Consider the following 144,179-nt stretch of genomic DNA (forward strand, 5'->3'; position numbering starts at 1 on the left):
CTTTTCCTATAATGTTGTACCCAGTCCCTCTATGGTAATTGTACTATCTTAAAACAGTTGTTAAGAGGAAGCCATGAAACAGTGGTTAAACCCTGGTCTTGGTGTCAGGATATTTGAGTCAGAATGATGTCTGGCTTGACAAGCCACATATCTAATACAAGCTGGTTTTTCTTGTCTCCAAAATGGACATAATAGCACTCTTTTCAGGGGTATGTGAGGATGAAATGAGACTATAAATATAAAAGAGCTTTGTAAATTATAAACATTAGAGAAGGTGAAGTGAAGAGGGCTGGCTGTAACATTTTATCACTAATAAAAACAAATTAATAAATAAATAAAAAGAAAAAAATCTTATTGTAACTATGATACAATCACTGTTTTTCCAGATGCAGCTCTGTTAGATTTGGGCAGGAACCACTGCAAGGTACATGATGACTTTTGTACACCTTAGGTCTGCTCAAGCTCAATCATCTCTTTGGGTACTAGTTCTTGTTCTACCAGAAGCTATAGACATGACTAATTAGAGCCAGCGAATTAAGAATAAACTGTGCCAGAAAGAAAATAACAGAACCTAGAGGTCAGGGTCTAAAACCTTGGCTCACACATATTTTCTAATAATTATGTGAGGCCAAGATGCTTGGTACAGGCTTGTAATTCAATTGCTTCTAATCCCCAGCCCAGTACAATGGGACATTTTAACTTTTTTCCAGGTGCTTTTAGCATTCTGACCAATGGGTTGCCCTAAGGCCCTAGTCAGTGTTTGTAGATGAGCGGTCCCAAAGATGCATTTAATACAACTCCTGAAAGCAGAGGTCTTATTGCAGAGAGCATTCCTCTGTCAGGGCTAGGACCTAGTAATGAAGTGCACATGCTGTTTAAAATAATAAACCGCCAAGTACTTGTGGGACAGGAACTAGTCTTACAGGCCTCAGAAAGATAACCAGATAATAAGAATACAGCCTCCAAGGTGCTTGCTTGTTCTTGTTTGTGAGATGCATAGGTAGGGATTAAAGTAAAACACACTTATGAAATAATCAAATTGGTGGGGTGATGGGAAAGCTGAGATGCAATTGATATATCAATAGAAAGAGGCAGTGGGGCTCCTTTCCTCTCCCCACTCAGCTGTATACACACACACACACACACACACACACACACACACACACATGCATATATAGGAGGGTATCCAGCCCTTCTCATTCCTGGAGATGGAGAGTTATAGCACTTCAAATAAAGGGTAAATCCCAGGAGAACTATAGGGAAATTAACTGCCCTTCCCTATAGTGAAATATGGGATCATGACTATTCAAACACGTATAAGACCTTCCAGCTGACCAAGGGAGTGTGGTGAGTCTAGAGTGACCTGGAAGAAGGAAAGAGAAAACCTGTAGAACATAGGAGGTAAGAGATATAGGGAGAGTAAGGCCAAAAGAAAAAAAGAAAAAGAAACCCTCTCCATCCTGGATACAGATGAAGTCATGTGCTATTTTCAATGGAAGGCTAAATCATTACCTTTGCAGCACTTAGACTACAGGGTCGGCTGCTTTTTCTGGTGATAGAGATGAATTGTTTTAATCAGTCTCCTAAGTGTCTCCCCTATACTCCTTGATGAGCTTTCTAAGGTTATTTAGACAATGTCTAGTGGATATAAATAACCACTGCCCTCTAACACCCCCACTTGTCCCTCTGCCAAGAGCAGCTTCTGCTCTACCTGCCCTTTTTTTGCCTCTATTCTCAGCCATGGAATCCACACTTGGGTCTGGGGGTGGGAGTGTGGAGTAGGCTAGTTTTCCTTACTGCGAATTGCTTTGGATAAGTTACTACTCCTGTCTAGGACTCAGGTTACTCATCATTAAAACAGGCATAATGTATTAATGGACTTTTTTAGACCTTAAGGGAAAAAGTGTTATAATTGACAGATTTGATCAAATACCTGCAATCTACCTGGGGAGGCTTTTAAAGTTGGGATATTTGCCCCTTTCCCACCTCTAAATAAAGTTGAAGTCTCAAGTCATTACCCAAACTAAGATCAGAGACTTAAGAATGTAGGAGGGAGGGCAAGTAGGATGGGAGCTTCTATTGGCTCCAGGCTTTATCCCTTCTCTTTATACCACAGGGGCAAAAGGAGGTAAGATATAATGAGTAGAAAGAGTCTTGTCAGACTTTGAAGCTCTTCTCAGTTTTTGATCTTATGAGGGATAGTGCTGAATGGATAGTTTCTAAGCTTTCTATTGGAGTCAGATCTGGCAGAGAATATATAACCAGGCTGGCTGCAGCATAGGTGAGATGATAAGAGGGGGAGAGTATAGGCTTGGTATGGTGGGCATGAACATTACATTATTCACACTCAGGTATAAGGGCCTTATTTATCTCTCTACCATTTTTTTCTTCTAAAAAGAGCTGTTTTCTGGAACAGATGTGCCGGAAAATCCAAACCCTCCTATTTCAAAACATTTTCTTCTTTGAATTCCCACTGTGGGTTCAGAATCTGACTGCAGTGACTCAGGTTGCTGCAGAGGTGCAGGTTAGATCTCCATCCTGGCATAGTGGGTTAAAGAATCCAGCATTGCTGAAGCTCTGGTGTAGGTCACAGCTGTGGCTCGGAGTCAATCCCTGACCCGGGAACTTTCATACACCGTGGGTGTGGCCATAAAAAATAATTTAGAAAATAACACCGTCTTCTATAAAATGAAGATTTCAAGATATTGGAGAGGCCCCTAGCCTTGATATTCACCCCCACATCACTGAGTAACTTAAGGCCAATCACCTTCCATCTCTGGACCTTCATTTCCTTGTCTGTAAACTGGGGGTAGTAATCCTTGCCTTGCCCACCTCAGGGTTTGTATAAAGATTCCATGAGATAATTGTTATAAATGCACACTGAAAACTGTATAGTGAAGCACACAGGTGTGGTAAACTCTGTATTCCCATTCCAAGACAACTATCTTCAGTCTTGGCTTTTGGAAATTAAGCCACATCCAACACTATGGACTGAATAGGTTGCTCACGAGCAAAGGAGACAATTGCTCTACTCATCTGGACACTTTTCTTTCCAAATCTGAACTACTGTGAGGGAGTGGGTATCAGCCCAAGTGGCCCATTATGGGTATAAGAGAGACTTAAAAGCAATCCATTGTCCTCACATCTGAGCCTTAATTTTCTCATTTGATCTGTGGCATCAGCCACGGAAAGAGGAGTTTCACTTCATTCTTATTATTTTCTCTCTTAATCAAGAAAGCATCAGTGGCCCCTGAGGGGCCTTAGGACAGCCCTTAATGAGAACCTTAGGTTCTGAATGTCCTCCCTAGATCTCAGGGACTTTACTCTCACCCCAAAGACCAAAGCTCTGAGTTTGACCCTATGGATGTAGAGACTTCAGCTTAAGAAGATGAGGTACCAAGAAGGGACAAAAGAGACAAGAAAAAAAGATAAACAAAATAAAAGGAACTTTAGGAAGTATCATTTTAAAGTTAATAAGACACTCAGTTGGATCCCTACTAAAGGAGGTAAGAAATCTGTAAGTGGAAAGGAAGACCACCAGGGGTCAAATGGGCTACCTCTGTGGTTGTCACAGCCACAGAAGTCTAAGAGATGTGTGGAGAATGAAGGTGTCAGACCTCTCCGAAGATGTGTATAGGGGTGTGTGTGTGTGTGTGTGTGTGTGTGCGCGCGTGTGTGTGTGTGTACTATTGAGGTGGGCAGTGCAGAGGCGCTAAAGAGGGAAGAGTTCGATTTTGTCCCTAAAGTGCTAGGTAGATGTATCAAAGCCCTGGGAGACTACTCCTTCAGATTCACCTGACCAAAGATGCAAGTAGTAAAACTCTACCTCATTAATTGCTATCCCCTCCCCTCTTCTCCATAATCAAGCTGAGCTAGGAACATGTCTGGTTGTCCCATGCCTGGGGAATCTGGTTCTCTAGGATAGCTAGGATAGGAAAGCAAGAAATGCTGCTGGTAAGTCTTGGGAAAATGATGAAGAATCAATCCTTTGGTGGAATGGTTCTCCATTCATAGAGTTCAGACTGTTGTGGATACCACATCCCATGTCCCTGCTGCTGTTGTGGTATAGGAACAAGGCAGGAGAGTCCAGGGAGAATGACTGGGCTGCAAGGAGCCCAAGTGACCTAGGGAGGGAAGAGAGCAAGTTAGAAACCTATAGGGCAATCTCACTAGCTCCTTCCTCTCCCCATATCTCTCAAAAAAAAAAAAAAAGGTTTAGGCCACGGGTTATGATAGAATAGAAGAAACATCACCTCTCTAGGGTGAAGACATGATGACAGTTCTACCCTACTCTATACTGGTGAGAATATTCCTCATTAGATTGGGCTCAGTTTTAATCCTCCCACACTTTAAAGGAACCCAGATACTTTCCATAGAGGAGATGCTATCTTTTGATTGTTCGGGGATATCACAAGTCACAGGAGGCAAATGAGGTCTGTGTTGCCAAAGGAACAGAGCCAGGACCCAGAGGTGGTTACTACAGGGAGAAAGAAAAATTTTCTCTACATTGAGCTCAAATCTACCAGTCATAGCTACAATAATGAGCTCTTTGACTTGCAAGTATATGATCAAGGATGACAAAAACATTTGGTGGTATTATAAAAAGGACTCAGGCATGGACTGGTGTACTTGGAGAGGAGGTTGAACTAGATGATCATGAAAGTATCTAGGCTGACTTGTTTAATAACCATCTTGGTTTTCATTTATATATTGTTTACATTTTCTTAGGTAAGGTATAGGGAGGGGGAGTAATTGCAGGACCTAGACAATACCATAGCTGGAGAAATGTGGAAATCGGTGGTGAAAATACTTGGTTAGTTGAAAAATAGGAATCTACCCTCATGCCTCATATTTCCCCATGATGCTTAAGCTTTTGAAAATGTAACATTGGCTATGGAATAGTCACATTGATAGAGTTGGACAAGCACTGGATTAGAGCTCCAAAACTTGGGCTGTAGTCCAGTTCTGTTACCAAAATTCTCTGTGACTTTGTGCAATTCATTTTCCCTTTGTTTCAGTTCCTGCCTCCATAAGGTGTGGCTAACAAACCCTGTCCTGCTTACCACAAAGGGGTGTTATGAAGATCAGACAAGTGTAGTGTATATGTAGAGATGCGTAAACTATGACTGACGGCAAGTGAGGGAAAGAAAAACTGACATGGCTTAAATATCTCTAATGTATCAGAAATTATAAAGGGCATTTGCACATGTATTGCTTATTCAATCCTCACAATACATGGTGAGTAGTGTTTTCTACTTTTCACAGATTAAGGACCCGAGTCTCAGAAAGATGAAGGAATTCACATAAGGTTCACATAGCTATTAAGGAGTGGAGGTAGACTTGAAATATAGAGCTGCCAGATGCCAAGGCTTGTATATTTTCCAACTGTGCTTTGGTGCTTGCACACATAATAGGGGATAAGTGAATATGGCTATAAGACAGTAGGGCCCTGAGAGAGCTTGCAAAAGGCAAGGTTAGAAGGGAGCTCCAGTCGTGACTCAGCGGGTTACAAACCCGACTAGTGCCCTTGAGGATGTTGGTTTGATTCCTGGCCTCGCTCAGTGGGTTAAGGATCCAGTGTTGCCATGAGCTATGGTGTAGGTAGCAGACACGCCTTGGATCTCAAGTCACTGTGGTTATGGCATAGGGCAGCAGATATAGCTCTGATTCAACCACTAACCTGGGAACATCCAAATGCTGTAGGTGTGGCCATAAAAAGCATAAATAAATAAATAAATAAATAGCAAGGTTAGAGAAACTGGTGTCATGTCAACCTGGCCAGTTCCTTGACAACTGTCAGCCCAGATATGTGATGTCTGACTGACTGGCTCTAAATATTGGCATTACCAATCTTGTCCTTCCATCTACCAGTATTCCTAGTTTACTGTTCCTCTACCCCTAGCTGTACTGAATAATAGTACTACAGAGGATAATTCCTTTGGGGTGGTCCCCAATTTCTGGTCTTCTCTCCTACCTTTCCACCTCACCTCAGTAGAGTTAAGGGCTGGGGACATCAAATGGCACACTGAGCTCCAGCCTGTCTCCAGAGGTTTCAGCTGTGTTTCTCCCTAATGTCTCAGCTCCACTATAGGAGGCAGAGCTGGAAAACATTCACAGGTCCAGCTCTGTGCATTTGATGGGAATGTGGACCCAGTGGGAGTGGCTCTCTGAGTCATAGGAGGCCAAGGTTAAAAACCCCTGTGTGGGGAAGCCACGAGTTGAGCTGCAGTCATCATCCAGGATGGGGTTAAGTGGCTGGGTCTCAAAGATGCTTTCACTCAGTGGGGACTCAGGACTGGTCTCCTGGCCAAGTGGCATGGGGAGGAGATATTCTTCCTCTACTGCCATATCAGCCTCATACTGGAGCTAAACCCCTGAAACTCAAAGCAGAAAGCCACTAGACACCATAGCACAAGACTGAGAAGATACAGTAGGGAACATACTTACATTGGGGTATCAGATTGAGGCTACCTGAGGAGGATCAGAGAAAAGAGTCAGCTTCTCCATAGCAAGAGAAACCTTTTGTGGGAGTCAGGATTTTAACAAATCCCTCACCCCACCTCATCCATGATCTTTCATCCCTGGTGTTATGTCTGTGTATATGTTGTGTTATATGGCAAAAGGCACTTTGCAGATGGAATTCGGATTGCGGAATTTAAAGAGTTCCTATTGTGGTTTTCCTAGTGGTAATGAACTTGACTAGTATCCATGAGGATGTGGATTTGATCCCTGCCCTCACTCAGTGAGTTAAGGATCTGGTATTACCATGAACTGTGGCATAGGTCATATATGTGGCTTGGATCCCATGTTTCTGTGGCTGTGGCATAGGCCGGCAGCTACAGCTCTGATTAGACCCCTAGCCTGGGAACTTCCATATGGCTTGGGTGCAGCCCTAAAAAAAAAAAGCAGAAGATCATGGAACTTAAAATAGGTAGATTAGCCTAGACTATCCAGGTGGGCCCAATGTGTGTCCTTGACAGTGAAAAAGAAGAGTCAGAGAGTGTAATCAGATATGTGAAATGAAAAGCACTTGGTCACCATTGCTAGTTTTGAAAATGGAAAAGGGTCCTGAGCCAAAGAATGAGCTTTCTCTAGAAATTGGGAATAGCCTTCAATTGACAACAAGGAAATGGGACCTCAGCCCTATAACTGCAAGGAACTGAATTCTCTCACTTTACTGAATGATCAAGGAAATGGATTCTCCCATTGAGCTTCCAGAAAGGGATGCATCCCTGCCAATACCTTGGTTTTGGCCTAGTAAACCTCTCAGCAGAGATCAGGCCAAAGCTACAAGGCATCTGTTTGATGGAGGGGGCACAGTCTTTGAGGCACTAGCCTGCTGTGATTCTCCTTTGTATGTAAAAGCAATAAAAGTATTTTTCTCCTTCACACACACAAAAAAGGAGTTCCTGTCATGGTGCAGTGGTTAACAAATCTGACTAGGAACCATGAGGTTGCGGGTTCGATCCCTCACCTTGCTCAGTGGGTTAAGGATCCAGAGTTGCCGTGAGCTGTGGTGTAGGTCAAAGACATGACATGGATCCCACATTGCTGTGGCTCTGGAGTAGGCCAGTGGCCACAGCTCCGATTAGACCCCTAGCCTGGGAACCTCCATATGCCATGGGAGCAGCCCAAGAAATGGCAAAAAAAAAAAAGGATCTGATTGATGGAAATGGTGAGATAATAAATGGGTGTTTTTTGTTGTTAAATGGGTGTTGTTTTAAGCCATTAAATTTGTGATAATTTGTTATGGCACTGATAGAAAATCATTACTCCTTTCATGTATAAGTCTGATTCAACATTCTGTTAAAACTAAGAGCCATTTGGCCTCTGCAATGTGGTTGTGTTTGCTTTTTATTAGACTAAAATTCCTGATTTTTCTCTATTGAAAATTCAGAAGATCTTGAAACACTGAATACCCCTGATAATAAACACCTAAAGGTGAGTAGTAGATTCCTCTACAGACAGAGGATGGGCTATTATTTTAACCTATACAAGCCCAGTATACATGTAAGTCAGTGATTCCTGATAAACAACTTCCCCAAATGAAAAAATATCTAATTATTTTTTAGTTTTCCCATGGTACAGCAAGGGGATCAAGTTATACACATTACATTTTTTCCCCAACATTTGTTCTGTTGCAACATGAGTATCTAGACAAAGTTTTCAATGCTACTCAGCAGGATCTGCTTGTAAATATATTCTAAGTTGTGTCTGATAACCACAAGCTCCCAATCCTTCCCACTTCCTCCCTCTCCCCCCAGGCAGCCACAAGTCTTTTCTCCAAGTCAATGATTTTTGTTTCTGAGGAGATGTTCATTTGTGCTGGATATTAGATTCCAGTTATAAGTGATATCATATGGTATTTGTCTTTGTCTTTCTGACTTCACATAGTATGAGAGTCTCTAGTTCCATCCATGTTGCTGCAAATGGCATTATGCTGTTCTTTTTTATGGCTGAGTAGTATTCCATTGTGTATATATACCACCTCGTCCGAATCCAATCATCTGCTGATGGACATTTGGGTTATTTCCATGTCCTGGCTATTGTGAAGAGTGCTGCAATGAACATGCGGGTACACATGTCTCTTTTAAGTAGAGTTTTGTCCGGATAGATGCCCAAGAGTGGGATTGCAGGGTCATATGGAAGTTCTATGTATAGATTTCTAAGGTATCTCCAAACTGTTCTCCATAGTGGCTGTACCAGTTTACATTCCCACCAAGAGTGTAGGAGGGTTCCCTTTTCTCCACACCCCCTCCAGCACTTGTTATTTGTGGATTTATTAATGATGGCCATTCTGATTGGTGTGAGGTAGTATCTCATGGTAGTTTTGATTTGCATTTCTCTTATGATCAGCAATGTGGAGCATTTTCTCATGTGTTTGCTGGCCATCTGTATACCTTCCTTGGAGAACAGTCTATTCAGGTCGTTTGCCCATTTTTCCATTGATTGATTTGTTTTTTTGCTGTTGGGTTGTATAAGTTGTTTATACATTCTAGAGATTAAGCCCTTGTTGGTTGCATCATTTGAAACTATTTTCTCCCATTCTGAAAGTTGTCTTTTTGTTTTCTTTTGGGTTTCCTTTGCTGTGCAAAAGCTTTTCAGTTTGATGAGGTCCCATGGGTTTATTTTTGCTCTAATTTCTACTGCTTTGGGAGACTGACCTGAGAAAATATTCATGAGGTTGATGTCCGAGAGTGTTTTGCCTATGTTCTCTTCTAGGAGTTTGATGGTGTCTTGTGTTACATTTAAATCTTTCAGCCATTTGGAGTGTATTTTTGTGCATGGTGTGAGGGTGTGTTCTAGTTTCATTGCTTTGCATGCAGCTGTCCAGGTTTCCCAGCAAGGCTTGCTGAACACACTCTCTTTTTCCCATTTTATGTTCTTGCCTCCCTTGTCAAAGATGAATTGACCATAGGTGTCAGGGTTTATTTCCGGATTCTCTATTCTGTTCCATTGGTCTGTCTGTCTGTCTGTTTTGATACCAGTACCACACTGTTTGGATGACTGTGGCTTCGTAGTATTTCTTGAAGTCTGGGAGAGTGATGCCTCCTGCTTGGTTTTTGTTTCTCAGGATTGCTTTGGCGATTCTGGGTCTTTTGTGGTTCCATATAAATGTTTGGATTGTTTGTTCTAGTTCCTTGAAAAATGTCCTGGGTAATTGGATAGGGATTGCATTGAATCTGTAGATTGCTTTGGGTAGTACGGCCATTTTTACAATATTGATTTTTCCAATCCAGGAACATGGAATATCTATCCATTTCTTTACATCTTCTTTGATTTCCTTGATTAAAGTTTTATAGTTCTCATCATACAAGTCCTTTACCTCTTTGGTGAGGTGTATTCCGAGGTATTTGATTTTGTGAGGTGCAATTTTAAAAGATATTGTATTTCAGTATTCCTTTTCTAATATTTCATTGCTGGTATACAGAAATGCAACTGACTTCTGAATGTTCATCTTATATCCTGCTACTTTGCTGAATTTATTAATCAGTTCAAGTAGTTTTGGGGTTGAGTCCTTCGGGTTTTCTATGTATAGTATCATGTCATCTGCCTACAGTGACAGTTTGATCTCTTCTCTTCCTATATGGATGCCTTTTATTTCTTTTGTTTGTCCAATTGCTGGGGCTGGGTCTTCCAAAACGATGTTGAAGAGCAGTGGTGAGAGTGGGCATCCCTGTCTTGTTCCAGATTTGAGTGGGAAGGTTTTCAGTTTCTCCCCTTTGAGTATGATATTTGCTGTGGGTTTATCATAAATGGCTTTGATTATATTCAGGAATGTTCCCTCTATACCCACTTTGGCAAGGGTCTTGATCATGAATGGATGTTGGACTTTGTCAAATGCTTTTCCTGCATCTATTGAGATGATCATATGATTTTTGACGTTTCTTTTGTTAATGTGGTGTATGATGCTGATTGATTTGTGTATGTTGAACCATCCTTGTGAACCTGGGATGAACCCAACCTGGTCATGGTGTATAATTTTTTGGATATGTTGTTGGATTCGGTTGGCTAAGAGTTTGTTGAGAATTTTTGCATCTATATTCCTCAATGATATTGGGTGATGGTTTTCTTTTGTGGTGGTATCTCTGTCTGGTTTTGGAATGAGGGTGATGGTGGCATCATAGAATGTCTTTGGGAGTATTCCTTCTTCCTCAACCTTTTGAAAGAGTTTTCGGAGTATGGGCACCAATTCCTCTTTATATGTTTGAGAGAATTCGCCTGTGAAGCCATCTGGTCCTGGATTCTTATTTGTAGGGAGTGTTTTTATGACCTCTTCAATTTCATTTCTAGTGATTGGTCTGTTCAGTTGGTCTGTTTCTTCTTGATTCAGTTTTGGCAGGCTGTATGATTTTAGAAAGTTGTCCATTTCTTCCAGATTGTCAAACTTGTTGCTGTATAGCTGTTCATAGTATTCTCTCATGGTTTTTTGTATTTCTGCAGTATCCGTTGTGATTTCTCCTTTTTCATTTATAATTTTGGTTATTTGGGTTCTTTCTCTCCTCTTTTTAGTGAGTCTGGCCAGGGGTTTGTCAATTTTGTTTACCTTCTCAAAGAACCAGCTCTTGGTTTTATTAATTTTCTCTATTGTTTTTTGAGTCTCTATTTTATTGATTTCTTCTTTGATCTTTATAATTTCCTTCCTTCTGCTGACTTTAGGCCTTTTTTGTTCTTCTTCTTCTAATTCGTTTAGGTGGAGGGTTAAGTTGTCCATTTGGGATCTTTCTTCCTTTTTGAGAAAGGCCTGTATTGCTATACATTTCCCTCTGAGCACTGCTTTCGCAGCATCCCATAGGTTTTGAGAGGTTGTGTCTCCATTATCATTTGTTTCAAGGTAATTTTTAATTTCCTTCTTGATTTCCTCATTGACCCATTGGTTTTTGAGTAGCATGTTGTTTAGTCTCCATGTAGTAGGTTTTTTCTCTTTCCTTTTCCCATGGTTGATTTCTAATTTCATGGCGTTGTGGTCAGAGAAGATACTTAAGATAACTTCTATGCTCCTAAATTTATTGAGGTTAGCTTTGTGTCCCAATATGGGGTCGATTCTTGAGAATGTTCCATGAGCATTTGAGAAGAATGTGTAGTCTGCTTTTTTTGGATGTAGTGTCCTGAAGAGATCAATGAAGTCTAACTTTTCTATTGTTTCCTTTAGGATCTCTGTTGCTTTATTGGTTTTCTGTATAGAGGATCTGTCCATTGGTGTGAGGGGGGTATTAAGGTCTCCTAGTATGATTGTATTCCCATCAATATCTCCCTTTATGTCTGTTAATATTTGTTGTATGTATCTGGGTGCTCCTGTATTTGGGGCATATATGTTGACGATAGTAACATCCTCTCCTTGGATGGATCCCTTAATCATTAAGTAGTGTCCTTCTTTGTCTTTGTTTATGTTTTTTGTTTTAAAGCCTATTTTGTCTGATATTAGCATTGTGACTCCTGCTTTTCTGTCATGTCTATTGGCACAAAATATTTTCCCCCACCCTTTCACTTCCAATCTATATGTATCTTTTGTCCTAAGGTGAGTTTCTTGTAGGCAGCATATTGAGGGTTTTTGCCTTTTTATCCACTCAGCTGCTCTGTGTCTTTTGATTGGGGTGTTCAGTCCATTGACATTTAAGGTGATAATTGATAGATGATTATTTATTGCTATTATGAACCTCGTGTTCCAGTTATTTCTTGGGCAGCTCTCATGGAATATGGGGGGTTCCCAGGCTAGGGTCTAATTGGAGCTGTAGCCACCGGCCTACACCATAGCCACAGCAACACGGGATCTAAGTTGTGTCTGCGACCTACACCACAGCTCATGGCAACACCGGATCTTTAACCCACTGAGCAAGGGCAGGGATTGAACCCGTAACCTCATGGTTCCTAGTCAGATTCAGTAACCTCTGCACCATGATGGGAACTCCCCATATCTAATTTTATTTCCTCTAGAAAAACTCTGAGGATGCTGCCTGCCCTTGTATCCCCAGAGAAGAGTACTGTAATATTATCTTGACGACAGAGGAAGCATAGAGATGGGTTACCCATTTCTCTCCTGAGGCAGGAGGAGGGAGACAGGCAGGTCTCAGATTTTGCCTCATCTTCTTTCTGGGCCCTGGAACCCAAATGCTTCATTGCCTATGTTTCATGCCCATCCCCAATTGGGCAACAGCTCTTCTCTGAGAAACTTACCTCCAAATTCAGAGACAGGATGGTCCCCCCTGAGCCACACTGTTCCAGCAGACACCAAAGAGTAGAGGAGAGATAAGTAGAGTTTAAAAAGCATCATAATAGGACAAGTGTCCTCTTATAGCACGAGTAACCTGAAATTCTAGATTTACCTCCACTTAAGTCAGTGGTAGAGCCAAACACATCTGCTAAGGTTTTTGAAAATAATCTGGCAGGCCCTTGAGCCAAACTGACCAAGGCAGGTTAATATAAAAAGGATTATTCCCACACCAACAGAGAGACTGAACAAGGTTGTGTTGCTTTGGGCCCAGTAATCTGTGAGCTGAGGAGGAGTCCTGAGTACCTGTGTATATAGTAGAATGTATCCTCCTCCTTCTTTACTAAATCGACTCCACTTACTAGCCTGGGTTCCTATTTTGGTGTTTCTGCCTAACACCTCCCTTGATGGCACTGAAACTGAAGCTGTACTGAGCCTCAGTACTCTTGTCTAAAGATCTAACCCCTTGTCTGGTCCTGACCAAATACCATCCCACCTCCCCCATCTTTGTCTTCAGTGGCCTGGACTTTCTTCTCACATTCTTGGCTAATGGCTGGCCTTCTGATAAAAATAGATCATGACATTACTTCTGACTTTAAATAATACCTTTCATCTAGAATTTCACACAGCCATCTCCTATGGGCTGGGCCAGATCTCTGGTTATCAATATTGTCTGAGGAAAAATGTCTTAAGTTTGCCAAATCTTCTGGACACTGGGCTCTCAGTTACTCATACTTGGGATATTACCATCCTGATAACTGTTGTTTGAGACCTCACTAACTTCTATTACAGTCATGTCTCATTCCAGCCAGCCTTCCTCCTTTCCTGACATGCTCCAGAATCTATAATCATTAGTTGAAATGAATAATTGAAAAAGAACTTATGATCAATTCCATCTCTCATTTTAAAGGTTAGGGTAAAAGAGGCCTAAAGAATCCTTGTGAGTTGTCTAAAGTTACTCAGAGATTTAGAAGTAGATTTAGAGTTTAGGTTTTCAGATTCCTTTCCGAGAGGTTTTCCCATAATGTATTCCTTTATGAACCCCTGCACCTTAATGAACCAGGTCCCAGAAAATTCCTCTCTTTGGCTAGTCAGATCCTTGTTCCTGATTCATGTAATATGTGAAGCAGCTACCCTTACCATGCTGGCAATGGCTGTCAAAGAATTGCTTGCAGTAGAGGAAGAAGAGCCCCAGGAATACCAGGGTAAACACCATGAGCAGACTGCTCACCAGTGCAAAAATGTGGCCTCCGGCTGGGAAACCGTGGGTACATCTACCTTCACTAAGCTCAACTGGAAGGCACTTGTGAGACAAGAAAGTGGGGGAGGTCAGTCACTGTAGGTAGTCAATAGTCACCCTGCCTCTGGGGCTGTTCTTCCTCAGGCTAGCACTCTCTCCCTAGGGTCTTCCTCAATTAGAGCTCTAAAATTAGTTTTACTTTTTTGTAGTGTATGCAAAAATATGAAGAACAAAGTAGAGGAATTCATATATACTGCTGGTATGGTATACTTTTGTACAGTTATTTAAAGATGCACATAACCTATGGTCTTTCCAAGTCACATCTAGTTATATACCAAGAAAAATATAAACAAACTAAGGACACAGGATAAATAAATCATGATATAATTCTATAATGTAGTATTATTTTATAGCATTTAAAATAAAATAAAATAAAAGATCCATTTATATTGTATGGATCAATATAAATAATCCAGATGGGAAAGAAAATATATAGATCGATATCATTTATATGCAACATCAAAAATATAAAATAATAGCATATGTTGCATATGAATTACCTATGAGTATGTACATATATCACAAAATAATACAAGTATCAAAACACAAGTAGAGAGTACGGCAGAGTCATAGTGTTCACCAATTATTCATATTCTTCCCTGCATTTCTCATACACTCTTGTGATAAGACCATCAAAGTAATTCTAGCCAATGAGAGGTGAGTGGAAGTAATGTGTGTCACTTGCAGACTAAAATAGTTCAGAGCCAGTATGTCTCCTCAGTCTCCTTATTTTTATGTAATGATTTTTATTTTTTTCCATTATAGTTAGTTTACAGTGTTCTGTCAATTTTCTCCTGCAAAGCATGGTGACCCAGTTACACATACATGTATACATGTATACATTCTTTTTTCTCATGATCCATATGTCCCATCCACCTGAAAGCCACATGGTTTGGTGGTATTATTACAAGATGGAGGAAGATATTTGCATAGTGAAAAATAAACTTTTATTTCATTAAATCAATGAGATTTGGGGGTTTGTTACTGGAGCATAGCCTACCATCAAGATACATACAATTTCATGAAAGTCATTGGCTCTGGTGAGGTAAGGAGAGAATGGAACTCAGAAAGGATCAAAAAACAAATTCTATTGGAAATATGCAGTCTTCATTCTTTCAAAAAAAATCTGAAGCACATACGTAAAATTTTAAGATTTATTAATCATTGATGCTGTGTAACTGAGCATTTTTACATGTTTCTGCAATTAAAGTATTTGTACATATTTGAAAAAAAATAAGTGAGGGAGTTGCTGTTGTGGCTCAGTGATGATGAACCTGACTAGTATCCATGAGGACACAGGTTCAATCCCTGGCCCTGCTTAGTGGGTTAATGATCCAGCATTCGCCGTGGGCTGTGGTGTAAGTCTCAGATGTGGCTCAGATTCCATGTTGCTATGGCTGTGGCTGTGGCATAGGCTGGCAGCTGCAGTTCTGATTCGACTCCTATCCTGGGAACTTCTATATGCCACATATGTAGCCCTAAAAAACCAACCAAACAAAAAAAATCTCCAACAACAAGTGAGTAGACATGTAGATGGTAGATAGACAAAATTGTAGAGAAATTAATGAATACTCACATGGGCATAGTCTAGATTCAAGTATTTTATTCAGCCTTTTACTAGTCCTGAGCACTTAGGAACCGCTATAAACATCGTAATCATTATCATCCTCATCATCATCATCCACAGTATACAGATGTTATAATTTGTAAAGTGCATTCTAAACCTACTTTTTTTTCATTAGACTTAGACAGCATCCCATAAGATATGGAGAACAATGATTATTATATATATATATATATTTTAATGATTATTATATTTTTTCAGATGAAGTAAATGGGGTTCAATGGGTTTTAATGATTTATAAAGGGTTACACAGATAATATATTGTGAAACTTTTATTCAAATCTAATGAGTTCTCTTGCTAATCTATCCTACAGGAATGAGTATGAGGAGGTGGGGGATGCCTTTGCTACCCTGTGTTGCTGTTATGCAGTGGGTTGTGGAGGAAAGGGGAAAAGAGAACTGGATATACACACTGAACCTCAGAGGTGGGGGCCTGCTTCATTCAAGGGATATATTCTTGATCCTGCAGGCCTCCAATACATGTCTTTTGGTAGAACCTGTGGTCAGAGCAATAAGAAATGGCAAAATGATCAAACAAGCAATGTACTTGGACTACTTACTCCTTGCCTCCAGGAAACAAGTGAGTATTCTGCCTCTATATCTGATTCTGACTCAGAGTCCCAGACACTCCACCTCTTTCCCCAATTAACCAAACCCAATAGCCAAAGGGGGAACCAGTATCACAGGAGAGGGAAACACTACTTTAACACCAAGTGCTTCCTAATCTCTTTTAGGTTTACAGTGAGATTTACTTTTAGTTTGAAACTTGGGCCTGAGCTAAACATGTCAACGTGATTAAGCTGTTTAGTACTCATCTGTGACTGACTGTGTGCTTGGTACTTTATAGGGGATCTTGAGAAGATACTGCTTATCCCTCATTGAGCTTAAATTCATAATTATATGGACACTTAGACTATTTCAACTAGGCTCTGAGAAGTAATGATGAGGGAGACCTACAAGGGCTACAGAATGTATAGAAGGACTTGGCCTCATATAGTAGGCTCACCTGGGCAGACAGTGCCCACAGACAGTATTAGAGGTAGCTGTACAGTTGGCTTTCTGGATACAATTGATAACAGCACAGGTGATGCAAGTATGACATCTACGGTGACCCCAGCTGCTTTTGTATCTGCGGGGAGGGCAGGCTGTGCAGTATGCATCTCCACCCTCTCTATAACCACAATCCTGCAGAGAAATGGGAGTCACTAACATTATGGAAATTTGGAGAGAGGATGAGCTATGGGACAAGTGGATATTGTATAGATTAGCATTTTATGAACTGGAAGTTGCAACCCATTATGGAGTCATGATCAACTGACAAGGCTGCAACCAGCACTGAAAATTGAAATATGACAAAATAAAATAATGATGTCAAATATCAGAGTGCAGAGTATGTACTAAAGCTAGGTATTTATATCAGTTGGCATAAGTTATGCTTTGGTAAAAAGAAAACCCCAAATCTCAATGTCTTAAAAAACAAAAATTTCTCACTCACACTATTTTCCTACCAGAGATTTCTTGGGGGTTCTGCATTACATTATCTTCCTTGGGTTACCCAGGGTGACAGGGGCTTCATCTTTGTGCTGCCATGCTTGGAGCATCAGGGAAAAGAAAATACTGTGAACTGTGCACTGGATTTTAAAGTCTTCTCCCAGAAATGACCCATTTCATTTTGCTCACATGCCCTTGATGATGCACATCACCTTATCATTAGTAAATGATACTTATGTATCAATAATGACACATCTACAAAAGTGTAATAAAGTGCAATTCTATGATGTGCCAGAAGGTGGGGAGCTGGAAACAGTTGACAAAGACCTATCTCAGTCTTGTTTTGAAGAACTTTTACAAATGAAATACATAACCATGTGTTGGATTGTGATGCAAAATTTATTTCTTACATTTTATTGAAATATAATTGACTCACAACATATTAGTTTCAGCTGTACAACACAGGGATTTGATATTTTTATAGATTATACTCCATACAAAGTTACTATATTATTGAATATAAGCCCTGTGATATACATTACATCCCTGTGATGTATTCAATTTGTAACTGGTAGTTTATATATCTGAATTCTCTTTGCCTATTTTGCCACTACCCCTATATCACTTACCTCTGGAAACCACTAGTTTATTCTCTGTGTCTGTGAGTCTGTTTCTTTCTATTTGGTTATATTTGTCCATTTGTTTTGTTTCTTACATTCTACAAGTGAAGACATAAAGTATTTGTTTTTCTCTGTCTGATTTCACCTATTACCCACCCCTATCCCTCCTGGCAAGTACTAGTTTGTTCTCTACAACTGTGATTCTGTCTTTTTTTTTGTTATAGTCATTTATTTGTTTTATATTTTTAGAATCCACATATAAGTGACAACATACAATATTTATTTTTCTCTGTATAACATTTCATTTCACATAACACCACCTATATCCATCCATGTTGTTGCAAATGACAACATTTTATTATCTTTTATGGCTGGGTAATACTTAATTTTAAATATATATATATATTCAGTGAAATATTACATATATCATATCACATCTTTTTATCTTTCCTTTGCTTGATGGATAGTTAGGGTACTTACATATCCTGGCTATTACATATAATGCTGAAATGAACACTGGGGTACATATATCTTTTTAAATTAGCATTTTCATTTTCTTCAGATGAGTATCCAGGAATAGAATTTCTGGATCAAATGGTAGTTATATTTTTAATTTTTTAAGGAATCTTTGTATTGTTTTACATAATGGTTGTACTAATTTACATTCCCACCAACTGTGTATGAGGGTTCCCTTTTCTTCAAATCCTCACCAACACTTATTATTTCTTGACTTTTTTTTTGTCTTTTTTTTTTTTTTTTTGCTATTTCTTTGGGCCGCACCCGTGGCATATGGAGGTTCCCAGGCTAGGGGTCTAATCAGAGCTGCAGCCACCGGCCTACACCAGAGCCACAGCAACGCGGGATCCGAGCCGCATCTGCAACCTACACCACAGCTCACAGCAACGCCGGACCGTTAACCCACTGAGCAAGGGCAGGGACCGAACCCGCAACCTCATGGTTCCTAGTCGGATTCTTTAACCACTGCGCCACGATGGGAACTCCCATATTTCTTGACTTTTTGATGATAGCTATTTTGACAGGATTGAGGTAATATAGTGATTTTTCTTTTCTTTTTTTTTCCACTGTACAGCATGGGGACCAAGTTATGCATACATGTATACATACTATTTCCTCCCATTGTTGTGTTTCATTTCCCTTATTATTAGTGATGTTGAACATCTTTTCATGTGTCTGCTGACCATCTATAATGTCTTCTTTAGAAACATGTCTATTCAGGTACTCTGTACATTCTTCAAATATGTTTTTTTTTTATGTTGACTATATTTTGTATATTGACTTTTGTATATTATGGATATTAATCTCTTATTGATATATAATTTGCAACCTACTCAGTAGACTGACTTTTTATTTTGTTAAGTTCTTTGATGTGCGAGTTACAGACAATATCAATGAAATATTTATATTCATGAGAGAATATTATGAACAATTATACTCCAACAAATCAAACAACCTGGAAAAATGGAAATTCTTAGAAATATACCATCTTCTAAGACTGAATCTTAATCCTGGTAATGCTTAAAAATGTTTGAATGCAGATGGTACAGAAGACAGATGAGTGTTCCATGTTGCTCTTATCTCAGGTTTGGTAATGACTCAATGTGACTCTGGCCTGCCCCTCTTCATTTCTGGCCATCAGAGTCCCCAACATCTGAGGACATTGATCTCTAAAACATTATCCCAACTCTAACATTCTATCCTAGGAACAAGGCTCTTGCCTGTTATGTCTTGGCTCTCTATCAAAGACACAACTCTAGTTAAAAAGAGGTATTAATTATTTGTTAGTTGTGGCAGGTGCTGGTTGGTTGTTATTAAACTCATTCTCCTTTCCCTCTGGGAATACCGCTAATCCACATTCCCTAACCCCACTGCAGCTTTGTAGGGCCATGTGCCTAATTTTTAGGCAATGGAATATGGATAAAATGATGTATGCCTCTCTAAGGCTTGGACCAACAAAAAACTATTTTTAATTTATACTTATTTCAAAATTAAAAACTCTTTAATTTTCTTTATACTTTGTTTTTCTGCCATCCAGGGACACCCAGAGAGATGTTGGAATCATATTAAAAATGACAGAGGATGTCATGGAAATGGAGGAGACAGCAGCTCTAAACTTTCATTCCTTAACAGAAGTATAGAAAAACAAACAAAAATTGTCAGAATCAATGTTGGAAGAACTCTGGGAAAAAGTTAATTGTTCACAGCAATGAAGCAAATGCTGAATCAAGATAAAGGTATTTTGAAAAGGATAGGAAAGTTTTCTACCATTTTTATTTGCCCTTCCTGCATTTCCCTGGTAACAATCCTATAGTGGAGGCAGTCTTAAAGTAGAAGTAGCCTGTGTTCTTAGTGTGACACCCTCATCCCTAGTTCCAGAGTGAACTAAAAAAACCTTACAAATTATTGTGAATATCCATTCTAACCTGTTATCTGAAGGACAGATACAAATTTCTCATCCTTGTTTCATTCAATTTAGAATGCAGGCTGAAAAATTGGTGGGCATTTGTTTAAAAATGTTGCAAACCACAGACAAACAGAATAACAAACCACAGGGGCCTGGGACAATAAATTATAGATGGAGACATAAAAGAGACTGCATAATTATGGGAGCAAAAGCTTGAGAAGATTCTTTAGGAAATTAGGATGTTCAAAGTCACCCATATATATGGGAGAATTTAGAAAGGTACATGCCTGCCCAGAGCAAGACATACACTTAGAAAAAAATGGAGAACATCCAAAGCTTACATACCAGACTGATTTATAAGAGTGCTTCAGCACAGAGCCAATCCACAAAGACTGAGAATAATATATGGGTTTTTTTTGAACTGTTATTGTTGTCTGTTTTTCAATTCATAGCACTCAAGGAAATTTCTGTCAAAATATTACCCTGAACACAATCTAAGTGAATACTGACTTTAGTGACCACATATGATAAGGAATACAGTCTTTGCACATAGTTTTGGTTAAAACACCCAAAACCACCAAGTGGAGTAATATAGCCTTCAAATAAAGTAACAACAACAAAAACAAAACAGCTAAATATGGAGAAGGGGTACAGTCTGATTTCCAAAGTTACCATATTATAATGAAAACAATGACAACTTTTCAACAAAAAAGGCATCAAAAGAAACAGGACTGTACAGCCCATGTAAAGTAACAAATAAGGAGTTCCTTGTGTGGCTCAGTGGATTAAGAACCTGACATAGTGTCCATGAGGATGTGGGTTTGGACCTTGGCCTCGCTCAGTGGGTTAAGGATCTGGTATTTTTGTAAGCTTCAGTATAGATTTCAGAGGTGACTCAGGTCCAGTATTTCTGTGGCTGTGCAGCTGTATCTCTGATTTAACCCCCAGGGAGAGAACTTCCATATGCCACAGGTGAAGCTGTTACAAAAAAAAAAAAAGAGTAAGAAATAAAATAGAAACTGTTTCTGAGGAAGTCCAGACATCAGACTTACTAGACAAAGACTAAAAAGTACTGTTTTAAATATGTCCAAGTAAAACATAGACAAAAATTAAAGGATATAATGAAATAAATGTATGAACAAAATAGAAATATCAAGGAGGAAAAACTGTAAAATAGACCCAAACAGAAATACTAGAGCTTAAAAGTAAAATGACTGAAATGAAAAATTCACTAGAAGAGTTCAACAGCAGATGTGAGTGGGTAAAGAATAAGTGAGCAAGCTTTAAATATGACAGTTTAAATGATCAAGTCTGTGGAGCAGAAATTTTAAAAAAAGAATTAAAAATTAAACAAAATCTAACATCCACTATCAAGTGGACTAACACACACATTATAGGAATCTCAGAAGTAAAAGGGAGATAAAAGAGTAGAAAGTATATTTGAATAAATAAAGGCAGACATTTCCTAAATTTGACAAAAGACATGGATAAGACATCCATGTTCCTCAACAAACCACACATAGGAAAAAGTCAAAGAAATCCATTCTAAGACATAAGCAAAATATGCATAGTCAAAGACAAAGTGAAAATCTTGAGGAAGCAGGAGAGATATAATTTGTCAAGTGTAAGTGGTCCTCAATAAGTTTCAAACTTGATTTATCCTCAGAAACTGGAATCTGGAAGGCAATAAGACGACATATCTAACTAACAAAACTAATAAGTCATTAACTAAGAATTTTATACCCAACAGAAAATCCTTCAAAAATGAGGTAGAACATAAATTAAAACCCTCCTAAATTGAAAAAAAAAAAGACCTGTGCTTCAATAAATGCCAAAGGGAATTCTTCAGGTTAAAAGAATGTCTCAGGTAAAGGTAAAAAAAAATGGGCGGCATTATTGAATTTTTGGTTTGGAACTGTGATATTTATTTCTTATATGATTTAAATTAAAATTACTAAAAATAACAACAATGATAAAGCTATATTGTTGGGCACATAATGATTAAGATAAAAACAAAAGTGAAAGAATAACATAAAGGAAGAAGATATAAGCTGTATAAGAGTAGATTATTTGTATGCTATTGAAGTTAGTATCAATTGAAATTATACTTTAAAATTTTATTGATTTTTTAAGATTATAATTTTTTCTATTATAGTTGATTTACAATGTTCTGTCAATTTCTGCTGTACAGCAAAGTGACCCAGTCATACATATATATGTGTGTGTGTGTGTATATATATAAAACTTTCCTCACATTATTCTCTATCATGTTCCATCACAAGTGACTATAGTTCCCTGTGCTATACAGCAGGATCTCATTGCTTATCCACTCCAAAGGCAGTAGTCTACATTTACTAACCCCAAACTCTCAGTCTATCCCACTCCCTCCCCCTCCCACTTGGCAACCCCAAGTGTGTTCTCCAAGTCCATGAGTTTCTATTCTGTGGAAAGGTTCATTTGTGCCATATAATAGATTCCAGATATGTGATATAATAGGGTATCTGTCTTTCTCTTTATGATTTAATTCACTTAGTAGGAGAGTCTCCACTTCAATCCATGTTGCTACAAATGGCATTATTTTGTTCTTTTTTATGGCTGACTAGTATTCCATTGTGTATATATACCACATCTTGTTAATAACATTCATCTGTCAATGGACATTTAAGATGTTTCTATGTCTTGGCTATTGTGAATAGTGCTGCCATGAACATTTAGGTGCATGTATCTTTTTGAATGAAAGTTTTGTCTGGATATATGCCCAGGAGTAGGATTGCTGGAACATATGGTAGTTTTACATTTAGTTTTCTGAGGTACCTCCATAATGTTTTCCACAGTGGTTGTACCAATTTACATTCCCACCAAGTCTTTTAGCCATTTTTAGTTTATTTTTGTGCAGGGTGTGAGGGTGTGTTCTATATATATATATATATATATATATATATATTTACTTTTTTATTATTCAAATGAATTTATCACATCTGTAGTTGTATAGTGATCATAATAATCTGATTTCACAGGATTTCCATCCCACAGCCCAAGAACATCCCCACAACCCCCAAACTGTCTCTTCCAGAGACCATAAGTTTTTCAAAGTCTGTGAGTTAGCATAAAATTAAATATGTTAAAGGGAATCCACATGGTAATCACAAATAAAATATCTAAAAATAAACAAAAAAGAAATAAGGGAATTAAAATTCTTCACTGCAAAAAAATCAACTAGCACAAAAATTAGCTAGAAAATGATGAACATAAATGGTGTAAAGAAATATAAAACAAATAATAAAATGTCAGAAGTACTCTTTTTTACTGAAACATTGTTGGTTCACAATGTTTCAGATGTACAGCAAAATGATGCAGTTATACATATATATTTTTTAGTATATTTTTCCATTATAGGTTATTACAAGCTATTGAATATAGTTCCCTGTGCTATACAGTTGTACCTTGTTGTTTATATATTTTATACATAGTAGTAAGTACCTTTTAACACCAAATTCCATTTTTTTCTCCAGTCTTTCCCCTTTGGTAGCTATATGTTTGCTTCTCCTCATGAGTCTATTTCTGTTTTGTAAATATGTTCATTTATATCATATTTTTAAAATTTTTATTAAATGTTAGTTGATTTACAATATTTCTTCAATTTTTGTTGTACAAAAAAGTGACGCAATCACTCAGTTTCCCTGTGCTGTACAGTAGGACCTGATTCCCCATCCATTCCAATTGCAACAGTTTACATCCACCAACCACAAACTCCTCTTCCATCCCACTCCATCCCCCCTCCCCCACCCCAGAAACAACAAGGCTACTCTCCTTGGCCATGATCTGTTTCTGTTTTGTAGATAAGGTCATCTGTTTCATATTTAAATTCTATATATGTCATATCATACGGTATTTATCTTCTCTTTCTGAATTTATCTAGAATAAGAATCTCTAGTTCCTTCCATGTTGCTGCAAATGGCATGTGTGTCCTTTTATGGCTGAGTAGTATTCCATCTATGTACCACAGTTTCTTAATCCATTCACCTGTCAATTGACATTTGGGTTGTTTCCATATCTTGGCTATTGTGAATAGTACTGCAGTGAACATAGAGGTGCATGTATATTTTTTGAATGAATGTTTTGTTTGGATATATGCCCTGGAGCGGGATTGCTGGGTCATATGGTAGTTCCATATTAAGTTTTCTGAGGTATATCCATACTGTTTTCCATAGTACCTATTTACATCCCCACAAACCAATTTACATTCCCACACCCTTTTCTCCACATCCTCATTAGCATTTGTTGTTTGTTAATGATGGCCACTCTAAGTGGTGTAAGGTGGTACCTCATTGTTGTTTTGATTTGCATTTTTCTAATAATTAGTGATGTTGAGCATTCTTTCCTGTGTCTGTTGGCCATCAATGTTTTTCGAGAAATGTCTATTTAGGTATTCTGCCCATTTTTCAATTGGGTTGTTTGTTTTTCTTTGTTGTTGTTGAACTGTAAGAGTTGTTTGTATATTTTGGAAATTAAACCTTTGTTGGTTGAGTTGTTTGCAAAACTTTTCTCCCATTCTGCAGGTTGTCTTCATTTTTAAAATGGTTTCCTTTGCTGCACATCTTTTGAGTTTAATTTCATCCCATTGGTTTATTTTTATTTTTATTGACCTTATTCTAGGAGATGGGAAAAAGAAGACATTGCTATGATTTATGTCAAAGAGCATTCTGCCTATATTTTCCTTTAAGAGTTTTATAGTATCTAGCCTTACATTTAGGTCTTTAATTCACTTTGAATTTATTTTTGTGTATGGTGTTAGAGAGTGTTCTTATTTCATCCTTTTATATCAGCTTTCCAGGTTTCCCAGGACCATTTATTGAAGACACTGTTTTCCACTGTATGTTCTTTCCTCCTTTGTCATAGATTTGCTGACAATAGTTACTTGGATTTATTTCTGGGCTTTCTATATTCCATTGATCTATATTTCTGGTTTTGTGCCAGTAACATATTATCTTGATAATTTTAGCTTTGTAGTATTGTCTGATGTCAGGGGCCCTGATTCCTAAAGTTCCACTTCTATTTTTCAATACTGCTTTGGCTATTCAAAGTATTTTTGCACCCATACAAATATTAAAATACATTGTTCTAGTTCTGTGAATGTCATTGGTAATTTGATAGGGATTGAAATGAATCTGTAGATTGCCTTGGGTAGTTTAATCATTTTTGACAATAATTCATTCTTCCAATTCCAGTGGATCATACATCTTTCCATCTATTTGTGTCATCTTGATTACTTTCATTAGCATCTTATAGTTTTCAGAGTATAGGTCTTTTGTCTCTTTAGGTAGGTTTATTCCTAGGTATTTTAATTTTTTTTGATGAGATGGTATAGGGGATAGTGCCTCTGATTTCTCTTTCTGATCTTTCCTTGTCAGTATATAGAAATGCAATCAATTTCTGCGAATTAGTTTTGTATCCTGTAACTTTGCCAAATTCATTGATGAGCTCTAAGTGTTTTCTGGCAGTGTCTTCAGCATTTTCCAACTATAGTGTTATGTCATCTGCAATGAATTTTATTTCTTTTCCAATTTTTATTAATTTTATTTATTTTTCTTCTCTGATTGCCATTTCTAAGACTTCCAAACATCTGTTGAACACTAGTAGTGAGAGTGGACATCCTTGTCTTGTTCATGATCTTAGTGGGAATATTTTCATTTTTTCACCCATGAAAATAATGTTAACTGTGGGTTTGTTTTCTATGGCGTTTATTATGTTGAGGTAGTTTACTTATATGCCCACTCTCTGGAGAATTTTTACCAGAAAAGGTGTTGCATTTTGTCAAAGCTTTTTCTGCATATATGAGCTGATCATATTTTTTTGTTATTCAGGTTGTTTACACGGTGTATCATACTAAGTGATTTACAGATATTGAAGAATTCTTGGACACCTGGAATAAATCCCACTTGATCATGTTGTATAATCCTTTTAATGTATATTTTTAGGATTTCAGCATCTATGTTCATCAGTGATATTGGTTTATAGTTTTCTCTTTTTTTTGTATCCTTCTCAGGTTTTGGTATCATGGTGATGTTGGCCTCATAGAAGAAAATTGGGAGTGTTCCTTTCTCTGTTAGGTTTTGGAAGTGTCTCAGAAAAAATAGGCATTAACACTTCTCTGAATATTTGAAAGAATTCACCTGGCTAGCCATCAGGTCCTGGAGTTTTGATATTTAGATGTTTTTACTTATTTATTATTTTTATTTTTTATGATTTGTAATTTTTCCATTATAATTGATTTACACTGTCCTCTCTATTTCTACCGTATGGAAAAGCAACCCAGTCATGTGTGTGTGTGTGTGTGTGTGTGTGTGTGTGTATGCATGTATGTATATATATGTGCGTGTGTATATATATGTATGTATATATATGTATGTGTGTATATATATATATATTCTTTTCTCATATTATCCTCCATCATGTTCCATCACAAGTGACTAGATATAGTTCCCTGTGCTATACAGCAGGATATCACTGCTTATCCACTCCAAAGGCAGTAGTCTACATTTACTAACCCCAAACTCTCAGTCCATCCCACACCCTTCCACTCTCCCTTGGTCTCTTCCCCAAGTCCATGAGATTCTATTCTGTGGAAAGGTTCATTTGTGCCTTATATTGGTTTCAAGATATAAGTGCTATCATATGGTATTTGTCTTTCTCTTTCTGATTTAATTCACTTAGTAGGAGAGTCTCCAGTTCCATCCATGTTGCTGCAAATGGCATTATTTTGTTCTTTTCTATGGCTGAATAGTATTTCATTGTGTATAATTACCACATCTTCTTAACCCATTCGTCTGTCAATGGACACAGATTGTTTCTATGTCTTGGCTATTGTGAATAGTGCTGCAATGATAATATGGGTGTAAGTATTTTTTTCAATGAAAGTTGTGTCCAGATTGCTGGGTCATAGAGTAGTTCTATGTTTTGTTTTCTAACATAACTCCATAGTGTTTTCCATAGGGGTTATACGAATTTACATTCCCACCAAAAGTGAAGGACAGTACCCTTTTATCCAAACCCTCTTCAGCATTTGTTATTAGTTGACCTGATGGCCATTTTGACAGGTGTGAGGTGGTAACTCATACTAATTTTGATTTGCATTTCTCTAATAATCAGTGATGTTGAGCATTTTTTTCACATGCCTGTTGGCCATCTGTATATCTTCCTTGGAAAAATGTCTATTCAGGTCTTTTGCTCATTTATCCATTGGGTTGTCAGCTTTTTTGCTGTTGAGTTCTATAAGTTGTTTGTATATTTTAGAGATGAAGCCGTTGTCAGTTGCATCATTTGAAACTATTTTTTCCCATTCTGGAAGTTGTCTTTTGTTTTCTTTTTGGTTTCCTTTGCTGTACAAAAGCGTGTCAGTTTGACTGGGTCCCATTGGTTTACTGTTGCTTTTATTTTTATTGCCTTGGAAGACTGACCTAAAAAATATTTGTATGGTTGACATTAGAGAATGTTTTTCCTGTGTTCTCTTCTAGGAGTACAAAGGTGTCTTGTCTTACATTTAAATCTTTAAGTTCATTTTGAGTTCACTTTGATTTCATTGTGCATGGTGTCAGGGTGTTCTAGTTTCATTGATTTGCATGCAATTGTCCAGGTTTTCCCAGCAATACTTGCTGAAAAGATTGTCTTTTTCCCATTTTATATTCTTGCCTCCTTTGTCAAAGATTAATTGACCATATGTGTCTGGGTTTATTTCAGGGTTCTCTATTTTGTTCCATTGGTCTGTCTGTCCATTTTGGTACCAGTACCACACTGTCTTGATGACTGTGGCTTTGTAATATTGCCTGAGGTCTAGGCGAGTTATGCCTACTGCCTGGTTTTTGTTCCTCAGGATTGTTTCAGCAATTCTGTTTTTTTTATAGTTCCATATAAATTTTTGGATTGTTTGTTCTAGTTCTGTGAAAAATGTCATAGGTAATTTGATAGGGACTGCATAGAATCTGTAGATTGCTTTGGGTAGTATGGCCATTTTTATGATATTAATTGTTCCAACTCAGGAGCATGGAATATATTTCCATTTCTTAGAATCCTCTTTAATTTCCTTGATTAATGTTTTATAGTTCTCACTATATAATCTTTAACTCACTTGGTCAGGTTTTTCTCTAGGTATTTAATATGTGGGGGTGCTATATTAAATAGCATTGTATTTTTATATTCCTTTTATAATATCTCATTGTTACTATACAGAAATGCAGCTGACTTCTGAATGTTAATCTTGTATCCTGCTACTTTGCTGAATTCATTTATCAGTTCACGCAGTTTTTCTGTGGAGTTCTTAGGGTGTTCTATATATAGTATCATTATATCTGCATAGAGTGACAATTTTACCTCTGCTCTTCCAATTTGTATACCTTTTATTTGTTTTGTTTGTCTTATTTCTGTGGCTAGGACTTCCCAATAATCTGTTGAATAAAAGTGGTGAGAATGGGCATCCTTGTCTTGTTCTAGATTTTAGCAGGAAGGCTTTCAGCTTTTCTCCATTTCCTGTGGGTTTGTCACAAATGGCCTTTATTATGCTAAGGTATGTTTCTTCTATACACACTTAAGTAAGAGTTTTTATCATGAATGGATGTTGGGCTTTGTCAGATGCTTTTTCTGCATCTATTGAGATGATAATGTGTTTTTTGACTTTTATTTTGTTAATGTGGTGTATGACGTTGATTGATTTGCACATGTTGAACCATCCTTGTGAACCTGCAATGAATCCCACTCGGTCATGGTGTATGATCTTTTTTGTATGTTGTTGGATTTGGTGGGCTAAATATCATTGAGGATTTTTGTGTCTATTTTCATTAGGGATATTGGCCTATAATTTTCTTTTTGGTAGTATCTTTGCTTTTTATATTACGGTGATGGTGGCTTCATAAAATGTCTTTGGGAGTGTTCATTCGTCTTTAACCCTTTTTGGAAAATTTTAAGAAGGATGGTATAAGTGCTCCTTTGTATGTCTGGTAGAACTTTCCCATGAAGCCATCTGGTCCAGGATATTTGTTTGTAGGGAGTGTTTTTGTTACATATTCAATTTCATTTTTAATGATAATTCAATTCAGTTGCATATAGCTTTCCTTTTGTGGGCTGTATTTTCCTTTTGTGGGCTATAATTCTCCAGAAAGTTGTCCATTTATTTATAGGTTTTCAAATTTGTTTGCATATAATTGCTGATAATGTTCTCTTACTTTTTTTATATCTCTGTATTATCCGTTGAGATTTCCCCTTTTGATTTCTTGATTTATTTGGTATTTTCTCTTTTCATCTTAGTGAGTCTGGCCAAAGGTTTGTCAATTTTGTTTACCTTTTCAAAGAACCAGCTCATGGTTTTGTTGATTTTTCTATTATTTTTGAATACCTATTTTATTGATTTTATCTCTAAACTTTATGCTTTCCTTCCTTCTGCTGACTCTTGGTTTTGTTTGTTGTTTTTCTAATTCAATTAGGTGGTGGGCTTAGTGTCAATTTTATATTTTTCTTTTTTGAGGAAGGCCTGTACTGCTATGAAGTTCCATCTAAGCACTGCTTTGGCAGCATCCCATTGATTTTGTATGGCTGTGTCTTTTTTATCATTTGTCTCGAGGTATTTTTAAATTTCCTTTTTTTCACATTGACCTTTTTTTTTCATAGCATGTTGGTTTGTCTCCATGTAGTCAGTTTTTTTCCTCAATTCTTTTCCTGTGGTTCATTTCTATTTTTGTGCCATGGTTGTCAGAGAGGATACTTGAAATAATTTCTATACTCTTAAATTTGTTGAAGTTAGTTTTGTGCCTCACTATGTGGTCAATCCTTGAGAATTTTCCATGTGCACTTGAGAATAATGTATATTCTGATATTTTTTGGATGTAATGTCCTGAAAATGTCAATTAAATCTAACTTTTTCTGTTGTGTCATTTAGAATCTCTGTTGCCTTATTTATTGATTTTTCTGTCTAGAGGATCTACCCATTGATGTGAGTGGGGTATTGAATTCTCCTACTATTACCGTATTGCCATCAATTTCTCCTTTTATGTCTATTAGTATTTGTTGTAGGTATTTGGGTGCTCCTATATTGGGAGCATATATATTAATTATTATAATACCCTCTCCTTGAATGGATCCTTTTATCATTAAGTAGTGCCCTTCTTTGTCTTTCTTTATGGCCTTCATTTTAAAGTCTATTTTGCCTGATATGAGTATTGCAACTCCAGCTTTACTGTCTTGTCCATTGGCATGAAATATCTTCTCTCATCTCCTTACTTTCAATCTATATATGACCTTTGCCCTAAGGTGAGTCTCTTGTAGACAGCATTTTGTAGGCTCTTGCTCTTCTCTCCAATCTGTCACTCTGTGTCTTTTGATTGGAACATTGAGTCCATTGACATTTAAGGTAATTATTGAAAAATATGTATTTAGTGCCATTTCAAAACTTGATTTCCATTTGATTCTATGTTTCTCCTTTGTTCCTTTCTCTTTTTGGTTGGATGATTTCCATTTATTTTATGATTGTGTACTTTCCTGTTATTTTTTTAATGTAATATTTGGTTTTGATTTGTGGATGCCCTGTTTTTCAAATATGTTGAGCACTTCCTATATCTGCTTGCTTTAGGCTGATAATCATACAGGCTCAAACACATTCTAAAAAACAAAGTCTAGATTTTCTTACTTTCCTTCCCCACATTCTATGTTTTTGAAGACTTTTTAAAATAGTTTCATGTTTGTTCCTTGGCTTTTCCTTGTTTTTGTGGTCATTTTACAATAGGTTTTTCTTTTTTTCCTTTTGCATCTGTATACTGGCTTATTTACATGATTATTTCTTTTTTTTTTTTTGTCTTTTTGCTATTTCTTTGGGCCACTTCCGTGGTATATGGAGGTTCCCTGGCTAAGGGTCCCATCGGAACTGTAGCCACCGGCCTACGCCAGAGCCACAGCAATGCAGGATCCGAGCCGCGTCTGCAACCTACACCACAGCTCACGGCAACGCCGGATCATTAACCCACTGAGCAAGGGCAGGGACCGAACCCGCAACCTCATGGTTCCTAGTCGGATTTGTTAACCACTGCGCCACGACGGGAACTCCTACATGATTATTTCTAATTGTGATTTCCTCCATACTATTTCTTCTTACTTCTTTTTTTTTTTTTTATTTAGAGAAGCCCTTTCAGTATTTCTTTTAGAATGGGTTTAGTATTGCTGTACTCTTTTTGTTTTTGTTGGAGAAATTCTTTATTTCTACTTCTATTTCAAATGATATTCTTGCTGGGTAGAGTATTCTAGGCTGCAAAATTAACCCTTTTAGAACTTTGAATATATCTTGCCACTCTCTTCTGACCTGTAATGTTTCTGCAGAGAAATCAGGTGATAGCATTATTGGGGTTCCCTTATAAATAATGCTTTGTGTTTCTCTTGCTGCCTTTAGAATCCTATCTTTAATTTTGCCATTTTTATTATAATATGTCTTGGTGTAGTCCTGCTGGTATTCAACTTGTTTGGGGACCTCTGTGCTTCTTGTATCTTGATATCTGTTTCATTTAGCTTTGGAAAGTTTTCAGATATTATTTCTTTAAATATATTTAAGTCCCCTTTTCTTTTTCTTCTCCTTCTGGAATTCCTATTATTCATAGACTGGCCCACTTTTTATTATTCCATGGATCTCTTACATTGCTTTCATGTTTTTTCATTTTTTTGTCTGCTGTCCTGATTAGGTTATTTCCATTATTATGTCTTCCAAATCACTATTCATTTCTCTGCATTACTCATTTTTCTCTTTAATGCCTTTAATAGTTTGTGTCTCTGCAAATTCATTTTCTAATTTTTCTTTGTTCCTGCTTATATTTTCTAGTTCTTTTCTAATGTAATCTGCATTACCATTTATATCTGCTCCCAATTCCTTCATATTCACCGTTAATTCCTTTGGTATTTTCCCTATCCCCTTTTTCAACTCTATCTTTTAGACTGCAGAGGTTTATTTCCTTGTTTGCTTCTTCAGGTGAATTCTCCTGTTCTTTTAAGTGGGGATCGTACCTGATCTTCATTTTGCTTTTTTTTTTTTTTTTGTCAGTTTAGGGAAACCAACTACTGCAGTCTTGGAGGGCTATTTCTATGCAACAGCACTACTTTCTATTTTGTGGGGGTTACTATTTATTTTTGATGTGGGATTTGCTGTGTCTTTCTAAAGTGTTAGCAGTATATCCACCTGACAGGATGCTGAGTGTGTTTCCAGGGAGCAGGAGGTAATGGGCAGGGATCATAGTCAGTGCCTTGTTGCTGGGATCTTGAAAGTTGCAAAGAACTGCAGGAACATGGTGCAGGTTACTCCAAGTTGCAGGGCCCTGGGAAGTGGTAAGGAGCCTCATGCAGATTTTGGCAGTGCCTGGAGCACTTGTCCATGGCAATGGCAGGGTGTGTAAGTTCCCTGGGGAATGAGAGCAACAACAGGTGGTGTTCATTCAGAATTCCCTCCTCTGTGGTGCCCTCTGAGCTTGTTGGGCCTGCAAGTGGTGCCTGTTCATGAACCCCTACTGGTGGTGCACCATGCCCACCTCTGGACCACGCAAGAAGCACTCTGTCCCACTTAGCCCACACAGGAGTTTTTGCACAGGCTGCTCCTAGTTGCAGGGTCCTGGGAAGTGGTAGTGATTATACATTTGTGGGCACTGCTTGGAGTATTTGGCAGTGGCAGCAGCAGGGAAGGTATGTTCCCAGGGGAGTGAGAACATGAACAGTTGATGATCAGTTGAATTGGCCTCTTTTTTTGCTGACCTCTGAGGTGACTGGGGCCACATGTGGAGCCTGTTAACAGACACTTAGTGGTGACGGGCCACACCTCCCTTTGGTTTCTGAGATGACTGCTGTGGTTTGTTTCTGCTGCCTGTGGATCACAAAAGAGGTGCTGCATCATACTTAGCACCACACTGCCCTCTGCTCACACAAGAGGTGCCTGGCTACCCATTGTGTGCACAAGAGGTGCCCGGTCTCCCATAGCTCAAGCAAGTGGCTTCTAGTCCCCTGTAGCCTGCAGCAGAGGTGCCCTACCTTCTGAGAGTCTATGCATGTGCAGGGAAAGAGATTCCTCTGGAAGTCTGCCCCTCGTCCTTTTGTCCTCCCCAATAATGGCAGCTTGCTTCTCCTGCAGGCCTAGAGCTCCTGTGTTCCCTTGGCTGTGGCATTCTGTTCCCTTGGCTGTGGCACTCTGTTCCCCAGCCTGTGGCACACTGCCCCCTAGCCCCTCAGGCTATATCCACACAGCCAACCCTAGTATTCTCCCCAGAATTGACCTCCAGAGCCTGAGTTTCAGCATCCAGCCTTTGCCCAATAATCTCAGGCTGTGCTGTCAGGGGCAGTGATGTAGTTGATCTATGTGGCTCTCACTCTGCTTTCCCCCTCTTCAGTCCATCTGATGCACTTTTCTTGGAGACTTTGAGTTCTCTCCATCTCTTCTGATCACCCCATCAATTATGTGGCTTCCCAGGGTGTGGGTTCCTTTTCTCTTTCACATCTCCCTCTCAGTAGTGCTAGTCCCATCATGATTCCTTTTCTCTCTCTCCCTTTCTTTTCCATTTTTATACCCAGTTATGTGGAGGGTTTCTTGCCCTTGTTGGAGGTTTAAGTTCTTTTGCAAGTATTCAGTAGAAGGTCTATTCAAATTGTTCTACCTATAGATGTGTTTTTTTTTGTCTTTTTGCTATTTCTTTGGGCTGCTCCCGCAGCATATGGAGATTCCCAGGCTAGGGGTCTAATCGGAGCTGTAGCCACTGGCCTAAACCAGAGCCACAGCAACGTGGGATCCGAGCCGCGTCTGCAACCTACACCACAGCTCACAGCAATGCCGGATCGTTAACCCACTGAGCAAGGGCAGGGACCGAACCTGCAACCTCATAGTTCCTAGTCAGATTCGTTAACCACTGTGCCAGGATGGGAACTCCCATGTTTTTTTTTTTAATGTGTTTGTGAGAGAGGCTGAATACAACATCCCCTCCTCTGCCATCTTGATCCTTCTCCTGTTTTGTGGAAGTTTTTAAGTCACATTGTTAATTTCAGTACTTGTGATTGGTCTGTTCATATTTTCAATTTATTCTTGGTTCAGTCTTGGTAGGTTGTACCTTTCTTTGTAAGAATTTGTCCAATTCCTCTAGGTTGCTTATTTCATTGGCATATATTTGCTTATAGTAGTTTCTTATAAGCTTTTGCATTGCTTTGTAGTCAGTTGTAATTTCTCCTTTTTCATTTCTAACTTTTTGATTTGAGCCATCTAGCATTTTTTTCTTGACGAGTTTAGCTAAAGTTCTATCAATTTTGTTGATCTTTTCAAAGAACCAATTTTTGTTTTCATTGATTTTCTATATTGTTTCCTTGTCTCTATTAATTTTTTTTTCTACTCTGACCTTTATGATTTCTTTCATTCTGCTAATTTTGGACTTTGTTCTTTCTTCCCTAGTTGTTTTAGGTGGAAGGTTAGGTTTTTTATTTGAGCTTTTTCTTCTTTCCTGAGATAAGATTTTATTGCTATAAACATCCCACTCACAGCTGCTTTCACATTTCCCATAGGTTTTGGACTGTTATATCTTCCTTGCCATTTGTCTCTAAGTATCTTTTAATTTCCTCTTTGATTTCTTTGATGATCATTGATTGCACAGTAGCATATTGTTTATCTTCCAGGAGTTTGTATTTGTTTTTGTTTTTCTTGTAGTTGATATCAAGAGTCATATCATTGTGGTCAGAGAAAATGCACGAGATAATTTCAACTTCTTTGAATTTACAAAGGCTTGTTCTTTGGCCAAAGTTGTGGTCAATTCTACAGAATATTCCATGTGCACTTGAGAAGAATGTACATTCTGCTGCTTTGGGGTGGAATGTTCTATAAGTATCGGTTAAGTCTACCTGGTCTAGGATATCATTTAAGGCCCGTGTTTCCTTGTTGATTTTCTGTCTGGATGGTGTGTCCACTGTTGTAAGTAGGGTGTTAATGTCCCCCACTATTATTGTGTTGCTGCCAAATTCTCCTTTTATGGATATAATTAGTTGCTTTATATATTGAGGTGTTCCTTTGTTAGGTACATATATATTTATAATTTTTATATATTCTTGGGTTGATCTTTTAATCATTACATAGTGTCCTTCTTTGTCTTTTGTGACATTTTTTATTTTAATGTCTATTTTGGCTAATAAAAGTATTGCTACCTCTGCTTTCCTTTGATTTCCATTTGCATATATCTTCTTTAATCTCCTCACTTTGTCTATATGTGTCCTCAGGACAGAAGTGGATTTCTTGTAAACAATATATATATGGATCTTGTTTTTGTATCCACTCAGCCAGTTTGTGTCTTTTGGTTGGAGCATTTAGTCAATTTATAGTCAGTATAATTATGGATAGGTATGTATTTGTTATAATTTTGTTCATTGTTTTTAATTGTTATTTTGGGTCTTTGTTTTTCTTCCTTTGTTCATTCTCTTCTCTTGTGATTTGCGGACTATCTGTAGAATTGTGTTTTGATTGCTTTTTTTTTAAATGTGTGTATCCATTATAGTTTTTCGGTTTGTGGTCCCCACTAGATTTTGATATAACCATCTATAGTGTACAGAAATATTTTGGGTTGTGGTTACCTTATTTTCAAATGCATTTTCAATGTTCTGCACTTTTCTTCTCATCTCATGCTTGCTAGTTTTCTTTTTTTTTTTTATTTTCCCACTGTACAGCAAGGGGGTCAGGTTATCCTTACATGTATACATTACAACTACATTTTTCCCCCACCCTTTCTTCTGTTGCAACATGAGTATCTAGACAAAGTTCTCAATGCTGCTCAGCAGGATCTCCTTGTAAATCTATTCTAAGTTGTGTCTGATAAGCCCAAGCTCCCGATCCCTCCCACTCCCTCCCCCTCCCATCAGGCAGCCACAAGTCTCTCCTCAAAGTCCAGGATTTTCTTTTCTAAGGAGATGTTCATTTGTGCTGGATATTAGATTCCAGTTATAAGTGATATCATATGGTATTTGTCTTTGTCTTTCTGGCTCATTTCACTCAGGATGAGAGTCTCTAGTTCCATCCATGTTGCTGCAAATGGCATGATGTCATTCTTTTTTTATGGCTGAGTAGTATTCCATTGTGTATATATACCACCTCGTCCGAATCCAATCATCTGCTGATGGACATTTGGGTTGTTTCCATGTCCTGGCTATTGTGAGGAGTGCTACAATGAACATGCGGGTGCACATGTCTCTTTTAAGTAGAGTTTTGTCTGGATAGATGCCCAAGAGTGGGATTGTGGGGTCATATGGAAGTTCTCTGTGTAGATTTCTAAGGTATCTCCAAACTGTTCTCCATAGTGGCTGTACCAGTTTACATTCCCACCAACAGTGCAGGAGGGTTCCCTTTTCTCCACACCCCCTCCAGCACTTGTTATTTGTGGATTTATTAAGGATGGCCATTCTGACTGGTGTGAGGTGGCATCTCATGGTTGTTTTGATTTGCATTTCTCTTATGATCAGCAATGTGGAGCATTGTCTCATGTGTTTGTTGGCCATCTGTATACCTTCTTTGGAGAAATGTCTATTCAGGTCTTTTGCCCATTTTTCCATTGATTGATTGGCTTTTTTGCTGTTGGGTTGTATAAGTTGTTTATATATTCTAGAGATTAAGCCCTTCTCAGTTGCATCATTTGAAACTATTTTCTCCCATTCTGAAAGTTGTCTTTTCGTTTTCTTTTGGGTGTCCTTTGCTGTGCAAAAGCTTTTCAGTTTGATGAGGTCCCATGGGTGTATTTTTGCTCTCATTTCTATTGCTTTGGGAGACTGACCTGAGTACATATTCATGAGGTTGATGTCCGAGAGTGTTTTGCCTATGTTTTCTTCTAGGAGTTTGATGGTGTCCTGTCGTATACTTAAGTCTTTCAGCCATTTGGAGTGTATTTTTGTGCCTGGTGTGAGGGTGTGTTCTAGTTTCATTGCTTTGCATGCAGCTGTCCAGGTTTCCCAGCAAGGCTTGCTGAATAGACTTTCTTTTTCCCATTTTATGTTCTTGCCTCCCTTGTCAAAGATGAATTGACCCTAGGTGTCAGGGTTTATTTCTGGGCTCTCTATTCTGTTCCATTGGTCTGTCTGTCTGTTTTGATACCAGTACCACACTGTTTTGATGACTGTGGCTTTGTAGTATTTCTTGAGGTCTGGGAGAGTGATGCCTCCTGCTTGGTTTTTGTTTCTCAGGATTGCTTTGGCGATTCTGGGTCTTTTGTGGTTCCATATAAATGTTTGGATTGTTTGTTCTAGTTCCTTGAAAAATGTCCTGGGTAATTGGATAGGGATTGCATTGAATCTGTAGATTGCTTTGGGTAGTACGGCCATTTTTACAATATTGATTTTTCCAATCCAGGAACATGGAATATCTTTCCATTTCTTTACATCTTCTTTGATTTCTTTGGTTAAAGTTTTATAGTTCTCGGCATATAAGTCCTTTACCTCCTTGGTCAGGTGTATTCCGAGGTATTTGATTTTGTGTGGTGCAATTTTAAAAGGTATTATATTTTTGTATTCCTTTTCTAATATTTCTTTGCTGGTATACAGAAATACGACTGACTTCTGAATGTTCATCTTATATCCTGCTACTTTGCTGAATTTATGAATCAGTTCAAGTAGTTTTGGGGTTGAGTCCTTCGGGTTTTCTATGTATAGCATCATGTCATCTGCCTACAGTGACAGTTTGATCTCTTCTCTTCCTATATGGATGCCTTTTATTTCTTTTGTTTGTCCAATTGCTGGGGCTGGGTCTTCCAAAACTATGTTGAAGAGCAGTGGTGAGAGTGGGCATCCCTGTCTTGTTCCAGATTTGAGTGAGAAGGCTTTCAGTTTCTCCCCATTGAGGATTATATTTGCTGTGGGTTTATCATAAATGGCTTTGATTATTTTCAGGAATGTTCCCTCTGTACCCACTTTGGCGAGGGTCTTGATCATGAATGGATGTTGGACGTTGTCAGATGCTTTTCCTGCATCTATTGAGATGATCATATGATTTTTGACGTTTCTTTTGTTAATGTGGTGTATGATGCTGATTGATTTGTGTATGTTGAACTATCCTTGTGAACCTTGGATGAACCCTACCTGGTCATGGTGTATAATTTTCTGGATATGTTCTTGGATTCGGTTGGCTAAGATTCTGTTGAGAATTTTTGCATCTATATTCATCAATGATATTGGGCGATAGTTTTCTTTTTTGGTGGTATCTCTGTCTGGTTTTGGAATGAGGGTGATGGTGGCATCATAGAATGTCTTTGGGAGTATTCCTTCTTCTTCAACCTTTTGAAAGAGTTTCAGGAGGATGGGCACCAGTTCCTCTTTATAGGTTTGATAGAATTCGCCTGTGAAGCCATCTGGTCAAGGACTTTTATTTGTAGGGAGTGTTTTTATGACCTCTTCAATTTCATTTCTAGTGGTTTGTCTGTTTAGTTGGTCTCTGTATTCTTGATTCAGTTTTGGCAGGCTGTATGATTTTAGAAAGTTGTCCATTTCTTCCAGATTGTCAAACGTGTTGCTGTATAGCTGTTCATAGTATTCTCTTATGGTTTTTTGTATTTCTGCTGTGTCCGTTGTGATTTCTCCTTTTTCATTTCTAATTTTGGTTATTTGGGTTCTTTCTCTCCTCTTTTTAGTGAGTCTGGCTAGGGGTTTGTCAATTTTGTTGACCTTCTCAAAGAACCAGCTCTTGGTTTTATTAATTTTCTCTATTGTTTTTGGAGTCTCTATTTTATTGATTTCTTCTTTGATCTTTATAATTTCCTTCCTTCTGCTGACTTTAGGCCTTTTTTGTTCTTCTTCTTCTAATTCGTTTAGGTGGAGGGTTAAGTTGTCCATTTGGGATCTTTCTTCCTTTTTGAGAAAGGCCTGAATTGCTATAAACTTCCCTCTGAGCACTGCTTTCACAGCATCCCATAGGTTTTGAGCGGTTGTGTCTTCATTATCATTTGTTTAAAGGTAGGTTTTAATTTCCTTCTTGATTTCCTCATTGACCCATTGGTTTTTGAGTAGCATGTTGTTTAGTCTCCATGTAGTAGGTTTTTTCTCTTTCCTTTTCCCATGGTTGATTTCTAATTTCATGGCGTTGTGGTCAGAGAAGATACTTGAGATAATTTCTATGCTCCTAAATTTATTGAGGTTAGCTTTGTGTCCCAATATGGGGTCGATTCTTGAGAATGTTCCATGAGCATTTGAGAAGAATGTGTAGTCTGCTTTTTTTGGATGTAGTGTCCTGAAGGTATCAATTAAGTCTAACTTTTCTATTGTTTCCTTTAGGATCTCTGTTGCTTTATTGGTGTTCTGTCTAGAGGATCTGTCCATTGGTGTGAGGGGGGTATTAAGGTCTCCTAGTATGATTGTATTCCCATCAATATCTCCCTTTATGTCTGTTAATATTTGTTGTATGTATCTGGGTGCTCCTGTATTTGGGGCATATATGTTGACGATAGTAACATCCTCTCCTTGGATGGATCCCTTAATCATTAAGTAGTGTCCTTCTTTGTCTTTCTTTATGTCTTTTGTTTTAACGTATATTTCGTCTGATATGACCGTTGCGAGTCCTGCTTTTCTGTCATGTCTATTGGCGTGAAATATTTTTCCCCACCCTTTCACTTTCAATCTATATTTATCTTTTGTCCTAAGGTGAGTTTCTTGTAGGCAGCATATTGAGGGTTTTTGCCTTTTTATCCACTCAGCCACTCTGTGTCTTTTGATTGGGGTGTTCAGTCCATTGACATTTAAGGTGATAATTGATAAATGATTATTTATTGCCATTTGGAAACTCGTGTTTCAGTTGATTCTATGGTTCTCCATTCTTCCTTTCTTTTTTACTTTTTTTTTTTTTTTTTTGGTTGGATGGTCTCCTGTTATTATCTGCTTGAGTGTTTTTTTTTTTCATTTTTTGCAAACACAGTATTAGGTTTTGGCTGTGGTTGCCCTGTTTTTTAAGTATGCTAACCCCTCCCCATAATTGTGTGTTTTAGCCTGATGGTCCTGTATGTTCAAACACTGCATTACTATATTAAAATTAAGAAGAGAAACATACAAACAAACAAAAAGGGTTATTTACTTCCTAACATCCCTTGCCCACATTTTATGGTTTTGATGACACTTTTTTATTTTTTTCTTTTTAATTTTATTTTGTTTGAGGCATGTTCATGATTAAATCTGTATGCTGGCTTATTTGAGTGACTGCTCTCTGATTGCGGTTTCCTCAGTCCTAGTTCTTCCTCTTCTTCTTCTTTTTTTTTTCTTTTTTCTTCCCTTTCCTTCCTTTCTATTTGGCTTAGAGAAGCCCTTTCAATATTTCCTTTAACCTGGGTTTTGTGTTGCAGTATTCTTTTAGTTTTTGTTTGTTGGAAAAAATTTTTATTTCCCCTTCTATTTTAAATGATATTCTTGCTGGATAGAGTATTCTAGGTTGCATATTTTTTTCCTTTTAGCACTTTAAATATCTCTTGCCATTCCCTCCTGGCCTGTAGTGTTTCTGTGGAGAAGTCAGCTGATATTCTTATGGGGGTTCCCTTGTAGGTAACATTCTGCTTTTCTCTTGCTGCCTTTAGGATCCTCTCTTATCACTAACTTTTGCCATTTTTATTATGATGTGTCTTGGTGTGGGTCTATTTGGGTTCAGTTTGTTTGGGGCCCTCTGTGCTTCTTGTATCTTGAACCCAGCATCGTTTAGATTTGGGAAGTTTCCAGCGATAATTTCTTCAAATTTATTTTCCATCCCCTTATCTTTTTCTACTCCTTCTGGAATTCCGATTATGCGTAGATTGGCCCGCTTTATATTATCCCATAGGTCTCTTATATTGCTTTCCTGTTTTTTGATTCGGTTTTCTGTCTGTTGACCTGATTGGGTGATTCCCATTATTCTATCTTCCATATCACTGATTCGTTCTTCTGCATTATTCATTCTGGTTTTTACTGCCCTTAGTTCCATTTGCATCTCTGCAAATGAATGTTCTAGTTTTTCTTGGCTCCTCCTTATATTTTCTAGTTCCTTTCTGAGGGTATCTGCATTACTGTGCATATCTTCTCTTAATTCCTTCAGTATTTTCACTATTTCTCTTTTGAACTCCAGGTCTGTCAGACTGCAGAGGTCTGTTTCATTGTTGACTGTTTTAGGTGAGTTCTCCTGTTGGTTTGACTGGGGGTGGTTTCTCAGCTTCTTCATCTTGCTTGTTTTCTTTCTCCTGAGGGAGTTGTACTCTCCGTTATCGGGCAGTGTTTGCCTTGTCACTGCCGTGGAATATTTCCTGAGGGCTGGTGTTGTTGGTCAATGTTTTTTGAGGCAGTGTGGCTTTTCTGGAGTGTTGATGGGGCTAACAGTGTTTCTTTGAAGCAAAGGACTTCCTGAGGGCAGACAGGACTGGGAGGTCCACACCAAGACGGTAGCAGATTTCACTTGGTCAGGCAGAGCTTGCTCTGGTGTTTTTAGGCTGTGGGGTTCTTGCAGGGGGTTGGCGGTGTTGGACAGCTGTTCCTCAGGAGTGCAGCACCCCCTGGGGGCTGGAGCAGCTATCTGGGTCACTGAGAACCTAAGAGGCTCTTCCCTAGGGCCGCCCAACTCAGAAGGATGGCCTGAGAATGTAGGCGGAACTTTTCACAGTCTGTCCAAGCTTGTTGCTGCTTTTCTGGGCTGCAGGGGCTCTTCTATGGGGCTGGTGGTGCTGAGCAGCTATTCCGTGGGAGTGGGGCACCCCCTGGGGGCTTGGGTGGGTAGCAGGTCCTGTGGAAACCCACAAGGCTCCTGCCCAGGGCAGCCTGACTCAGAAAGACCGTATGAGATCTTTTCCCGGCTTGGCCAGGCTTGTTGCAGCTTTTCTGGGCTACAGGGGGTCCTACCTGGAGCTGGCAGTCCTATGCAGCTGATCCACTATGGCACCCCCTGGGGGCTTGGGCGGGTAGCAGGGCCGTTGGAAACCAAAGAGGCTCCTCCCCGGGGCAGCCCAACTCAGAAAAACCACCCGGGAATTAGTCAGATCTATTCACTGCCTGGCTAGGCTTGTTCTAGCTTTTCTGGGCTGTCGTCCTTTTCTTGGGGTCTGGTAGTGTTTGGTGCTACTCTGCGGAAGTGTAGCCCCTCCAAAGGGCAAGCAGGCCTATGCAGGGACAGCCCCTGCGGTGGTAGGCTTCAGGCAATTGTTGAGGCCAGCCCTCCTGGATGGCAGGCAGCCCCAGGTTCGTGGAGAGTGTAGGGGGTGGTGGGGGTGGGGGGAGGGGATGCACTGGGAAGCACAGCTTTCAGCTAGCTAGCGGGCCTGTAAGCTTGCTGTGGCATGGGGGGTATTCTTTGGGGACCCACCCCTTCTTCTCTCCCCTCCCCAGCACCGACGCAGACCAGGCTCTTTTCCCAGGTTCCCTCTGATGTAGCTTTTGACTTCCCTGCCCCTAGAGTATTGCTCCCTTCCTCTGGGACAGCTTTGTTTTCTAGTCTCCCAGGCAGTCTCTGCCCCGTCAAATGGTTTCTAGACCTCCCAAGCAGTTTCCACTCTGCCCCGCCCCCCAGCCTGGGGACTAACCTCTGGAGCCTTGGTCTCGGTGCCAAGCCCCCACCCAGGCGTCCCCTGGCCCTTTCCCGGGGACTAACCTCTGGACCCGAGGACTTGGTACCCAGCCCCCACCAAGGCGTCTCAATTTTTGGTGACTGTGCCCGTAGTTCAGATGGTCCATTCAGTTTTTGATTGGCTTTTCCGTACTCCAACTTACTGCTACACTCTTCTCTGCATCTGGAGATTCCTCCAGTTCGTTTGATCTTTCCCCCATGTAGGTGACTTTCCAGGGTGTGGGATCCCTTTGTCCTCCGCAGTTCCCTTTCGGGAGTGCCCGTCCTGCTTGGATTCACCTTCTCTCACTCTCCTCTTTTCTCCCGTTCTGCCCTGTAATGGCACGAACTTCTTGCCATTATTGGAGTTTAGATTCTTCTGCCAGTGATTGGTTGCTGTTCTGTGCGAGTCATTTATTCTGTAGATGTGCTTTTTTTGTTGTGTTTGTGGGAGAGGGCGAGCGTGTCCCCCTACTCCTCCACCATCTTGTCCTCTCTACTTTTCATATCATATTTGGAAATGGGTATTTTCCACCTTTGTATTATCTCCATCTTTACCAGTGAATTTTCTCATTTGAAATTTTCTTGTTTCTAATTGTGGCTAATTCTTTTCTGCTTATAGAAGTTCCCTTAGTAGCTGTTATAGAACTTGTTTGGAGGTGCTAAATTCTCTTAGCTTTTGCTTGTCTGAAAAGCTTTTAATTTCCCCATCAAATATGAAAGAGACTCTTGCTGGGTATGGCAATCTTGGTTTTATATTCTTTCCTGTCATCACCTTAATATATATATTGCCTCTCCCTCCTAGCTTGCAGAGTCTCTGCTGAGGATTGCTATCCTATGGGGTTCCTTTGCATATTGTTTGTTGTTTTTCCCTTGTGGATTTTAATATTTTTTTCTGTGCATTTAAATTTTGTCAGCTTGATTAGTATGTGTCTCACTGTGTTTTTCTTTGGGTTCATCCTTGTGGGATTCTTTGTGTTTCCTCAACTTGAGTGTTTCCTTTCCCATATTAGGGAAGCCTCCAGATATAATTTCTTCAAATATTTCCTCTGACCCTTTCTCTCTCTCCTCTTTCTGGAACCCCTGTGATGCAAATATTGGTACATTTAATGTAGTCCCAGAGATCTCTTAGACTCTCTTAAGTTCTTTCCATTCTTTTTTTTTCTTTATTATTTTCTGTGTCAGTGATTTTTACCCTCTTCTACCTCACTTATTTTTCCTTCTGTCTCTGTTATCCCACTATTGTTTCCTTCCAGTATATTTTTCATTTCAGATATCATGCTATCCATCTTAATTTGCTTCTTCTTTAAGTCTTCTAGCTCTTTTTAAAAAATTTCTCATAGCTTATATATCTGTGCCTCCATTTTTCTCCCAAGATCTTGAATCATCTTTACTCTTATCACTATGAATTCTTTTTCAGGGAGATTACCTATTTCCTCTTCATTTAGTTTTTTTTTTTGTGTTTATCTTGTTCTACTGTCTGGAAGCTATTTCTTTGTCATCTCATAATGTCTAACTTTCTAGGTTTATTGTCCCCTGGGTAGCTTTTATATGGATGCAGCATATGTTGCCTAGTTTTGGAGTTTTTAGGGATGGTAGTGGCTCACACATACCCAGAGAATGTGATGGGAGCAGTGGTATTCTACAACATCCCCTGGAGCCGGATGACTGCTAGGAATATGGTCTGTGCAAGAGTTGACAGTGGTTCACCATTAAGGGGATTGCTTTTGTGGTGTGGGTGGATCCTGAGACCTCTCCTTCCAGGTAGCTCTTATGATGATTTCCTGTAGTTGGCAATGTCAGCAGCTGCTCCTGAAGTCCCTTCCTTTGTCAGGGAGGCTCTTGGTTCTGCTCTCTATAGCTGCAGGTGCAGGCAACCTTTCTGTAGTCACTCCCTATTTTTCCAGTCTGGGGAGTGTTCTCTGTAACCCTAAGGGTAGAACCTGCTCCCTAACCATTGCTAAAAGGCTCTCTGTAGCTGTAGTGCCTGCACAGTTCCAGTGGTATCTCCCCCTACCAGGCTGATTGTAGAGTGCCCTCTATAGTCACTGTGAAGTAAAATTGTGCTCTAGTGGGTCCCTCTAACTTACTTTCACTAGCCATGCAATGTACACTGCTTCTTCATTCCCCTGTTTTCTTGTTGGCAGGGATCACAGAGCTTGTGCTATTCCTAAGTTCACTCCATCAACCTGTTGGGCCATTTGTGACTCCTGGGCAGTGGGTCCGATTTCCAATTAAAATTTTTCCCTCCACCAGGCCTTTTGCCACTTTTACCTGCCCACAAGGCCTTTTGTGACTTCCAGGATCCTTTGTGCTGTTTTCAGATACACTTTCTCCACTCCATAGACAATCACAGCTCTCTGCACACCCACTAGGCATTTAGTGACTCCCAGGACTCTTTACGCTGTTTCTGCAATAGCTTTACCAAGCAATGAACTTTTCACAGCTGTGTACCTGCCCAGAAGGGCCCTTGAGGGCTCCCAAGATTGTTTGTACTGTTTCAAAAATTCAGAAATAACTTTCTCCACCCACTAGGCAAATCACAGCTCTCTGCCCATCCAGGAGGCCCCTTTTGGAATCCTAGGATCATTTGCACTGTTTCTGAAATAACTTTCTTATTCCCCCTAGGCATCCATTGTCTCTGTGCCTGCCCAGGAGACCCCTTGAGGAATCCTGGACATTCTGTGCTATTTCCAAATTAATCTCCAATATCCTAGGCAAGCTGTGTTTCTCTGTCCTCCCAGAATGCCCCTTGTAGACTCCCAGGATTGTTTGCAATGTTTCCAAATTAACTTTCTCCACCCACTAGGCAAATCATAGCTCTATGACTTCCCAGGAGGTCCCTTGAAGAATATCAGGCAGTTCACACTGTTTCCAAATTCACCTTCTGTAACCTAGGCAAATTGCAGCTCTCTAGTCAGAAGGCTCCTTGAGGACTCCCCCAGAAGTGCTTGCTTCTCAGTATTCATCTTAATGATGTGGATTAAATTCTTCAAAGGTAGAGTATGATGGAGTAGATTAAGAACAAAATTAATATATATGCCATATGAAGAGATTCACTTTGGATCCAAAGATATAAATAGTTTGAAAGTAAAAAAAAAAAATGGAAATGCTCAGCAAGTAGTACTAAGCAAAGAACTTGGATGTCTATACTCTTGTCAGGTGAAATATAATTTAAGTTAAAACTTCTATAAGGGAAAAGGAAGGACAATATATATTAATAAAGAGTCAACAGTTCAAGAAGATACAACAAGTATGAACATACATATGGCAAACAACATATCTCCCCAAATCTATGAAATTTTGGCAAAATTTACATAAGTAGAAGTGGTTCTACAAAATAGTTGGAGACTTCAATACTTTGCTTCAATAATGGATTGAATATCATCTAGAGAGAATATCAATAATGTCATAGAGGGCTTTAACAACACTATAAAACAACAAGATCTAACTTACATATATACTCTCCCAGCTGTCTCCCAGGTATTGTGCAGTATGTGTGCATATGTACATCTTTATGAAGAATGATCTAGTCAATGGAGGGAAGGATGGAAGACAGCCAATTATTTTGGCTGCACCAGCAGCAATATGGAAGTTCCTGGATCCTTAACTACTGAACCACAGGGGAACTTCAAGCCTATATATATATATCACTACACCCAATAAAAGAAGAATACACATTCTTCTCAACTGCGCATAGAACATCATGCAAATTAGATCATATGTTAAGGTTATAAAACAAGTTTCAATGAATTTTAAAATACTGAAAACATATAAAGTGTTTTTTCTGACCACAAGATCATGATGCCATAAAAAAAATAACAGAAAGAAACTTGGAAAATACACAAACATGTAGAGATTAATACAACATTCTTATTTGGGTCAAAGAAAAAAACCACAGGGGAAACTCAAAATAAATATGAAAGAAAATAAAAACACCACAGGACATAACTTATGGAGAAAAAAAGGAAGCAGTATTCTGAAGTAAATTTATAGCTGTAAATGCCTACGTTAAAAACAATCTCAAATCAATAATTTAACTTTACACCATGAGGAGCTATGAAAGAAGAGCAAAGTAAACCCAGTTAGTGAAGATAAATAAAGTAGAATAGGAAAAAAATAATAGGACCAATGAAATGAAAAGTGGATTCTTTCAAAAGAACAGCAAAATTTGCATTCCTTTAGCTATAATAACAAAGAAACAGATGAGATGAAAATGACTAAAGTCAGAAATGAAAATGGGGATATTACTAAAACTTATATAAATTTAAAAACTTATAAAAGAATTATTTGAACAATTATATAGCAATAAATTAGATAATCTAGATGAAATGGACAAATTTCTAGAAATATGCAAATTACTTAAGATAACTCAAGAAGATATGTAAAACTCAAGTGTTATAATAAGCATAGAGATGAATCAGTAATCATAAATCTCTCAAAGTAGAGAAATCCAGTACCGGATGGCCTCTCTGGTGAACCTAAAATATATTAAAATAACTAGTCCTAATCTTCTCCAAAATTTTCCAAAAATATAAATTGAATGCATAACTAATTTTATGAGTCCAGCAATAACTTGCAAAATCCAGATAAAAACACATCATAAGAAAGGAAAATCAGGAGTTCCTGTCATGGCACAGTGAAAACGAATCAGACTAGGAACCATGAGGTTGCAGGTTCGATCCCTGGCCTTGCTCAGTGGGTTAATGATCTGGCATTGCTGTGAGCTGTGGTGTAGGTCACAGATGTGGCTTGTACCTGATGTTGCTGTGGCTGTGGCTTAGGCAGGCAGCTGTAGCTCCAATTGGACCCCTAGCCTGGGAAACTCCATATTCCACAGGTGCAGTCCTAAAAAGCAAAACAAACAAGTAAACATCACACACCAATATCCCTCATGAATAGTCACTCCCAAATCTTTGATAAAATGTAAGCATAGTGAATCCTGTAGTATATTAAAGGGACTGAACACCAAGAGGAGTTTATAAGAATGCAAGGATAATTTAACATATAAGAAGATCAACACTAATATAGCTCGTTAATAAAATAAAGGGAAACTACATGGCCATCTCAAATATCAAAGAAAACTAGAAACAAAAGGGAACTTATTCAATATGATAAAAACATATGTGAGAAATGCACAGCAAATATCATACTCAATGGTAAAAACCTGACACTTTTCTTCCTATGATCAGAAACCAGAAAATCATGGCCACTTTTACAACTACAATTCAACAACTTATTTGAAGTCCTAGCCAGAGCTATTATATAAGGAAAATAAATAACATGGATAAAAAATGGAAATAAAGAAAAATTATATTTGTAGCTAACATAATCCTATGTATAGAAGAATGTAATTACTCCAGTAAAAGCTAGCAGAGCTAATAGATTGCTATGGGCTGAATTATGTCCTACACCCCAAATCATATGTTAAATGATAACTTAATGGTATCCCTGAATTTGATTGTATTTTGAAGACGAGACCTTTACAGTGAAATTAAATTAAAAGGGGGTAGTTAGGATGGGCCCTAATACAATATGACTAGTGTCCTTACAAAAAAAAAAAGAAATTAGGACATAGATAAAGGGATAGATAAGACACCACATATACATGCATAGGGATAACCATGTGAACACAGAGCAAGAAGGCAGACATACGCAAACCAAGGAGAGAGGGCCTCCTAAGAAACAAAAACCAGAATGCACCTTGATCTCAGTATTTTAATCTCAAAAACTGTGAGAAAATAAAACTGTTATAGCAGCTCAAACAAAGTAATACATAAACAAACTCAAAGTTGCAGGATACAAGGTAAACACAACCATCTGGTTTGTTTCAATTAACCAGCAAGGAACAACCCAAAAAGGAAACTAAAAATAGTTATGTTCTGTAATACCTAAATGAACAAAATATTTGGAAATAAATTTAACAAAAGAGAAAATGGCTAATTTGGAAGAATAGGAAGTATATGAGCTCATCTCTTCTGATAGGAACATTTATATTACAACAATTTACAGAGCAAATATTGATGAGAAAGACTGGAAGATTAAAATATAAAAAGAATTTCTTTTGGAGTTTTCTGGTAGTGTAGCAAGTTAAGGATTTGGCATTGTCACTGTGGCATTTCTGCTGTGGTACAATTTTAGCCCCTGGCCCAGGAACTTCCACATGCTGTTGGCACAGCCAAAAACAAAACAAAACAAAACAAACAAACAAACAGAATAAAAAAGGGGAAAAAAAACTCTACATAAAGACAAAGAAGGAACCAGAGAAACACGTAGGAAGCAGAAATGCAGTATAGTCAAGAACTATATCCCAAGGTTGGGTGATGCACAAAAGGGAGGATGACTACAGTTGCAGTGGTTCTCCCCAAGGAGTGAGTGGATGCAGCCCCACACTGGAGTCTCTAGGCCAGGGTCCTAACCTGAGAATGAAGTTCTCAGAATGTCTGGCTTTGGAGGCTTTTGGGGATACTTTCAGGAGAGCAAGAGGTCTGTGGGAAACAGAGACTCCACTCTTAAAGGGTGCACACAAAATCTTACAGTAAGAGGATCCAGGCTGAAGTAATTTGAAAGGAGCTTGGATCAGACACACCTGATTTTGGAGCACCCCTTGGGGAGGCCAGAGGCAACTAGAGGTCACTCTTGGGACATAGACACTAGTGACAGCAAGTTTTGTGAGCTGGTTCTACCATGAAGATGCTGGTGCTAGTGCGTGACATTGTGGAGTCCTCCCTCCAGCTTTTTGGTACAGGGACCCAGTCCTGCCTGACAGCATGTCAGCACCAATACTTGGATGCCTACAGCCAAACAACTAGCTGCAAAGCAGAGACAAGCCCCAGTGATGAATGGGATGACTGCCATAAGATTGCCTGAGCCCACAGACAACCTGAAACCCAGTTCAGTCCATCAGTGAGCCTAGGATCCTGGCTTGCCCACTAGTGCACCAGCACTAGATCTGAGAACCAAAGGGCCCTGCATCCAGAGAAACTGGGATCTGGCTATGTTAACCATTTGATTGGCATTAGCTCTGAGACCAGCCTCACCCATTGGTTGGCAGGAACTAGTCCCAGGACCCACTGAGTCCCAGTCCTGCCCACCAGTGATCCAAAACACCAACACTGGGACCCCCAGAACCCTGCAGCCATTGAATGTGGGACCCAGCTCCATCCACCAGTGAGATGGCACTTGCCCTGAGAACCCCTGTGCCTAATCTGTGTCCTCTGGTGGGCCACACCAGCTGTGGTACAGCTGAGCTCTGTAGCTAGAGGTCTCAGGAACTGGTTCTGCCCACCAGTGGGTCAGCACTAGCTCAAGGACATGATTTCCCTACCAGAAGGTGGGCAACATCCCAGAGATAACTTGAACCCCTGACACAGCTGCTCATGACATAGATTCACTCACCAGTGGGCCAGCATCAGCTTTGGGACACCATGGACCCAAGACCCAGCCATGTTGGGAACTGGCCTTGCCCACTAGCAATACAACACCAGATGTGGGAACCCTCCAGGTATTCCCCCAACTCAGAACCTGGCTCTTCCCATCAGGGGGCCACCAGTAGTCCTGGGAAACCATGGGGCTCTGCAGCCAGCCACCCTGTGACCTGGCCTCAACCATCAGTGGCAGGAAGCCTCTTCACAAAAAAGAACCTGGCAACCAACCAGACTGGGAGTGAGAAATACCACAAGATCACCCACAGAAGTCAGCCTGCCACTACAGAAGGACCCACACAGCCCACCTGGTGGGGTACCTCTAGCTCTGATGGAAAGGGGTATATAGGAAGTTTCCCACAAAAGGCTACTTCTCCAAGGTTGGGAAATATAACCATCCTACCAAATACATAGAAATGAAAACAAAAACTTAGGCAAAACAATGTGAAAAGAATATGTTCCAAATGAAGGAACAAGGTAAAACTGCCTAAGAACTAAGTGGAGATAAACCATCTACCTGATAAAGAGTTCAAAGTAATGCTCATAAAGATGTTCAAAGTATTTGGGGAAATATTGGATAAACAGTGAGAAGTTAAGAGGTTTTCAAAAAAAAAGAGTTAAAGAATATAAAGAACAATAAAAGATGAAAAATATAATAACTTAAATGAAAAATACACTGGGAGGAATCAACAGTAGATTAGATGATGCAAAGTACTGGATCAGTGAACTGGAAAAAAAAGTAGTGGAAATCACTGAAGCTGAACAGTGGCACAGCAGAAATGAATCTGACTAGGAACCATGTGGTTGCAGGTTTGATCCCTGGCCTCACTCAGTGGGTTAAGGATCTGGAGTTGCCATGAGCTGTGGTGCAGGTCACAGATGTGGCTTGGATCTGGTGTTGCTCTGGCTTTGGTGTAGGCCAGCAACAACAGCTCTAATTAGACCCCTAGTCTGGGAACCACCATATGCTGTGGGTGTGGCCCTAAAAAGACAAGACAAAAAATAAATAAAAATGGTTTAAGAGACCTCTAGGACAAGAACAAGTGTACTAACATTTATATGATAGGGGTCCCAGGAGGAGAAGAGAGAGAGAAAGAGTTAGAAAACATATTTGAAAGTATAATAGCAGAGAACTTCCCTAACCTGAGAAAAGAAACAGACATTGAGATCCAGGAAGAACAGAGTCCCAATCAGTTTCATTCCAAAGAGGACCACACCAAGACACAATGTAATTAGAGTGGCAAAATTTAAATATTCAGAGAGAATATTAAACATAGCAAGGGAAAAAACAAATTGCATACAAGAGAACTCCTGTAAGGCTATCAGCTGCTATTTTAGCAGAAACTGCAGGCCAGAAGGGGGTGGAATGAAACATTTTAAATGATGAAAGGGGAAAACCTACAACCAAGAGTATTATCCTTATTAAGGATTTATTTCACATTTGATGGGGATGTCAAGTTTTATACACAAGCAAAAGCTAAAAGTTCAGGTACACCAAATCAGCTCTACAAGGAATGTTAAAGGGAATTCTGTAAGTAAAGAAAAAGGCCAAAACTAGCAATATGCAAAAATCTCATTGGCAAAGGCAAATTTAATGTAAAGGTAGTAGTAATTCGACAACACAAAAAGCTAGTAGAAAGATTAAGAGACAAAACTAGTAAAATCAAGTAAATTCACAGTAAGTAGTTAAGAGACACACACAAAAATAAAATGTAAAATATGCTATAAAAATTAAATGTGGGAGGAGAGTTGTAAAATACAGTGCTGTTAAAAAATGTTTGAATTTAAGAGATCAGCAACTTAAAATAATCACGTATATATTGAGATTTCTGTCTATTAACCTTATAGTTACCACAAAACAGAAATCTATAATAGATAAACACAAAAAGAGAGAAAGCAATTTAAACATAACACTAAAGAGAGCCATCAAATCAAAAGAGCAAAGAAGAAAGGGGAAGAAGAAAATAATAAAAAAAACCCACAAAATCAATTAACAAAATGGAAATAATTCCATGCTTGTGAATAATTATTTCAAATTTAAATTGACTAAATGCTCCAATCAAAAGACAAAGAGTGGAGGAGGTGGAGCAAAATGGTGGAGGAGTAAGAGGTAGTGCATACCTTATCCCACAAACACATCAAAAAACACATCTAAATGTAAAACTACTCACACAGAACATCAACTGAATGCTGGCAGAAGAATTTAAACCTCCAAAAAGGGCAAGAAACTCTTGACATAACTGGGTAGAACAAAAGAAAAAAGAGATAGAAAAGGAATCAGGACCACACTATCATTCCTGAGAGGGAGCCTTGAAGGAGAAAAGGAACCCACCTCCTGGGAAGCCACCTAACTGAAGAAAGATTGGCTGAATTGGCAGGACCTCAAAGTCGCCAAGAAAAGTGCAGCAGCTGAACTAAGAACAGCAAAGTATAGTGAGAGCCGCACAGACCATTTGAACCACCAGCCCAGACACCACAGCCTGAGACACTTGGGCAGGGGCTGAGTGCCGAGACTCAGGCTCTGGAGGTCAGTCCCAGGGAGAGAACTGGGGGGGGGGGCATGAGGGGCTAAGGAGCAGTGTGCCATGGGCTAAGGAGTGGGAGGCCATGACAGAGGGAACCTGGGAGAAGGTGCGGACCTGTAGGAGAGGCAAGGGGCCATTGTTGGGGAGGGAGGAGGAGGAGGGGCAGGCAGCCATAGGAAGCTCCCTGCACTGGAGCATGCACATGTCTGCAGGCTCAGAGGACAGGGCTGCTCTGAGGAGGCTATGGGAAGCCAGAAGCCTCTTGCTCATTTAGGGGAGATGAGGCACTTCACGTGCAGGCTACTGGTGGTCAGGCACCTATTGTGCGGGCTAAGGGCATAAGGGGGCTAAGTGCAACATTGCGCCTCTTGCATGATCTACAGGTGGCAGGTACAGACTACGGCAGTTGTCTCAGAGGCCAGAGGGAGGCATGGCCTGCCACCACTGGGGCCTGTGATTGGGCTCCACCAGCGACCCCAGTCACCTCAGGGGTTGGCAAAATAGTAAAAAGAGGGCATTGCAAACAAGCACCATATGCTGTTGATCTCACTCCCCTGAACACACTAACCCTGCAGCTGCCAAAAGCGAACGCTCTGGGTGACGCTCTCAGACACTTGGTCACTGTCCCTTCCTAAGACGCTACAACTAGGAACAACTGGTGCAGCATCTCCTGCACAGGATAAGTGGGATGGGGTGCTTCATGCATGGTCTGCAGGCAGCAGGGGAAAACCGCCACAGTTATCCCTGATTCCAGAGCTGGGCATGGCCCACTGCCTTTGGAGATATCTGAACAAAAATCACTTGCAGCCCCATTCACCTAAAAGGCACCACGGAGGAGGGCATTGTGACTGAACCCCCAGGAACACACCCACCCTGTTGCTGACCCTGCCAAACGTTCTGGGCAGTACCCACATGTCTGATCTCTGTCACATCCCAGGATCCTGCAACTAGGATCACCCTTTACAACACCTCATATGTGGGATAAATGAGATGGGGTGCTTCGTGCATACTTTAAAGGCAGTGTGGGCAAACCACCACAATTATCACCATCATGGCCTGCTCCCAATAGGGGTCCTTGAACAGACACCACCTGTGATTCCAATCACCTCAGAGGAGGGCATTGCAATCAAATGCAAGCTGGTTTTGCTCTCACTCACCTGGGAACTCATGCACCATGCTGCTGCTATTGCCAAATGCTCTGGTCACCCTGAAGATTTGCCTAGAGCATATTACCACTTCCCAGGGTCCTGCAACTATGAGCAGCCTGGGATACCTTCCTACAGGTCCTTGCTGCTATTGAGAGCCAAATGACCAGGCACTGATTGCTTGCCCTTAACCTGTTGCCTCCTTCTCCCTGAAAACACACTGAGGATCCTGGGAATAACAGCCTGCTTACACCAAAGAAAGAGACAGCAAATATTCAAACTCCAACATGAAAAATAAGTAGCAACCACTCCAAAAATACAAAGGGTTGCACTTGCATAGAAATAGCCTTACGAGACTATAGTTTGGCTTCCGTGAACTCACAGAAAAAGAAAAACGCAAGCAAGATGAAGAAGCACTGAAAACATTGAGTTAAAGGAATAGGAGAATTCACCTAAAGCAGTCAACAATGAAACAGACCTCTGCAGTCTGACAGACATTGAGTTCAAAAGGGAGGTATTGAAAATACTGAAGGAATTAAGAGAGGATATCAACAGTAATTCAGATTCCCTCAGAAAGGGACTAGAAAATATAAGGAGGAGCCAAGAAAAACTAGAAAATTCACTTGCAGAGATACAAACTGAGCTTAAGGCAATAAAGAGTAGAATGAATAATGCAGAGGAATGAATTAGTGACGTGGAATATACAGTAATGGAAATCGCCCAATTGGGGCAGCAGACAGAAAACCAAATTAAAAAAACATGAAAGCAATGTAAGAAACCAATAGATAATATAAAGCAGGCCAATCTAGGCATAATAGGAATTCCAGAAGGAAAAGAAGAAAAAAGGGGATTGAAAATATATTTGAAGAAATTGTGGCTGAAAACTTTCCAAATCTAAAACATACTGATATCAAGATACAGGAAGCACAGAGGACCCCAAACAAGCTGAACCCAAACAGGCCCACACCAAGACATATTATAACAAAAATGGCAAAAGGTAAAGATAAAGAGAGGATTCTAAAGGCAGCAAGAGAAAAGCAAAGCATTAATTATAAGGGAACCCCCATAAGGCTATCAGCTGATTTCTCTACAGAAACACTACAGGCCAGAAGGGAGTGGCAAGATATATTTACAATGCTGAAAGGAAAAAATGTGCAACCTAGATTACTCTATCCAGCAAGAATATCATTTAAAATAGAAGGGGAAATAAAGAATTTCTCTAACAAACAAAAGCTAAAAGAGTACAGCAATACTGTAGCCATTCTAAAATAAATACTGAAAGGGCTTCTCCAAATTAAAAAAAAAAGAGAGAGAGAGAGAAAAAAGAAAAAAGAAGAATTAGGATGGGGGAATCCAAAATTGGAAAGCAGGAGTTCCCGTTGTGGCGCAGTGGTTAACGAATCCGACTAGGAACCATGAGGTTGTGGGCTTGATCCCTGGCCTTTCTCAGTGGGTTAAGGATCTGGCATTGCCGTGAGCTGTGGTGTAGGTTGCAGACATGGCTCGGATCTGGCGTTGCTGTGGCTCTGGTGTAGGCCGGCGGCTACAGCTCCGATTCGACCCCTGGCCTGGGAACCTCCATATGCCGCGAGAGTGGCCCCAGAAATGGCAAAAAGACAAAATAAATAAATAAATAAAAGGTTGGGACATGTATTTAAAAAAAAATTGGAAAGCAATCACTTAAATAACTTAAATATTCCAGCATACAGATCTAAACAAGAAGATGTTAAAAAAAAAAATCAAAATCACACAATGTGGCGAAGGAAAGTAAGAAAATATAGATTATTTTTGTTTATTTTAATGATGTTTTGAGCCTATATGACTATCAGGCAAAAGCAAGCAGATATAGGAAGGGCTTAACATGCTTAAAAAACAGGGCAACCACAAATCAAAACCAAACATTACATTTGCAAAAACTGAAAAAAAATTCAATCATAAAATAAATGGAAACCATCCAGCACAAAAAAGAAGAAAAGAGAAACATAGAATCAACTGGAAAACAATGTTTAAAATAGCACTAAATACATATCTATCAATAATTACCGTAACTGACAATGGACTAAATGTTCCAAACAAAAGACACAGAATGGCAGATTGGATACAAAAGCAAAAAAACCTTCAATCTGCTGTCTATAAGAAACTCACCTTAGAGCAAAGGACACATATAGTTTGAATGTGCAGGGATAGGAAAAGGTATTTCATGCCAATGGCAAGACAGGAAAGCAGGAGTTGCAATACTCATATCAGACAAAATACACTTTAAAATGAAGGCCATAAAGACAGACAAAGAAAAATACTATTTAATGGTTAAAGGATCCATTCAAGAAGAGGATAGTACCATCATCAATATATATGCCCCTAATATAGGAGCACCCAGATACCTACAACAAATACTAACAGACATAAAAGGAGAAAGTGATGGGAATACAATCATAGTAGGAGACTTAACACCCCACTCACAACAATGGATAGATCCTCTAGACAGAAATCAACTAGGCAACAGAGATCCTAAAGGATACAATAGAAAAATTAGACTTAATAGACATTTTCAGGATATTACATCCAAAAAAATCAGAGTACATATTTTTTTCTCAAGTACACATGGAACATTCTCAAGAATTGATCACATATTGGGTCACAAAGCCAACATCAACAAATTTAAGAGTATAGAAATTAAGTAACTTCTCTGACCACAATGGCATGAAACTAGATATCAAACACAGGAAAAGAAATGAGAAAAAACTGACTACATGGAGACTAAACAACATGCTACTAAAAAACCAATGGGTCAATGAGGAAATCAAGAAGCAAAATAAAAAAATACCTTGAGACAAATGATAATGAAGCCACATCCACTCAAAACCTATGGGATGGCTCTAAAGCAGTGCTCAGTGGGAAATTCATAGCAACACAGGCCTTCCTCAAAAAAGATGAAAAATCTCAAATCTACCAATTAACTCAACACCTAAATGAATTAGAAAAAGAAGAACTAACAAAACCTAAAGTCAGCAGAAGGAAGGAATCATAACGTTCAAAGAGAAAAATCAATAAAATAGAGATTCAAAAAACAATTGAAGAAATCAATAAAACCATGAGCTAGTTCTTTAAAAAGGTAAACAAAATTGACAAATCTCTGGCTAAACTCACCAAGAAGAGGAGAGAAAAAACTCAAATAAACAGAATAAGAAATGAAAAAGTACAAGTCACAACGAATACTACAGAAATACAAAAAACCATGAAAGAATACTATGAACAATTGTATGCTAAGAAATTTGACAACCTAGAAGAAATGGACAAATTTCTAGAGACTTAGAGCCTGCCAAACCTGAATCAAGAAGAAATATATGAACTGAACAGACTGATCACTAGAAACAAAATTGAATATGTCATAAAAACACTCCCTACAAATAAAAGCCCAGGACCAGATGGCTTCACAGGAGAATTCTACCAAACATACAAAGAGGTACTTATACCCATTCTCCTTAAACTTTTTGTAAATGTTAAAGAAGAAGGAACACTCAAAATGACATTCTATGAGGCCACCATCACCCTAATTCCAAAACCAAAGGTACCACCAAAAAAGAAAACTATAGGCCAATATGTCTGATTAATATAGATGCAAATATTCTCAACAAAAGTTTAGCCAATGGAATCCAAGAAAAATATAAAAAAGATCTACACCATGACCAGGTAGGATTCATCCCAGGTTCAAAGGATGGTTCAACATATGCAAATCAATCAATGTCAGACACCACATTAACAAATGAAAAGTCAAAATCCTCACGATCATCTCAATAGATGGAGAAAAAGCATTTGACAAAGTCCAACATCCATTCATGATTAAAACTGTCACCAAAGTGTGGGTATAGAAGGAACATACCTTAACATAATAAAAGCCAAATATGACAAACCCAAATCCTCAATGGAGAAAAGCTGAAAGCCTCCCCACTAAAATCTGAAAGAAGACAAGTATGTCCACTCCCACCATTGTAATTCAAATGGTATAGGAAGTCCTAGCCGTGGCAATCTGAATTTGGAGAAAAGGCATCCAAATAGGAAGAGAAGAGGTAATAATGTCACTTTCTGCAGATGACATGATACTATATATAGAAAACCCTAAGGACTCAACCCAAAAACTACTTGAACTGATCAACAATTCGGCAGGATATAAGTAGCAGGATATACGATTAACAGTCAGAAATCAATCACTTTTCTGTGTTTTAACAATGAAATGTTTAGAAAAGGAATATAAAGTAAAATATCTTTTAAAATTGCACCCCAAAAAACAAATACCTGGGAATACACCTGACAAAGGCGGTGAAAGGCTTATATTCTTAGAACTATAAAACATTAATCAAGGAAATTAAAGAAGACATAAAGAAATGGAAGGATATTCCATGCTCCTGGGTTGGAACAATTAATATCATAAAAATGGCCATACTACACAAAGCAACCTACAGATTCAATGCAATCCCTATGAAATCACCCATGACATTTTCCCCAGAATTAGAACAAACAATCCAAAAATTTATATGGAACCACAAAAGACCCAGAATTGCCAACGCAATTCTGAGGAAAAAACTCTCCTCAGAGTTTTTCAGGAGGCATAACTCTCCCAGACTTTAGGCAATAGTAAAAAGCCACAGTCAAGACAGTGTGGTACCAAAACTGACATATAGACCAATGGAATAGAATAGAGAACACAGAAATAAACCCAGAGATCTATGGTCAATTAATCATTGACAAGGAGGCAAGAACATAAAATGAAAAAAAAAAAAAGTCTTCAGCAAGTATTGCTGGGAACCTGGACAGCTGCATGCAAAGCAATGAAACTAGAACACACCCTCACACCAGGCACCAAAAAAACCTCAAAATGTCTGAAAGACTTAAATATAAGACAAGACACCATAACTCCTGGAAGAGAACATAGGCAAAACATTCTCGGACATCAACCTTACAAATGTTTTCTCAGGCCAGTCTCCCAAAGCAACAGAAATAAGAGCAAAAATAAACCAGTGGGACCTAATCAAACTGACAACTTTTGCACAACAAAGGAAACCAAAAAGAAAACAAAAAGACACTTTTCAGAATGGGAGAAATTAGTTTCAAATGATGCAACTGACAAGGGCTTCATCTCTAAAATATACAAACAACATACACAACCCAACAGCAAAAAAACAAACAACCCAATTGATAAATGGGCAAAGGACCTGAATAGACATTTAGGCAAGGTAGATATACAGCTGGCCAACGAGCACTTGAAACAATGCTCAACATTCCTGATTATTAGAGAAATGCAAATGAAAACTACCATGAGATACTACCTCGCATCAGTCAGAATGGTGGTCATTAATAAGTCCACAAATAACAAATGCTAGAGGAAGTGTGGAGAAAAGGGAACCCTCCTGCAGTGTTAGTGGGAATGCAAGCTGGTACAACGACTATGGAGAAAAGTACGGAAGTACCTTAGAAATCTATACATAGAATTACCATATCACCCAGCAATCCCACTCTTGGGCATATATCCAGACAAACCTCTACTTAAAAAAACACATGCACCTTCATGTCATGGCAGCACTATTTACAATAATGAAGACATGGAATCAACCCAAATGTCCACTGATAGATGACTGGATCATGAAGTTGTTGTATGTTAACACAATGGAATAGTACTCAGCCATAGAAAAGAACAAAATAATTCCATTTGCAGCAACATGGATGGAACTAGAGACTGTCATCCTGAGTAAAGTAAGTCAGAAAGAGAAAGACAAACACCATATGATATCATTTATATCTGGAATCTAATATAGGGCCCAAATGAACCTTTCCACAGAAAAGAAAATCATGGACTTGAAGAATAGACTTGTGGTTGCCAAGGGGGAGGGGGAAGGAATGGAGGGACTGGTAGCTTGGGGTACATAGATGCAGAATATTGCCTTTGGGATGGATTAACAATGGGATCCTGCTGTGTAGCATTGGAAATTCTGTCTGGTCACTTATTATGGAACATGTAATGTCAGAAAAAAGAATGTATACATGTATGTGTTAACTGGGTCACCATGTTGTACAGTAAATATATATATATATATATATATATATATATATATATATATAAAGAAATAAAAATAAATGAGCCAACAATTTTATGGGAAATTAATCAATGACAAAGAAAGCAAGAATATACTATAGAAAAAATAAGTCATCTTTAATAAATGGTGTTTGGAAAACTGGACAGCTACATGCAAAGGAATCACACTGGAGTCCTCTTTCATGCTATGAACGAAAAAAAATTCAAAAATGGGTTAAAGACTTTAAATTTAAGACCTGAAACCATAAATCTAGAAAAATACATAGGCAATAGGCTCTTTGACATCAGTATTAGAAATATGTTTTTGAATACTTCTCCTCAGGCAAGGGAAACAAATACAAAAATAAACAAATGGGAATATACAAAACTAAAAACTTTATATAGCAAGAAAAATAGCAACAATACAAAAAGGCCACTGACTGAATGGGAAGCTATCTATCTGCAAATCATATGTCTGATAAGGGGGTAATATCCAAAATATATAAATAATTTATACCACTTAACATCAAAAAAACAAAGAACCCAATTTAAACATGGGTAGATTATCTGAGCATCTATGTTTCTGAGGAAGACATATTGATGGCCAATAGTAACATGAAAATGTGATCAACATCAATAAACATCAGGGAAATGAAAATCAAAACTACAATGAGATATTATCTCATACCTGTCAAAATGACTATCATCAGAAAAATAACAAGTGTTAGCGAGGAAGTATAGAAAAGGGAACCTACATGTACTGTTGTCACAAGTGTAATTTTGTGCAATCACTATGGGAAACAGTATGGAGATTCCTTAAAAAAATTAAAAATAGAATTACCATATGATCCAGCATTACCAGTCCTGGGTATTTATCCAAAGAAAAGAAAAACATTAATAAAAAAGTATCTGAACCCCCATGTTCATTTCAGCATTGTTTAAAATAGCCAAGTTATGGGAGCAGCCTAGGTGCCCATCAATAGCTAAATGGATAAAGTAGATGTAGTGTGTGTGTGTGTGTGTGTGTGTGTGTGTGTGTGTGTGTGTGTGGAATATTCTTCAGCCAAAAAAAAGAATAAAATCTTGACATTTGCAACAACATGGAGAGACCTGGAGGGTATTATGCTAAGTGAAATAAGTCCAACATAGAAAGACAAAATAGTATATGATTTCATTCACATGTGGAATCTAAAAAAAAATCCAAATGAACAATCATAAAACAGAAAGTGAGTTACAGATACAGGACACAAATGGGTAGTTTCCAGAGAACAGGGGGATGGGAGGAAGGAAAGAAATAGGTGAGGGAGATTAGGAGGTATAAACTTCTAGTTGCCAAATAAATTAGTCATGGGTATGAAATGTACACTGTGGGGAATAAGGCCAATGACTGTAACATATTTCTATGGTTGACATATAACTAATCATGGTGAATTTTTTTGACATATACAGATATATGGAGGAGTTCTCATTGTGGTGCAGTGGAAGCAAATTCAACTAGGATGCAGGTTTGATCCCTGGCCTCACTCGGCAGGTTAATGATCTGGCATTGCTGTGATCTGCGGAATAGGTCACAGACACAGGCTCAGATCCTGTGATGCTGTGGCTGTGGCTGTGGCCATAAGCTGCAGCTCTGATTAGACCCCTAGCCTTGAGACCTCCATATGCTGTGGGTGTGGCCCCAAAAAGCAAAAAAAAAAAAGAACCACTATATTGTTGTAGGTAAAATATAATTAAAAAACAAATGCACTGTAAACCAGCTATAATGAAAAAAATAATCATTATATAAAAAAACAAATGAACAAATTTGTATAAAAAGAGATCAGATTTGTAGTTATGAGGGGTGGGGAGTGACAGGAGGGGGGAGTGGATGAGGCAGTCAAAAGTTACAAACTTTCAGTTATAAGAGAAATAAGTACTACCAGGTATATAACATGCAACATAATAATTATTTAACACCTTTGTATTTATATATGAATGTTAAGACACTAAATCATAAGAATTCTTATCTTGAGAAAATTTTCTTCTATTTCTCTAATTTTGTATTTATATGAGATGATGAATGTTTGCTAAACTTATTGTGATAATCACTTCATGATGTAATTATGCTCTACATCTTAAACTTTTTGAGTGTTGCATGTCAATTATAATAAAATAGAAGAAAAAATAAAAACAAACTCCAGAATAAAATATTTATAAATAAATAAATAAAACCAAGGAGGTTAAATGATTATGTACTGAAACTATGAAATATCTCTGAAAGAAATTAATTATGGCTCCAATAAATGGAAAGACATCCTATGTTCATGTAAAAGAAGACTTAGTTTTGCTAAGATTAATGACTTCAGTTATGGCTACTAAAACTGGTATACAGATTCAACAAAATCCTTGTCAAAATTCCATCAGCCTTTTTTTTGGAAATATTGAATATTGTATCCTCAATTTCATAGAGAATTGCAAGTGGCCTGAAATGAGGCACACAATTCTTGAAAAAGACAAAAAAAAGGACTTGCACATTTCCCTATTTCTAAACTTACTTCAAATCTACATTAATCAAAATTCTGCTAATTGCATATTGGATATACAGATGAATAGAATAGAACTGATAGTCCAGGAATAAAGCCACATATTTATGGCCAATTACTTTTGGGTAAAGTTTCCAAGACCCTTCAATAATAAAGGAACTCTCTCTTTGACAGATGGTGCTGGGACAACTGGATTTCTACATGAAAATGTGTGAAGTCAAAATGAAGAGGTGTCCTACCTATAGGAGTTTAAACCATAAAACTCTTAGTATAAACAAAGGAGTATGTCTTCATATCTTAGATTTGGCAATGTACACCAAAATAACAAGAAACAAAAGGAAAAAATAGATACATTAGACTCATTAAAAATAAAAAGGTTTTGTATTAAAGGACAGTATCAAGAATAAAAATAATAAAAAACTATACATATATATATATATGTACAATTGAGTCACTTTGCTATCCACTGGAAATTAGCACAATATTGTAATCAACTCTGCTTTAATAAAATTTTTAATATTTGAAAAAAATCCACAAAATGGGATAAAATATTTGCAAATCATATACCTTATAATATTTTAATATCCAAAATATTTAAAGATCTCCCCAAACTCAAAAACAAAAAGACAAACAACCCACCTGGAAAATGGACAGAGTTGAATATATATTTCTCCAAAGAAGACATACACATGGCCGAAAACACATGAAAAGATGCTCAATTTCATTAGTAACTATGAAAACACAAAACAAAACCACAAAGGAATACTAATTCACACCAACTAGGATGGGTTATAGGATGGCTTTTAAAAAACAAAACAAAACTATACATAGAAGTACAATGTGACCCAGCAATCCCACTCTTGGGCACATATCCAGACAAAACTCTACTTAAAAGAGATACATGCAACCGCATGTTCATTGCAGCACTATTCACAATAGCCAAGATATGGAAACAACCCAAATGTCCATCAACACATGATTGAATTTGGAAGATGTGGTATATATGCACAATGGAATACAATTTAGCCATAAAAAGAGAATGAAAAATGCCATTTGCAGCAACATGGATGGAACTAGACTCTCATACTGAGTGAGGTAAGTCAGAAAGAGAAAGACAAAAACCATATGATATCACATATCTGGAATCTAATATAGGGCCCAAATGAACCTTTCCACGGAAAAGAAAATCATGGACTTGGAGAATAGACTTGTGGTTGCCAAGGGGGGAAGGGGAGGGAGTGGGAGGGACTGGGAGCTTGGGGTAAATAGATGTAGAATGTAGCCTTTGGGATGGATTAGCAATGGGATCCTGCTGTGTAGCACTGGGAACTCTGTCTAGTCACTTATAATGGAACATAATGTGAGAAAAAACAATGTATACATGTATGTGTTAACTAGGTCACCATGCTGTACAGTAGAAAAAAAATGTACATAAATGAAGGATAAAAAAGTAAAAAACAAAACAATATACAATAGCAGGTGTAAATAAGGATGTAGAAGAAGTGGAATCCTTGTACATTGCTGATAGAAATGTAAAATTGTACATCTGTTGAGGAAAATAATTTTGCCATTCCTCAAAATGCTAAACATAGAATTACCTTGTAACCCACTGATTTCATTCCTAGTTATATACCCGAAAGATTTAAGTAGGTATTCAAACAGATATGTGTACAACAATGTACACTGCCTCATTATTAACAATGTGCACTGCCTCATTATTCACAATAGCCAAAATGTGGAAACAATCCAGTGTCCATTGACATATGAATAGATACAAAAAAATGTGGTGTATACATTCAATGTAATATTATTCAACAATAAAAAGGAATGAAGTTTTGATACATGTTACAACATGAATATTCATTGAAAATATGTTAATATCATAAACCAGATACAAACATTGTATGATTTCACTTATATGAAGTATGTAGACCAATCAAATTCAAACACAGAGAAAGGAGAATAGAGATTACCAGGAGCTGTGATTAGGAGTGACTGGGGGAATTAATGCTTTATTAGGTAGAAGTTTCTATTTGGGATGGTCAAAAAAATCCTGAAACTAGATAGTAATGATGGATACACAACATTGTAAATATGATTAATGCCACTGAATTGCACAGTTAATATATCAATATTGTGTTTTATATTTTACAATTAAAAATTAATAATCTAATGTATTAAACCCATTGAAATGTATACTTTAAATGGGTGAAAATATATGTGAACCATAGTTGAATAAACTGTCAAGAAAAATAACAGAACCTTCATAAGTTTGGTTCCCTGAATGACTGAGAAGAATACTCTCACTACCCACCACTTATTGGAGTTACTAGAACTAGAAATAAACAATCTTTTACACCACTAAAAGTTTAGTATTTGTCTGTTATAGGAGCTAACTGAAGTAATGCCAGATAAGATGGACATTATGAGGTGCTGGAAAAAGAGCATCAGCCAGCTTCTAAGTACTCCCGCCATTCCACCCCTTTGCTTGCTCATTTTGGTTTGTGAAAAGTAATAAACATAAACTTAATTTAAAATGGAGAAGGAGGAGTTCCTGTCGTGGCTCAGTGGTTAACGAATCCGACTAGGAACCATGAGGTTGCAGGTTCGATACCTGCCCTTGCTCAGTGGGTTAACGATCCAGCATTGCCGTGACCTGTGGTGTAGGTTGCAGATGCGGCTCGGATCCTTCGTTGCTGTGGCTCTGGTGTAGGCCAGTGCCTACAGCTCCGATTTGACCCCTAGCCTGGGAACCTCCATATGCCACAGGAGCAGCCCAAGGAAATAGCAAAAAGAAAAAAAAATGGAGAAGGAAGCCAGAAGGGGGAGTTCTCACATGGTACCATTCAATGTCAATTATAGGTCTAACACAAAGAGACTTACTTTTGGAACTCTAAAAGAAAGACAGTTACTACTTTACTACCCAGTAGACAGAAGAAAGGATTTCTCTTTGTCTGGCAACAGCCCAGCCATTGAGAGAATGTCAGAGCTCAGTCAATAAAAAGCCACTACGTTTCAAACTCCCAGTTTCCTCCAATGGACTATTACAGCCCCTCTGAATTGCAGTTCTTCACTGTTCCTAAAAAAGACCATTTTTTTCTGGTAAAATAGCAGACTTTTATTGTTTTAGGTAACATTACTTGGTGTCAGAAGTGGGATCCAGCAAAGATTCCCCCTCCACTGGAGGCCACCAACTCCTAGGCCTATGAGCAAACAGATGCTAGTTCCCACAAGGCCAATTTAGTTCACTGCTTTCTTGCTGACTCTGGAGTTTGAGGGTAAGTTTTCTCCTAGTTTTGAACTCTGAGATTTTGCATTTTGAAGTCCTTCAAACTTTATTTGGAATTTTCTTTTCTTTCTTTCTTTTCCTTTTCTTTTTCCTTCCTTCTTTCTTTTTTTTCTTTTTTTTTCTTTTTACTGCTTTGGCCTTTCTGTTGGTACTTGTTTGGCACTTTGGCCTGAATATTTTCAAATCAGTCTGTCTCTACTGGAATTGTGATAGCCTTTGTTCTAACTAATCCATTTTGGATCCATGCTATTCCTGTTGGAACTGTGATGCTAAGCCTTTGGTACCATTCCTTTGGAACTGGGCTGTTCCTATTAGAACTGTGCCATTTAGGATTTTTTCCTCCTTTGCTCTAGAGAAACATCTCCCAAAAATGGAACCCTAGTCATCTAAATGCATTGAGGAGGACCCCACTTCATGGATTATGGCTAGTTTAATGTTTAAACACTACAGCCCCTCCTCATGTGCAATTATAACTAAATTGAACAACTTAATTTAGAATACTGATGGCAAATATGGAAAACTTTTGAACTCCCTGAACATACTTCTTTTAAAATGAAATCAAAAGAGGAATCTACTCAATATTCTGTGATAATCTATATGCGAATGGATATGTGTATATATATATAACTGAATCACTTTTCTGTACAGTAGAAATGAACGCAACACTATAAATCAACTAAACTTCAATAAAATTATTTTAAAAAAGATTAAACAGCCAGTCAAACTGAATAGCACAACTATATTAATTGGTATTTTGATATTTCCAAATGTTATCACAGGAGTCCAAAATTGCCTTGTTGCAAAATATAGTTTTTAAAGTAGTGAGGCAAAACAAAGTATAGAAGAAAGACAAAATGGTCTGAAGGCTCACTTTCCCCTCCCCCATCTTCTTTGTCACTGGATGGGCAGTAGCCATCTTGTGCTTAGGTGCCATCTTCCTCCTTCCCATATGGACTGTCTTCACCTCCTCTATACTCTCAGATTCCTCTTTTTAATTCTCTCATAGAACTTCCCTTTATCCTTAAAATATTTCCTTGCTTCTTCCTCTGAACCTATTAGAACCTGCCCCTTTAAAGTTAAGTCTTCTTTAGTATGGTATACACCATACTAATGGAAAATGTTAATAATAAGAGGAGACTGTGGCAGGGGGTGAGGGGTAGGTGGCAAGAGGGTAGGGGGTGTATAGGAAGTCTCTATATTCTCTGCTGGATTTTTCAATTAACTTAGAGTTGCTTTAAAAATAACATCTATTAATGTAAATTTAAAAAAAAATAATAAAGTTAAGTCTTCTGATGATCCAAACAAACCCCGTTTCTTTTATTCCCTGGACTAAGGATGAGCTGTGAGCCATTGTTGAAGAGTTTTCTAAAGTAACTGAGGACACCCTTAGGTTGGCTGATGAATTTAACATGGTTATTAAAAATTACTAATCTGTTTATTCAGATTTGTATCAGTGCACATGCTTATTGGTAAAGGTCAAGCCAAACATTGGATAAAACTTGCCCACTGGGAAAATCCTGAAAGGGATTTAGAAAAACAAACCCCTAACTATTGGCAAGAGGCTAGAAGACTTGCTGGATAACTCCAGCAAGCAATTACAGTAGCTTTCTCTAAGTCTCTTTATTGAAACAAAATACAGGCTTGCACACAAAAATCTAGTGAACTACTTCACAACTAGTATAATTTTTAATACTATTTTCAAAAGAAACTCTGGTCTTCCCTCAGATGTTAAAGTCAACCAGGTAGCCTTTAACTCTGTGTTTATTAATTGGTCCTTAGTTAAAAGGACCAGGGTAGAATGGAAAACTTTGCCCACCTCAGAGTAAATTAATTTGGCAAATAAAGTTGCTTATTTCCTAGATGAGACACCTAAAAGGAAAACTGCTAAAATTCTTAATTTTCAAATTTGATAAATAAAGGTCCCCAAATGATATAAAAAACTCTTAGTTTCTGTTATTATTGTGAAGAGCCAGGACACTGGCAAAAATATTGTCATGAACTTAAGCAGTTTAAGTGCCTTCAGCCTTCTAACCAGACTTTCCAATGTCCTCCCACTTCTCAAAAATGGGGTTCCAAGAAAAAATAAAGAAAAAAATGACATTCAAGGAACCCTCAATTCTTCCTCTTAATTGTCTCAGAGAAACAGCTCTCCACCTTGGGAATGAATCTCTTATTGTCTTTATTGACACTGGTGTCACATTGTCAATGTTCAACCAAACTGCTATAAAGCAGTTCCTACCTTAGAATACTAAAATCAATCAAATAGTGGGAGTTTCTAGTGAACCACAACAAGTTCCTGTCTCTGATTTTATTCTGTATTGATTAGGCCCTTTGAGAGATACTGACCCTTTTTCCTGAGTTCCTCTACCCCTCTCCATTTATTAGGCTGAGATTTCTTAGAAAAATGTGCTGGAATTTATTTCTTCCAGAAAGGAAAATAATTCTAGAAGTTGACAGTAGCAATCAAAATATCCAAGCGGATGAATTAAATGACCCTTCAAAATACCTTTTATTTTCTTTCTCTCTGACGGTACTGGAGCTGATTCTGGAGACACTGATAATTTGTCCCTATTGAATCAGCTCCCACCCTTCTCATGGGAAAATTTTCCAACTGATATTGCCACAACATACACTGGCTCTCCTATCAAGACTCAAATGGATGCCTCAAATTCCCTCCCCAGAAATAATCAATATCCTATAAATGAAGAAGCCATTTGTGTTATAAAGCCCATAACAGAATATTGTGAGGTTCAGAGCTTCATTATCCCTTGCTCTAGTCCCTGTAATATTCCTATTTTATCTTTATGAAGACCCAAGGGCCAAAGATAGAAGTTTTCCAGGACCTCTGAACAATAAAATACATTGTTATCTTTCAAGACCCTGTTTTTCCTATCCCCATACACTGCTAACATCCATTCCCATAGAACCATTTTTTCACCATAATTGATCTATGCAGTGTATTCCTTCAGTATTTTAGTTGATAAGGCTAGCCAACATCTTTTTGCCTTTACCTGGAAAGGATGACAATACATATGGAGAGTAATGCCCAATGATTTCCCAGAAAATCCCTCTTAATTTTCCCAAAACTTGAAAGATGATTTGGATAATATAAAGTTTTCCACAGGTTCAACTTTGTTACAATACATGGTCTTCCAGCCACTGGCCCCAGAAAAGAAAAACCAATATTGGAAATCTACTAACTATTGGCTCAATAAACAGCATTCACAAGCCAATACTGGTGGGAAAGTATTAATAAGGCCACAATAAGTGCCTACCTTTTTCAATCCTTCTGTTCAAAATACAATCCAGGAAAACCTGTTCACATTGCTCCTGGACATTTTGAATTGCTTAACGGGCCATCTGAGGTTTGGTAAATGTATTTAACACTGCTGCCTCCATCTCATTATACAAATTTATTTTAGTAATAGCCTGCATGTGATCTCACTGGAATGAAGCTTTCCCCTGTAGACAGGCCACTGCTTCTTTTATGGTTAAATTCAAAGTCAGTATTATCCCTACCTGGGGAATCCTCTCAAAAAACTTCATAGTGTCCAGGAACCCATCTTACTGGACAGATGCTTCAAAAAAGTTTGTGTTATTTGGCAAGTTTTATACTTTCACTGTGTTTACCATCCTCAATTCTTAGGGTTAGTCAAACACACTAACAGCACTATTAAGACTCAATTGGCAAAATCTGTAGAGGCCTTCAAAATACCTTGGCCAAAGTATAAAGCATTGCCATTGGTATCTAAATCTCATCATCTACCCCTTTGGAACTCATAAACTCTCACTCTTTAATACAGCCACAGGACACTCAAACATCTGGCTCTCACATCTTTTGATCTGCAGCTGATTAAGAGAGATATACTTCAATAATATAAAAGCCTAATTGCTTATATTAAAAATAACCATACTCTGGTGGAGCAATTTTTCACAAACCCTAAGCATAAAACCTTGCAACATGGAGATTTCATCTTTTGGAAAATATACCTCCAGAAGATCTTTCATTGACCTCACTGGAAGTCCCACATCGGGTACTGCTAACAAACCCTTGTGCCCCAAATTCCAAATAATTCACATGCCACATTTAAACAAAGCACCAAATCCTGATTGCCTGATTTGCACACTATCTGGTTACTTAAAGGTAAAAATTTCCTGGAATTGCAGCACACAAAATCTGATGAGACAGCCTTCCTGAAACGAATGTCTTTCATTTGGACTGCTAACTGGATTCTGGATTCTTATCCAAATTCATGGGCTGTAAATTTGCAACCTACAGGCTATATTATTGATAAAAGCCTCTGCTTACACAGTTATTTTGAGATATCAATACTTTTTTAATGTCTTTAAAGTTTTGCTATTTTTGCAGAGTTTATCAGCTATTGCTACATGTTTATTCTTGGACTTTCTTCCCAAAGTGTTTGTTTAATTCTTTTAGTGTTGAGTGTTCTCTTACTCTATTCACTATTATAAGATATAGATTTGACACAAAAAACACCTGAGAAATCTCTCTCCTACCCCTCCTTGTTACTCAAATGTGATCTCAATAGGTTTCCAGGCTACCTACTTTCCCTCTTATATGGTATGGCTATGTAACATCCAGGAAATGTCCTTCCTGGCATCAAGGGTCAAAAGGTCACTGAATCTAGAAAAAACTCTGCCTCTTGACCAGAGATGCTTTCAGAGAAATATCTTTTTTTTTGTCTTTTTGCTATTTCTTGGGCCGCTCCCATGACATATGGAAGTTCCCAGGCTAGGGGTCGAATCGGAGCTGTAGCTGCTGGCCTACGCCAGAGCCACAGCAACTCGGGATCCGAGCCGCATCTGCAACCTACACCACAGCTCACAGCAACGCTGGATCCTTAACCCACTGAGCAAGGGCAGGGACCAAACCCACAACCTCATGGTTCCTAGTCAGATTCGTTAAACACTGCGCCACGACGGGAACTCCTCAGAGAAATATCTTAATCAAAAGGAGAAAATAAAAATAAACACAAATCTCATTTAAAATAGAGTTTGGAGGCCAAAAATGGGAGCTCTTACCCTTTACCATTAATGTAAATTGCAGACCCAACAGGATGCATCTCCAACAGAAAGAAGGTTAATACCTTACCACCCAGAAGAGGAAGGAAGCCAATTTCTACTTTCCTGGCAACAGCTCAGCCAATGAAACACTGTCACAACTTAGCCAATGAAAAGTCACTACATTAAACTTCCAGTATCCTCCAATGGATATTTTGTTTATAACAGCCCTTCCTGTACTGTCCCTTTTCCTCTATGCAAGAAAATTTTTTTTGGCCTTTTTAGGACTGTACCCATGGCATATGGAAGTTCCCAGGCTAGGGGTTGAATTAGAGGTATAGCTGCCAGCCTACCAAGTAGTCACAGCAATGTGGGATCCAAGCAGTGTCTGCAACCTACACCATAGCTCATGGCAATGCTGGACCCTTAACCCACTGAGCTAGGCCAGGGTTTGAACCCACATCCTCATGGATACTAGTTGGATTCATTACTGGTGAACCACAATGGAAACTACAAAGAAAATTGATTTCTTTTGTGCTCCAAATTTGCCTGTGATTTACCCACTATAGCTTGCATGCCTTGAATTGCTTTTGTTTCTCCTAAATAAACAAGTGTTTCTTGTAAAATAACTAGCTGTTTTATTGTTTTAGGTCAAGAGACCTTAGCTAATGTCTTATGGCCTAACTTGCAAAAATCCCTTCCATGAAAATCTAGCTCTCTATTGGATACCAGGGATCTGACAGGCCCCATGGAAGGGGTATCTGACATTAATTCTGGACATTTTAGTAATAATCTGAGTTTATAGGGAAGGTAAGCGGGTTCTTAGAGCCTCTGCTAAGTTATATGCAGGATAGGAATAGTGATAGATGCCATATTTGTTTTGCACAGTGAACTAAAGATCAAAGTGATATAATGCCCTGTTTCCAGGCTCAAGGAGTCCTAGCTTTAACTCTCATCTCTATTACTGACCAAGACATGTGACCTTGGGCAAGTCACAGGACCTGAAAGTTCTTGTAAATTAAATCAGAGATAATGCTATCTAACTCATAGGTTTATTTAGATTAGATGATCTAAGCAAAGGAACAAAGGGAACAGCAGCAAATCAATCAGGAAAAGCTGGCCTTTTTAACATGTTGTGTTGAATAAATGGATAGCAATACAATTTGATCCGTATTTCATACTTTATACAAGAATACATCCTAAATGGATCAAAGGTTTCAAATATAAAAAAAGGATACCTTCAAGTAGTGAAAGAAAATATAGGTGAATTCATTTTTAATCTAGGAATGTAAAAATATTTCTTCACTAAAACTCAAAGTCCAGAAGCAAAAATGGAGAGATAGATTAATTTAATTTACTTACATATGATTTTTAAATGTTCATTCATTGTAAAAGATTCATAAACAAAATCAAGAGACAAGTAACAAACTCAAAAAAATAGATGCATCTTATATAACAGACTAAAGGCTAATGTTCTTAATACATAGAACTGGTAAAAATAAGAAAACAACAACCACCCTATAGAAAAGTAAACATACACCTCACAGAACAAGTATAAGTGGTTCTTGACAGGATAAAAGATGCTCCATTTCATTCAAAACAATGAGGTAAAGTAAATATAAAACCATATTGAAGTATCATTTTTAAACCTAACTGACATAAATCCAAAAGTTTGGCAACATGATCTGCTTATAACTCTGTGGAGAAATATGTATATTATTGGTGGAAATGCAAAGTGGCCCTGACTCTATGGAGGGGAATTTGACAATATCTAACAAAATTACATAAGCATTTACTCTTTCACCTACCAATTGGACATTTAGAAACCTATTACTTTTTTCAGGACAAGATGGTGGAGGAGTAGGGGGACACACTCGCCCTCTCCCACAAACACAACAAAAAAAGCACATCTACAGAATAAATGACTCGCAAAGAACAGCAACCAATCACTGGCAGAGGAACCTAAACTCCAATAATGGCAAGAAGTTTGTGACATTACTGGGCACAATGGGAGAAACGAGGAGAGTAAGAGAAGGTGAATCCAAGCGGGATAGGTGCTCCTGAAAGGGAACTGCGGAGGAGAAAGGGATCCTGCACCCTGGAAAGTCACCTACTCAGGGGAAAGATCAAACGAACTGGAGGAATCTCCAGATGCAGAGAAGAGTGTAGCAGTAAGTTGGAGTACGGAAAAGCCGATCAAAAACTGAACGGACCATCTGAACTACGGGCACAGTCATCAAAAATTGAGATGCCTGGGTGGGGGCTGGGAACTGATACCTCGCCTCCAAAGGTTAGTCCCCAGGAAAGGGCCGGGGGACGCCTGGGTGGGGGCTGGGCACCGAGACCTCGGCTCCAGAGGTTAGTCCCCAAGAACGGGCTCGGGGGGCGGGGAGGAGTGGAGACTGCTTGGGAGGTCTAGAAACTGGTCTGTCAAGTTTGACTGGGCAGGGACTTCCTGGGAGACTAGACAACAGAGCTGTTGCAGAGGAAGCGAGCAATACTCTAGGGGTGGGGAAGTGGAAAGCCGCATCAGATGGAACCTGGGAGAAGAGCCTGGTCTGCGCCCATGCTGGGGAGGGGAGAGAAGAAGAGGTGGGTCCCCATAGAATACTCCCCATGCCACAGCAAGCTTACAGGCCCAATAGCTAGCAGAAAACTGTGCTTCCCAGTGCATCCCCTCCCCCCACCCCCACCACCCCCTACACACTCGCCTGGACCTGGGGCTGCCTGCCATCAGGGAGGGCTGGCTTCAACAATTGCCTGAAGCCTACCACCGCAGAGGCTGTCCCTGCACAGGCCTGCTTGCACTTTGGAGGGGCTACACTTCCGCAGAGTAGCAGCAAACACCACCAGCCCCCAAGAAAAGGCCTTAAGCCCAGAAAAGCAAGAACAAGCCTAGCCAGGCCGTGAATAGATTGTCCTAATTCCCGGACGGTTTTTCTGAGTTGGGCTGCCCCGGGGACGAGCCTCGTGGGTTTTCAGTGGCCATGCTACCGGCCCAAGACCACAGGGGGTGCCGAGCCCTACTGGATCAGCTGCATAGGACTGCCAGCCCCAGGCAGGACCCCGTACAGCCCAGAAAAGCTGCAACAAGATTGGCCAGACTGTGAAAAGATCCGCCTACATTTTCAGGCCATCCTTCTGAGTTGGGCTACCCTAAGGAAGAGCCCCTTGGTTTATCAGTGACCCAGAAAGCTGCTCCAGCCCCCAGGGATTGCTGCACTCCTGAGGAACAGCTGCCCATCACGACCAACACCCTGCAAGAACCCCACAGCCTAAAAACACCAGAGCAAGCTCTGCATGACCAAGTGAAATCTGCTACCATCGTGGAGTGGACCTCCCAGTCCTGTCTGCCCTCAGGAAGTCCTCCTTTGCTTCAAAGAAACACTGTTTGCCCCATCAACACTCCAGAAAAGCCACACTGCCTCAAGAAAAATTGACCAACAATGCCAGCCCTCAGGAATTGTTTCACTGCAGTGACAAGGCAAACACTGCCTGATCACAGAGAGTACAACTCCCTCAGGAGAAAGAAAACAACAAGCAAGATGAAGAAGCTGAGAAACCACCCCCAGTCAAACCAACAGGAGAACTCACCTAAAGCAGTCAACAATGAAACAGACCTCTGCAGTCTGACAGACCTGGAGTTCAAAAGAGAAATAGTGAAAATAATGAAGGAATTAAGAGAAGATATGAACAGTAATGCAGATACCCTCAGAAAGGAACTAGAAAATATAAGGAGGAGCCAAGAAAAACTAGAACATTCATTTGCAGAGATGCAAATGGAACTAAGGGCAGTAAAAACCAGAATGAATAATGCAGAAGAACGAATCAGTGATATGGAAGAGAGGATAATGGAAATCACCCAATCAGGTCAGCAGACAGAAAACCAAATCAAAAACCAGGAAAGCAATATAAGAGACCTATGGGATAATATAAAGCGGGCCAATCTACGCATAATCGGAATTCCAGAAGGAGTAGAAAAAGATAAGGGGATGGAAAATAAATTTGAAGAAATTATCGCTGGAAACTTCCCAAATCTAAAGGATACTGTGTTCAAGATACAAGAAGCACAGAGGGCCCCAAACAAACTGAACCCAAACAGACTCACACCAAGACACATTATCATAAAAATGGCAAAAGTTAGTGATAAAGAGAGGATCCTAACGGCAACAAGAGAAAAGCAGAATGTTACCTACAAGGGAACCCCCATAAGAATATCAGCTGACTTCTCTACAGAAACACTACAGGCCAGGAGGGAATGGCAAGAGATATTTAAAGTTCTAAAAGGAAAAAAATATGCAACCTAGAATACTCTATCCAGCAAGAATATCATTTAAAATAGAAGGGGAAATAAAATTTTTTTCCAACAAACAAAAACTTAAAGAATACAGCAACACAAAACCCAGGTTAAAGGAAATATTGAAAGGGCTTCTCTAAACCAAATAGAAAGGAAGGAAAGGGAAGAAAAAAGAAAAGAAAAAAAAAGAAGAGGAAGAACTAGGACTGAGGAAACCGCAATCAGAGAGCAGTCACTCAAATAAGCCAGCATACAGACTTAATCATGAACATGATTCAAACAAAATAAAATTAAAAAGAAAAAAAAAAAGTGTCATCAAAACCATAAAATGTGGGCAAGGGATGTTAGGAAGTAAATAACCCTTTTTGTTTGTTTCTATGTCTCTCTTCTTAATTTTAATATAGTAATGAAGTGTTTGAATTTACAGGACCATCAGGCTAAAACACACAATTATGGGGAGGGATTAGCATACTTAAAAAACAGGGCAACCACAAGCCAAAACCAAATATTGCATTTGCAAAAAATAAAAAAAAAATACACTCAAGCAGATAATAACTGGAGACTGTTCAACCAAAGAAAAAAGAAAGGAAGAATGGAGAACCACAGAATCAATTGGAACACGAGGTTCAAAATGGCAATAAATAACCATCTATCAATTATCACCTTAAATGTCAATGGACTGAATGCCCCAGTCAAAAGACACAGAGTGGCTGAGTGGATAAAAAGGCAAAAACCTTCAATATGCTGCCTACAAGAAACTCACCTCAGGACAAAGGATACATATAGATTGAAAGTGAAAGGGTGGGGAAAAATATTTCATGCCAATAGACATGACAGGAAAGCAGGAGTTCCAACACTCATATCAGACAAAATAGACTTTAAAACAAAAGACATAAAGAAAGACAAAGAAAGACACTACTTAATGATTAAGGGATCCATCCAAGGAGAGGATGTTACTATCGTCAACATATATGCCCCAAATATAGGAGCACCCAGATACATACAACAAATATTAACAGACATAAAGGGAGATATTGATGAGAATACAATCATAGTAGGAGACCTTAATACCCCTCTCACACCAATGGACAGATCCTCTAGACAGAAAACCAATAAAGCAACAGAAATCCTAAAGGAAACAATAGAAAAGTTAGACTTCATTGATCTCTTCAGGACACTACATCCAAAAAAAGCAGAATACACATTCTTCTCAAATGCTCGTGGAACATTCTCAAGAATCGACCCCATATTGGGACACAAAGCTAACCTCAATAAATTTAGGAGCATAGAAATTATCTTAAGTATCTTCTCTGACCACAATGCCATGAAATTAGAAATCAACCATGGGAAAAGGAAAGAGAAAAAACCTACTGTATGGAGACTAAAAAAAACATGCTACTAAAAAACCAATGGGTCAATGAGGAAATCAAGAAGGAAATTAAAAATTACCTTGAAACAAATGATAATGGAGACACAACCTCTCAAAACCTATGGGATGCTGCGAAAGCAGTGCTCAGAGGGAAATTTATAGCAATATAGGCCTTTCTCAAAAAAGAAGAAAGATCCCAAATGGACAACTTAACCCTCCACCTAAATGAATTAGAAGAAGAAGAACAAAAAAGGCCTAAAGTCAGCAGAAGGAAGGAAATTACAAAGATCAAAGAAGAAATCAATAAAATAGAGACTCCAAAAACAATAGAGAAAATTAATGAAACCAAGAGCTGGTTCTTTGAAAAGGTGAACAAAAGTGACAAACCCCTGGCCAGACTCACTAGAAAGAGGAGAGAAAGACACCAAATAACCAAAATTAGAAATGAAAAAGGAGAAGTCACAACGGATACTGCAGAAATACAAAAAACCATAAGAGAATACTATGAACAAGTATATGGCAACACGTTTGACAATCTGGAAGAAATGGACAACTTTCTAGAATCTTCCAGCCTGCCAAAACTGAATCAAGAAGAAACAGACCAACTGAACAGACCAATCACTAGAAATGAAATTGAAGAGGTCATAAAAACACTCCCTACAAATAAGCGTCCAGGACCAGATGGCTTCACAGGCGAATTCTCTCAAACCTATAAAGAGGAATTGGTGCCCATCCTCCTGAAACTCTTTCAAAAGGTTGAAGAAGAAGGAATACTCCCAAAGACATTCTGTGATGCCACCATCACCCTCATTCCAAAACCAGACAGAGATACCACCAAAAAAGAAAACTATTGCCCAATATCATTGATGAATATAGATGCAAAAATTCTCAACAAAATCTTAGCCAACCGAATCCAAGAACATATTAAAAAGATCATACAGCATGACCAGGTAGGGTTCATCCCAGGTTAACAAGGATGGTTCAACATACGCAAATCAATCAGCATCATACACCACATTAACAAAAGAAAAGTCAAAAATCATATGATCATCTCAATAGATGCAGGAAAAGCATTTGACAACGTCCAACATCCATTCATGATCAAGACCCTCGCCAAAGTGGGAATACAGGGAACATTCCTAAATATAATCAAAGCCATTTATGATAAACCCACAGCAAATATAATCCTCAATGGGGAAAAACTGAAAGCCTTCTCACTCAAATCTGGAACAAGACAGGGATGCCCACTCTCACCACTGCTCTTCAACATCGTTTTGGAAGTCCTAGCCACAGCAATTAGACAAACAAAAGAAATAAAAGGCATCCATATAGGAAGAGAAGAGATACACCTGTCACTGTAGGCAGATGACATGATACTATACATAGAAAACCCGAAGGACTCAACCCCAAAACTACTTGAACTGAGTAATAAATTCAGCAAAGTAGCAGGATATAAGACGAACATTCTGAATTCAGTTGCATTTCTGTATACCAGCAATGAGAATTTAGAAAAGGAATATAGATATACAATATCTTTTAAAATTGCACCTCACAAAATCAAATACCTCGGAATACACCTGACCAAGGAGGTAAAGGACCTATATGCCGAGAACTATAAAACTTTAATCAAAGAAATCAAAGAAGATGTAAAGAAATGGAAAGATATTCCATGTTCCTGGATTGGAAAAATCAATATTGTAAAAATGGCCGTACTACCCAAAGCAATCTACAGATTCAATGCAATCCCTATCCAATTACCCAGGACATTTTTCAAGGAACTAGAACAAACAATCCAAACATTTATATGGAACCACAAAAGACCCAGAATCGCCAAAGCAATCCTGAGAAACAAAAACCAAGCAGGAGGCATCACTCTCCCAGACCTCAAGAAATACTACAAAGCCACAGTCATCAAAACAGTGTGGTACTGGTATCAAAACAGACAGACAGACCAATGGAACAGAATAGAGAGCCCAGAAATAAACCCTGACACCTAGGGTCAATTCATCTTTGACAAGGGAGGCAAGAACATAAAATGGGAGAAAAGAGAGTGTGTTCAGCAAGCATTGCTGGGAAACCTGGACAGCTGCATGCAAAGCAATGAAACTAGAACACACCCTCACACCAGGCACAAAAATACACTCCAAATGGCTGAAAGACTTAAATATACGACAGGACACCATCAAACTCCGAGAAGAAAACATAGGCAAAACACTCTCTGACATCAACCTCATGAATATGTTCTCAGGTCAGTCTCCCAAAGCAATAGAAATGAGAGCAAAAATACACCCATGGGACCTCATCAAACTGAAAAGCTTTTGCACAGCAAAGGAAACCCAAAAGAAAACAAAAAGACAACTTTCAGAATGGGAGAAAACAGTTTCAAATGATGCAACTGAGAAGGGTTTAATCTCTAGAATATATAAACAACTTATACAACCCAACAGCAAAAAAGCCAATCAATCAATGGAAAAAAGGGCAAACAACCTGAATAGACTGTTCTCCAAGGAAGATATGCAGATGGCCAGCAAACACATGAGACAATGCTCAACATTGCTGATCATAAGAGAAATGCAAATCAAAACTACCATGAGATACCACCTCACACCAGTCAGAATGGCCATCCTTAATAAATCCACAAATAACAAGTGCTGGAGGGGCTGTGGAGAAAAGGGAACCCTCCTGCACTCTTGGTGGGAATGTAAACTGGTTCAGCCACTATGGAGAACAGTTTGGAGATACCTTAGAAATCTATACATAGAACTTCCATATGACCCCACAATCCCACTCTTGGGCATCTATCCGGACAAAACTCTACTTGAAAGAGATACGTGCACCCGCATGTTCATTGCAGCACTCTTCACAATAGCCAGGACATGGAAACAACCCAAATGTCCATCAGCAGATGATTGGATTCGGAAGAGGTGGTATATATACACAATGGAATACTACTCAGCCATAAAAAAGAACAACATAATGCCATTTGCAGCAACATGGATGGAACTAGAGAATCTCATACTGAGTGAAATGAGTCAGAAAGACAAAGACAAATACCATATGATATCACTTATAACTGGAATCTAATATCCAGCACAAATGAACATCTCCTTAGAAAAGAAAATCATGGACTTGGAGAAGAGACTTGTGGCTGCCTGATGGGAGGGGGAGGGAGTGGGTGGGATCGGGAGCTTGGGCTTATCAGACACAGCTTAGAATAGATATATAAGGAGATCCTGCTGAATAGCATTGAGAACTTTGTCTAGATACTCATGTTGCAACAGAAGAAAGGGTGGGGGAAAAATGTAATTGTAATGTATACATTTAAGGATAACCTGACCCCCTTGCTGTACAGGGGAAAATAAAAAAATTAAAAAAAATAAACTTATTCCACAGATACAATGGAAAAAATACAAAAAGGTTCATGCATGAGCCTACACATTACAGTACTATTTGTCTATCAAGAAGAGACTATTTGAATAACCTATGGAAGATATACCTTATAGTATTTTGCAGAGGTAAAAAGGAATGTGGAGAATCTATATGAATCTCTATATAATACAATGGAATTATTTCCTAGATATATTGTCAAGTGAAAAAAATCAAGGTCGATGTAATCATAGTATCATTTATCCAAATATGAAAGAATAACCTTGGTCCAAGTATACACACACACTTCTGTTTAATATTATTAAAATAAAGAGTAGAAGGATAAACCATAAAACAAAAATAAAAAAAATAATGGGGAGGAAGGGAATTACTTGAAAGGAGAAGGAAGGTATAGGTTAAATGGGATAATGATAGAACTGAGAATTTGGGAATATGCTTTGTTATATAGATTACGTTTTTCGAAGAATGGAAATAGTTTACATAATTATAAAACAAGATTAAGTTGAAAATAAAGCAATCCTTTAAACTTTAAATGAAAGAAACCAATCTAAAATGAGTGAAAGAGAGGAAGAGAGAGGGAGAGGGATGGTGGGGTGGGGGAAGTAGAAGAGGGGGAGGGAAGGAGGGGGGAGAAGAAAGAAGCGGGTGGATAGAAGAGGGAGGAGAGAGGAAAAGAGAGGAGAGAGGGAGGAAGAATGTGTGTGTACAATGCTGACATCACACTTGCCATATAGTAAGTTCTTAATAAAGATTAGGTATTGTTCTTATAGGAGACACATTTTTATAATACCAAGAGCACTGGAATAAAAAAACCTGAGTCTGACTCTTCCTTTTTTCACTTGCTAGAGAAGGGAATGATGAGAGCTAGCTAGCTAGTATTTATTGAGAATCAATCATGTGCCAGGCATACATCTTTATTTTATTCATCCATTCATTAATTCAGAAATTATTTAATGAGAAACTACTATGTGTCATGATGCTATTCTGGATGTTGTGGCTAATTTGAATCAATCAGACAAAAATTCCTGCCCTTAGGGTATTATATTCTGGTTTATTCTCCACAAAACTCTGTAAACAGTATATTATCAGTTTCACAAATAAACAGACTTGATGCACAATGGTGTGTCATGTGTGACTCATCCTGGAAAGCCTCTTCTCTGTGGACCCGAGACTCCACATCCACAACCAGAGATATCAAGCTGCATGAGTTCAAGGGGAATTCCAAAACAAGTATACAGTCCAAGAAACCTCTTTGAACTGTGGGTCTGAGATAGGTGGCCATGGTGCACTGCAATAGTATCTTACTACACTAAGTTGTCTCACCTGGGAAGTATTCTTTCTCTGACAAATGAGAGACTCCCTTTTAATCTAGATGTACCAGTAACCTGGCCCAATTCCTTCTATCCCTCAAGTAGCATTAGCAGAGAGCAGCGAGAGCCTCAAGAGCAGCAGATTAATCATACAGACCAAAATCACAACCACAAAAACCCTTCTGAAAATTAAATTGTCATTAAAACCACACTCACAAAAGTAGGCTAGGACTTGTGTGATAAACCTAAACAGATGACTGCATGCTAAAATAAAAGACTTAAATAGTACCCTGAATTTCCTAATATAATTGACAAAATGTTCAATATTTGGAAGAAAAATCTCATGTCACAAAAAGAATCAGGAAAATATAGCATGAGTAAGAGAAAGCAATCAACTGACACCAATAATTAGATGAAACAAATGTGAGAATGAGCTGACAAGGATGTTCAGATAGGCATCATAAAATGCTTCAACAAGCAATCACAAATTATCTCGAAAAAAATTGAAAAACCTCAGCAAATAAATAGGAATTATAAAATATATAATTTTAGATAGAAATTATAAAAATAAAAAATAAGATAAAAATTCACTGTATGAGCTCAGTAGTAAGTAGGAAGGAGGTGACAGATAATAGAAACAATCACTAAACTTAAGGACAGAAAAATAGAATGTACGCAATCTGAAGAATAGGAAGAAAATAGACTGAAAATAAAGTAAGAAAAAACAAAAACTCATGGACAACTCATTGTGGGAAAATAATGAAAGCTTAAACAATTATATCATCAGAATCTAATGAAAAGAAAAGGAAAACATGTCTGAAAATATTTTCAAAGAAATAAATGTTGAATATTTTACAAATTTGGAAAAAAAAAACTACAGATTCAGAGGATAAGCTATTACCAAATAGAATAAATTCAAAGAAATGCACACCAACACACACTATAACAAAAGTTTTGAAGACTAAAGGTAAAGAAAATAATCTTGGAAATAGCTAGAAATAAATGACATTAACTAAAGACAACACAAATAGGAATGATGATGGGTTTCTATCTGAAGCCATAGAGGCCAGAAGGAAGTGGTCAATATTTTTCAAGTGCTGAAAGAAAAGAACTGTCACAAGCATAAAATTTATATCCAGTGAAATTTATCCTTCAGGAATTAAGGGAGGGGGAGATGGGGAAAAAAGTTAGAGGAGTAGGACATGGAACACACTTTTTTCTGACAAATACATCAAAAATACATCTACATGAAGGACACTTCTCAATGAACATGTACTAAACATTGTCAGAAGATCTCAGACTTTCAGGGTGAGAAAATATCCAAGTAACTGGGTAGGACAAAAGGAAAATAAAGAAGAGAGAGAGAGTGAGTCAGGACTGAACCCAATACCCCTGGGAGGGAGCTGAGGAAGAAGAAAGGTTTCCACACACCAGGAAGGCCCCTCACTGGCAGAGATCAGCCAGGACAGAGGGGAAGTTTTGGAGCCTTGGAGGACATTACAGCAACTGATTTGTGAAGGGAAAACCAGAGTCAAGGATGTACATAGTTGGCTGGTGCCGCCACCCAGCACAGTACAGCCCAGCCAGAGACATTCGACCAACTACTGAGGTGGGTGGGGGCTAAGTGCTGAAGCTCGGGCTTTAGAGGTCAGATCCAGGCAGAGGAATGGGGTTACCTGAGAAGAGACAACATGAGGGAGCAAGGGTGAGGTGCACTGTAATTGAGGGAGACTGAGATGAAGCCTGAGACCACCATTGTTGAAAGGCATGAAGGGGAGGGCCAGAACTATCAGAGGTGCTTCTTTCTTTCTGTGCAGGTCCTCAGGCCATAGGGTACCACTTGTATGAGATTCTATGGCAGGTGCTAGCCACCATGTCTGTCATCTCAGACTCCATAGATAGGAGTAGACCACTGCCTCCACTAAGGGTCTCATAAATGGGCAAGTCACTGTCCCTTCCTTCCCAGGAACTTGTGAAGCCCATTGCTGCTGCCACCACCAGAAGGCACATGACTGCAACCAGGCGCCAAATGGTCCCTGTGCTCTTCAAGGTGTGCACAGGGCTAGCTGATACCTCTTCCAAGGGCTTGCAACCGGGTACTGACTACTTCCCCTAACTCCCTGAGAGCTCACACAGCTCACTGCTGCCACTATCAAAGGGACTCTAACTGGGTATGGACCACTGCCCCTGACTCTCTGAGAGTTTGTAAGGCTTGCTGCTGGCATTCCCTAGGGGTCTGAAACTGGGCATTAACAACTGCCCCTGATTCCCTGAGGGCTCACCAGCCCACTGCTGATGCTAAGGTTTCCATGACCAGGTGTTAACCTCTGCCTCCACATCCCTAGGAGTATTCTTGTGGCATGCTGCCACCACTGCTACCAGTGAGTGTCCTGCAATTAGGCACAGACCTCTGGCCTTGCTTTCTCAGGAGTTTACATGGCCCACAGCCACCAGCAGAGGATCTGTGACTGCGTGCCAAACACTGGCCACAGCTGAGTTCCAGGAGGGGTTGCACCGGCCACTGCTACCTCCCTCATGGACTACATCCCTAGTTGCTGTCTAGCTCTGGGTGTGTGCTTGAACTGCTACCACTATGGCAATTCTGAGTCCTGACCTCAGAGGATCTGCACTGGTGATCTGGTGAAAACAATGTCTGAGAGACAACAGGGCCAATTCCAGATATACCCACAGTTAAGATGAGGCTGAGAGCAGCACCAAAAACAGTGTACTTTGTGAGCCTGAACAATGAGGAAAAGGTAATACAACAGAGCACACTTACAGGTGAACAGCTACAGTGGAAGAATACTCAGTGGCTCTTTTCCCACTCGGAGTGCTTCAAACCCACCTACCTTGAACCTTGGATTAGAACCACAGCTCAGAAGCAGATCTGGGGGCTCTTACTCCAACAACTAGGAAGCAGACACTGTCCCTTACAGGGCAGGGTCAACCACAAAGCAACAGGAGGCCCTGCTCAATATACAGCACAGGCTCACATCACCGAAACATCAAACACACCTCCTCCTATCACGGGGATGAAGGCTAGCATATATTAAATAAAGAGGTGACAGTCTTCTTAAAGTCATACTGAGCCAACATCCATCTCCAAAGACATCCCTTGATATGGACCTGACAATCAGAGAGACAAGAAACATTTCCACCCACCAGTGGGAAGGCACCAGTCCCTCCAACCAGGAAGTCTACATGAGCCACTGGGCCAAACTCACCTACCAAAGGGCTGACACCAGAAACAAGAGGACTGAAAACACTGAAGCCTGCAGAAAGGAGACGACAGCATAGAAAATCAGACAAAATGAAATGACAGAGAAATATGTTTCAAGCAAAGAACAAAATAAAAACTGACAAAACAACTAAATGTAGAGGAAAAAGGCAATCTATCTGAAGAAGAATTCACAATAATGATGGAAAGATGATCCAAGATCTTGGAGAAAAAATGGATGCACAGATCAAGAAGTTACAAGGAATATATAACAAAGAGCTGAAAGATTTAAAGAGCAAGCAAATATGAATAATACTGCATCTGAAATGAAAAAGAATTACACTGGAAAAAAATCAATACTAAAATAACTGAGGCAGAAAAATGAATTAGTGAAGAGAAGACAAAGTAGTGGAAATAACTGCTATAGTAAAGAATAAAGCAAAAAGAATGAAGGGAAATGAGGACAGGAGTTCCAGCTATGGCATAGTGGGTTAAGAATCTGAATGCAAAGGCTTGGGTTGCTGCAAAGTGCAGGTTTGATCCCTGGCCTGACATAGTGGGTTAAAGGATCTGGTAATGCTGCAGCTGCAGCATAGGATGCAGCTGCAGTTTGGATTCAAGACCTGACCAGGGAACTTCCATATGCCATGGGTTCAGCCATAAAATAAAAAAATAAATAAATAAATAAAAATAGAAATAAATGAGGATAGTCTAAGAGATTTCTGGGTCAACATTAAATGTACCAACATTTGCATTATAGGGGTCCCAAAGGTGAAGAGAAAGAGCTTGAGATAATATTTGAAGAGCTTATAGCCAAAAATTATCCTAATATGGGAAAGGAAACAACCAAGTAGAGGAGGCACAGAGTGTATCATAGAGGATAAACCCAAGGAGAAACATGTCAAGACACATATTAATCAAGCAGTTAAAGTTGAAATACAAAGAAAAAAATGTTAAATGGCACAAGAGAAAAGCAATAAATAACATAAGAAGGAACCCCCCATAAGGTTAACAGTTGATTTTTTCAGCAGAAACACTACAGACCAGAAGGGAATGGCAAGATATATTCAAAGTGATGAAAGGAAAACAAACCTCTTACCAAGAATACCCAACAAGTCTCTCATTCAGATTCCACAGAGAAATAAAAGCTTTACACACCAGCAAAAGTGAATAGAATTATGCACCACCAAATCAGCTTTACAATGAATGCTAAAGGAGCTTATGTAGGTTGAAAAGAGAAAAAGTTCACAGCTAGAAATAAAAAACTTAAAAACATCAGTAAGCCAAACATAAAATAAAAGTAGGAAATCATCCACAGACAAATATGATATCACAACCAGCAATCATGAGAAGGGGAGAGTATGAAAGCAGTATATTGAAAATGCATTTGAAATTAAAAGAGAGGAAATTTAAGAAAAAATTTAAGCTTTTCTTAAATTTCCTCTCTTTTAATTTCAAATGCATTTTGAAATTATATATGAAATATATAAAATATATATATAATGCTATGAAATATATATATAGCTTAATCAAAACCTCATGAGAACAAACCATAAAACTATAATAAATACAGCCATAAAAAAATAAAAAGCTATAAGAGTACAACTCTAAATATAGCCATCAAATCATAAAATAAGAGAACAAAAGAGGAAGTGAATAAAAAAGCCCAATAATAGTATTCCCAAAAAGTTAAGAAAATGGCAAGAAGAACATACATATCAGCAATTACCTTGAATGTAAATGGATTAACTGTTCCAGCCAAAAGATGCAGACTAGAAGAATGGATACAAAAAACAAGACCCAAAAATATGCTGTCCCTAAGATACTCACTTCAGACCTAGGGAAACATACAGACTGAAAGTGAGGGGATGGAAGAAGATATTCCATGCAAATGGTAATCAAAAGAAAGCAATACTACTCATATCGGACAAAACAGACTTTAAAATAAACAATGTTACAAAGACAAAGATGGACACCACCTAATGATCAAGATATAACAATTGTAAATATATATGCACCCAACATAACAGCAACTCAATATACAAGGCAACTGCTAACAGGCATAAAAGGAGAAAAGGTCAATAACACAATAATAGTGGCAGACTTTAACACTCTACTTTCAGCAATGAACAGATCATCCAGACTGAAAATACCTGAGGAAACACAGGCCTTAAATGTTACATTAGGACAAATGGACTGTAAAGATATTAATAGAATATTCTATCCAAAAGTAGAAGAATACACATTCTTCTCAAGCACACCTGAAACATTCTCCAGGATAGATCACATCTTGGGCCACAAATTAAGCCTCAACAAATTTAAGAAAACTGAACCCATATGAAGCATTTTTTTTCTGAACACAATGCTATTAGAAATCAAATACAAGGGAAAAAACCTGCAAAAAAAAAGAGGAGGCTAAATAATATGCTACTAAATAACCAATGGATCACTGAAGAAATAAAAAAGAAAATTTAAAAAATACCTAGAGACAAATAACAACAAAGACAATGATCCAAAACTAATGGGGCACAGAAAAAGCAGTTCTCAGAGGGACATTTATAGCAATATAATCTCACCTTGGGAAATAAGAAAAATCCTAAATAAACAAACTATCCTTATATCTAAAGCATCTAGAGAAAGAACAAACAAAACCCAAACTGAGTAGAAGGAAAGAAATCATAAAGATCAGAGAGGAAATAAATGAGATAGAGATGATGAAAACAATAGCAAAGATCAATGAAGCAAAAAGTTGTTTCTTTGAAAAGATCAACAAAACTGAACAACCTTTAGGAAGACTCATCATGAAAAGCAATGAAAGGGTAAACCAATAAAATTATACATAAAAAAGGAGACACTACAACTGACACCACAGAAAAGAAAGGTCATAAGAGACTACTACAAGCAATTATATGCTAATAAAGTGGACAATCTAGAAGAAATGGACAAATATTTTTGTCGTTTTTTTTTTGCTTTTTTTTTTTTTTGCTTTTTCTAGGGATGCTCCTGTGCCATATGGAGGTTACCAGGCTAGGGGTATAATCAGAGCTGTAGCCACCAGCCTACGCCAGAGCCACAGCTATGCAGGATCCAAGCTGCATCTGCGACCTACACCACAGCTCACAGCAACTCTGGATCCTTAACCCACTGAGAAAGGCCAGGGATCGAACCTGCAACTTCATGGTTCCTAGTCGGATTTGTTAACCACTGCGCCATGATGGGAACTCAGAAATGGACAAATTCCTACAAAGGCACTGAACTGAGAATAAATTGAAAATATCAATAGACCAAATACCAGCTCTGAAATAGAAATTGTAATTATAAAACTTCCAACAAACAAAAGTTCCAGATCGGCTGGCTTCACAGGTGAATTCTATCAAACATTTAGAGAAGAGTTAACACCTATACTTCCGAAACTATTCCAAAAATTGCAAAGGAAGGAATATTTCCAAATCATTCCATGGGGCCACCATCACCTTGACACCAAAACCAGACAAAGACACCACAAAAAAGAAAATTACAGACCAATATCTTTGATGAATATAGATGCAAAATCCTCAATAAAATATTAGCAAATCAAATACAACAATACATTAAAAGGATTATACACATGATCAAGTGGAATTTATCCCAGAGATACAAGGATTTGTCAATATATGAAAGTCAATCAATGTGATATACCATATTAACAAAGAGAATAATAAAACCATATGATCATCTCAATAGATGAAGAAAATCTTTTGACAACATTCAACACCCATTTTTGATAAAAACTCTGCAGAATGTGGGCATAGAGGGAATCTACCCCAACATAATAAAGGCCATGACAAACCTAGAGCTAACATTATTCTCAATGGTGAAAAGCTAAAAGCATTTCCTCTAAGATCAGGAAAAAGACAAGGACATTCACTCTGGCCACTTATATTCAAATAGTTTTGGAAACCCTAGCCATAGCAATCAAAGAAGAGAAATAAATAAAAATAAATTCAAACTGGAAAAGAAGTAAAAAAATCACTATTTGAATGTGACATGATACTATAATATAGAAAATACTAAAGATATTACCAGAAAACAACTAGAGCTCATCAATAAATCTGGTAATGTTGCAGGATACAAAATTAATGCAAAGAACTCTCTTGCATTTTTTAGAATAATAAAAGATCAGTCATGGAAATTAAAGAAACAATTCCATTCATCATCACGTCAAAAAGAATAAAATACTTAGGAATAAACTGACCCAGGGAGGCAAAATACCTGGACTCTGAAAACTATAAGACATTAATGAAAGAAATTGAAGATGATAAAATCAAATGGAAAGATATATCATGTTCTTGGATTGGAAGAATCAATATAGTCAAAATGACTATACTACATAAGGCAATCTATAGATTCAGTGAAATCCCTATCAAACTACCAATGGCAATTTCACAGAACTAGAACAAAAAATTAAATTTGTATAGAAACACTGAAGATCTGGAATAGCCAATACAATCTTGAGAAAGAAAAATGGAGCTGGAGGAATCAGGATCCCTGACTTTAGGCTTTAATACACTGTAGTACTGGCAGAAAGACAGAAATATAGATCAGTGGAACAGGATATTAATCCCAGAGATAAACCCACACTCCTGTTAATTAATCTGTGACAAAGGTGGCAAGAATATACATGGAGAAAAAACAGTCTTTTCAATAAGTGATGCTGGGAAAACTGGACATCTACATCTAAAAAAATGAAACTGGAACACTCTCTAACACCAAACAGAAAAAAAATAAACGCAAATTGGATTAAACACCTAAATGTAAGTCTGTATATTATAAAACTATTAGAGGAAATCATAGGAGGGACACCGTTTGACATAAACTGCAGCAAAATCTTCCAGTTCTGTGAAAGATGCCATGGGTAATTTGATAGGTATTGCACTGAATTTGTAGATTGCTTTGGGTAGTATGCCATTTTTACAATATTGATTTTTCCAATCCATGAACATGGAATATCTTTCCATTTCTTTACATCTTCTTTGATTTCTTTGATTAAAGTTTTGTAGTTCTCAGCATGACATTTTTCACAGAACTAGAACAAACAATCCAAACATTTATATGGAACCACAAAAGACCCAGAATCGCCAAAGCAATCCTGAGAAACAAAAACCAAGCAGGAGGCATCACTCTCCCAGACCTCAAGACATACTACAAAGCCACAGTCATCAAAACAGTGTGGTACTGGTATCAAAACAGACAGACAGACCAATGGAACAGAATAGAGAGCCCAGAAATAAACCCTGACACCTAGGGTCAATTCATCTTTGACAAGGGAGGCAAGAACATAAAATGGGAGAAAAGAGAGTGTGTTCAGCAAGCATTGCTGGGAAACCTGGACAGCTGCATGCAAAGCAATGAAACTAGAACACACCCTCACACCAGGCACAAAAATACACTCCAAATGGCTGAAAGACTTAAATATACGACAGGACACCATCAAACTCCGAGAAGAAAACATAGGCGAAACACTCTCTGACATCAACCTCATGAATATGTTCTCAGGTCAGTCTCCCAAAGCAATAGAAATGAGAGCAAAAATACACCCATGGGACCTCATCAAACTGAAAAGCTTTTGCACAGCAAAGGAAACCCAAAAGAAAACAAAAAGACAACTTTCAGAATGGGAGAAAACAGTTTCAAATGATACAACCAACAAGGGCTTAATCTCTAGAATATATAAACAACTTATACAACCCAACAGCAAAAAAGCCAATCAATCAATGGAAAAAAGGGCAAACAACCTGAATAGACTGTTCTCCAAGGAAGATATGCAGATGTCCAGCAAACACATGAGACAATGCTCAACATTGCTGATCATAAGAGAAATGCAAATCAAAACTACCATGAGATACCACCTCACACCAGTCAGAATGGCCATCCTTAATAAATCCACAAATAACAAGTGCTGGAGGGGCTGTGGAGAAAAGGGAACCCTCCTGCATTCTTGGTGGGAATGTAAACTGGTCCAGCCACTATGGAGATCAGTTTGGAGATACCTTAGAAATCTATACATAGAACTTCCATATGACCCCGCAATCCCACTCTTGGGCATCTATCCGGACAAAACTCTACTTAAAAGAGACACATGCACCCGCATGTTCATTGCAGCCCTATTCACAATAGCCAGGACATGGAAACAACCCCAATATCCATCAACAGATGATTGGATTCAGAAGAGGTGGTATATATACACAATGGAATACTACTCAGCCATAAAAAAGAACAACATAATGCCATTTGCAGCAGCATGGATGGAACTAGAGACTCTCATCCTGAGTGAAATGAGCCAGAAGGACAAAGACAAATACCGTATGATATCACTCATAACTGGAATCTAATATCCAGCACAAATGAACATCTCCTCAGAAAAGAAAATCATGGACTTGGAGAAGAGACTTGTGGCTGCCTGATGGGAGGGGGAGGGAGTGGGAGGGATGGGGAGCTTGGGTTTATCAGACACAACTTAGAATAGATTTACAAGGAGATCCACTGTTTAGCATTGAGAACTATTTCTAGATACTTATGTTGCAACAGAACAAAGGGTGGGGGAAAAATGTAATGTAAGGATAACTTGATCCCCTTGCTGTACAGTGGGAAAATAAAATAAAATAAAATAACCATGTCTGAAGCACAGAAAAAAATAATCTTCCTTGTTCTGCCATGTAAAATAATGAAAATAAAAACAAAAATAAACAAATGGGACCTAATTAAGCTTAAAAGCTTTTGCTCAGCAAAGGAAATCATGAAAAAAAAAAAAAACAACGCACAGAATGGGAGAAAATCTTTGCAAATGATTAATATCCAAAATATACAAACATCTCAAAGTGCTTTATACAAAAAAACAAACTAAATAAAAATGGTCAGAAGACCTAAACAGACATTTCTCAAAGAATAGATATAGCCAAAGAAAGCATATGAAAAGAAGCTCATCATTATTAATTATTAGAGAAATTGAAATCAAAACTAAAATCAGGTCTCACCTCACACCATTCAGAATGGCTAACATCAAAAAGTCTATAGACAATAAATGCTGGAGTTGTGGAGGAAAGGGACCCCACCTACACTGTTCGTAGGAAAGTAAACCAGTGCAATTGCTATGGAGAACAATATGGAAGTTCTTTAAAAATCTAAATATATAACTACAATATGATCCAGAAATCCCAATTCTGGGAATATATCTGGAGAAAACACCAATGTTTATCACTGCAATATTTACAATAGCCAGGTCATGTAAACAACATAAATGTCTATCAACAGATAACTGAATAAAGATGTGTACATATATGCAATGGAATATTATTCAGCCATAAACTTAATTATGTCATTTTCAGTAACATGGCTGGACTTAGAGATTAACATACTAAGTGAAGTAAGTCAGACAAAAAAGACAAATATCATTTGAGACTGATAATGTGTGGAAGCTAATAAAAATGATCCAAAATAACATAAAATGAAACATATTAGAAGATTTTGAAACCAAAATTATTGTTACTTAAGGGGAAACACAGAGGGAAGGGATAAATTATGGGGTTGGGATTGACCTATACACACATACATATGTAAAATAAATAGGAAATAAGGAGATACTGTACAGTACAAGGTAATCTACCTAATATTGTGTAATAATCTACCTGGAAAAATTCTGTTATATAAATATATATATATATATATATATATATATATATATATATATAACATCTACAGTGCTGTACACCTGAAACAAACATAACTTTATAAGTCTAGTATGCTCCAATAAAATTTATTTTTAAAAAATATTTTATAATGATTTTAATTTTTTTTCCATTATAGCTGGTTTACAGTGTTCTGTAAACTTTCTACTGTACAGCACCATAGGATATCACTTATATCTGGAATATAATAAATGGCATAAATGAAACTTGCCACAGAAAAGAAAATCATAGACTTGGAGAATAGACTTGTGGTTGCCACGGGGGAGGGAGAATGAGTGGGATAGATGGGGAACTAGAGGTTAATAGACACAGACTATTGCCTTTGGACTGGATTAGCGATGAGATCCTGCTGTGGAGCACTGTGAACTGTGTCTGGTCACTTATGATGGAACATGATAATGTGAGAAAAAATAATGTATACATGTATGTGTAAAAAGATATTTTAAGGAAAGTGGAACTAAAGGAATTTGTTGCTAGTAGAACTACCCTTTTAAAAATGGCTAAAAGGGGCGCTTCAAACAGAAAGAATATTTCAAACAGAAAGGTTTAAAATGATAGAAGAAGGAATTTTGGAATATCAGGAAGTATAAAAGAATATTGGAAGCTCAAAAAAATGTGATTATACACAATAAACTGTCCTCATTAGTTTTATAAATGGCATTTAATGATTAAAAGGAAAAAAAACAAAAATATGTTACTTAGAGTAATGATATTTGGAAGTGAGGAAAGTAAAGGAAACTAAGTAGAAGCCATGTTTCCATACTATACTCAAAGTGGTAAAATAATGATACCAGTGGAGAGTGTTAAGTCACATGTGTATATTGTGATACCCAGAATGTAGTAAAAACTACACAAAATCACTACAAATAAATCCAGATAGAATCCTAAAAAAAGGTTCTAGTAATCCATAGGAGGGCAAGAAAAGACAAACAGAAGAACAAGAAAAAAAAAACCAAAATGACAGACTTAAGTTCTAACATATCAATGATTACTGTAAATATAAATGGTTTAAGTACACCAATTAAGGACAGAGATTGGTATAGTGAATAAAAATAAACACCATCAAATTGTTCTTGATAAGGATGTCTCATTTTTTAATTTTTTTATATAATGATTTTTATTCTTTTTCCATTATAGTTGGTTAACAGTGTTCTGTCAATTTTCTACTGGACAGCATGGTGACTCAGTTACACATATATGTATATGTTCTTTTTTCTCACATTATTATGCTCCATCATAAGTGACCAGACATAGTTCCCAGTGCTACACAGAAATTAAAAAGTAAGCAATCATGAAAAATTACATTGAAAGTTTTCTTCCCTAATGAGGTAGCAAATGACATTTGTTGAAATGATCAAGTTCCCAAAAATTATTTTGCTATTAATTAGTTTTATAACCAGAAAATACTAATCTTCATAAATAATTTTACCTAGATAGCACACTTTTGATACAAATTGTGATGCTGATAGTGCTATGAGTACTTATTTATTATAAATAACATACTAACTTATAAAACACAGGAAGGTATTTAACTCAAAATCACTATCAAAATGTCTTTTCCTGGGGACACAAGATATTTTAATTTTTACAATTTATTAATATATGCCATCAAATTCATATATCCAAGGGAAAATATATAGTCAAGAGATAATGATAAAATTAAAATCCAAAACCATTTGATTTTTAAAAAATTATATAATAGATTTTTAAAATACTCCATATGCTGTTATATGTCTTTCTACTAAACTACTTTACATAAGTAAAGAATGACAATAAATAATGAATGGAACAGAAGAACAAAGCCATCAGAAACAGTTCACAAAATTGGAAATGCAATATACAAATACAAAAAGGGTATTTTCCTCTATCCAATAGAAAAAAGGTAAAAAAAATCATAATTTACTCATATATTAGTAATTTAATTTTATAAATGAAGATATAAAATTAATAGATGATAGAAACACACATTATTTATGTGTGGTTAGGCTTATATGATATAAGAATTCCAAGAGTTCCCCTGCGGCCTGGTGGTTAAGGATCCATGGTTGTCACTGCTGGAGCTTGCCATGGATGTGGCCAAAAAAATAATAATTTCATGCATTGTTGAAAATAAATGTAATTGTAGTAGAAAAAATCATGTGCTATTGCTAATATATTACAGTAATCCTTTTTCAATGTGTTCAAAATCATTTTTAATGGTTATTTTTTAATTTTTTTTATTGTTATTTCCCCAATACAATTTTTTCTACAGTAATCTTAAAATTGTGTGCATTGTTTAGCTTTTTAATTACACTTCTAAAAATATGTTCTGAGGGAAGTGTGTTGATTTTCTCTAAAGTTTTATTTACAGTGGTGTTTATAAACCATGAGTGAACTTTAAAATAAAATAAATTATAAAAGAATGACAGTTTGGAGATACCTTAGAAATCTATACATAGAACTTCCATATGACCTCACAATCCTACTCTTGGGCATATATCCAGATGAAACTCTACTTAAAAGAGACACATGCACCCGCATGTTCATTGCAGCCCTATTCACAATAGCCAGGACATGGAAACAACCCCAATATCCATCAACAGATGATTGGATTCGGAAGAGGTGGTATATATACACAATGGAATACTACTCAGCCATAAAAAAGAACAACATAATGCCATTTGCAGCAGCATGGATGGAACTAGAGACTCTCATCCTGAGTGAAATGAGCCAGAAGGACAAAGACAAATACCGTATGATATCACTCATAACTGGAATCTAATATCCAGCACAAATGAACATCTCCTCAGAAAAGAAAATCATGGACTTGGAGAAAAGACTTGTGGCTGCCTGATGGGAAGGGGAGGGAGTGGGAGGGATGGGGAGCTTGGGCTTTTCAAACACAACTTAGAATAGATTTACAAGGAGATCCACTGTTTAGCATTGAGAACTATTTCTAGATACTTATGTTGCAACAGAACAAAGGGTGGGGGAAAAATGTAACTGTAATGTATACATGTAAGGATAACTTGATCCCCTTGCTGTACAGTGGGAAAATAAAAGAAAAAAGAATGAGACTGTGTCAAAGCTATTGACTGCTTATTCAAAAGTCATTGCCCGTTTTCTTTCTTACTAACAGAACATTGATTTCATTCTGGGTGGCAAAGCGACTAGCCTCTCCCATTCTTGTTTCTTATGTACTCATGTCCTAGCATCGCTTGCAGTTTTGAGATAATTCTAATCCCAATTCTGGCCCATAGGATAAAAAAGGAAATCTGTTGGGGAGCTTCTAGGAAAATATTTCTTTCCTAATAAAAGTTAAGCTCTTTTGTCCCCAACTATTCTTCCTGACTTTAAGTATGATGTGAAGAGGCAATGCTTTGAGTTATGGCAACCAAGAGGCCGCCAACCTGAGGACAAACTAGCAAGGTGCCCAAGATATAGAATAAAAAGAGCCTGGGTTCTTGACGACATTGTTGATCTACCCAAAAAACCACACCAATCCCCGCCTCAAGACTTTGTTGCATAAATAAATGTGTTTATGGTTTAAGTCACTGTTAAGTTTTATGTTACTTTTCATTTAGTACATTTTAATTGAGTCAAAGATTTTCTAATTTTCTCACAGCAAAGCTGGGACTCAAACCCATGTTTCTATAACTCATGTTTATTTTTGCTGAACCATTGTGACTTTGAATATATCTCATCCTCTTTGAGTCTTAGTTTCATTATCTAAAATGGAGCTCACAATACTTTCTTGGTGGGACTGAAAACCAAATGAGATAATGCATATAAAGGCTCTTTACAAAGTACAGACTGCTGTACAAGGACAAGCTGTTTATATATTAAACTGTTGCAGGAGCACAATATTGCTGTTCATTCATTTTTTTCCTGAGCTTTCTAGTGGTGTTGAATTAAATTCCAACAAATGAGTTGCTTAGACAAATGTAAATTTCATCATGGGCCACTTTTTGAGAGTTTAGTAACCACATTTCAATAGACCTCTTTTTCTCACTTGGAGAAATTCGGGTTTGTAAATATGAATGGTTTAAAGGTAATGGCCATGTATACAACAGGAACATTTCTAAGAAATTGTTCCTATAGATGTGCTGAGACTTTTGATCATGGAGTATAAATGTTATATTTAAAACAGATTTTGTCAAGCCAAGCAGGTTAACCCATTGGGTCCATTCTAATGTCCATCATGACATAATTTCTGATGACCTTTCCTTGGTCATGGGATCCCTTATTAACCATGCAGACACACCACTGTAGCAAAGAATGTTATGTGAAGAGTTCAAATTACAGTTAGTGCTTGTTTGTTAGGGCTTAGTCCCTTCATTTGTGAAATAGGGATGTTGGAAGGAAGTGGGCTAAATAATTATTGCATTTTCTTTCAGTCAGAGTATCATGTCATTCTCATACTTAAAACCCTCCAAAAGTTTCCTGGTGCACTTAGAAAACAAAAATTTCTCATCATAAACTTCAAGACTCCTTATGGTTTGGCCAATACCTCCCTGTGTGGCTTCATTATATGGTACTCTACCTCCCAGTCACCAATCATCAGATGCACTTACCTTCCTCCTTGAATATGCCAAGTCCATTCTCATGCTGGAATTCTGCACTAGCTATATCCTATCCCTATAAGGCACTTCCTTAGAGAGGCTTTCCCCTGCTATCTGATCTATGTAGCTGCCCACTCACTGTAATTTAATTCTCAGTATACTTCCATACCTAAATTCTTCACTTATCTATGTATCTTGGTCATTGTTTGTTTCACTAATTAAAAGGTAAAGTTCATGAGGGTAAAGAGTTTTATATATTGCCATATCCACTGTGCCTATAACCATGCATACCAGTGTGTAGGTGTTCAATAAGTGGTTGCTGAATTAATGAACAACTGCATAAAATAAAATGTGAGTGTGAAAACAAAATCTGCTGGCTGTGTACTTCCAGCCTTTGTGCTCTAACTGTAGCCTAAATTTAACACTACTCCCAGGTTTTGGGACCAATGGGAACCTGAAGCAGGAACAATGAAGCAACTCCAGATTTGCAAATCAGGATCGAGTATTAAAATCCCTGATTTGTGGGTTGTTTTTTTCTGACCCTCACCACTAATTGGGATTCAATGCCCTCCCTAGTTCCCCATCCATGAATCCTCTCTTGTAGAGCTCCTCAGTGGACGAGTCCCTCTAGGACAGAGGCCACATTTTAGTCTTCTCAGTTCTCTCTTTCCCATATACAAGGCCTCATATCTCTCTGCTCCTGAACCCCAAATCAGTGGGCCCTGCTTTAGTTGATATATATCACTAACACCAGACTTCCTAGTCCTTTGCATTCCACAACTCCTCCTAAGATATTCCATTATCTCATGGAATCCTCCCCTCACTCTGATGCTGCCAGGTTGACTTTTCAATGGAGATGTGACTGCTATTGTCATAATCTTTGGATTCCATGTTTTGTCTGCTAAACTGATTAGCTACAGATGGGACTGACTCTCCTAACCCCGGACCTTTTCAGTTGCCAGTCTTGTATCTAAGATGTGGCAAAAATAAGTATCTTGACTTACCTTGGAGAGCTCTTGTCCAGGCCCACACAGTTGACAAGTGACACACCATCCCCATTGGTCCCAGTATTCATTTTCTTGGCAATCCATGGTGGGAAGGCTGTAGGTACAGAACACAAAAACTAGGGAGCTTGTGGAAAGGAACTGCAAGGTAATTAGTGGCTTCTATGTCACTTGGTTTCTGGGCTTAATACTAAATTAAGAAGTCTCTGGTTCTGAGTTAGAGGGGTTGAGGAAGCCAACCCAAAACAGCTAATGCATATATAGCACTGGCCACGTGCCAGGAACTCTTAAATGCTTTAATAATTCCTTCAATCTTTAAGACAATCATAACAAGAATTATAATTAGTCTAATTTTGCATATGAGAAAAACAAAGCACAGAGGCCAAGGAATTCACCAAAATTCACACAGTTAGTGGCTGTAACACTTGCTGAACTGAAAAGAGAATGATAAGACAAGGAACTGGCTTCTGCCTAGGGGATAGAGAATAACTACAATCTCTCACATGTGACCAGCTATTAACAATTTAAAAAGCACTTTCTCACCCATTATATTTGAGTCACACAACATCCATGTGATGTAAATAATATAGAGATCATCATCCTTCTTTTGTGGATGAAAAAGCTGAGGCATGATTTTCTTTTGCCAAAACTGTATTAAGTGCCTTTGAGGACAACCAGATGCCATTGGGTCTCTCCTTGGCAGAGTGAGATGGAAGGACAACCCAGAAAAAAGAATTGTCCTCATGCACTATGGGGTAGAGAAGGGAAAATGCTACTTGGATAATAGTTCTTGTAATACAAATGGCATAAGACAGTTACACTAGCATTGGTCTGATAGTTGGGAGATATGGATTCTATCTTGGATCTAGGGTAACCAATCATCCAGGTTTTCTTAGAACTAAGCAGCTTCCTCAGGACATTAGGCTTTTATTGTTAAAACTAGGACAGTCTCAGGAAAATTGGGGTGGTTGGTCAACATATTTGGCTTTTCTTTTTTTGACCTATGATCTTGGATGGGTCACTTTTTTTTTCTGGCCTGTTACTTATTCTGAAGAAATGGGGTAGTATGTACCTCACCTACCTTAGATAGCTCTTGTGATGATTAAGTGAGCTAAGGTTCATCAAAACACTTTGAAGGATTTAAAAGGCCATACAAAATAAGGCAGTTAAGTATGAAGAGAAATGGTTTTCTACAAAGATGAATTTTAATGTAACTGATACATGGGGTTGCACTTCTCTAAGAGAAAGATGAGGCGAGATTCTTTTGCTCACTCCTTAACCTCATACCAAGGTGAACTTCAGGTGGCTTGTCAAAGTACTGAAAGTCCTAACTGTGTACTTCCAGTCAAAATAGAAGAGAGGGTGTATGTGTACCTTGAGAGACAATCACTCCTCCCCTCAAAAATCTCCAGCAGGGATGAGGTAAGTCATCCTGGCTGGCATTATTACCTGAATGCACCTTTCCCACCATCAACTGGGAGCCATTCTTTCCCATTCCTTCATTCAGAAGAAAGTGAGCTACAATATTGATTTTTGAAAAAGCTGAAGATGCCCACTCCTACGCTGGTTTTATTACTTGTCTATAGTGTCAGCCTTGGTAGGCATGCTCCCCTCTTTACCCACTTTTCTCATTAAAGACAAAAACCATCAGTGGTCTTAAAATCCTCATTATAGGGGAATTAAGTGTCATGCGCACAGGCCAGCATACTGGTCTGGACAACTCCCCTGTATCCTTCCTTGCTCACAAAAACAGAAAAACATCACCAGGAGGCAAAAAGCATCCCTGCCCTTGAGATATAAGTTCCTGATATAGGCATCTGGAATATCCAAAGCAGCTTCTTCAGGCCTTTGGGTGTCTGAGACACCCTATTCTGATTAGTTATTCAGAGCCCCTTCCATCTAATAAACATCATGTGGCATGAATATTAACATGTCTCTCTAACCTTGGCTTTGAGACTTATGTCTTAGGCAAGGTAGGCACATTGACAAATACACATATCAGGCCCCAGGGGATGAGCATAAGAGTTTTTCCCCTCTCTTTGGTCAAACTGTTTATCTAAAGCATACAAATCAAACTGCCTCTCATTATAAGTTTAACAAATCACCTTTTTTTTCTTTTTTTTAATTTTATTTTTATTTTTTACAAAATAAAATGCATACATTTAAACACAATTACATTCACACAGATTATTATATCACGGATCTTAAGAAACAGATTAAGTGACTCCCACTGGAGAAGTGGAATGGAAAATATGCTGAGCCAAGTAGGAAATTTATTCTATACTTTATCCCAATTTTATGGCTTTCATCTTTACTACTTAGTTTTATCTATTACATTTCAATTTTTCTTTAAAAATTAGCATTATATTAAAATTGTTATATTATGCAACTAAAATTTATAAAGAACAAAGTCTTATATACCATTAAATATTTTATATAGCATAATAAAAAGAATAACTTAACTGGTAAGAATAACAAAAATAATACACCCTCTGAAAATAAGTAAAATATAAAATGCATAAATTGGTTAAAAAACAATGTAACTATATAAATATGTCCTCACAATTTGTTACATCTTATTGATTCTTCAGTATAGGCATTACACCATTCTAGGTGATGTGATAAACAAGACATTATAGAACTTACATTGTACCATGAGAGAAATGGTTATTAATAATACAATTGTAGAACTGTATTATTTAATTGTACAGTGGCATTGTTTAATTATAATTATAAATTATTTGATGGAGAGGAAATCAGAATCAGATGTAAGACTTCAGCATTCCAAGAATGATGTCAAATGACCCCCTTCATGGTGGATTATGCACTTATTTAATATGAGATATATTCCTTCTTCAGAGATTCCTTGTTTGTGCATCAATTGTAGATTTTTGGTTTGCAGTTATTCTGAAGTTTTGATATAAGAGTCTATATGTATACGAGATTGTTTTAAGTTGTTCTCTTAATTGCAAGTTCATCTCCAGTGTCCCGCATTTGTACCCACCTCTTCTCATGATTTCTGATTTTGATGGTATAATTGTGCATGGATGATTTTGTATGTTTACTGTATATATACCTTTACTGGTGAGCCTTGTCATTTGTGGCATTTTTGTTTCCTGTTGCTGTCTTTTCTTTCCTGCCTAGAGAAGTTCCTTGAGTATTTGTTGTAAGGCTGGTTTAGTGTTGCTGAATTCTCTCAGCTTTTGATTATCTGAGAAGGTTTTGATTTCTCTTGCAAATCTGAATGAGAGCCTTCCTGGGTAGAGTAATCTTGGTTGGAGGTTTTTTCCTTTCATCACGTCAGGTGTATCATGCCACTCCCTTCTGGCCTGCAGAGTTTCTGCTGAAAAATCTGCCGATAGCCTTATCGGGGTTCCCTTGTGTGTTACTTGTTTCTTTTCCCTAGCTGCTTTCAAGATTTTCTCTTTGTCTTTAATTTTGGTCAGTTTGATTAATATGTGTCTTGGTGTATTCCTCCTTGGGTTTATTTTATACGGTACTCGTTGTGCTTCCTGGATTTGAGTGAGTGATTCCTTTCCCATGTGAGGGAAATTTTCGGCTATTGTCTCGTGGAATATTTTTTCTGTCCCTTCTCTTTCTCTTCTCCTCTGGCACCCCTATAATACGGATGTTGGTACGTTTCACGTTGTCCCAGAGTTCTCTGAGACTCTCTTCCTTTCTTTTCAGTCTTTTTTCTCTTTTCTGTTCTGTGTCCGTGATTTCTACTCATCTGTCCTCCACCTTGCTTATTTGTTCTTCTGCCTCCTGTATTCTTCTGTTGGCTGCTTCCAGTGAATTTTTTATTTCAGTTATTGTATTTTGCATCTCTTCTTGTTTAAGTTTTATATCTTGTATCTCTTTGCTCAGTGTTTCCTGTAAATTATCCATCTTTGCCTCCAGTTTATTTCCAATGTCTTGCATCCTCTTCAACATCGACAGTCTAAAGTCTTTTTCCTGGAGGCTGAGAATCTCCTCATTGCTTAACTGATTTTCTGGGGTTTTTCCTTTCTCCCTCATCTGAGTTATAGTTCTCTGTCTTTTCATTTTTATAGGTTTTTGGTGTGGTGATCTTTTTACAGATAATAGACTTGTAGCCTCTCTTACTTCTGGTGTCTGCCCCCCTTGTGGCTGAAGTCAGTATCACCTTTTTTTTTTTTTTTTTTTTTTTTTAAGAGAAGAAAGCTACACAGACTCTGGTCTGTTCTGAAGTCAAGGCACATGAATAAAACTAATAATGGTTAAATGTTATCACTCAGGAAGAAACTCAAATCTTATGTCAAATTCTTTCCTGTGGTTTGCAGTGTTGTTTGATAGATATAACTATCTTTTTTAGGAGTTCCCCTCGTGGCTTAGTGGTTAACAAATCCGACTAGGAATCACGAGGTTGTAGGTTCGATCCCTGGCCTTGCTCAGTGGGTTAAGGATCCAGAGTTGCCATGAGCTGTGGTGTAGGTCACAGACACAGCTCAGATCCTTCGTTGCTGTGGCTCTGTTGTAGGCTGGTGCTACAGCTCTGATTAGACCCCTAGCCTGGGAACCTCCATATGCCATGGGTGCAGCCCTAGAAATGACAAAAAGACAAAAAAAACCTATCTTTTTTATTTTAATAGAAGGTGGGAGAGAATAATTAGGTTTGGGAAAATCAGAGCTACCCTGAGGTGTCCCATAAATGTAGCTAGACACTTTTCTAAAGTGTCACAGAAGATACGTTTGACTCCTCCAAACTGCTGTATAAGTCAGCAATATATACAAACCTATAACATTTTGAAAGATGCATATATTCATAAAAATGATATCCAGATAAAGATATAAAAAGTTTTCATTACCTCAGCAGGCTCTTTCATGCCCTTTACCAGTCATTGCCATCCCCTTCTCCCAAGTAATTTCTATTCTGACTTCTATGATCATTATTAATTTAACCTAACCTTGAACTTCATATAAATTGGATTCGTATAAGAGCACTTTTGTTTCTGGCTTTCTTTGCTCAATGTAATGTCTGTGAGATTTATCCATTACGTTGTGGGTAGCAACATTCATTCCTTACTATTGCTGTGTGTTATCCCATTATATGAATACACTATAATTTATTTATACTTTTTTTTGGTTGATGGACATCAGTCTGTTCCTAACTTTTGACTATTTAAATTGCTATACTATGGTTGACTGATTTTCAAAAAGAGTGTCAAGACAAATTCAATGGGAAAGGAAAAGGCTTTTCAAAAAAAAGTGTTGTGACAACTGGGTAACCACATAAAAAATTCACATTGGACCCTTCCTTCACACCATACATGAAATTAACTAAAAATGGACCAAAGCTCTAAATGAAAGATATAATCTTATAACACTCTCAAGATATTTTTATGAGAAAATATAAAAAAAATTATAATTGTTTTTCTTATAAGAAAATATTGGTGTAAATCTTTGTCATTTCTTTGGTTTCTTAGATACAACACCCAAAGGAAAGCAACAGAATAAAAAAAACAAATAAATTGTACTTAAAATTTAAACCTTTTGTGTTTCAAGGTCACTATCAAAAAAGTAAAAAGACAACAAAGATAATGGGAACAAATGTAAATTATACAGAACCGAAGAGACATATATGGAATATATAGAGAAATCTTAAGACTCAGTAATAAAAAGATAAATAAAATAATTTAAACATGAAAAGTACTTGAATATGCATTGCTCCAAGAAGATATAAAAATGGCCAATAAGGGCATGAAAAGACATTTAATATTTTTTAGCAATTAGGGGACTGCAATCAAAATTACCATGACATCTCACTTCATACCCACTTCAGTGGCTATAGTAAAAATAAAACAAAACAAAGAAATAAACAACAACAACAACAAAAAGGGGGAATGATTAAGTGTTGGCAAGGATGTAGTTACACTGAAATAATCATTTATTGCTAGTAAGAATGTAAAGTGGTACAGTCCCTTTGGAAAGTGGTTTTCCAGTTCCTCACAATGTTAAACATAGAGTTACCAAGTGACCCAGTAATTCCAATCTTAGATATATACTCAAAATAATTGAAAATATATATTCACACAAAAATATATGAAAGCTCCTAGCAGCATTTTCCATAATATCTAAAAAAGTAGAAACAACCCATAAGTGTATTTAACAAAATGTGGTCTATCTGTATAATTAAACATTATTCAGCCAGAAAAAGGAGATGAAATACTTGATCAGTACTAAGACATGGATGAACACTGAAAACATTATGCCAAGTGAAAGAAGCTACAAAAAGGAAAATATATATGATTTCATTTACATGAAATGTCTAGAATAGGCAATTCATAGAGACAAAAAGTAGGCTAGTAGCAGCCTGGGGCTGGGGGAAGGAGAGAATGGGAAATAACTACTTAATGGGTATGAATTTCATTTTGGGGTGATGAAAAGATCTGGAACTAAACAGTAGTAATGGTTGCACAATTTGGTTAATATGTTTAAAACAGTGAACTGTACACTTTAAAAAGATTTAAAAACATTTTTTTCATCTTTTTTTCTCAATAGCCCTTTATTTTGTATTTATTTTATTTTTTATTGTTATTTCCCCAATACAATTATTTTCTACTGTACAACATGGTGACCCAGTTACACATACATGTATACATTCTTTTTCTCCCATTATCATTCTCCATCATAAGTGACTAGACATAGTTCTCAGTGCTACACAGCAGGATCTCATTGCTAATCCATTCCAAAAGCAATACTATTGCTTTTTCAGCTTTTTCTTTAATACTCTGTATAATTCTAATAGATATTGCCTAAGTTATTCCCTAAATTAAAAACTTTCAAAGCTTGGGAGTTCCCATCGTGGCATGGCTCAGTGGTTAACAAACCTGATATCCATGAGGATACGGGTTCGATCTCTGGCCTCACTTAGTGGGTTAAGGATCTGGTGTTACCATGAGCTGTGGTATAAGGTGCAGATGTGGCTTGGATCCTACATTACTGTGGCTGTGATGTAGGCTGGCAGCTGTAGCTCTCATTTGACCCCTAGCCTGGGAACCTCCATATGCCGTGGGTACGGCCCTAAAAAGACAAATGACAAAAAAAAAAAAATTCAAAGCTACTATGAACATTCTTATATATGGTTCCAAATATGATTTTTTTCACCCAAATTTACACTGTTTGGGTAGGCTGTAAGTGCAGTTTGTGTATATTGATTGGGTTTAACCAGAGGGGCTGACAAGTGGCAAGATAACTAGAATATCTCTTTGTCTATCTCTGTCATGTGGCTGTTCGCCCTGTCCATTCCCCGGTCCTGATTCCCTGCCCCCTGAAAAAAATAACCTGGAATAAAAATGCAAGTTGACAGAGAAAAGGAGGGGCAATGACACTGACATTAATAGTAAATCCCACATTAGCTCATTGTGTCCTGAAAAATTAATATTGGCCAAGCTTCTGCTGGATGTTAGGTACTCAGGCTACTGCCAGTGCAGCTGCCTCTGGCTGTATCTTGCAACTGCTGCTCTTCTCAACTTGCACATGCCTGTGGGGTCAAACATTTTCTCTATCCAGCATGGGTAGGAAAAACAGGATGACAGATCTAAATTAAGAACTCAGGACTTCATGGAAGATATTTGCTTTGCCTGGGCAGTGCAGGAGGGGTGGATTAAAGAGGATGAGGAAGACAGCAGCTGGTCCATGCCCTCCATTCCTCTTCTTGTGAACTATCTAGTTACCCTCATGCCGATGACTGACAAAAATAAAAGCAGTTGTACAGCCTGGCCTTGAGAACACTACTTTCTTTAAAAATCAAACTTCTGGAGTTTTCATGGTGGCTCAGTGGGTTAAGAACCCAACAAGCATCCATGAGGATGTGGGTTTGATCCCTTGCCTTGACATTCAGATTCCATATTGCTGTGGCTGTGGCACAGGAGGTTAACTGTAGTTCTGATTCCAACCCTAGCCTGGGAATTTCCAAATGCTGCAGGTGCAGCCCTAAAAAGACAAAAAAAGAAAAGAAAAGAAAAAAATCAAGCTTCTAATCTGTGTAGTGCCCTCATCATTTCCAGATGTTTGGCTATAATCCAGATGTTGCTTTATCATTTGGTGCTAGCTCTCAGTCTTTTTTTTTCCTGGTCTGGCCCAGGGCCACACTCCTATTCCAGCTTTCTCTTGCCCATAACCAGCTTCCAAACAATCAAGCATCTTATCTTCCTCCTGCCTCAGTAATTGTGAATTCTGCATTCTTCAGTATGGTGGATGGTCTCGGGCCTGGCTCTGTCATCAGAGGCATGTACTTCCCCATGCTGGACTCAAGGTCCCTAATTGTACCATGAGGGTTTGGCCAACCTCTTTAACTAGTGGTTCTAAGTCGATGCTGCATCTTGGGAGCTTCAAAAAATACTTATACTTGGATCCTATGCCTGAGATTCTGATGTATTCAGAATTTTAAAATTTTACCAGGTGATTCTAATGTGCAGCCAACTTTGAAAATCACTGTTTTAAGGGCTTTTGGGCTCTTGTATATTTCACTTGAATATAAGGTACAGTCAGAAAAAAGGTTTTCTGTTCCCCCACATTCAGAGGGAACTTAGTGAGGAAGTAACCCAGGGTCTACTCATTTTGTTTTCTGGAAAGAATGGATAAGAGTTAGAAGGGCTGAGTATGGAGTTTTTTTTCAAAACATGTTAGATCATGTCATTTACAACCTCAAATTCCATTGATGGCTCTCCACTTCACTCAATAAATCTAAAATCTTATGATGGCCAATGAGGTCTTAGATGATCTGCCTATTGCCCCATTACCTCTTTGACCTCAGGATCTACTACTCTTCCTAGTTTTCTGTTAACTCCAACCATGCTAGTCTCCTTGCTATTCCTTAATCTAACCTGGAAATGCTCCCATATTAAGGCCTTCACACTCATTGTTCCCTTAGTCAGGTATGTTTTCCCCAAGATATCCACATGGATACCTTCCTCATCTTCTTCAGTTCTTTGATTTTATATCATCTTCTTAGTGAGGCTTCTCTGACCATTCTTTAAAATTTTAACTTCCTTCCATATACCTATCTATCTCCTTCTCTTGTTTCATTCTTCTCAATAGCATTTATGAACATCTGACAATATTGATATCTTATTTTCTTCTTTATTGCCTGTTTATCCTTCACTAGAATGTAAGCACAATGAAATACAGTCCTTTTGTGTTCACTATTTCATCCCCCATGCTTAGAATAGGGTCTGGCACATAATAGACACAAAATAAGTATTTGTGGGATTAGTGAATGGTAAAAATCTTTAGAATAATGGAAAATCTTCTGTTTGAGTGAAAGATTTCACAGTTTGAAAGAGTTTCACATCAGTTAGCTCAATAGTTCCTTCGAATAACCCTGAGAATAAGCCTTGGATTATTATCACCAATTAATTGATTTTTAAAAACCTAGACCCAATGAGAACAAAAATGCCTCTAACTTTAACTAGTAATAAATAAATCCAGAACTCATAGTTAATTTAAGACTCATGAGCTTGGCATGCTTTCCAAGGCAGTATTAAACTTTAAAATAAGGAATGGAGGTCCTCTTAGGCTATCACTTAAATTTAATATTTCATCAGCAATATTTTAGGTAAGGACAAAAGTATTTTCTCATCATTACTCTTCTTTAAAGACAGAATTCCTGCTCAAGCCCTAGGAGATAAGGGTCAGGGAAATGATGACAACAACAGGAATAGAAAGGAAGTGATGGTGGGAGAAACAGATCTTACAAAAAAGTCAATAGGTCCTTACAATTACATGGGTGTGAGAGCAAAGTGAAAGACATTAATTTGGAAATGATTTTTGAGTTTTTGCCTGGGAAACCAGGAGAAGCTCAGGACCATAAAGAGTGTGAAAGATGATTGTTTGTTAGAAAAAAAAAAGGCAATGCCCTCAGTTTTTCAAATTGTTTTAAGAATGGAAAGTTGGTTGGGACAAAGAAGCATGTCAGTGCTGGTGCCCAGAAGCCAAGTAAAAATATGAAGAACATAGGTTAGGGCTAGAAATAAGTCAAAAATACAAAAAGATCAGCTCTTGGATGCACATCAGAATCACCTTTGGCATTTAAAAATACACCTAGATCAATTAAATCAAAACTTCTGGGATGTTGAGAACCACTGGCCTAGCAGAGATTTAAATGAGAAAAAAAATTCCAAGAACAAAACATTAAGAGACATACATGTTGGAAGTTGAAAGAGGAAGAAAAGCCAACAGCAACCAAGAAGGGGAATACAGGCAAGAAGAAAAAATAGAACTTTGATGGGATAGTACAGGACATAGTTTTAAGAAGTAAAAGGTAAATAATAATGTGAACAGTTGGTATAGGGAGGTGAAGGAGCATCAGGACTGGAGATGCATTATTTTGTTGGTAAATGACAAGATTAAATTGGCTTATAATTATTCAAGTACATTATAATATGTACATGTAATAGAAATAATTCAGAGACCATTGGTGGTTGTTACAATTTTTTTTAACAAGCTTCTTTTTCCATTTCCAAAGTGGTTGAAGAATTATCTGGTCCAATAATGTCAGGATTAGTACATAAATGGAGAAGAATGAGCTGTACAAAATTAAAGAAGTCATACCTATTTACCTTGTACTTTATTCCAGTGTACAGAGAAACAGGTAATGCCTCAGGAAGAATAAAGAGGCTGGGATAGAAAAAGAAAGTAAAATTTTATTAAAGGGAATTATTACTGTGCAGATAGAACTGATATCCAGTTGAACTAGGTCCTGTCAATTAGCCAAAAGCAAATATCAATCATGTAAGCTAAAAATCATTATCCTTGGAGTTCCTGTCATGGCTCAGTGGTTAACGAATCTGACTAGGAATGATGAGGTTGTGGGTTCAATCCCTGGCCTTGCTCAGTGGGTTAAGGATCCGGCATTGCTGTGAGCTGTGGTGTAGGCTGCAGACGCGGCTCAGATCCGGCGTTGTTGTGGCTCTGGCATAGGCCGGCTGCTGCAGCTCTGATTTGACCCCTAGCCTGGGAACCTCCATATGCCATGGGAGCGGCCCAAGAAATGGCAAAAAGACAAAAAAAATCATTATCCTTCAAAACATGTGGAAGCACACATGTTCACAAGAAAAAAGCACAAACCTAAAAAAGACAAATATATCTTAAAAGACTGTAAATTGAGGAGGAGTAAAAGCTAAAACAATATATAAATATTTGGTTAGTGTCTGGCAACTACTGAAAAATAATTTTTAAATGGAGTGGAGAAAAGAACTAGGTAGCCAAGAATATAGTGATATAATTAATAAAAGAAATGGGATGAAACTATGGCTGATTATGAAAAGAAAATATTTTAATGATTGCCGAAGCAGTCTTTCCAAGTGGGAGCAAAGGTACAGAAACTACTCTGGATAATGTTCAAGGGGAAAAATGAGATAATGTATGTGAGAATGCTCTGGAAACTCCCAAGTTGTGCAACACATGTGAGGGCTTGCTATGACTGTTGTTTCTATTCAACCCAGAGTTTGGGAGCAAAGAGTACTGGAGACAAGCCACAAGCCAGAAAAAAAAAGCATTTATATATATATGTATATAACTGTACAGCATGGTGACCCAGTTACACATACATGTATACATTCTTTTTTCTCACATTATTTCAACTATACTTCAATAAAACTTTAAAAATGAAAAAAAAATTTAAAAAGCAAAGAAAAAAAACCAAAGCCCATGCTTTGTTTCTCATTGTCCCTAGACAAAGCGAGTCACATTCATGTATCAACCACCATAAGATATCACGAAATTATGGTATCATCAATAATTACTTACATCACCAGCAGCACTGAGGGTGGACATTCATTGACTTCCCAAGGAGGATATGCTTTTGGCTGAGTTCTCCCAGCTGGAAACTGGATTTATGATATGATTTCTTTGCAGGGCTGGGAACTGGATAAAACTCAGTCAAGTGCTCTCATTTCTGATTTTTATTAATTTTTATTTTTGTTCTTGTCCCACATTCTCTCCAATCTATCCAATTTACCAAACTAGCTGGAATAGTTGTATCTCTCTGAAGATTTCAAGAACAGCATCTTTCCTTTCACAGCAATCTATCATGTACACTATTCCTTCCTCACAGGACAGAAAATGGAATATCCTAAAGAAGCAGACATACAAACTGATGGGCATTTGCAAACACAGCTCAGGGATACTTATCCTTCCAATGCACCTGGAAGAATCAGTCCATAGAATGAAGCTTGTCTGTACAGGATGATACATGGATAACAAAATATTTCTTACCTTTTATTTTTTAGGCTGCCTAAGAAAAAGAAAATTAGCAGGGTATGTGGAAAAGGTGAAACTGGTATAATAAGAAGCCTATGATCTCACATGTAAATGCACATTTTATAAGATAATTTTCAGAATCATACAATCTTTGAGTTAGATGTGAGTTTAAAATTCATCTTAGTCCCAGTTGCCTGTTGCCTAATAAAGAAATACCATGCATATTTACTTGAACTCCTTTAGCAATAGACACTTTTGTGCACAGAAGACAGCATATTCAATTTTTTTTTTCTTTTTTTGGCATCTTGCTAAAACTTAAAACCAGCAGATAACTGAAAACATATAGTCATGGAATCCCAGAAGGATTCTTCAAGACAGCCTAACTTCATCTCCTTCCTTGATAATCCAGATGGGGAGACTGAAGCCCCTCTAGAAAGGACAGAATTTCCCCAAAGTCATAAAATTGGTCAGTAGCAGAGCCATAACTAGAATCCAAGTCTCCAAATTTGGGGCTCAGTAGCTTGTTTACTTCACATAATTTGAGAGGTGAGACTATGTTCAGAACTGATTGATTATCCAGTGAGCATATTGCCAAGACTCCAGCTTCTCTTTTTTTTCCCCATATTCCCAGAACTCATTTTACCCTCAACAGAAGCAACTCTAAAGGATAGGCTGGGTCAAGGAGAAGTGGCCCATGGGAAGGAAGTGGTGCTGCCCACTCCTTTTGGCTTATCCACAATGGTAAGAGCCTCTTGGAAGTGAAGGCATATTACTCTTTGATTTCACCATATGTGTTACATGGCAATTTCCTTATTTTTGAGAATGTCATGACATTGTTTGGAGTACTTGAGGATATCATAACTATAGTCACCCTGGAATGGGAAGGATGGATTTCTGATCAGTCAAAAAGCACTTAACAAATACTTTCTATGTTAGGCATTTTGTTAGGACTTGGTGGCGAGAGAAAAAAACAGAGGTAAATAAAACATCTTCTCTATCTTTAGGAAATCATTGTCTTATAATGAGCATAGAAAACATATATGGTTAGCTCTAATCCAAGACAAACTATAGCCATCATTGTATTGCCCATGAACACAGAATAATAGTCCTTTACATTTTACAGACTGGTGGTGAAACTGATTGCCATCCCTCCTATTAAGCAACCCAGGGAAGAACTGATGTATGAAGCTAGTCTTCAGATTGAAAGCATAGAAAAATAGCTCCAGCTTCAAAATAAGGCATCTGCTCTAAGGAATGGCTCCAAAAGAAGTCTTTCTCTGTGCAAGAGACATTCAAGTGGGGTATGTCAAGAAGGTTCTGTCTTAGTTTGTGTTCCTAGGTAGAGGTACTGCTTTCTTTCCCTCTGGGAATAGTTACTTTTGTCCCGCTTAAAGAGCTTCATTAAATGAGATCCTTCAGAGAAGGCATAACTAATATAAGATAAATAGAGGATCCATTCTCCTCTTGTCTCCTTCTGTCAGAGGTGGCCTAATTACCCAGCCTTAAACTCAAATAGCTGTGGAAAAATGAAAAAGAGAACATAGATCATGAAGTAAGAAAAATTTGGCTTCCAGTTTTGCCTTAGATGCTTGCTAACTAAATAATGAAAACTCTAGCAAATTTCATTTTCTTTGGGCCTGTTTGGCCATCTATACAATTAAGATAAGAAGACCTGGAACTTTCCTAGTTGGAGTGGGGAGTCAGTGGGATGATGGATTCAAAAGTACCTGGCACATAGTGGGAACTTAAGAAATAATAAATTGCAAAGGAACTTGTCACATTAACCATCCCATTCATTTTATAGTGTTTCCCATTACTTTGATGACACCACTACCCTAATTTACATAGCTCAAAACCTCAGTCCTATTTGACTTGACAGTGTGCTTTATAAGAAATTATGGAAAAGCAGGGCAGTTTGACCTGGGAATGGAAGATGAAGGGTGATCTGATCTTTGGTTTTCAGATCTCTAAGGAACTATAATGGAGGAGAAAAAGCACGCTACTATGAGTGGCCCCAAAGAAAATGACTAGAATCCTTGGATGCCACAGGAACACTAAGCTCAGCTTAACAAAAGGAGGAACTTTAAAAGAGTCAAGGCTTTCTATAAAGGGTTGACTGTCTCAGAGATCAGTAAGTACACTCCCTTGGAAAGAATTCAGGTAGATATTAGCAAGGGTGTTATAAGGTGAAATCAACTAGGGTGAAAGAAAATTATGATTCATGAAAACCTACTATGCTTCAGTTGTGCTACTTTACAGGGATTATTTCTTTTAATTTCCCCAACAAAACTATGGCATAGGTACTATTTTCCTTCCAAACTGAGTTTTCGAGATGTCCACTATTTCTCAGTGGGCTTACTACTGGTATTATAAGTGGATGGGAGGAAAAAAATGCTTTGCTGTATCAAACAGGTTGGCAGTCAATATAGTAGTACTTCATTCTTTCTGTAAAAAATCATAATCCCAGCACATATTTCTAAATACCCTATGGATATTGCATTGATCCTGGTTGGAAACGATGGATAAATAATATGCTTAGCATCATAAAAAGTAGGTAAGAGCAGGCCCAGGACTTGAACAAGTTGTGTCTAACTCAGAAAGTTTATATCCTCTCTATCTGTACCATTCACAGAAATGGATGGAATTGGGATTGGAATATACAAACTTTTAAAGTCTAAACCAATCCTGAGAGATACTGATTTACTCCTCTTTTTTTCAATCTCATATAATGTATTAATTTCTATGTTCTACAGATTCAACATTTGTGATGTCTTATTACATTTATTACTTCATTTCTATTTCCACTGTCACCACCCTAGTTGAGGATCTCATCCCCTCTCTGCATCTGGTTTATCCACCTCTCATGGTTTTCTATTCTAATTCAGTTAACTAATGTTTAACAAATTATTATTCTCAAAACACAAATTTGGCTTTTTCCTTTAGCTCAGAAACTTTGGATGGCTTTCCACAGTCTGTCAAATCAAAAAGAAAACCTAGCATCTAAAAGTCTTCCACAGTTTGTCACCAATCTACCATGACAACTTTATCTTCCACTTTCTTCCCAATTGTACTCTAAAATCCAGTTCACTGAGTGTTCTTTTCACATGCCCTGAGCTTCCCTGCCTCCAAACAGTTATTCTTGTCTTTTTTTTCTCTGCTGGACTGCCTTCTTGCCTTTGTCCACCTGTTGAAATCCTATATGTGTTTCATGACCCATCTTAAATAATAGTAATGGTTAACATTTACTGATTGCTTATTTTGGTCCAGTGACTGTTCTAAGTGTATGCAAGTATTTTACATGGATTATATAATTTAATATTCATAAAAACTTGATAAAGTAGCTCCATTTTTATCTCCATCTTAGCCTAGATTAAACCAATATTCAGCGGAGGGGGGAAGTAATTATGCTTATCCAGTTTCACACAAGTTAACAGATGACAGGAATAGGATTTGAACTCAAGTACTCTGGCTCTGGAGCCCTGAAAGGTGTTACAATGTCAAAATAAAATAAATAAAATAAAAAATACTTTCTGATGTTCCCTGACTCAACGAGATGTGATCCTTACATGACATCAAAGCATTTTCATTGAAGCTTTAAAGCTATTTTGTGTTATATTTATTTGTTCATAGACACATGATGAGACTATCAGGTCCCAGTTGGCACAGTTTATATCTTAGGCATCTCTCTTGTCTCACACAGTGGTGGCATCAAGTGAGTATTTTATGTTGAATTGAAGGTACGTTGGGATGAAAGTGGGGCTGGAAGAGTTTTGTAGGGAAATATGCCCTATAATCTCCTCCTTTAGCCATCCTAAATGACATGACACTGATCAATGCTGCCAAAACCTGTCCAAACCAAACCTTGCAGTCTCTGTTTCCCCAGCCAGTTTCTGGCTGGTCTCTTCTTGTCCCACAGTTCTCACAGCTGCCTCGGTCTTTGCTAGTGCTTGGGGTAAGGCAGGATCAAAATGTCACTGCCCTGGGCTCAGTTTCCAGGAGTGAGGGATCAAGTGAAACCTAGCTGGGTGAGTGAGGGTGCAGACTGAAAGCCCCCAATTAGAGTCGGTAAGCTCTTTACATAAGCCCTGACTTGCCCAGTGGCCACGTGGGTAAGCCAGCTGTTCAACTTCCCTCGGGATGCTTCACAGATCTGATCCAACCCCTCCTTCCATCCCCTAAATTCCTAACCTCCTTCTCTTCCTTATCATGCAACACCAGATATTCAGAGTGGTTGGATGGGCCCAAGAATCTTTCCAGAGTTCACATGGGTCAAATAAAAGCCTACCCCAGGGTAATTGGGTCGTCAAGGCCATCAGGGCTTTAGCTCAGGTCCCTGGCACCTTAGAGAACACTCTCTGGATAGAAATGGCAGCCAGCCAGCCACAGGACACCTTCAGATCCATTCTGACTTTGCAGTGCTTTAGCAGAGTCATCTTAATCTGATCCTGAAATGCCATCTCTATGTCCCACAGGTCCAAGCCACCTTGCCACATCAGAGAGTATTCCCACACTTACCCTGTAAATGAATTTTTGGATGAATCTTGCCCCAGCAATGGAATTCCTGGAGAAATGTACCTCAGTGCAAGCCAAACAACCCACCAAGCCCCCTCTCTGCATACCACACTCCCAGGAGATGAAATACTTTGCAATCAAAGCTCTACTCTGAGTCATTTCACATCCATGTGCAGCATCAACAGCTAGAATCCATTCTATTTTCCTTTCATGCTATGCATACTTCTCCACCCCCGTGAGGCAGCTATTGGATATACTTGAGTGCCTTGGTGGTGTGGCTATGCAAAGAAGTCTCATCCATGAGAGGGAGAAGGGGGGAGGAGTTGGGGGAAGGGTGTGTAAACAGTGAACAGGCCAATCTTTTGGCAGGAACTGAAAAGCTCCAAGGACTGAAGCAGCATGAAAGGAATGGAAACAGGAGAGACTGTGGAGCTGAAGTTAAAATCTGTGGTATGAAGGGAAGATTTGAATCTTCATTGGCAGAGTGTCACTTCCTCATATGAGCCTAACTCACCCAGACCTCCCCCTCTTCAACTACACCCTGTTTATTTCCTTACTGGCATTGAATTGTAATCTGTAATAATTAATTGATTAATTTTCTTGATGGTTTAATGTTCATCCTTTCCTTCCACTAAGCAGTAAGCATCATGAGCTATTACTTAATAACTAACACTTATAGAACACTTGCTATATGCCAGGTACTCTTCTCAATATTTTACATATATTAACCCATTTAATCCTTATAACTACCCTAGTCTTATTCACAATTTAGAGATAAGAAAATTGAGGCATATACTGATTGCTCAGTGTCAAACAGCTAGTGAGTGACAGAGCTGGGAAGGAGTTTGGTACACAGCAAAAGGAATAAACAAATTAACAAGAGAACCAGGTGAACAGGACAAAATGAGAGAAGTCAGAAAGACTTTGAATATGTTGAGCTTGGTAGCCAAATAGCCCCACAGGTGAAGCAATGTGAGGTGGGGGGAAAAGGACCCTTTAGCCCACCTGACATGACCCTGATACCTTTTACTTTTGAATCACAAGTCCTTTTTAGATGAGATGGGAACATTCTTCAAAGTCAGGATGAGTGGCCTTTCAACAACCCTAGCCTCAAGAGCTAACCTGACCTTTGTGCTTTTAGATATGTTTCTCTTCATCTTTTTATCCTGCTCAGCAAAATAAATGCAACAACAGGGAGTCATGCTAGGACACTAGCAATATTACCAGAGAGTAGGTTCTTGTCCTATCACAGAAAGAATTCAAAGATGAGACATGGAGGTCAAGAAAGAAAAGCAAGGATTTATTAAGCCACAGTATGCTCCCAAGGGAAGATCAGGAGACTCAGGAGAGTAGGCGCCCTGAGTTTCTTTGGCAAGCTGGTCATATGGGGTGCAAAAATGAATGGGGTATAAAAATTCATTTGGGAAGGAGGGGTTTGGAGACCTATTTCCTGATTTTCATCCCAGCTCCACCTTCCCAAGGGGAGGAAGGATTTTTGTCCTTATTTAGTCTTGATCAGAAGTATCATGGTGTTGATTCATGATGGCTACTTCTTATCTGCAAGGCTAATTTTATTTTAATGAGGATATAATGTGCAAAACATTACATATGGGAGCTGAAGATTCTTGCCTTTTCATATCTTTTCCTACTTTTTTTGGTCTGCCCCATGACCCTTTTCACCTCCAAAATGTGTGTTTTTTGGTCAATCTGGAGGTGCCTGCTTTTCTTTGTCCAAGGATCCCTGTTGTTTACAAGATGCATGGTTTCCTGCCACATGGCTTGTGCTCCCCCTTCTCTATTCATATCTAGCTACCTGCCTGCTCTAACAACAATACTTACCCGAGTGAACTGAATTGGAAGGACATTTACTGATGTATTAGCTAGAAGACAACAACATCAGAATTCTTCATTGAAGAGAAGATGAGAAAAAACATTTACTGAGCATTTATAAATCATGCAAATATGTCCCTTCACAGCTCACAATAGTCCCATGAGATAGGAATTTCTATCTCCATCTTATACATGAAGAAGCTCCGTGTATTCCATGGTGTTTTTCTGGAGGATAGGAGGAAGCCTGAGATAATAGTTATTAGGGAAACTTTAGGGTCCACAAGATGTTGCCTCATTATTTGGAAAATGTCCTTAAACTGCAAATATGAAACTACTTCTCTCCATAATAACTTGTCCAATAAATCTATAATAGTGGATAATCATCACTGAGCACTTGCTAGGCACTGTTCCAAGTGCTTCATATGGATTAATTCATCTCATCTTCACAAAAACCCTATGAGGCCCAAAATACTGAAATCATCCTTGTCTCTTCTTTTTCTCACATCTCACATCCAATCCATTAGGACAACTGATCACCTCTGCCTTTCAAAATATGCTATGAATTCCACAACTTCTCAGCAACTTATTGCAGATATTTTGTTGCAAGCCACCATCACCTTTCACTTGGATTATTGCCATTAGTTACCATAGATTCTTTCCCAATCTATGGTAATCTGGTTTCTAGCCCAATGGTCTTTCCCTGAGGTCACAAGTGATCTTTTAACTGCTGCATTTTAGGGAACATTTACACTCATTTTCTTACTTATCTGCACTCTTTTCTTTGGGAAATATTTTTAAATAAATTTTATTGGAATATGGTTGACTCACAAAATTGTGTTAGTTTCAAATGTACAACAAAGTAAATTAATTGTACATAAACATACATCAATTCCCTTTCATATTCTTTTTCTATATAGGTTATTACACAAAATCTTGTGAGGACAGTGCACTATCACTGGGGAGGCAAAAAAAGGATTACATTAGATATTTCACTCTAAAACAAGGCTTTGCGCTGCACATTAGATATTTCACTCTAAAACAAGGCTTTGCACTGCACCATTTCTGAAAAATATTAGGTTTAGCTCACTTCAGTTTCAAAAGGAATCTGTAGTATTATATGTGTGTCACAAAAATAAATAAATAATAAATTAATAAATACATAAATAAGTGAAAGAAAGAATAAAAGTTATTGTGGTGAATAGCAACATTAAGGAATATACAATCATATAAAAGATTCATAATTGTGTAAGAGATTTATCTAGTGTCTGGAGGGCAAGTTCTAAAATTCTTATTCTTCTTGGTATTGGTGAGACATCCAGACACCCACTGCATTGCTACCCACCTACAACTGCATATGGTTTGAGGAGACTTAAGAGGACTTGGTCACTTTCTGCTAATATCTGAAGAGCTGTCAAAGGTAGAAGGAAGACAGGAAGTTTGTATCTTAAGGAGGTAAAGTAAGGACACATGGGCAGAATGCACTGGCAGATAGATTTATACTCACTATTGTTACTGTAATCTGGGTTCTTGTTCATGCAGTAGAAGAATGAACTTCATGAATACACACAGGCAGCAAGCATGCATCCTTATTACAAGAAGGCAAATAGCTCCCAGGACTGCTGGGTGGGGGGGAAGAGCCCCTGCTCTCTATTGTCCTATAGTTGTTTTTATCCCTTAAAGATGGGGGAGGTACCAATGTGGGGTCCAGAAAGATGTGGTTTTCTCCCATTGGCCTTGCCCAGTTACCTATATCAGCCCTTGTCCAATAGGGGTTTTAAGGGTGAAAATGTACCATAAGATTTCTTTGTCCTTTTCTTTCCTTAGACTGAGTCACCATTCCTCTCACTCCTTTTTTATCAGTTGAGGAGTAGGTTAGAAATTAAGTAAATGTGGGGGAAGGCACATTTCCCATAGTAAACAAAGCCTGTGGGGAAGGCACACTTCTTATAACAAAACAAGGCCATGATGCGTCGAAGCCCATGCTCCTACACTGACTACTTGAGTTAGTATTCTGCCTCACTATAAGAAATTTTTTTATAATAATCACAGTGAAGGGTCAGATCACTCTCCAGGGCTCCAGATAATAGCTTCTCCCATTTATCTTCACTAATATAATGTTACCAGCCTAGAGTCAGGCAGCTAGGGTCATTCTCCTCAGTGTCTGCATCTAGCCTATCTGGATTTAGAGTGATTACTCAAGAGGAGAGTTTAGACCTAAGATTCCCCTCTAGTTGCCTCTTAAGACTTCTCCCTAGGAGGGCTTTGGCTACGCCTCTGTTACAGCAGGCAGATAGTTAGGCATGGGCAGAGAAGAGGGAGCATGGGGCCAAAAGGCAGGAAACCATGCATCATGCAAACATCAGGGTCCATGGGTAGACAAAGAAAATCCAGAACCTCCAGACTGATAGGAAACCACAACTTTAGGGATGATAAGTGCCCCAGAGGCAAAGAAAGGTAGAAAATGGCACAAATGTCCAATGTTTGGCTGTAACCTGTTGCTCATTATGCCCTCATTATATTAAAATTATAATGAAATTATTATAAAATTAGCTATGCAGATAAGAAGAACCCATCACACACTGACGCCATGATATTTCTGATAAAACCAAATAAGGACAAAAATCCCTCCTCCCTTTGGGAAGGTGAAGCTGGGACAAAAATTCACCTTCCCAGTGAATATCCTGCCCATACAGTTAGATGTCCCATATCACCAGTGTGCCAAAAACCACAGGGCAGCTGCTTGCTTCTCTGCCTGCCTCTCCTTAAGAGGTGTACTTCTCAATTAAATAAATCCTCAATTTTCCTTCTTAATTTACATCTCATTTCTGAAATCTTTCTGTAATTAGACAAGAACCTAACCTCTGAGAACATTTTGGTGGAGCCAGCCAGGTGATTTTTTGATAAGTCTTTACTGCTTGCCTCCTTATGGGCTTGAGAGGTATTGCCTTACTTTCTACTGCTACTCTTCTTCCTGCTATCTTTCACTGTCTTACTGTCTTTCTCATTTTGGACACATTGTGCAAAAACTGTGGTTGTGGGATACACAAGTAAATATCATCAGGGTTGTGCCACGTAAAAGAAATCTCCCACGAAAAGATAGGTGAGTCATGGAATGGTCTAGAGTGATGATAGGTCTGTCCACCCACCTCAAGGCAATTTCCATGCAACATTTTTAGGTACACAGTTAAAAGCATAACACTGCTCCCTCCCTGCAGCTACCCTTATATATTTATCATTGGTCCATCCATGCCTAATTCTCCTTGTCGCCACTCTACGTTCATGTCTCACTCTTACTTTCCACTCTTATTTTGTGCCTTACTCTGCTGGGAATGGGGGGAAAGAAATCTACCAGGCATTTTCCAACCTTTCTGTGAGGTCTCCTACTTCCTCACAGGAAGCAGGGCATGCCTGGCAAAGTTTCCAGCCATTCTCATGGGTAGCTAGGGACCAGAGCTATAGGGGCTTTTCCTCAGGATTTGCCTTATCCACCACTTGATAACTCACCATCAGGTTCAACTGTGTAGAAATATAAAATGTACCCTTAGAGTGTGTGCTGCTGTGTTCACTCTGTATTCAGCCCTGCCTCCCTTACCTAGGCCCAAGAAGGGCTGTGTGGGTTGTGCGCATGGCTGTGACTGGGGCATATATACCTGGGTTGCAACCCACTATGTTACCATCCTCTCACCCTCTCAAGGTCTGCCTGTTTCTGCCCCCACTCTCACCTCACCCTGTTGGGGCTTCCTGGCTTGTGCTGTGGTTGGGGTGGGCTGGGCAGCTCCTCATGCACATGGCTGGGCCCAGGAAATACTTACCCAGGCTTGACCTGCTGTTGCTTCTGCCCTTCCCTTTTCCCATCACAGGGCTTGCCTTCTCTGGGGCCCATGCAATAGGGAATCCCCTCACAGGGCTGCTGGACCTTCTGTCCCTCTAAGTACAGATGGCATGCCTCCACCTTGGCCACCATGCACCCTTCCTAAATCCAGCCCCACCACCTGCACCTGCTGGAGGGATTATGTGGAAAGGGGTAGGGGGGAGGGTGACACCAAGGCTCTAAAATGCCACCCACAAAAGGAAAAGGCAAAGAGAGGTTTTCCCACTAACCATTTCCCTTTCTGGCCAGCACCTGTTTTCATAAACTTACTATTCTTTTAGGGAAAGAAAGCTGGGACTTAAATTGGTCCTAGAAGTATGAGGATTTCCATTCAGGGCAACAAGCCTGAGAACACATGGATTAATCCATAGAATTTATAGAGAAACCTTCAGGAAGGTTGCTCATCCTGGGTCGCATGGATGCCAGGATAGGACACAGGGCCCAGGAAGCTGAGGCCAGCATGGCTGCCACATGGGGAAGTAGTTGACCGCCATTGTGGCTAGGGCTGATGGGACTAGGTGGATGATGGGAATACCTGGAATCAGTCCTGTCTCAGGGAGCCCCAAGGGACATCCTAATGCTAGTGCTCTTCTCTGTTACAGAAGCACTCTCTCCCTGAAGGAAGGGTGGGAAACACTCTCTCCATAACCTTTCTGGTGCATTTTGAGTCAATGGGACAAGTTTTCTCTAGATTCTATAAAAGGAAAATAAAAAAGCTCATTTCATTTTTTTTTTTTGTCTTTTTGCCATTTCTTGGTCCTCTCCCGCAGCATATGGAGGTTCCCAGGCTAGTGGTCGAATCGGAGCTGTAGCCACTGGCCTACACCACAGCCACAGCCACGCGGGATCCGAGCCACGTCTGCGACCTACACCACAGCTCACGGCAGTGACGGATCGTTAACCCACTGAGCAAGGGCAGGGATGGAACCTGCAACCTTATGGCTCCTAGTCGGATTCGTTAACTACTGCGACATGATGGGAACTCCTCATTTCCTTTTTCAATAAAACCTGGCCCTGATAAAAACTTGAGGGTTATGAGGCCTGGCCACAAATTGGAAGCCTCAAGTATAATAGCATCCTACAGTTAGACATCTTTTGCAAAAGGCAGGGAAAATGGAGTGAGGGTTCTCTTTCTCAAGCCATTATCATCCTTTACTAAAATCTTGCCCAATGTGACTCCTATAATCAAAAAAACCTAGGGAATCAGAAAACTCTCCCAACATTATAAACTATCCTCTTAACCTCTCCACTCTCAGGGAAAACCAATCTTCCCTACTCCTACAAGTTTCCCTATTCCTCCAGATTCTTTTGATCCTTCTAAGACCCCCACCACTGTAGAAGGACAGTCCCTGCTGGCACATTTTATCAGCCAGTCTGTCCCTGATATTAGGCAAAAATTCTGTGTGGCCAACAGTACTCTTCAAAGTCCTGAGAAAATCAAGATGAAATTTTTGAAATCCCAACTTGAATACAGTCCCTTTTGTAACTTATAGGTTTCACACAGTTGTACCTGATTTCACAGGTGAAATTTCAGAATGGGAATGCTGAGGTCTCTGTTTTACGTGTATCTATATGTGTGTTGTGGACATATGGCATTGCCAAAACTAATTCATAAAAGAGATCTACTTAATTGGCTTAAAGAAAATTAAGTGCTTATATAAACTCAAAATATAGAAGGTAACTGGCCAGAATTAATTTTGGGTTCATGTGAACTGGGACATCCTCAGTATTAAATTATTATCTGTTATTAAATTTTGTTGATCTAATTAATGTAGACATGTTTGTATAGAGTTATCAATGTTAAGTATAATACCTTTATTGTACCTAGGTTATACTAGAAGTTAAATGATACCTGTTGCAAGTTTGCTAGCAAAAAAAAAAAGCTTGATATGCTAAAGTTTTTATAAATAAATTAAATGTAAATAGAATAATAACTTTTGGATGAATTCTTTAGGAATAATTGTTCTAGGAAAATCTACTTAAGAATGACCACTCCAGGTATTTGGTAATGTGAAAATTACCAAGTTTAGAGTCCTGCTAAGTTATGTTAGATGATGAAAGCTTATTGATTAGCTGGGTCATTTCCAAGTAAAATAAGATACTGAAATATTAATTACTGAACACTGGCTTCATTTCACATAGAAACTTATGGTATTTAGAACTATTAATATCTTTGGTGCCACACTGAGGTATTTTCTATAAGAAAGTACATGCTTTTAAAGAAATTATTGGTATTTGTTTACAAGTCTAGAGTCCTAATATAAAAGCAGTCCATGATTACTTAAGGAAAGTAGGATGTGTGTTTTTAGTAAAAAAGGAATGAGGAATGAAACTGTATTTTATTAAGGGAAAAGAAAGTAAACTGGTGCAAAGTTCGAATTTGGTCTCTGTTAAGAGAAGTTTTTCTTGTAATGCTGCTTGTGATAACAGATTATATGAATTTCTTTGCCTTTAAGTAATTTGTATTTGCTTTTGAAATGTTTTGGTACTTTGGTTGAATGAATGAGTACTGTTTAACAATAACCTATGATTCTATTTGACCAGGTGTTTTGAGGCATCTCAGAAAAATCACTGAACCTACTAGGGTTATTTGATAGATTAAATTACAAGGGAAACATTGTCAAATGAAAGGTAAAAACAAAATCTGTAAAGATAAAGGGATATGTAGATAAAGTGCATTCTACTACCAACAAACAATTAACCCCTCATTGTCAGACTTTTGCCATCCTAATGCCCTTGTAGCATGACAAAGTTCTGCTCCTAAATCAAAGTTAAGATAGGTAAACAATGGCTGTAAATTAAACAGTCAGGGCTGTAGGAAACCTAAGATGGGTCACTTGGTTCTTCCAGGCTCCCTGGCAAACTCAATATTGAAAAAGAAATAGTTAGAAAATGTGGATTCCATTTGGAGTATCCTTTCTACAATCCTCATTTGGCTATTTGGTAAAGAAAAAAAATGAAGGTAATTTTAAAGAAAAGGATTGTTTTGATATATATTCTGGTTTTGTTTACTGGGGTTAATGTCTATGTCTAAAACTCACCTCTCAAATAATTCTTTGCTGCTGTTACATTATTGTAAAGTTTAATTGAATTATTAAGGAAATATTCTAAGCTTGTTTTTGAAGCTGACTGCTGTCATATATCTTTACATGAAAACCAGATGTCCCACGATAATCAGAGTACATACTGGAAAAATTATCATTTAAAGGGCTGTCTCTAGCCCAGATAAAAGGTATTTTTAAGTGTCTCATGCACAAGGAGACTGAATAAAATTAACTCTTAAATTTATATTTCTCACTTAAGTAGGGCCCACATTGGACTGGTCTATAGAGAGAACTTCTGACTTCAAACACACCTTAAAACAAGGCTCTAATAAAAAACAAACAAACAAAAAACACCAACACCAGGATGAAAAGAAGACAGTTAACCCAAGATTGCCAGGCCTGACCCATATGGTTATTTGTTTCCTTTTTGCTTTACCTGTACATCAAATGTTTTTCAATCATGGGCATGATCCTATGTCAATTTTAAAAATCAATCCAATACTTGGGTTTGTGGTCAATTACCTGGATCTAGTACTTCTGATTTAACTTGGTCTGTTTCTCCCCTCCAAGACTCTTATTAGTTGGCCCTTTGGAAATGTAATCTAGGAAAAAAATATAATTCTGTTCATGCCACTATTGATATCACAATAGACAAAGCCAGTATACAATTTCCTTTAAACATGAGGAACAGACTAAGCCAGCCAAACAGGAATATACTGGACTGCACCTTGTGAAAGCTCTTGTCTTAAACTCTTACTTATGACTTGACTAATACTGCTAGCTATATTATTTTGCATTAACTCTTTTTTATGAAAGTGTAATTTCTTACATTGCCAAGTGTTTAACTGAGTCTTTGGTAAAATGATATATAGTTTCATATTATTGTAACAGTGTAACTTTAGATATGGGAAAAGGCAACAAGAGGGAATATTTTCCTAGACCATAACAGACCAGTAAGACAAGTGGTCCAGATACTTTTGGCTGCTGTTAATAAGGCCTAGTCCAGTAATGGCACATTGAGTGGCCTGTCAACGAAATCTTTACCAGATCTAGGAATGAACATTCCTAGCACCATGTGACTAAATTGTCATGGAATGCTTCCTAAAAACTATGGTTGAATTTATGACATGGGAAAGCCCTGTGAACTGGAGATTAGCACTTGCCATCTGTATCTACAAGGATTAAATCTTGAGCTACTAAAACCACTGACCCTCAACACCCCCTGAAAGAAATTCAGGGTGGACATCAGAAATAAGGCACTCTGGGAGTTCCCACCATGCTAGTATCCATGAGGATATGGGTTTGATCCTTGGCCTTGCTCAGTGGGTTAAGGATCCAGCTTTGCCGTGAGCTGTGGTGTAGGTCACAGCAATGGCTCAGATCCTGTGTTGCTGTACCTCTGATGTAGGCCAGCAGCTGCAGCTCCCATTTGACCCCTAGCCTGGGAACTTCCATACACCATAGGCACAGCCCTAAAAAAACAAAACAAAAAAAAAAAAAAAAAAAAAACAAAAAAAAAAGGAAGGAAGAAGAAGAAAAAGAAGGCACTCTCTGCTCGAAAAAAACAAAAAACAAAAACAAAAAAAACTGGTAGAACAGACCTTTGGACAGATATTTTCAGGTAAGGGTTTTTATGAGCCCAAACTCTTGCATCTTTTCTAGCATTATCTAGAAAAATACTAAAATAATTAACCATGACATCTGCTTAGGCCATTAAGGAGAGAAGTAAATGTTAAAGAAATATATGAATTGGGTTCCTGGCTTCACAGGTATAATCAAGGGAAACAAGAATAGACTGAGACTATTAAGAGATGGTTCCCAGGATATACTTGGCTTCTCCCATAATCACTATAGTTTCCATCCTTCTCTTTTGTCCTTGTATTTTTAACAGCCTAGTTATATTTTTATTACCTAAATATAATGACTTCAGCTTCAAATGATTCTGTGACAGGGATTTCAACTCATCCTGGAAGAAGACACCCACTGGACAATACTGCTACCTCCTTTTACACCTCACTCTCCACCACTGTAAATAACCCTGAGGCCCCTATTTGACAGGGAGCAAGGAGGTCTGCACCCACAGGTAGGGACAATACCCCTGCTCAGCTTGAAGCAGTTGCAGAAGATGGATCGTCAGCCCATTTTCCTCTTCAAAGATTTTAAGGGTCCAGACTCCTTGAGGGGAAAAATAGATATACAGATAGCAGAGAAGAAGGGGCATGGGGCCAGATAGCAGGAAACCATGCATCATTCAAATAGCAGGGTCCATGGGTGGACAAAGAAAAGCCAGAACCTCCAGACTGATAGGAAACCACAACTTTTGGGGTGGTAAGTGCACTGGGGGCAGACAAAGAAAGGTTGAAAAGGGTGCAAATCTCCATTGTCTGGATATAACCTATTTCTCATCATGACCTCATTATAATAAAATTAGCTATGCAGGTAAGAAGTACCCATCATATACTGATGTCATAACACTTCTGATAAAACCAAATAAGGACAAAATTCCCTCCTCCCTTCGGGAAGGTGAAGCCAGGATGAAAATTCACCTTCCCAGTGAATACCCCGCCCATGCAATTAGATGCCCCAAATAACCAGTGTGCCAAAAAATACAGTCTCTCTGCCCACCTCTTCTTAAGAGGTGTATTTCTCAATTAAATAAATCCTCAATTTTCCTTCTCAATTTCCATCTTGTTTCTGAATTCTTTCTGTACCGAAGCAAGAACCTAACCTTTGGGAACACCTCCACTCAGTGAGGTCCAAGTTGGCCCCCTCATGGGAAAGCTCAAGGTTAACCAGGCAGGCTGGAGTGATCTAAGGAGGAAGTGAATGCAGGCTTTGTTATAGAATATACAGGCTCAGTTACTACTGAGCCTCAGAAAGTAGGTCTCTCCAGAGATATCCCTAGAAACCAGTTATCAGCTAGGCGTGAGGAGAAGGCAGTTTTAGGGCCTAGACCTAGAGAAAGGGGTAGGGCAGAGAGAAAATTTCGCTGGAAAAAATAACCGTTCAGTCTTGCTGGATTTCCAAGTATTCTTGAATCCTCCATATTGCTGCTAAGCAATCATTAGGCCATGTTCTAAGTGCTTTTTTGTCTTAACTAATTTAATTTTCATAACAGCCTTATGAGATAGGTACTATGATTATCATCCCTATCTTTCAGATGAGGAAAAAATCAGAGAGACCAATGAACATGTTCACAGTCATACAGCCAGAAAATAGCAATAGATTCAAGAATTCTCACTCAGGTCACTCTACCCACAAATATATTCAAATCCCTCCCACCGGTGGGAGGGAGACCCTTCCATCTTGACTCCTTAAGGAATTACTATGCCTCTGGGTTTATTTCAACAGACTTCAAGATTCTCCAGAAATAACCTCATGCATACCCCCACCCAACCACTTCCTTCCACTTCCCTCTGACAACCTTGTCTCCCTCATCCCAGCCTTTCTCCTATGGAAAAACAGTCTCAGTTCAGAGGTCCTCCCTACATGATCAACCTGTAAATCATTCTTCAATACCAAAAGACCATTAGTTTTCATGTCATCCCTGCTGGGGAAACTCTATATTTGAGAGTTGAAAAGAAGCATTCATTCATTTCATTTACTACCACTATTCCTAAGAACCTCAAGAGAGCTTCCTGCTACATGTGGCATAAACTCTAAAGTTGTTTAATGCATTATTCTGATAATAATAGTAACAGCTGTAATTTTGAGCACAGAGTACCTAGAACTATGTTAAGTACTCTATCTGAATTATCTGATCCATAGGGGAATCTTGGGGTACACCTATCCCCAGGATCAGAGGTTAAGCAATTTACCTGGGGATATGCAGTTAGGCAGTAAAAATATCGGCCTCTGTTCTGACAAGTTCCTTGATATAATTAAACATTATTAGACAACTATACAATGTGTACTACATATTATGCTAGGTACATTTTGAATATGGTAGTAGTACATTTACCAAGGACTTAATATGTGCCATGTGCAATGTTAAATCCTTTCATATCACACAACTTCATTTAATACAGTGGCACCATGAGACAAAGTTGACAGTCTTGCTTCATGGGTGATGCAACTAAGATTAGAGAAGAGTTAGCACCAAGGTCATTAAGCTAGAAAGTGCACAAAACTAGGTTCAGAACCAGGTGTTTCTGACTGAAAATACTTTGCTTTTCCAAGTATGGCATCTTGGCTCTTATCAATCAATAATGAAATTAGAATATAAAAAAAAGGGAGTGGGCCTGAATGAGGAGAGTTCTGAGTTCAAACCCTGAGTTGTGCCTTTGATAAAGTTTCTTCATTTGAACTAAGATAGAAATACTGTATTTCTTTAGTTTTTGTGCAAATCACAAAAATTTGTAAATGCTCAATAGTTGTGAATATCTATCAACCTAACATCTATCTCATATTTTTTTTACAAGTGTTATTGGGAGTTCCCATCATGAACAGTGAAAATGAATCCGACAAGGAACCATGAGGTTGTGGGTTTGATCCCTGGCCTTGCTCAGTGGGTTAAGGATCCAGCATTGCTGTGAGCTGTGGTGTAGATGGCAGACGCAGCTCAGATCTGGTCTGTGACTGTGGCATAGGCTGGCAGCTGTAGCTCCGATTAGACCTCTAGCCTGGGAACCTCCTTATGCCATGGGTGTGGCCCTAAAAAAAAAGACAAAAGACAAAAAAAAGTGTTTATTGAAGTATAGTTGATTTACAATGTTGTAATAATTTCTGCTATACAACAAAGTGACTGTTATACATATATAAACATCCATTATTTTTCATATCCTTTTCCCAAATGTATTATCACAGAATATTGGATAGGGTTCCTTGTGCTACAGAGCAGGTCCCTGTTGGTCAGTCTTTCCATATACCACAGTGTGTATATGCCAATCCAAAACTGCCAGTCCATCACCCCACCTGCCTCCTTTGATAACCATAAGTTTGTTTTCAAAGTCTGTGAGTATGTTTCTGTTCTGCAAATAAGTTCATTTTTATCCTTTTCTTATATTTCACATGTAAATGATAGCATATGATGTTTTTCTTTCACTGACTGAATCACTTCACTTATTATGATAATCTCTAGGTCCATCTGTGTTGCTGCAAATGGCATTATTTCATTATTTTTTACGGCTGAGTAATATACCATTGTATATGTGTGTCACATCTTTATCCATTCTTCTGATGATGGACATTTAGATTGCTTCTATGTCTTGGCTATTGTGAATAATGCTGCTACGAACATTGGGGTACTTGTATCTTTTTAAATTATGGTTTTCTCCAGATATATGCCCAGGAGTGGAATTGCTGGATAATATGGTAGTTCTATTTTTAGTTTTTTGAAGAACTTCTAAACTATTTCCCATAGTGGTTTACAAATGTGCATTCCCACCAACAGCATAGAAGGGTTCCCTTTTCTCCATGCTCTCTCCAGCATTCAGTATTTGTAGACACTTTGATGATGGCCATTCTGGCTTATTTCAGGTAATACCTTGTTGTAGTTCTGATTGGCATTTCTCTAGTAATAAGTTATGTTAAGCATCATTTCATGTGCCTATTAGCCATATGCATGTCTAATAAAAATAAACATTTTTTGATAAATATTCAGAGCTTCTGCCCATTTTCTGACTGGGTTGTTTTTTCTTTGATATTGAGCTGCATGAGTTGTTTGCATATTTTGGAGATTCATCCCTTGTCAGCTGCTTCAATTGCACATATTTTCTCCCATTATGTGGGTTGCCTTTTTTGTTTTCTGTTGGTTTTTTAATGGTTTCCTTTGCTATGCAAAACTTTTAAGTTTAATTAGTTCCCATTTCTTTATTTGTGTTTTCATATTCATTACTCTAGGAGATGGATCCAAAAGATACTGTTAAGGTTTATGTCAGAGAGTGTTCTGTCCATATTTTTCCTGAGAGTTTTATATTATCCAGTCTTATATTTATGTCTTTAATCCATTTTGAGTTTATTTTTGTGTATGGTATTAGAGAATGTTCTAATTACATTCTTTTACATGAGGCTGTCACATTTACCACTGGAATAAAAAGAATAAAATATCTATGAATAAACCTACTGAATGAGGCAAAAAAACTGTACTCTGAAATCAATAAGTCACTGATGAAATAAATCAAAGATGACACAAACAGATGGAAAGATATACCATGTTCTTGGATTGGAAGAAACAATATTGTGAAAAAAACAATAATACCAAAGGCAATCTACAAATTCAGTACAATCCCTATCAAACTACCCATGGCATTCTTCACAGAACAAGAACAAAAAAAAAATTAAATTTGTATGGAAACACAAAAGACCCCAAATAGCCAAGTCAATCCTAAGAAAGAAAAGTGGAGCCAGAAAAATAAGACTCCCTGACTTCAGAAGATAGTACAAAACTACTGTCATCAAAACAGTATTTCAGTTAAAAGGCTCTCTCGGATTTAGATTAAGATGGTGGAATAGAAGGACTGGAGCTCAAATTCTCTTGTAAAAACAACAACATTCACAACTAAAGACAGAGCATTCTTAACCCAAATGGACCGGAGACCTTAAAAAAGATATCCTACTCCAGAAGAAAAAGAGGAGGACAAATCAAGAGCCTCCAGGAAAAAGACTTGAGACTGTTGATGCTGAAGAGGATGCAAGACATTGGAAATAAACTGGAGGCAAAGATGGATAACTTACGGGAAACACTGACCAAAGAGATACAAGATATAAAACTTAAACAAGAAGAGATGCAAAATACAATAACTGAAATAAAAAATTCACTGGAAGCAGCCAACAGAAGAATACAGGAGGCAGAAGAACAAATAAGCAAGGTGGAGGACAGATGAGTAGAAATCACGGACACAGAACAGAAAAGAGAAAAAAGACTGAAAAGAAAGGAAGAGGGTCTCAGAGAACTCTGGGACAACGTGAAACGTACCAACATCCGTATTATAGGGGTGCCAGAGGAGAAGAGAAAGAGAAGGGACAGAAAAAATATTCCACGAGACAATAGCCGAAAATTTCCCTCACATGGGAAAGGAATCACTCACTCAAATCCAGGAAGCACAATGAGTACTGTATAAAATAAACCCAAGGAGGAATACACCAAGACACATATTAATCAAACTGACCAAAATTAAAGACAAAGAGAAAATCTTGAAAGCAGCTTGGGAAAAGAAACAAGTAACACACAAGGGAACCCCGATAAGGCTATCGGCAGATTTTTCAGCAGAAACTCTGCAGGCCAGAAGGGAGTGGCATGATACACCTGACGTGATGAAAGGAAAAAACCTCCAACCAAGATTACTCTACCCAGCAAGGCTCTCGTTCAGATTTGAAGGAGAAATCAAAACCTTCTCAGATAATCAAAAGCTGAGAGAATTCAGCAACACTAAACCAGCCTTACAACAAATACTAAAGGAACTTCTATAGGCAGAAAAGAACAAAGAAGAAGGAAAGGAAAAAGATCAGCAAAAACAAATTCAAAGTAATTAATAAAATGGCAATAAGAACATACATATCAATAATTACCTTACATGTGAATGGACTAAACGCCCCAACCAAAAGACATAGACTGGCTGAATGGATACAAAAACAAGACCCATACATATGCTCTCTTCAAGAGACCCACTTCACTTCTAGGTACACATACAAATTGAAAGTGAGAGGATGGAAGAAAATATTTCATGCAAACAGGCATCAAAGGAAAGCTGGAGTAGCGATACTCATATCAGACAAAATAGACTTTTAAATGAAGAATATTTTCTGGGACAAAGAAGGACATTACATAATGATCAAAGGATCAATCCAAGATGATGTTATAACAATTTTAAATATCTATGAACCCAACACAGGTTCACCACAATATATAAGGCAACTGCTAACACCTTAAAGGACAAATCGACACTAACACAATCATAGTGGGGGACTTTAACACTTCACTTACAGCAAAGGATAGATCATCCAGAGAGAAAATCAATAAGGAAACACAGGCCCTGAATGATGCATTAAACCAGATGGACTTAAGAGATATTTATAGGACATTTCATCCAAAAGCAAAAGAATACACGTTCTTCTCAAGTGCACATGGAACATTCTCTAAGATTCACCATATCCTGGGCTACAAATCCAACCTCAGTAACTTTAAGAAAATTGATTTCATATCAATCATCTTTTCCTACAACAATGCTATACGACTAGAAAACAACAACAAGAAAAAAACTGCAAAAAACACAAACACGTGGAGAATAAAAAACATGCTACTAAACATCCAGTTAATAACTGAAGAAATCAAAGAGGAGATTAAAAAATACCTAGCAGCAAATGACAATGAAGATATGACACTCCAAAACCTATGGGATGCAGCAAAAGCTGTTCTAAGAGGAAAGTTTATAGCAATACACACCCACTTCAGGAAACCAGAAGAAGCTCCAATAAACAAACTTTACATCTAAAGCAGCTCGAGAGAGAACAGACAAGTTCTAAAGTTAGTAGAAGGAAAGAAATCATAAAGAACAGAGCAGAACTTAATGAAATAGAAACAAAGAAAACCATAGAAAAGATCCATGAAACGAAAAGCTGGTTTTTTGAAAAGATCAACAAAACTGATAAACTCCTAGCCAGACGTATCAAGCAAAAAAGAGAGAGGACTCTAATCAATAAAATTAGAAATGAAAAAGGAGAAGTAACAACGGACACCACAGAAATACAAAGGATCATAAGAGACTACTACATGCAACTATATGGCAATAAAATGGAAAACCTAGAAGAAATGGATGAATTCTTAGAAAAGTACAATCTTCCAAGACTAAACCAAGATGAAATAGAAGAGATGAATGGACCCATCACAAGAACTGAAATTGAAACTGTGATTAAAAAATTCCAACAAACAAAAGTCCAGGACCAGATGGCTTCACAGGCAAATTCTATCAAACATTTAGAGAAGAGCTAACACCTCTCTTTCTGAAACTATTTCAAAAAACTGCGGAGGAAGGGACACTCCCAAACGCATTCCATGAGGCCACCGTCACCCTGGTACCAAAACCAGACAAGGACTCCACAAATAAAGAAAACTACAGGCCAATATCACTGATGAACATCGATGCAAAAATCCTCAACAAAATACTAGCAAACCGTATCCAACAATACATTAAAAGGATTGTACATCATGATCAAGTGGGATTTATCCCAGGGATGCAAGAGTTCTTCAATATCTGTAAATCCAACAGTGTGATACACCACATTAACCAACTGAAGAATAAAAACCATATGATCCTCTCAATAGACACGGAAAAAGCCTTTGACAAAATCCAACACCCATTTCTGATAAAAACCCTTCAGAAAGTGGGCATAATGGGAACCTACCTCAACATGATAAAGGCCATATATGACAAAGCCACAGCAAACATCATTCTCAATGGTGAAAAGCTGAAAGAATTCCCACTTAGATCAGGAACAAGACACGGATGAAAGAAATCAAAGATGACACAAATAGATGGAAAGACATACCATGCTCTTGGATTAGAAGAGTTAATATTATCAAAATGACTATACTACCCAAGGCAATCTACAGATTCAATGCAATCCCTATCAAAGTACCAAGGACATTTTTCACAGAACTCGAACAAAATCTTTTAAAGTTTGTTTGGAAGCACAAAAGGCCCAGAATAGCCAAAGACATCCTGAAAAAGAAAAATGGAGCTGGAAGCATCAGGCTCCTGGACCTCAGACTACAAAGCCTACAAAGCAACAGTCATCAAAACCATATGGTACTGGCCTAAAGACAGAAATATAGATCACTGGAACAGGTTAGAAAGCCCAGAATTAAACCCACGCACCTACAGCCAACTCATCTATGACAAAGGAGGCAAGGATATACAGTAGAGAAAGGACAGCTTGTTCAATAAGTGGTGCTGGGAAAACTGGACAGCCACATGGAAAAGAATGAAACTAGAATACTCCCTAACACCATACACAAAAATAAACTCAAAGTGGATTAAAGACCTAGATATAAGACCAGACACTATCAAACTCCTAGAGGAAAACATAGGCCAAACACTCTCTCACATAAATGACAGCAATGTCTTCTCAGATCCACCTCTTAGAGTAATGACACTAAAAACAAAAATAAACAAATGGGACCTAATCAAACTTACAAGTTTCTGCACAGCAAAGGAAACCCTAAACAAAACGAAAAGACAACCCTCAGAATGGGAGAAAATCTTTGTAAGTGAATCAACTGACAAGGGATTAATCTCCAAAATTTATATACAACTTCTGCAGCTCCATCCCAAAAAAACAAGCAACCCAATCCAAAAATGGGCAGAAGATCTAAACAGACAGTTCTCCAAAGAAGACATACGGATGGCCAAAAAACACATGAAAAGATGTTCAACATCACTCATAATTAGAGAAATGCCAATCAAAACCTCTCTGAGGTACCACCTTACACCAGCCAGAATGGCCATCATCCAAAAGTCTACAAACAAGAAGTGCTGGAGAGGGTGTGGAGAAAAAGGAACCCTAGTACACTGCTGGTGGGATTGTAAATTGGTGCAGTCACTGTGGAAAACAGTACGGAGATGCCTCAGAAAACTACAAATAGAACTACCATTTGATCCAGCAATCCCACCTCTGGGCATCTATCCAGAGAAAACCACAACTCGCAAAGACACATGTACTCCGATGTTCACTGCAGCATTATTTTCAATAGCCAAGACATGGAAACAACCTAAATGTCCATCGACAGAGGAGTGGATCAAGAAGATGTGGTACATACACACAATGGAATATTACTCAGCCATTAAAAGGCACAAAATACCCGCATTTTTAGCAACATGGACGGACCTAGAAATTATCATGCTAAGTGAAGTCAGCCATACAATGAAACACCCAGGTGAAATGCTTTCACTGACATGTGGAATCTGAAAAAAAAAAAAAAGGATAGACTGAACTTCTTTGTAGAACAGATGCTGACTCACAGAGTTTGAAAAACTTATGGTCTCCGGAGGAGACAGTTTGGGGGGTGGGTGGATGCGCTTTGGTTGTGGGATGGAAATCCTATAAAATTGGATTGTGATGATTATTGTACAACTATAAATGTAATAAATTCATTGAGCAATAAAAAAATCCTAAAAAAATAAATTCACGTAAAGATCAGAAAACATACATCATAAATAGCAAAATCAATTTAAAAATTTAAAAAAATAAAGTGATGAAAGGGGAAAACCTATCACCAAAAATTCTCTACCCATTAAGGCTCTCATTCAGATTTGACAGTGAAATCAAAAACTTTCCAGAAAAGTAAAACCTAAAATAATTCAGCACCATCAAACCAGCTTTACTGCAAATGCCACAGGAACTTCTCTAAGCAGAAAAGAAAAGGCCACAATAAGAAACAAGAAAATTTGCCTTTGGGATGGATGGGCAATGAGATTTTGCTCTATAGCACTGGGAACTATGTCTAATCACTTCTGATGAATCTATACATGTATGTGTAACCAGATCAACACACTGTATAGGAGAAAATTGAAAGAACATTGTAAAACAAGTATAATGAAAAAAAATTAAAAAATAAAAAATATTTAAAAATTTTAAAAAAAATTAAAAAAGAATCAAGAAAATTACAAAATGGGAAAGCTCACTGGTAAAGGCAAACATCAGTAAAGGTAGAAAATCACCCAAACAAAAACTTAATATCTAAACCAACAATCATGAGTGGAAGAGAGTACATATGCAAGATATTTGAATGAATTTGAATTTAAGAGATCAGCAACTTTATAATTCATATATGTATATCGTATATGATATATATTTATATGATATTTTAAGTGGCTGAGATATACTGCTATATTGAAACTTCATTGTAACCAGAAGCCAAAAATCTACAGTAGAAACACACACACACAAAGAAAAAGCAACCCAAACACAACACTAAAGATAGTCATAAAATCACAACAGAAGAGAACAAAAGAGGAAGGGAAGAAAAAAGAAAGGCTTACAAAACAAAAACAAAAACAAAAACGTTAACATGATGGCAATGAGAGCATCCATATAGAGAGCTACCTTAAATATAAACAAATTTATGCTCCAACCAAAAGACACAGACTTGCTGAAAGGACATTAAAAACAAGGCCTGTGTATATTCAGTCTACAAAAGACTCACTTCAGATCTAGGAACACATACAGAATGAAAGTGAGGGGATAGAAAAAGGTATTCCATGTAAATGGAAATCAAAATAAATCTGGAGTAGCAATATTCATATCAGACAAAATAGACTTCAATGTAAGGATAACTTGATCCCCTTGCTGTACAGTGGGAAAATTAAAAAAATAAATAAATAAATAAATAAATAAATAAATAAATAAAAATAGGAGGCTGAAGAATTCCAAAAAAAAAATAAAAAATAAAAAATAAAGACTGTTACAAGAGACAAAAAGATATCATGAGACATATTTCTACAATATTTTCTTAGCCTCTTTGCTGAAAACTCCATCTTGTTCTGCTTTACTTTACCCCATCTTCCTGCTTGAAAAATAGTCACAGTGGTGGTAAATGACTTGAGCTTAAGAACAAAGAACTAAAGGCATAAGTTATTCATAGGGTCAGCTGAATGAGGACATAATGTGTTGGTCTAGGCACGCTGGACCTGTGCAGATTAGTATGCTGTTTGCACAAGCATGATATGTCCTCTAAGGAATAAGAGAAAGAGGAACCTCGTGGCCCCAAGTGGTTTATGAGTGGTCATTAGCAGAATATGCATTAGCAAAGAGAACCAAGGTGCAAACCTAGGCAGACTGGGTTGCCACAGATAGGCATGCCATTTGCAGAAGCACAGTGAGGATACTCTGAAATGCTGTGCATAGATAGCTAATGCCAAGCTTCCTCAAATTTTCATGACTGTTAAATGCCTAAAGGTAAAAGCTTAATCATCTACCAGCTATGTGTCTTTTAAAATAATAAAATAACTTATAAAATAATAAAAAACCCTATATCTTCCACCTATAGCCCCCTCCTCACTTGATGTAATCCTAAAGAGCACAATAAAAGCAGTGTGGTTTCTTGAGGTGGTGCTCTTGGTCCTTGAGATCTTGAGTCTCTTGGTTCCCACCTTTAATTAAGATAAATATCTCTGTGTCTTGTTTTATGTTAACATTTTTCCTTAAGTTTCACAGCACCCATTCTCCAGCCTCACCCTGCTGAGCAAGTCTCCGCAAAGAGGAACATTACATAAAGATCAATTGATCAATCAAGAAAAATAAATAACAATTGTAAATAAATGGATACCTCAATGTATAAGGCAAATTCTCAAAGATGTAAAAGGAGAAATTGACAGTAATATAGTAATAGTGCTCCACTCACATCAATGGACGGATCAACAAGACAGAAAATCAATAAGGAAACACAGGCTTTAATTTACACCTTAGACCAGATGAACCTAATTGAGATTCATAGAGCATTTCATCCACAAGCAGCAGAATACATTCTTTTCAAGTTAAAATGGAACATTCTCCAGGATAGATCACACACCACAAGTCAAGCCTTGGTAATTTTAAGAAAATTGAAATTACATCAAGCATCTTTCCTGACCACAGCACTATGAGATTAGAAATACAGTACAGGAAAAAATATTCCAAAAAAAAGAAGATGAGACTAAACAATATGCAACAAATAACCTTCCAAGAGGAAATAAAAAATACCCAGAGACGAATGAAATTGAAAGTATGATGATCCATTACCTACTGGGTGCTGCAAAAGCAATTATAAGAGGGAAGTATAGCAATCCAAACTTATCTCAGGAAACAAGAAAAATCTCAAACAACCTAATTTTTACACTCAAAGCAACTATAGAAAGTAGAACAAACAAAACCCAAAATTAACAGAAGGAAAGACATAATAAAGATCAGACCAGAAATAAATACAATGGAGATAAAGAAAACAATGGAAAAGATCAGTTAAACAAAAAGCAGATTCTTGAAAAAATTTTAAAAAATGATACTCTTCAAGAAAAAAGGGGAGAGGGCTCAAATTGAGTAAAATTAGAAACAAAAACGGAGAAGTTACCACTGATAAATCATACAAATAAAAGCCTACTACATAAAAGCCTACTACAAGCAATTATATGAAAATAAAATGTGTAATCTTAAAGAAACTGACACATTCTTAGACTATACAATCTAACACACCTGAACCAAGAAGGAATAGAAAATATGAACAGACCAATTACAAGTACTGAAATTTAATCTGTGATTTAAAAACTCCCAGCAAACAAAAGTTTGGCAAATCCTATCAAGTATTTAAATAGGAGTTAACACCTATCCCTTTGAAATTGCTCCAAAAACCTGTGGAGGAATGAACATTTCTGAGTTCATTCTACGAGACCACCATCAAACTGATATCAAAACCAGATAAAGATATCACAAAGAAAAATAAATTACAGGCCAATATCACTGATTAACACAGATGCAAAAATCCCTAACAAAGCACTGGCAAAATGAATCCAATCATACATTAAAAGAATGATATACCATGATCAAGGAGGATTTATCACATGGATGCAAGGATTATTTAAATCAATTCATGTGATACACCACATTAACAAACTGAAGAATAAAAAACATATCATCCTTTCAATAGATGCAGAAAATGCTTTTGATAACATTCAACTATTTATGATAAAACTGTTCAGAAAGTGGACATAGAGGGAGCATACCTCAACATAATAGATGCTATATATGACAAACCCACAGTTAACATCACACTTGATGGTAAAAATCTGAAAACAATTCTTCTAAGATCAGAAATAAGAAAAGGCTGCCCACTCTTGCCACTTTTATTAAATACAGTTTTGGAAGTACTAGGCAAAATAATCAGAGGAAAAAAAGAAATAAAAGGAATCCAAATTGGAAAAGAAGTAGTACTGGTCATTATTTGTAGACATGTTACTAAACATAGAAAATCCTAAAGATGCTACCAGAAAACTACAAGAGTTCACCAAATGAATTTGGTAAAGTTTCAAGACACCAAATTAAAACAGAGAATTCATTGAATTTCTATACAGTAGTAATGAAGGAAAAGAAAGAGAAATTAAGGGAAACATCTCATTTACCATTGCTTCAAAAAGAATAAAATCCCTAGAAAATAAACCAACCTAAGGAGGCAAAAGAAATCTACTCTGAAAACTGCAGATGCTGATGAAAGAAATTAGAGATGACACAGAAAGATATACCTTGTCTCTGGATTGGAATAATCAATATTGTTAAAATGACCATACCACCCAAGGCAATCTACAGATTCAATGCAATCCATTTTATATTATCAATGGCATTTTCCACAAAACTAAACATTAAACTTTGTATGGAAACAACAAAGACCCTGAATAGCCAAAGCAATCCTGAGTAGAAAATTTGAGGTGGAGGAATCAAGATCCCTGATTTCAGACTAAACTAAAAAGTTACAGTAATCAGTATGGTACTAGAAAAAAACAGACATAGATCAATGGAAGAAGATAGAAAGCTCAGAAATAAATCCATGCACCTATGGTCTATTAATCCACAACAAAGGAGGCAAGACTATACAATGGAGAAAAGACAGTCTCTTCAATTATTGGTGCTGGGAAAACTGGACATCTACATGTAAAGAATAAAATTAGAACATTTTCTAATACCATACACAAAAATAAGCTCAAAATGGATTAAATACCTAAATGTAGGACTGCATACTCTAAAACACCTAGAGGCAAATATAGGCAGAACACCATTTGATATTAATTACCAGCAATATGTTTTTGGATCTGTCTCCTAGAGTAATAAAAACAAAAATAAACAAATGAGACCAAAAATTCTCAACACAATTTTAGGCAACAGAAACCAACAACATATGAAAAAGATCATACACCACGACCAGGTGGGATTCATCCCAGGATCACAAGGATGGTTCAATATGTGCAAATCAATCAACATCATAACCACACTAACAAAAGAAAAGACAAAAAACACATGATCATCTCAACAGATGCAGAAAAAAAGCATTTGACAAAGTCCAACATCCATTCATGACAAAAATTCTTACCAAAGTGGGTATAGAGGGAACATACCTTAGCCATTTATGACAAACCCACAGCAAATATAATACTCAATGGAGAAAAGCTGAAAGCCTTCCCACTAAAATCTGGAACAAGACAAGGATGCCCACTCTCACCGCTGTTATTCAACATAGTGTTGGGAGACCTAGCCACAGCAATCAGACAAACAAAAAAATAAAAGGCATCCAAATAGGAAGAGAAGAGGTAAAACTGTCACTGCATGAAGATGGCAAGATACTATATATAGAAAATCCTAAGGCTTCAACCCAAAAACTACTTGAACTGATCAACAAATTTGGCAAAGTAGCAGGATATAAGATTAACATTCAGCAATCAGTTGTACTTCTGTGAAATCAGTCATATTTCTAATGAAATATTAGGAAAGGAATACAAAATTATAATACGTTTTAACACTGCACCCCAAAAACCCAAACACCAGGGATACACCTGACTGAGGAGGTAAAAGACTTATATGCTGAGAACTATAAAACATTAATCAAGGCAAGTAAAAAGATGTAAAGAAATGGAAAGATATTCCATGATCCTGGGTTGGAAAAATTAATATTAAAATAAAAATCAATATTGTAAAAATACCCAAAGCAATCCACAAATTCAATGCAATCCTTATCAAATTAACCATGAAGTTTTTCACAGAACTAGAACAAAAAATCCAAACATTTAGATGGAACCGCAAAGGACCCAGAACTGCCAAAGCAATTCTGAGGAACAAAAACCAAGCAGGAGGCATAACTCTCCCAGAATTCAGGCAATATTACAAAGCCACAGTCATCACGACAGTGTGGTACTGGTGCCAAAACAGACATACAGATCAGTGGGACAGAATAGAGAACTCAGAAATAAACCCAGACACCTATGGTCAATTACTCTTTGACAAAGGACGCAAGAACATAAAATGGGAAAAAGACAGTCTTTTCAGCAGGCATTGCTGGGAAACCTGGACAGTCGCATGCAAATCAATGAAACTAGAACAAACCCTCACACCATGCACGAAAATAAACTCAAAATGGCTGAAAGACTTAAATATAAGACAAGACACCATCAAATTCCTCGAAAAGAATGTAGGCAAAACATTCTCGCACTTCAACCTTACAAATATTTTCTCAGGTCAGTCTCCCAAAGCAACTATGTCTAGATACTTACAATGGAGTGTGACAATGGGAGAAAATATTATGTATACATGTATGTGTAACTGGGTCCCCATGCTGTATAATGGAAAAAAATTGTGTTGGGGAAATAACAAAAAAATTAAAAATAATTTTAAAAATTGTTATATGGCATTTATGACAATTGCTTCATACTTCCTCTGTTCTCATCTTCGTTTGTTTGTTAAATTTGTGGCTCTCTACTCTGACTCTATTCCATGGCTCTGACTCCACTATAATTAAGAATTCTTCTATACTTTCTCCTTCTGCATTTGGGTCCCTGACTTGCCTACATTTTTGTTTACCATGCCTTCCTGGTCCACTCCTTATTGTTTATGGGAAGGACTACCATTTGGTCCAGCAATTCCACATCTGGGTATATATCTGAAGAAAGAAAAAAAACACTAATTTGAAAAAATACAGGAGTTCCCCTTGTGGCTCAGTGGAAATGAATCTGACTAGGAACCATGAGGTTGTGGGTCCCATCTCTGGCCTTACTCAGTGGGTTAAGGATCTGGCATTGACATGAGCTGTGGTATAGATCACAGATGCCGCTTGGATCTGATGTTGCTGTGGCTGTGGCATAGGCTGGCAGCTGTAGCTCCGATTCAACCCCTAGCCTGAGAACCTCCATATGCCGCGAGTGCGGCCCTAAAAAGCAAAACAAAAAACAAAAACAAACAAACAAAAACAACAAAAACACTATGTTATATCTATCTATCTATCTATCTATCTATCTATCTATCTATCTATCTATATAAATACACCCCAATGTTCATAGCAGCATTATATGAGTTAGGAAATATCTGGAAGCAACCTATGTGGCTATCAAGAGATGGATGAAGATGCGATATATGTATACACATACACACATATAAATAGAATAAAATATTATATTGAGCTATAAGAAATGATGAAATCTTGCCATTTTGCAACAACATTGATGGATCTGGAGGGTATTATGCTTAGTGAAATGAGGTGAACACAGCAAGCCAAATACTCTGTTATCACTTATAAGTGAAACCTAAAAAATAAGGCAAATAAATGAATAAACAAAACAGAAACAAATTCACAGATATAGGGAACAAACTAGTGCTTACTGGTGGGGAGAAAGAAGCAGGGAGGGGCAAGACAGAAGTTGGGGATTGAGAAATAAAAACTGCTACATATAAAATAAAGATAGAGTGATATTGTACAGCACAGGGAACATAGTCAATATTTTATAACTTTAAATGAGTAAAATCTATAAAAATATGAATCACTATGTTGTACACCTAAGACTAATATTGTGAATCAGCTATGCTCTAATAATTTTTTTTTGGCTATTTAGGGCCATACCCCTGGCATATGGAGGTTCCCAGGCTAGGGATCAAATTGGAGCTGCAGCCGCCGGCCTATGCCACAGCTCACAGCAACTCTGGATCCCCAACACACTGCGCAAGACTAGGGATCGAACCCACATCCTCATGGATGCTAGTCAGGTTAGTTGACCACTGAGCCATGAAGGGAACTCCTTCTATTAAAATTTCTTAAATAGGTTTTTCTTTTGCAACACATGCAGCATGTGGACTTTCCCAGGCCAGGGACTGAGCCTTACCACAGCTGTGACCTAAGCCACAGCAGTGACAACACTGGATCCTTAAACACTAGGCCACCAGGGAACTCCTAATTATTTTTTAAATAAATTAAAACTGGTGTTTCAAATCTCCCTTATATACCTCTTCTTTTTTTTTTCTTTTTACTTTTTTATAGATAAATTCTTGAAAGAGTTGTCAGCATTAGATGGTAACATTCTCCACCTTTCATGTACCTTTCAGCTTATTCTAACCTGGCTTCTATCTCCACAGCACCACCCAACTTCCACTCTTGCAAGGTGACCAGTGGTCTCCATTTCAATAAACCAACAGAACTGTATCAGCCCTCTTCTTTCTTCTTCTTTTTTTTTTTTTGCGTTAGTCATAGTTTTTCTTTTCTTTCTTTTTTATTTTATTTCTGCAATACATTTTTTTTTTTACTGTACAACATTGTGACCCTGGTACAACCACTATGGAGGTACTGTAGAAAACTACATAGAACTACCATATGACCCAGAAGTCCCATTCTTAGGCATATATCCTGACAAAACTTTCATTGAAAAAGATGCATGCACCCTCATGTTCATTGCAGCACTATTCACAATAGCCAAGACATGGAAACAACCTTCTTCTTTCTTGACCAACTTTCTTTTAAAAACATTTTCTCTTGGCTTCTAGAACACCAAAGGTTTCTATATTTCCTCCTATTCCTTTGTCTGCTCTTTCTCTTGGCCAGTTCTCTTTGTTTTTTGGTTCATACCCCTCTCCTGGATATTTAAACATTAGTAATCCTCAAGGCCAAAGCCATTGCTCCCTTCTCTTCTGAATCTATATTCTTTCCCTGGGTGATTGCAACCATGTTCCTAGCTTCATCAGGAAAATATAACTAAAATTAATGTCATCCATTTTAAGAAGTACTATTAATTTTGTATCACCAAGAAAGCAAAAATGTTCCCAATTAAATTATGTCTAAAATCTTCTAGTTGCACACCAAATTCCTCTCTGTAGTATTCCCAACTCAGAAAGTGACACCACCATTCCCTTGGTTGTGAAAGCTAGAAACTAGGAATCTGGGACTTCTATTCTCTCTACCTCACCACCTCCTACCCTTATATCTAATCAGACTCTATATCCTATGATTTTACATCTATATTAATCCCTTAAAATGCTCATCTCTCTGACTCTTTTACAAGCTTAATAGAAGCTATCACCTCTCTTGCCTGATTTACCTCAAAAGCAACTTATATCTCCCTAATCTTTTGATTAGCTATTCAGCAGGCAGAGTGATCTTTTCAAATTCAAATTTGACCATGCCACTTCCATAATGAAAATGATGAAAACTCTTCAGTAGTTTCTTATCAATCTCAAGAAAAGGTCCAAATTCTTTCTGCGACCTATAAAGCTCCTGTCCACCTCTCCACACTTGTCTCATGCCACTCTTTATGTGCCAAGTACATACTGGCCTTCTTTTTGATTCTCAAATACTTCACCCTCCTCACTGCCCAAGGACTTTGTACACATGCTCTCTCCTCTTCCTATACTCTCTTCCTTCTCTTTATCCAATTAACTCCTATTCATTTCTTAGCCTTCAACTCAAGCTTCACCTCCTCAGGGAATTTGTCTTACATTATCTCAGATTATATATTCTCATAGCACATTTCTCTTTTTCATAATTTAAAATTTTGATTAACTTAGTGTGTGAATCACATCTTATTCCTGAGCTTGGTACTTGAATGTAAGTTGCATGAAGGCAGGGGAAGTGCTGGGGACTAACCTAGGTACTGTGTCTTCAGAACCTAGCATAATGCTGGTGACAGAGTAGGTACTCAGTTCATATTCGTTAATGAATAAATTGATGGGATGCAATAGTTAAGGTAGAAAGAATAAAAATTATAGTCAGGTTTCTGTTTTCAGTGATTAAGTTAGATGGTAGCACTATGAGGCAAGGGTGAAATGATTAACTTGGCTTTATAAGAAGAGTTTGAGTTGATTGTGAAATATATGGCAGGCAGTTTGACATATGAATCTGGAGTTGAGGGAAGGAGCTTTGGCTGTGGACATAAATTTAATAGCTATTAGCTCCAGGTGTTGGTTGAAACTGAGTGAGGGAGTGAGATTACCCAGGGAATGAGTGTAACATAAGAAGGAGAGAAGGCCAAGGACGTATCTTTGTAGATAAGGAAGAGGCAGAGGAAAATAAACCATAGAATAAAATGAATAAAAAAGGACGTAGAAGCTAAAGAAAATTGAGAACAGTATGGTACTTTAGAGGTCAACAGTGTTAAAAATAGCACAAAGGTCAGAAGAGTGCCTACTAGCCTTGCCAATGAGAAAAACA

The 144,179-nt window shown here is 38.0% G+C and overlaps 1 protein-coding gene across 1 annotated transcript; it reads right to left on the reverse strand.

Annotated features, from left to right (window-relative positions):
• Window positions 1-5,997: 5,997 nt before the first annotated feature.
• Window positions 5,998-97,651, reverse strand: EDA2R (ectodysplasin A2 receptor). The gene is given in 6 exon segments (XM_053743481.1): window positions 5,998-6,374; window positions 13,850-13,948; window positions 13,951-14,002; window positions 16,034-16,130; window positions 16,640-16,818; window positions 97,565-97,651. Coding segments are annotated over 6 exon segments (891 nt in total).
• Between the last annotated feature and the right edge of the window lie 46,528 nt (window positions 97,652-144,179).

Source organism: Phacochoerus africanus, chromosome X (genome assembly GCF_016906955.1).
Source record: "Phacochoerus africanus isolate WHEZ1 chromosome X, ROS_Pafr_v1, whole genome shotgun sequence".
NCBI classification, from domain to species: Eukaryota; Metazoa; Chordata; class Mammalia; order Artiodactyla; family Suidae; genus Phacochoerus; species Phacochoerus africanus.